The 141,140-nt window shown below is 47.5% G+C and overlaps 5 protein-coding genes across 9 annotated transcripts; 2 read left to right on the forward strand and 3 right to left on the reverse strand.

Annotated features, from left to right (window-relative positions):
- Positions 1–457: 457 nt before the first annotated feature.
- LOC104561688 (CD8 subunit beta) lies at positions 458–7,001 on the reverse strand. The gene is made up of 5 exons (XM_010207449.2): positions 6,941–7,001; positions 3,358–3,708; positions 1,237–1,332; positions 618–707; positions 458–498 (listed from the first exon to the last, which is right to left on the reverse strand). Exons 1-5 carry the CDS (start codon positions 6,984–6,986, stop codon positions 458–460), a joined length of 624 nt encoding a protein of 207 aa, XP_010205751.1. The 5' UTR covers positions 6,987–7,001.
- A 21,886-nt stretch (positions 7,002–28,887) lies between these two features.
- On the reverse strand, positions 28,888–34,140 carry LOC104561464 (zinc finger matrin-type protein 1-like). The gene is made up of 6 exons (XM_061993227.1): positions 33,952–34,140; positions 33,688–33,862; positions 32,636–32,884; positions 31,046–31,160; positions 29,625–29,710; positions 28,888–29,360 (listed from the first exon to the last, which is right to left on the reverse strand). Exons 1-6 carry the CDS (start codon positions 34,138–34,140, stop codon positions 28,888–28,890), a joined length of 1,287 nt encoding a protein of 428 aa, XP_061849211.1.
- A 17,969-nt stretch (positions 34,141–52,109) lies between these two features.
- Positions 52,110–80,502, forward strand: SMYD1 (SET and MYND domain containing 1). 2 transcript variants are annotated; one of them, XM_010199736.2, is made up of 10 exons: positions 52,110–52,246; positions 62,538–62,714; positions 63,821–64,034; positions 65,938–66,068; positions 67,696–67,734; positions 70,449–70,641; positions 75,460–75,552; positions 76,724–76,887; positions 78,307–78,475; positions 80,344–80,502. In XM_010199736.2, the coding sequence occupies exons 1-10, from the start codon at positions 52,110–52,112 to the stop codon at positions 80,500–80,502; spliced, it is 1,476 nt and encodes a 491-aa protein (XP_010198038.1). The 2 variants fall into 2 exon arrangements, with proteins under 2 accessions (XP_010198038.1, XP_010198039.1); XM_010199737.2 differs by lacking the exon at positions 67,696–67,734.
- Positions 80,503–83,499: 2,997 nt separating this feature from the next.
- Positions 83,500–87,027, reverse strand: FABP1 (fatty acid binding protein 1). Its single transcript, XM_061994094.1, has 4 exons — positions 86,961–87,027; positions 85,767–85,939; positions 84,069–84,158; positions 83,500–83,550 (listed from the first exon to the last, which is right to left on the reverse strand). Exons 1-4 carry the CDS (start codon positions 87,025–87,027, stop codon positions 83,500–83,502), a joined length of 381 nt encoding a protein of 126 aa, XP_061850078.1.
- An 11,981-nt stretch (positions 87,028–99,008) lies between these two features.
- Positions 99,009–108,314, forward strand: THNSL2 (threonine synthase like 2). 4 transcript variants are annotated; one of them, XM_061992712.1, is made up of 9 exons: positions 99,009–99,265; positions 99,822–100,049; positions 100,991–101,185; positions 101,408–101,560; positions 102,306–102,536; positions 103,598–103,746; positions 106,562–106,687; positions 107,626–107,765; positions 107,870–108,314. In XM_061992712.1, exons 2-9 carry the CDS (start codon positions 99,827–99,829, stop codon positions 108,096–108,098), a joined length of 1,446 nt encoding a protein of 481 aa, XP_061848696.1. In that variant the 5' UTR covers positions 99,009–99,265; positions 99,822–99,826; the 3' UTR covers positions 108,099–108,314. The 4 variants fall into 4 exon arrangements, with proteins under 4 accessions (XP_061848696.1, XP_061848697.1, XP_061848695.1 ...); XM_061992713.1 differs by having other exon boundaries at positions 99,009–99,123; XM_061992711.1 differs by having other exon boundaries at positions 99,010–99,227.
- Positions 108,315–141,140: the final 32,826 nt, after the last annotated feature.

Raw genomic sequence — 141,140 nt, forward strand, 5'->3', positions numbered from 1 at the left:
CCACTGCTGTCTGATGGTTGTTCCCAGCATGTTTATTAGCAAAGTCTTACCAACCACTCTTAGCAGGAGCAAACCAAGAGCACCTTTGTGCTATCCCACGGGGTAACAGAGAGGAGAGCCAAGCAGACCTCACAGCATCTTTCCAGCCCATCTGAATACCTTTAGTAGACCAGCCTTGGTGTTCCTGGAGCAAAGCCCACCACAGTTTTCACCTTACTCAGCACCCTTTGAGATGTGCTCAGCATGCTGCAGGATATGGCCTGGTCCTTTTGTCAGCTTCTGTATCAAGCTAAAATACTCAAGTAGCGGGTCACAGAAAAGTCTGTCTTGAAGTGAAAGGCCACATCTGCCCCATGTGAGCTTCTTCTCAGGTCATGGTCCAGGCAGGGCTCAGCACCATGCAGGGGAGGGTCTGTAGCTTCTTCCTGCCTGCCTGAGGTGAGAGGAGCCGGTGGATTCACTGCCTGTGGATGCGAAGCCACAGCCTCCGCCGCAGACCTGGGGAGAGACGGTGTCTGTCAGCCCCAGAACCTCCTCCCAGCTTCCCCATCCTGCCCCTGGGCTGTCCTGGGACCTGACAACCCTCATTGTTCCCCCAGGGCTGGCAGAATGCTTACGGTGGAGGCGGTACGCTGTAGGGACCAGGCTCAGCAGGAGCACCAGGATACCAAAGGCCAGGGGGACCCAGACCAGGGGGCTGCAGACACCTGGAGAGCAAGAGGGGACATGGCATGGAGCTGCCACCCTGGGCTCAGCACCCAGCATCATCCTGCCCTGGCAGCTTTAGGGGATGAAGACTAGGATGGGGAGTAAGTCCTCAGGAGGGGTGAAGGACATGACTATTGCCCTGGGATATCCCTCAGAGGATGCATTAAATCCAAAGACATTGCAGGGAACTTAACAATGAGCCACAGTGACCTTTTTTCATCCAACATGCCTGCAGGACTGATGCTGCACTCTCAGAATCTGCACACCCAGAGGACACCAGAGCTTAGGGACAGCTAAATGGTTGCACATCCTGGCCCCTAAACCCTTGTATGTCCCAGGGAACCCCTCCTAAAGGCAGATTTCAGCTCCACCCAGAGCTATGGGTCTAGGTAGACCTGGATGCACACTCCTGCAGGGTCATGTTATGGTTGTCCCCACCCCAGAACAAACTCCAGCTGAACCTTGGGGACCCCCAGGAACTCGGCAATCCCCTTTTGCAAATCAACCTGAGCCCCCCTAGTGCCATACCTTTCTTTTCAGCAGCTTTGCTCTTAGTTACACACTGTGTGGGCTTTCTGGAGAGTGGTGCCTGAGTGGTCTTCGGTGACAGAGGCAAAACATCAACTGGTGGATAAAGAGAAGAGGATGGTCAACATGGCACTGAGTGCAACAGAGATCTCAAACAGCAGACAAGAAGGGATGGACATTTTTGGCTTTTAAAACTAGCCCCATCCAGTAACCACTGCAAAGGGCTGGGTTACCCAGAGGGGCCAGGACCTTGACTTGAACCTCTCAGACCCCACAGAATTTACCAAGAGCTTGTAGAAATGTTAATAAAACAACACACCAAGCAACCAAGGGCAGAAAGCTAAGGCAGAGAAAAAGGAAAGTTCCTCCAGCTACATTTTCTGCCAAGCACTACCTCATGGGTGTTCCACAAACTGCAGGTAGCAGGAGATTTCAGTAGCACTGGGAGGTTTAAGGGATCCTCAGATCTTTTCTGTGTTCAGAAGACTCTCCTCTTTGCTTGGAATTGATTTTTTTGTTTTCCCTGACGAAATGAAGGCAGGATCTCCTATGCTATATCTGAACTACAATGGAGCATGTTCATCTCTATGTGAAGTTAGTCAGCTGTGTAATGTCACTAAAGAGCTGTACATCTGACTGCTCAAACTCCACTTGCTCAAACTTTGGGGTGATTCAAAACCTACTTTTTCTTTCTGCATCTATCCAGGACTGAATTTCCTATGGAAAGTCCCTTTCTTTCCCATGGAACACGAGGTGTCTGGGATTTATCTGGGCCATTTCTCTCTGATGTGATAAAAGACTTAAAGAAGAAGGAATTTAAAGACAATTTCTTTTATCATGTGTACTGAAGGAAAAAAAGAAACTACTCATCAAGGCCTGATTCCTCCCAGAGCACCTGCTGTTGTTTAATGTGGAGTGTCCTTGGTCATGTTGAATTTCAACCCTGTTTTTCATGCCTTTCTTTGCACATAGATATGTGTCCAGTTGATAAAAAAAAAACAGTTCTCCTTTATCTTAAACCAACTTTTCTTTGGGCCAGCAAGAATCCAAAAGGGATTTCTCAGCTCAAGGTGCAAGGCATATTTGCAAGAAAAGCCCAGAAAAGTTGGGACACTGGGGTTGCTTTAAAACCAGCAGTTAGAGCTTGGTTAGGTTACATAAGTTATTTGTTTCTCTGAAAGTCTGCAAAGAAAAGGATGGATTCCATTCCAAAAACATTAGTTTTTCTGTACCACCTCCTGCTTGGTGGTCAAGGGGGTGGAAAGAGACCCAAGGTCTGTAAAGCATCACCTCGCCCAGTGCCACCTGCAGACAGCTCTGATCTCTGCTTTGAGCTCCCTGGTGACGATGGGTTGGGAGCTTTGAGGAATAAATCCCAATTTAATCCTTTATGTGAAGGACAGGCTTGAAAACTGCAGTCAGATCCGGCCCAGCGATATGAGGGGTGATGTCTTCTGGCCTTGCTGCTGCTCTTGGCACTTGGAAGGACCAGGGCATGGTGGGACCCAGGCACTGAGCAGGGCACACATCCAGGCTCCCATCTGGAGTCCCACAGGGGATGAGGAAAGCACAGGGCATGGCAACATCAGAGGCTGAGGGTCTTCCCATGGAAATCTTAAAACATTAAGACCAATGCAGTTCTCAAAGCACAGCTAGAGCAGAGCAACTGCTGATGGCAAAAGGACAATCATATGCAGCTGTTTGCTGTATTTTCTGCCTTTTCTTGTCTCATAAGTCTTTTCAGGGGTAATGGACAAAGTTGGAACACAGAAATTTCCACTTAAACATAAGGAAAAACTACTTTACTGTAAGAATGAGGGAGCCCTGGCCCAGGCTGCCCAGGGAGGGTGTGGAGGCTCCTTCTTGGGAGGTTTCCAAACCCACCTGGACATGTTCCTGTGCCCCCTGATCAAGGGGAACCTGCTTTAGCAGAGGGTTGAGCTGGATGAGCTCTAGAGGTCCCTTCCAACCCCCACCATTCTGTGACCTGTGATTCAGAAAACCCCCCAGAGTTCCAACCTTACATCTCAAAATCAGGAAGGGTCTACCAACACCCATCACCCCTTACCCAGGGGACCTCATCACAGTGGCACATTGCAGAGTCCCAGGGGTGATGCTTACCCACATGGAGCTGTGTCCCAGTGCCCAGGAAGAGCTGGGATGACTGGGAGATGGAGCAGTAGTAGGTGCCGTTGTCTGAGGGGTGGAGGTGGTTGATGTGCAGGCTGTAGGAGGTGTGGGAATTCTCTCCATGGACACTAAATTTGCCCTGGCTGATGTTTGTGCTGTACGTGGCTTTGCCCATCGGGTTGGAAAACACCAAGAACTCGAAACGTTGCCTCTCCTGGCTCCAGCGGTACCAGTACACCCCAACATGCTCATTCTTCAGCTCACACAGGATTTTTGTTTTGCTGTTAGTTAGGGCTAAAATATGCTTTGGAGTCTGGGATAAGTGTAGATTTGTACAGAAACCTAAGACGAAAAGAGGCAGGAACACGGAGTTGTTATTTTCTGTCATTATTTTTAATCTCTGAGAAGTGCAGTTTTTCTTTGTGGGCTTAATAAGATCAACATTACAGACCAGGGGATCAACTTTATCAGGATGCTCCCATATTCCCTCAAAGGCCTTTTTGGGTTCCCCAGCTATCTTTTTGGTCAAGCATAGTTATACAGGTAGAGTTTGCCCTGTAAACACTCATCTAGGGAGAAGGCTCCGTGGCAGGGAGAGGGATGAAGGGGTGAGTTTGAGAGTGTTGTGTGTGCAGGGAAGGGCATCTCCATCTGCTCCTGAGCATGCCCTTCTCCTGCCCAACTTTTCTCTCTCATGTTTTTGAAGAGGCTTCACCTCTTTTTGAACAGATTTACATTTTTATTTTCTATTTGAGCCTCTTATTTGCCAGATTTTTGTTCCAGCAGAAGCAACACAAATAAACTTCAGGTGGCATCTCAGATGCAGAAAAAGACACCAAAAAACATGCAAAGCCATCTCAGAATGAGTCAATTTGGTATTACTTTTGTGACATTATTATTTCTGGTTGGATTTGGAGGCCAGGAGAAGGAGAGTGAGTGAGGGGCAGCGGTGGGGTTGGAAGCTTTGGCCTGGCATCGCATCGTTGTGTTTGGGCTTTGCAGCTTCTGTGGGGATGATCTGAGTTTTGTTTTGGCCCAGGCAGATGTGAGCGGTGTCTGTGTGCGAGCGACGATGTGCCCTTGGGAAAAGGAAAACAGAGAACCTGTGATTCTTTCTGTTCACCAAACAAAGCTTCAAATACTCTGAGACGGAGTGGAAAACAGCCCTCTGCAGATAAGGGTGCGCTCGCTTCCCCCGGCTGTTTCCCAGGCGCGTTTTAAAGCTGTGCAGAAAGCTCAACAAAACACATTTTTTGGCTTTTTTTACTTTAAAATGTCCCTGTTCCTTCAAAATCCCCAAGCTGCTCACAGTAGTTGTTGCAAAGAGCCCTTTTTTTTGTTGCAGAGTCCTTTGTTTTGCAGCCCTGCAAACTCAATGCTGTGGGAGTGGGTTTGCCTGACCACAAGAAGACCTAAAGCCCTGCCTGTGGTCCATGGCCCTGCTGTCCCCCATGTCCCCAAGGGGGACAGGCAGAGGAAACGGCTCTGGTGATTGGCAGTGGTCCAGTTCTTTCCTCCATGGGAAGACATTCCAGGTGGAGACATTCCAAACCCAGCTGGATGAGTTCCTGTGTGACCTACGCTAGGTGGTCCTGCTATGGCAGGTGGGTTGCACTGGATGAGCTTTCGAGGTTCCTTCCAACCCCTACTATTCTGTGATTCCTGGATGTAGAAGTGTCCTTGATCTTGGTTCTTGTGCCTCAGACTGAGCTGGTTTCCACACAAGACCACCATTTCCTTTGTCATGTTTAGACCCTGTTGTCACCATTCAGAGATATCCTTCTCTTCCCACTTGTACTACGCTAGGTGGTCCTGCTCTGGCAGGGGGGGTTACACTGGATGATCTTTCAAGGTCCCTTCCAATGCTTAAGATACAGTGATTCTGTGATTCCATCCCCACATCAATGACCTCATGGCTATGGTGTGCTGCAAAGAGCAGCCTTCAGCCCTGATATTGCAATGCCAAAATTCAGGCATTGCACAGAAGCTGCAGCATTTCACTCCATCCTCTGGCCCTGTGACAATAAAAATGTCTCATCATTAAAAAAGAGAATTTTCAGGTTTTGAGGTGCAATGCTCTCAAACTTTGCTCTGGCAAACACTTGTGTGGGATTTTTAGGGGATGAAATGTATGTTGCATGGTGGCTTCAAGGTCTCCCTGGCTGCTCTGAGGTCTGGCTCTGATGGGCATGGGAAACCTGACCCACCCCTTAAAACCTTTTCCTTGAGCTGTTGGAGAGATTACTAGATGAATCAAAGTGATGAGAAAGGATCCTGGAAAATGCTCTGCTTAGCTTTGAGCCAGTGGTCAAGCTCCAGTGCGGTGAGCTGGGATAGAGCCAGAGCAGAAAGCCTCATTCTCTGCTGCACTTTCATCTCCCAAACCTCCCTGTTCCCTTTCCCAGCATATATTCCTGCAGGAGAGCATGGGGATTTGAGATAGGACAGGTTTGTTTCCATGTGCTTGGCCAAACCATCCTGCAGCAGTTCAAATGTTGTCCCCTTCCCCTTTGCAAATGTGGAGCAAACTGGGATTTACTGTGGAGCAAACTGGGATTTACTGGGGTTTTCTCAGCAGGGAGCCCACTGTATAGATCTATAGGATATTACTGCCTGTACATGGGTGTAGATGCAGTGCCTCAGGCTGCTTGCTGCCAGACCAGCTGCATTATGCCAAGGGGCAACGACCATTATTTGGCATGAACAAAACGCTCTGCAGTCCTCACAGCCCCCAGCAAGGACCCTGGGCAGCTGTGGGCCCAGGCTGGGCAACATCTAGGGGCATCAGCTAGAGCCACCACCCTCACAGATACATTTAACACTTTCCACCTAAGAACTGACGGCACAATTTGTCCCGTAAAGTGTAATTGTGTCACTTTGCTGTGACAATTGCCTGAGTATATTCAGTCCAGACCTCCTGGCTCCTGCAACCTGTCTACACCAGGCAGAAGGCAGCATGGTTCTATAACACACTGATTCCAGCTGTGGCCCTTGAGAAACATCCAGTCCTTGGATAGCTTTAGAAGAAAATTTGATGGGATGTTTATCATCTTTGTGTTACACAGGCAGCATAGACAGGTGCTACTTCAACTTCTCCATCAGCAGCTTCCCACCAGCACTAAGAAGGTGCAGTAAAACCAAACTCTACTGTGTCTACACCATCATATATTGCACTATGAGTAGCGTAGAGTAGAGTAGAGTAGAGTAGAGTAGAGTAGAGTAGAGTAGAGTAGAGTAGAGTACGAGAGGAGAGGAGAGGAGAGGAGAGGAGAAGAGAAGAGAAGAGAAGAGAAGAGAAGAGAAGAGAAGAGAAGAGAAGAGAAGATTTCAGTTGGAAGGGACCTACAATGACCATGTACTCCAACTGCCTGGCCACTGCAGGACTGACCAATAACTAAAGCATGCTGTTAAAGGCATTGTCCAAAATTATGAGGTGATAGGTAGTAATGTCCTGTAGATCTATACTGTGCCTATATATTTAAATGTCCATTCTCCAGATGCTGGAGTGGGGTGGAGGAGAAGCTCTAGTACGATTTTAAGTGCCCTCAACCCTTTAGAGATGTATCCTTCTTACCTGGGATCTGGAGGCAGATGAAGAGATGGAGCCACGGCCGGGCCATGGCGGTGGGGTCAACGATGGAGGAGTTTTGTGCCAGCTCCCCTGTCCCCTCACAATCACCTCTTGGTGGTAGGACTGGCTTCACCCCAGGAGCTTCTTCCCCGTCCTTGGCACAGATGTTTCACTGACAGCTGCCAAACAGCATCTGCAGCGCCTGGAGCCTCAGCCCGGCAGCTTCTTCTGTGCTGAGCCCCCAAACCACGTGTGCAGCAGGGCAGCAGCCCCAAGCACTGCACAGGATCCCCCTCTAAATCCTCTATAGGAAGAAAAACTCCCAAACTCAATGATTTTTAATTATGATTTCTTCCTAGTTCATCACCCAGCTTTTGCTCTTTGTAATCTAGCTCTGTGCAATCAAAAATGACAAACGTAGGAGCTTGGTATTAAAAATGAAAGCAGGAAAGGATGAATTTTGGCAGGTTTCTCCTCTGTTGAAATCAAAAAGAGTTCAAAATAAGGAGAAGATGCAATTTGAACCGTGGGGTTGTTTTCTTCATTGGAATCTTTAGCAGGAGGTGTTTTTTCTCCGGGCCTGGAACATGCTGAACTCCAAACTATCTCACCATAAAGCAGAGGTGTGAGGCACCACACTAAACTTTGAAGCCAAGAGTAAGAAACCTCAAACAAATTTGGTGGCTGAAAACCAACAAAAATAAGGAAATTCTGCTGGGGCTCCTCACCTCACTGCTTTGGTAGCTGCAGCACTGCACAGCTCACATGCAGAGGCATTGAAATGATTGATAAAACACCTGAGTGGATTTGAAATGTCTTTGGGAGGGAGGGAGAGGTTTCATAGACTCGAGGTTTAGTATTCAGAGAGTGAAATCATAGAATGGTAGGGTTGGAAGGGACCTTTAGAGATCATCTAGTCCAACCCCCCTGCAGAAGCAGGGTCACCCTAGGTCAGGTTGCAAGTGATGTGAAATTACAGGGGTGAACTGATGTGACACATGAGGACACTGAGAAATGCCCCCCAGGGTTCAAGTTGGCAGATGAATAGGAAAAGCCAATTTTGCATCTCGTGCAGTGGAATCTGTTGGTCCATTTTGCACCAAATTTTTCCATGGTGCTGTAACACATCCTCTCCCCGTTTCTGTTTAATAGAATTTCCTGCTCAAGGCTGGTTGCTAACCACCAAAAGCTTTGCCAGGAAGGGCTCTGCTGCTAGAATTTAGGGTTGTCTGAGTTGCTCCTTAACTCTTTCCTGGTAGGAGGAAGTAATTTCAGTGCTTTCAAATGCATTGCAGTGCTTTTAAGGGGTCATTTTCAGAGCTGAGCCCCTGTCAAGGAGTGCAGCAACCCTTGCTTCTCCTCTCCTTACCTCCTGCTTGCCTTTCCCCTCAATCCCAGATGGAGATGCCTCCATGTAGACACCTCTTTTATGGAAGGAGAGTTGCTTAATATGGGAAATGCCACTGTAAGTGAGTTTTCCCTTTATCCCCATGGTAAGCTGATATCCCTGAGTGCTGCAATAGCTGCATTCCCCTTTTCTCACTGCTGCTGTCACTAGGAGCACCTTCTGGCCTCCTGGCCAGGACTAAAGTGATCCCAGAGGTGGCTTTTGCCACCATTACAACCTTGAACCTGGGGCATGTTACACTGGGCACCACATGCTGCTGTAAGGCTGGTGACACTGGGTTGTCTAGCAAATATTTTGGCTCAGGAGGATTCCCTGGGACATTATAGCAGCTTTAGAGTTCCTTCCCTGCAGTACTTTACCTGTAGGAAAGGAAAAGAAATATTTGCAATGTGAAAGCAGAAAATGTGTGCTGGAAAAGGGGTTAACTGTTACATTTTTTGGAAGCTGTGGTTTATACACAGTTGAGCTGTGGAGCACTCACAGTTGAGTTCTCAGGACTGGATAGTGCTCCCACAAGAAAACATTTTAGTTGATGGAATGTCTTTGTCTGGCAGCTCATCACCAACAATGATAAAAACATGGTGGGAAGGTACAGGAGAGCAGCTGCTGTTTATAACATCCTCACATTGTTTGGGGCTGCTGTCCTGGGAAGAACAGAGGGGAGGAAAAAAAGGTATGTGTTGAACTGATCTGTTAACACAAGCCAGATTTGTTGGTGACCTTGCTGGGGTACAGCAGCTCCTCATCACGAGTGTTTGGCTCATGCCTGGGCCAAGGTGGGCGAAATTGCTCAGTTTTGGTGTATTTGTGTTACAGATGCACAATTTCTAGGGTGAACTTATTCATTTTCCAGAATTAAAGACAACTATCCCAGACCCCAGCACAGCCACCTCTCTGCCCCAGCGCTGTGCTCGCCCAGTGAGTCTCCTGCTTGCCCATCCCAGGAGAAAAGAGCCCCACTTCTTTTTCTCAGCCTGCATCTTGCACAGCTCACCACACCAACAGTAATTCCCTGTGCTTTCACCAGCTTTGTTGCATTTTTGACTCTTTCTTTTCTCTCTATGATGGGTTTCCTACAGCAAAGTGTTTGCTTCTAGAGGTTAGAGCAAAGCATTGGATTAGAAGAAAGTTTACAGACAAGAAGCAGGAGCTGGCTGGGGTTTCACCTCTGTTAAACTCCTCTGAGTTGCAACAGAGGCATGTGCAGCTGGAATGCAAATGCCAGACTGGAGGAATAGTTGCTGTAAAAATAAGAAAAAGTCCCTTTCCTCTCTGCTTTTCAGGCTCCAAGGGCTGACTTTTGGGACTGAGGAAGGATTCACAGCCTCCAGCCTGGTTCAACATGAAACATGGAGCCTGGTTCAACATGAAGTCCTGTTGAGGATAAGATGCTGCTGGATGGAAACTCCCCAGGACTGAGGCAGCCATGGGGGAACATTCTTTTGCTTTTTAGCTTTTAATAGCTTATTTATTCCAGGGAAGGGTGTAACTTCTGGAGTATTTCATCAGGGGGAAGAGCAGGGATGAAAAGAACAGCTTTTTCACAGAGTTAAACAAGTATCATCTTTTTCTTACTCTAATAATGAAGAAAAAGATTAAGTGGGTCAAGATTTCTCTTCTAAATTGCTCTGAGCTAAGATGTGGTCTGCAGGGTGAGGTTGGGGGGGGAGTTCATCTGCCTTTGCAGGTGCAGGTTCACAGCTGTACCTCAGGTGGTGCACGATCACAGTCGAGGCTCCTGCTGTGTTGTGGGGTACCCCCAAGGTACAGGCTGGCGTGCATCAGGCTGGTTTGTGGCCTGGAAAAAATGCTGCTTTTGAAGTCCAGAAGCCAAAATGGATGTAAACTACAAATTGTATTAATTTTCTTGCCATCTCATCTCCCCCCAGCAAGCAATCTGTGCTCGGAGGAGGAATCTGGGGGGACAGGACTGTGTTACTGGTGTCAGGTGTGAGCCCCATGTGTGATATCCCCCCAAACCCTGGGTGCTGAAGGTGTGTGCAATGAATGAGGAGGCCATAGGGAGACTTTGGGAGGATGAATGCTGAGAGGACAAGCTCCAGCTCTCCCTCTTCAGGGCACTTGATGCAAGCAGAGGTTACCATAAGCTAGTGGTGATTAATGCTGACCCCCCCTGAAAATAGATAAGGGGCAGAATGGCTGCTCCCCATGTGCTTTCAACCTCCCTAATCAGTGCCAAGTGGATAAGGGAAGACAGAGCAAGTGTCCTTGGGAAGACAGGGGGAGGGATGCAGCACCTGCAGGAGGAGAAGCCTCCCAGGAGGTAAGCAGAGGCATTATCAGCCCAAACAATGACCTGCCACGGCTATAAAAGGCCACCGGGCCAAGAGCTCGCACACACCTTGAACAAAGGTGTCGGATCTGCCGGAGCTCTGCGGCGAACGTCTCCAGGTCTCCAGGACTGCCAGGACTTCCAGCCAAGGATTGGTGAGATCTTATTATCGGGGTCCTACTGCACCTCTGCTTGGCTTCACCCCTTCCCACGTCCCTTCCCTCTCCCCTCCCCGGGGGCCGGCAGGTTGCAGCGGCTGCCCTCTCGGCAGCAGCCACCCATCCCCAGCTTCCCCTTCCCTTGCTGCCAGGTTTGGCATATCTGGGGGGGGCTTTTTGGAGCGGTGGGTCACGGGGCTCGCAGCCTTCCTCTGCAGGTGGGTTGGTGCTGGTGTTATGGTATCTTTGCCCTGAGACGGAGCCATCTCAGATCATTTTCCTCTCATAATGATGACCGATTTTGTCAGCAACTGGAAGCTGGAGCAGTTTGTGCTTCAGAAATGTCTCCCCCCGATTTGGTCCCCAGGGTCCTTCCAGGGCCCGGAGGCGTATCAGCAGCTGTGTCAGCAGTGGGAGAGCTGGTCAGAGGAGAGCAAAAAACCCAAACCCACTAACAAGTGCAAAAAGAGAGCAGCTCTGCAGGGTTTGTTGATGGTGGGCAGGGAGTTGTCTAAATTGCTGAAGGAGGCTCTTGAGAGTGTGCAGAAGTTAGAGCAGGCCAAGGGGGAGCTCAAAATGCAGGTGGACAACCTGCAGGCAGAGGTGCAGGGTCTGTGCGGGGATTCTCTGCGGAGCGCGGTGGAGATCACCCGGCTGGAGAGCAAGCTGGGCTACGAGAAGCTGAAAACAGAGGAGCTGGAGAAGGAGGTTGGCAAGTGGATCGGGGAGACCCACGACGCTCAGAGCGCGGTGCGGGCGGTGCTGCAGGATGTCCAGCGGGACCGGGGCACCGGCCCGGATCACAAGGTATGCCACGCCAAGATCCAGGAGCTGCAGGCTGAGCTGGGGGTGTCGAGGGGCATTGTGGCTGCCATCCAAGGCAAGAGGAGCCGGTTCGGGAACAGTGAGGGGGAGGATTCCCTGGACCCGCACCCGCCCCACTATGATTATGAGGATGACGTGTGGGGTGCCAACGGCCCCACCAGGCCGTCCCCCTACGCTCCTCTGCGGGAGGAGGTGAGCCAGCTGCAAGGAGGGGAGGTAGAGGCTTACAAAGTTAAAAAGACCCCCCCCGATGAGCCAGTCAGCCACGGCCCACTCCAGGCCATAGACACCAACAGGGCTGTGCTCTGGTTTACCCCCGAGCAGCTCAAGACGGTGGGGAAAATGCTGGGGCAGTTGACAAAGGAGACAGCAGTCAACTGGCTGTCCAGGGCCCAGCGGCTGCCCAGGTGCCAAAGCGGCAGCATGGTGAGCGACCTGATAGACGTGGTGAGGAAGTGCATGAAGCCGGATGATTTCGCTGCGCTGCCGGGCGACGTGCAGATGGGCAACGTCCAGGACATCAGGGACGTGCAGTTAGCCATACTGAAGGTGTTCTTCCCGGAGGTCAACCCTTTAGTGCTCTTCCACCAGGAGAAGCAGAACCCCGAGGAGCGTCCGGACGCCTACATTAACCGCAAGAAGATGCTCTACCAGATAGCCGGGCTGCCCGGCTCAAAGGAGTCCCCCCTCAATTTCGATAGGCCCGAGTTCAAGGAGCCGCTGGTGGTGGGGCTGACCCCGCCGCTGCGGGTGATCGCTGGGGGGGACGCGGCCAAAAAGCCGCTGTCGGAGTTGGAGCAGATCCTGACCCAGAATTTTGAGCTGCAAAAGCAGGCGTTCCCGGGGTACGTGCTGGGGGGGAAGAAAGGGAAGAACTCGACCACGTTCTTCCAAAACGCCGGGATGAGAAAAATGCAAGGGGATAACCGGAAAGATCCCGACGGCAGGGGCGGTCCGGGCAAGGAGAACCAGCAAGGGATGAGGTTTCAGAAGTGCAACCCTTGGCGGGCCGAGCTGAGGAAGCGCTTGATAAAATACGAGAAGCAGGAGGATATCGACAGCTTGCCGGACGCGGAGCTCTTCCGGAAACTGGCCCTGCACGAGACCAAAAAGCACAACAGCTCCAACCCCATTGACCCGGGGTCTAAGGCTCAGCAATAGGGCTGCCAGGCACCCGCATCGCCCCTTTTTGTGGCACCGATTAAGACCGATTCATGGGGGCGTCTGATAGTTGACACAACTATTGGAGGAGGGGTGCTTGGACAAGTGATGTTAATTGATACTGGTGCCGCTTATTCCATTCTGAACATGGCCCCCGGCAATGCCGGGCTCTTCCAAACCTGTGAAATTATCGAATTGACGGGGCCCAACGGCCGCAAATCCTCAGTGCCCTTCACAGGGCCCCTGCCCTTTGAAATTGGGACCGCCAAAGGGTCTGAAAAATTTGGAAAAATGGAAATGAAGGGTAAGCTGGGAATTTTGGCCATCCCTGCACTGACAAAGATGGGGGTGGTGGTGGATTTGGCAAACCGAGCACTGTTACACTGCCCCCAAAGTAACGTGCCCGTCATCCCGGCGAGCCACAGGGTGATGTCAGTGAAAGCCCCTGAGCCCCTGGTCCACCCTGAGTGGGAGCCCCGAGTGAAACGGGTCACGGAGCAGTTCCCTCAGGTCTGGGCAAAGAGCAAGCTAGACTGTGGGCAGGTCAATGCCGCTGTGGCTGTTAAAGGGCCCGACCCCCCTTCTCTGCCTCAGCCCCGGTACCCAGCTGAGGCTGAGGATGGGTTGTGGGACACAGTCAAAATCCTGTTGGAGCAGGGAGTGCTGGTGGAGCAGCAGAGCACCAGCAATGCCCCAGTGTGGCCCCTGCGGAAAGCCGATGGGAAAACATGGAGGCTGACAGTCGACTTCAGCAGCCTGAACTGTGTCACCCTGCCGCGGACCTCTGCAGTGGTCAAGTACCCAGACATCATGGCCGCCATCTCCCGGGGTTCCCAGTGGTTCTCGGTGCTCAGCCTGACCAGCCCATCCTTTGCCATCCCCTTGCACCCCGAGTCCTGGCACAAGTTTGCCTTCACCCTTCGGGGACAGCAATTCGCCTTTGCCAGAGTCCCCCCAGGCTTCCACAACGCCCCTGCCATCTGCCACGGGCACGTGGTGAGGATGTGGGAGAAGCTCAGCCATCGGGAGAGTGTGCTGTCCTGCGCTGGGGACGTCCTCATCCACACCCGGACAAAGGAGGAGAACCTGGAGGTGCTGGCGGAGGTGCTGGAGGCTGTCCAGAAGACGGGCTTCAAGGTCAACCCCACTAAGGCCCAGCTGTGCTGGAAGGAGGTCTCCTACCTGGGGGTGACCCTGGGGGAGGAAGGACGCTCACTCCAGAAGCAGAGGGTTGAGCTAATACAGAAGGTGTCAGCTCCAGCCGATGCCACCACCCTGAGGTCCTTCCTGACTCTCCTGAGGTTCTCCCGGGAGTTCGTCGAGGGCTACGCAGAGAAAGCCGCCCCCCTCTGCCACCTCCTGAAGAAGGGCACCCTTTGGGAATGGGGGCCGGAGCAGGACGAGGCGGTGAAGATCTTAAAGGAGAGCATGGCAGGAGCTCCCATGTTGGTGCATCCCCAGGGGGACAGACCCTACATCCTGCAGCTGGCCAGCACAGGAAGGGGGCTGCAGGCCACCCTGAGCCAGCAGCACGGTGCCAACCTCCTCCCCGTTGCCCATGCTTCGCGTCTCCTGACGCCAAGTGAGCAGCAGTTCACCGACTACGAGAGGGAGGTTTTAGCCTTGATCTGGGCCTTGCAGCACTGGGAGTACCTGGTGGGGTCAGCCCCAGCGCTGCTGAGGACCTCCCACAACCCGGTGAGGTACCTCTTGTCAGGGAAAGGGGATGAGGGTCCCCTGCGCTGCCCCAGGATGGCCAACTGGGTGATGGCACTGACTGACAAGGAGGTCCCCAGGGAGGATGGGAAGCCCTTCCCTGGGGTCTATCGGGTGGTAATCGGCGCAGAGAGGGACGGGGAGGAGCCGAGTGGTCCCCTAGCTGAACCCAAGCCCCGACGGGTGCCCCTGTTTGAGAGCGGCCTCAGCCTGGAGGAGGCCAAGGAGAGAGGCTACGTTGTGTGGTTTGTAGATGGGTCCAACTACCACGAGGAAGGGGTGCCCTACACTGGCTATGCTGCCATCAACAGGGGCACTGGGGAGGTGGTGAAGGGGAAGTGCCTGCCGCACTCCATCCAGGCTGCCGAGCTGGTGGCCGTGACGGCCGCCCTGGAAAACACGCCGGCAGACCAGCCCCTGGCCATATTTTCGGACTCGGGCTGGGTGGTGCGGGTGGTGCTGCAGTGGCTGCCGCTCTGGAGGGACAGGGACATGCAGTCTGCTGACGGCAAACCCGTCACCTACGCCAAAAAGCTGCTGTACCTGGCCAGGCTGGCGGAGCAGAGGGTGCGCCCGGCCCAGATCGTTAAAGTGAAGGCCCACAAGAAGGGAACGGAGGAAGCCAAGTGGAACAAGGAGGCAGATACCAAAGCCAAGCAGGGTGCCAAGGAAGGGCTGATGTGGAAGGCCAGCAAGCCTTTGGAGAATGGCTCCCTGTTGGTGGCTCCCAGCAGACACTGGGAGAGTGTGGACTTGCTGGGCTTGCAGGAGCAGGACCCCAGCATGCAGGAGTTAGTGCAGGGCAGGGAGTATAAAGGCTGCAAGGTGTGGAAGGATGTGTCGGGGCTGGTCCTGGCACGCAGGGAGGGGACAGACTTCGCAGTCTGGGTGGTGCCTGAACTAGTCCGGATGGAGCTGGTGGCCCTGGCTCACGAGCAGGGGCATCTGGGGACAGACAAGACCATGGTGAGGCTGCAGGGTGCTGGGTGGTGGCCCGAAATGAGAGAGGATGTGGAAAGGTACGTCAGCAACTGCCTGACATGTGCAGCCAACAGTCCCGATGCCAAAATGACAAAAGCCTTCTTAGGCCAGCAGAGGATTTCTGGGCCGTGGAGCAAGTTGCAGATGGAGTTTATTGGCCCTTTGCCCCAAACAGCCCATGGGAACAGGTATTGCCTGGTGATCAGTGACAGCTTCACCAAGTGGGTGGAAGCGTTCCCGGCTCGAAACAACACGGCCAGTGCAACCGCCACGATCCTGGTTGAGCACGTCTTCTCCCGGTGGGGCACCCCAAAGGAGATCCACTCAGACCACGGCCAACGCTTCGTTGGAGAGGTCACAAAAGGGGTGTGCCAAGCACTGGGCATCAAGCAAAAGCTTCACATCACAGGGCATTTCCAGAAGCCTGGCTCGGCAGAGGGACCCAACCAACTGCTGAAGATGGCTCTGCGAAAGCTCGTGGGCCAGCAAGGGAAAGCCTGGGATCAGAAGCTCCCACTGGTCCTCCTGGCATTACGGGGAGCCATGGCATCTCATGTGCCTTCTCCCCAAAAGCTGCCTCCTGCCAGAGACCCGAAGCCGTTGGGACACTGGTGGAAAAGCGGGGAGCCACCGGATGAACTGCAGCCCCGCGTGCTGATGGACAGGTGGGTTCAGGACATGCTGAGGACAGTGTCAGCTACGTACCACCAGCTCACCTCAGTGCAGGACATCAACATCCCCAAGATGGATAAGCAGCTGGGAGTGCTGCTGCGCTCCATGGAGTGGAACACAGGGGAACTGGTGATGTATCGGGGGGTTAGAGAGAAGAACGAGGTGCTGGAACCCCAATGGATGGGGCCCGTTAGGGTTGTGAACAAGGCCAGCCCCTCCATATACCAGGTAGAAATCAGAAAGGGGGCAAAAAGGCAGGAAAAATGGCTCCATTCTTCACAGTTAAAAGCATGGAAGGGAAATTAACGGGGCTGGAGAGCCCGTCTTGCTTATGTTTTGCAGATAAAGGAGGATGGAAGGCGATTGTGACCGGCAGGAAGGGCGAACTTCGTGGCATCACCAGCCCCGTTTGCGCTGCGGGGAAAATGCTTTCAAATTTCTGGTTGCAGTATTTGCTTTGCTTTCTGGTATGTGCATAGTGCTGAGCACCCAACACACCCAAACAACCCATCAGCCTCTCAGACAAAGAGTCAGTCGTTCTCACTTAGAAAGGCACCCTGATTTGTGGGCTGCAGCCCAGCACAGGCTTAGGAGGTACACAAAAACTGGGACTGATTGGCCCTGGTCTCAAGCTCACGTAAAATACACGGGAAGCATGGGTTTAAACTCTAACAAAGACTTAAATTTGTCAACAGTGGTTATGCACGGGACGGAGGTGTACTTGGAAAACGAGTGGAGCTGGGATAGCACAGACAAACTCCCGCAGCTGCTAGGGAAGGTGGGACAAGAAATAAAGGTAGGGTGCAGGGTCATTAACGGATCCGCTCACCAGCGGGTAACTCAAATCTCCGTCACCGAAGTGAGAACCAAAAAGACTCAGAAAAAAACCTGTGCCGTGGAAACATTGGACTGTTGGTGCAATTTTACTTTGGTCCAGCCAGTGTTTGTGGTCTGCCTCTGGGCCCACAACAGCGTGGGGCTGTCCTTTAAATTCAAGATTAGCAACGCGCCTCCCTCCTTTGCTGCCGTTAAGATCTCGAGATGCCATTTTTTGGCCTGGCACGTAGCACGGTACGCTGAAGTTGGCAAGCAGGTAAAACTAGCAGTTGAATACTCCAAAGAAAATGTAACAGATCCGATGCAAATCGATGGCACCACCGTGACTATCGCCGCCGCTAACGGGCACAGGTGGCTCGTGCCAGTAAACTGCCTCCGTGAGGGCAAAACGCTCAATGTGTCTGAATTAGGAGAGGAGGCTTCCTGGTATAAACGGGATTATGGACGTTGTCTACACCTGGTCATAAACCTCCAGGTGTGGTGTCGAGGAAATCTGAGCGTAGAAATATCCCCTGAGCTTGGAGGAAAGTGGTGGATAGAAGGCCCTGAAGGATTTAGAAGAGAGTTTAACATCATTGCAGTCCTGCGTCCGCTCTTTTCCAAAATAGGCCCTTATGTAGTCAAGCAAAATCACATCCAAGAGCTGCTGACGGGGCCTGTGCGGTCGCTGAAGAAGGTGGTGTTGTCTCTGTCCACTGTTAATATTTCCTCCGTCAGGCCGCACTGTTCCCCCTTCCTATCCACCCTCCACACGGGCTGGCTGGCCTGGCTCCACAGCCGCTCTCTGCAGGGGGCCCGGGCCAGGAGAGACCTGCTGGCCACGGCACTGGGAGGAGGGAGTGCTGGCCTGGGAGTCCTCAACAGCATGAACGTTGAGGTTTTGGCCAACAAGTTGGAGGCTGTCACTTCAGGTGTGCAGGGCCTCCTCAACCCCCTGAATTCATCCCTGGCCAGCCTTGGGATGGGGCAGTGGCTCGTATCAGAGGTGTTGCCCACCTGGGAGCAAATAAATAAGAGAGACCACCAGATGCTATTGAGAGCACTGGGCATAGAGCAAAATAACGTCTCCCTTGCTCTTAGTTGCATCCAGGCCCAAATGTGGGTGCAGAGTGTTGTTGCAGGTATCCTGAGAGACGGAGACAACGGCGTCCTCCCCACCGAGATCCGGAAGATCGTGTGGGATGCAGCCACGGAGAAGGAGCGGCAGCTCCAAGCCTGGTGGAGACTCGTCAACTTCACCCACGACCAGGTGCTCAACGCAGTCATCGCCCACGTCCTGACCGTGGCGGAGGCTCGCATCGAAAAGGTCTACCCCATCGTGGCCCTGGGGGTTAACACAAACGGGTCCGTGGTCTATCCCCTGGACCATCGCATGTGGGCGAGGGTGTCCGGTGGGAAATGGCAATCGGTGGATTTGGAGGCCTGCATTTTGGAAAGGGGGCTGGGATTCATCTGCGAAGACGATGCCCTTAAGGCGAGCGATGTGTGCTTTGATACCAAAGAAGGCGTGTGTCACTTTGAGATCAATCCCCAGAGCAGCAACAGAACCGTGCTGGTGTACGTAGGGAAAGGCTGCGTGTGTTTCAGAACGAGGTGTAAATACGTGCAAGTTAACGAAGTTTATAATCACACCGTGTTTAACGACTCCAATATGTGTGCTTGCAACGTAGCTGTCATTAGAGGCTGTGATTTTGTGTATAAACCCCCTGTCTTTACTAGCCAGTTGCTAATTAGAAACTATACCTTGTACCGTAGTATAACCCCCACCCCCATCGGAATGGATTTATCCCTTGTAAAAGAGATGTTAGAGCATGCAAATTTACAGCAGCTGTTGGAAAATGCTAAGGCCGAAGCTAAAAAGATCCTAATAACTGTACATCATGATGGCAACGTTATAAAACAAGTAATAGAACGAATTAAGAGGGTGGGGGAACATCACTGGTGGGAAATTTTCTTCGGCTGGTCCCCCACGGCCACCAGCATCTTCAACACGCTGCTGCACCCTGTGGTAGTTATACTGCTAATGCAAATCTGCATGTGCTTTGCCATGGTAGTGACTTGTTACTGGATGAGACAGGTGAAGCTCTGCATTGACAATCAGATGAAAGGACTGGGGCTAGCCAAGCGCCTCCTACCATAGTCAAGGGCAAGACTGGGTTGGCCTCTGTGTTTGCCACCAAGAAGAACTTTTAGCTCCGCTGTTGGCTGCAACCCAGTAGGCGTTGAGCGGTGGAGACACATGCCATACCAGACCTTGATGTGAGGGATGGCCTGCTCTGTTAGAAGAGAGCCATCCAGGAGAGGAGGGCAGGCCAAGCAGCCTGCAGTTGGCATGAATCACTGAATGGTTGAGGTTGGAAGGGACCTCTAGAGAGGATCTAGTCCAAGCCCCCTCTGCTCAAGCAAGGTCACCTAGAGCAGATTGCCCAGGACTACGTCCAGCTGGGTTTTGACTATCTCCACAGATGGAGACTCCACAACATCTCTGGGCAAACCTGTTCCATTGTTTGATCACCCTCACAGTAAAAATGCAAGAGGTAGCATAAGTAACTTGTCTTTGAACCTCCCATCCCCAAATGCTAATGTGAAGAAGCTGCTCTTGTGTGATTTAAGACTCCTTAAGCAGAAGAGAAGGGGACAAGGAAAGCCAAAGACAGTGTCTCTGGAAGGAAAGAGAAAGGAAAGTAACTCTTGAGCGTGGAAAAGCACCCCCTGAAGATGGCAGAGGTGTCAGCAGCCTGAAAGACTTGGAAAGACAATAGATGAGCAGAAGAAAAGACCTTATAATCACCTTGGACTTAAAGGAGTTGAATCCATAGGGACCTTTGCAGCTACTGTCTCTAGGTTCCCGAGACTCCCGGGACGTCTGGCCAACGGATTGGTGAGATCTTGTTTTTGGAGCCTGGACATCACTGCTTTGCTTTGCCTTGCCTGCTTGTGCATGCACTCAATAAAATCTGTCTGTTAGAGAATGGACTGTCTGTTCAATTGCTGCCTGGCAAAGAGAAGTTCTGGTAAAAAGAAAATCCATGAGTTTATTTTTTCCCCTTTTATAGGCCCAAACCCCTCACTTGCTTTTTATCTGCAGAATATTCACCAAAACAGAAAGATTTCTGCCCTGGGCTGAGCAATGGGGCTCTGAGCTGGTGCACAAACCTGTATCCCTCTTTCATTCTGCCTCTCCTGACCTGCATCACCTCCCCTGCCTCTGAATTCAGAAAGAGCTTTAAAATGTACAGAGGAAGGATCTCAAACAAGTTTAAAACATTGTCCATTTCAAAAACTGGACTAATCACCTCATTTCCAGCCATGTGTCTGATTCATCTCAGAGGCATTGCTCTCTGAAAATGGGGATGGAGTTGGGGGTGACAGGGGGACTGGTCATGAAGACTAAAAGCCCTTTGCAATTCAGGCTGAAATAAAAAGAGTAAAGAATTGGCCTTTAACCTACCAGAAATTAGTTAAATCCCCTCACACTTTTCACAGTCACTGGGCTGGGAAGTGCAAAGAAACAGCCACACCAAACTATTTCAAAAGAAAAGTGAAACTTCCATTATGGGTTTGGTAAACACACTTCTCCTCAAGAAGCACGTTAAAAGTGAGCTCATGAACATGAATAACTAAATCTGTGCCTATAGCCACAGAAAACCTTTATCTTCCTCCAATCACCATGAAAACACTCCCTTCATCCTTGGCATGAGAGGTTGAACTCTTCCCCCAGCCTTCCCACCCACCTGGGAAAGGGCCAGTGCCCAGACTGCTCTGCTGCTCCCTTCATTTTACTCATAACGAAGCCTCACAGAAAACATACATTTATTTGGTTGAAAACACCTTTCTTACTTGCTAACACCTTACATATTTCATGAGACTTAATTTCCCTGGGAATAAATACCCTTTTATACAAAGCCATTACCCCTCTAACCTGTTTTAGCAGCCTGTGGGGGAAAAAGGAACCACAGAAAATCCCCATTATTCCCTTTAGTCCCAAACTTGCACCAGGACAGTGTGGCACAGCAGAGCTTAGCCCTGGGATGATGGTATAGCCATAAGGAAAGGGATTCCTCCATCTACAGACATGTTTTAGTTGAATGCAGAGCCCCTGCATGGTTGCTGGATGTTGCACATCATTTTTCATTGCAGCTGCAACGAGCTGGTGGTTTTGTCCCTGTTCTCTGTGCCCTGGAGCACAAGGGTGTCTGCCTGTGCAGACCACATGAACTATGGCGTGTGGAAACCCCCAACCCATCTACAACACACCAGCTTGCCTCCATTCCAGCTGGGCAGAGTGAAGAGGCAGTTTTCAGGCCTAGCCCAGCTTCAGGCTGCAAAGACCCATGCAGGCAGGTCACTGGCAGTCTACTCCTGTAGCACTAATTCAGGTTAACTTTTGAAAAACATGGGGTTAAGATGCTGCTCTGAAGTACTTTTGACTTAAGTGAAACAAGTAATGTAAAACTAAGCCTTGGTGGAACCTCAGACAGGCTTAAGGTCCTCTAGAAAGTCCACAGGGGACAGGAAAGTACCAAATACATAACCTGAGGAGTCTGTCCTCTATGCAGAGGACCTGCTTTCCTCTGATCACATCTCACAGGACCACAAGGATACTCTGTTGTTTCTCTTGGGTATCTGGTGTGATGGATCTTTCCTGCTGTTGCAGAGGATCCTGCCAGTTTTGGGACATGTCCTGCAGCTATGTGGATGCCACAGGAGATCCTCACTCCATGTGATCAGACACAGAGAGTCCTCATCTCCTCCAAAGCAAAGGTGAGGGGCTATGTGGAGATATGTGGATCATGGCCACATATCCAGAGCCAGTCCTGGCATAAAGACCTCAAGGCTACCCTGAATGTACCCATCCCATATTGGCTCAAATCAAATGCAGAAGGAATTTGAGCCTGGGTTTTCCCCTGGTTTGGCTTGTACTTGAGTGTGTTGCTCAGAAGCAGCTCAGACTTTGATTTCCCACCCCACACAGGTTAATATAATAGTATTTTCATGAAAACATTCACAAGAGTTTGGACTTTTTTTGGAGGAGTGCTCTGCCTCTGAAGACTGTCAAGGTTCATTTTGTGCCTCCTCAGGCAAGGTATAGTGGGTTTGTGTAGGCAGGTTTTGGTAGCAGGGGGCTACAGGAGTAGCTTCTTTCAAAATGAGCTGCCAGAAGCTTCCCTTGTGGCTGATAGGGCCAAGGGCAGTCTGCTCTGAGACGGACCCACCACTGGCCAAGGCTGAACCCATTAGTGATGGAGGGAATACCTCTGGGATTAATGTATTGGAGAAGGGTAAGAAGTTGCTGTGCAGAGGCAAAACTGCAGCAGCAGCAGAAAGGAGTGAGAATGTGAGAACAACATCTCTGCAGACACCAAGGTCAGTGGAGAAGGAGGAGAAGGAAGTGCCTGGGCACCAGAGGAGAGGTTCCCCTGTGGCGTTGCCCATGGTGAGGCCCTGCCCCTCCAGTCTATGGTAGGGCAGAGATCCACCTGATGCCTGAAGGAGGCTGTGACTCCATGGGAAGCCCACACTGGAGCAAGCTCCTGGCAGGATCTGAGAACCCATGGAGAGAGAAGCCTGTGGCAGACTTGCTGTCAGGACTTGTGATCCCGTGGGGAGTCCCACAGTGGAGCAGTTTGTTCCTGAAGGACCGTTTCCCCAGTGGATGAGACTCCTGTTGTGGCAGTTTGTGAAGAACTGAACCCTGTGGGATGGACCTAGGTTGAACAAATTCATAGAGGACTGTCTCCCATGGGAGGGACTGCACAGTGTGGCAGTGGGAAGTGTGATGTGAGCTGCTTGGCCCAAGAACCTGAGTGCACACACAGATGCTGCTGCTGAGGGCAAACTCAGGGGCTATGTGAGGGAAACCCAAGCAAGCTGAGCACATCCTCAGCAGTCCTGTGATCTGGATTTGAATGAGACTAGAGCACCAAAACTTCTATTGACCTCTAAGAAGTGAGCAGAAGAGGCAAACCTTGCAAGCTGCAGAGAAGTGCCACATTTCAGTGGTCACACAATACCCTTCCTGGGTGACTCATTTCACCAGAAACACAACTGGTTTCCTGGCATTGCAGCAACATGGGGAGTGCAAAGCAAAAGAAGGTCCATTGCTGAGGGGAAGCTGAGCAAGGCAGAGTGGGTTTTAAATCTTTTCAGAACAAGAGATGGATTTGAGAAAGGCTGAAGGCAGAGTGGGAAAGAGTGAAGCCAATACAGAAAGCCCACACAGCTTCTCCCACAGCAGAGGCACAGACCTCATTTACACATGAAGTCAAATGAAAGGACACAAGGCTTCAGAGTGTTAACATTCTGAGGAGAACTTGTGGCAGAGAGAGAGAACACTTTTGAGGAGAACTGTGGCACCTGAATGTGTTATTTACCATTGATGTATCACTGACACAGAGGAGTGAAGAAAAATAGAAATCAGCATTGTTGCTGACTACAAAAGGGAAGGTTTCAGCCCCGGGGCTCAGAAATAGCATCAATAGAGACTGATAGAATGCAGTTCCAAAAGAAATATCAAGAGCAAAGGCTTTGCTATGAGCATGAGGTATCATAGTCAATATATTTCTCGTGGAGAACAATCTTATCAACAACTCTGATTCCACCAGAGCTTGAATTTGTAATGCAGCTGGTTTGGAAAGCACTTAGCTTTAGGGAAAACAACTGTGTGTTAGGTTAGTGCTCAGAACATTGCTCTGAACAGTTTCATTGCTAATTCTAAGAAATCCCACTTCATTTTAAAGGTTTCTTTTAAATCTCCCCTTGCTCACACACACCAAGAGTTTCAGTTTTCCCCACAGCTTTCTGAGAAAAATACACTGTGTCACACTCCTTTCACATTCCCTCCATGGAGATTCTCAGTTCATTGCAAACTTGTTGTGTCTCAAGCAGAGAAATAGCAAGGACCTGAGCCTCTCAATGCAAGCAGAAAAGGTCTGTGACCTGGGAGCCTTTGTCTAGTGCTGTTGAGTATCAATCCTGCAACAAAGCCCAGCTGGGATACAAGTGGCACTCACCCCATTGTGCAGGGTGGGTTCCTGCAGGTGTCTGAGGCTTGAGGGAAGGTTGGTCACTTGTGGTACGTGAGATTTACACCTGCACCCAGCCTTCCATCCCAAAGCAGGAGCCAGTGCACATCTTGGAGCAAGGCTGGGCAGGGAGGTGGCTGGAGCTCCAAGAAAAATCAAGCTGGATTTCAGAAAGCTCAAATAAGTGCCTAAATCTGCCCCAAATAGCTGGTCAAAATAGCTCTTGGGGGCTTTTCACTATAAACAAGGCTCTTTAAAATAAAGGACAGCAGCTTATGGGGAGATGAGGAACACTACTGCTCTTTTCCCAAAGCTTTTCCACAGATACATTTGTGGCACTGTATTTATTACACTTTCCTATTTACTCATTTTTTTGTGACCTATTTTTGTGACAGCTGCAATCATCACCAGTTTAAAGAGAAGAACTGCTACAGCTGGTCAGGGTTAAAATGTTACTGTGGCTAGCTCCTCTTCACCTCACTGGAAGTACAAGCAGGGTAGGAAATAGGTACAGCTGGAAAGACACCAGCAGATGTGACAGGGCTGTAACCTCCTCCCTCAGCTCATTTCCACCAGTAGATGTGAAGAACCAGCAGCTGTAGCACATTAAGGCTAAAAAAGGTGCACCTGAAAGAGCTCATGTGGCACTATGTTCCTGGCAAAGTTGTAAGTCACAGGAGAAGCTTTGGGAAAGGCAGGAAAGAGAATCCAGGTCTCCCAGTCTTCACCCTGGTGCTTTCATCTTGGTGTTCTACCTGATAAATACTGTCAGCTTGTGTTGTTGGGTGGTAGTGCTGGCCAAGAGCCCTGTGCTGAGAAAAAGAATACTTGAATCAAGCTGAAAGAGTCCCCCACCTAGCTCAAACAACTATTTTCCACTATAATCTCATTCCACAGTCATGTGGTAACTTGGAGCTGCAGCTCAAGGTGCTGCATTCAGGTGATTTACACTCATTTCAGTTGAATGCCTCTCAATCTTTACAGAATTATGCTTGGTTACCAGGTTAGATTTGACAAGGGTATGTCCCACAGGAGGGTTAGCCTGCCTGTGTCAGCTTTCCCAGTGTGCCTCACTGAAACCACAGCTTGAAAGTGCAAGGTGACTTCAGTGGTTTCCTCCCTTTCAGTACAAGATTTCAAATGAGAAGTTTTCACCATGAAAAACAACTTGTTTACTTTGCAGCACACAGAAGGAGGTGTCCTGTTCCAGTTGTGGTCTTTTTCAGGACAGACCTGGCACTAAGAGCTCATGTACTGCAGCCAGTCATGAACCCCAAGTTTAAAAAGTCATTAAAGAGAAAACAAACTATGAAAAAGTGTCAGTATTTTGCAGAAGAGCACATTCGTGCCACTCTTCACAGGACAGTGAATGTGACAGCTGCTTCAAAGGTGAGCATCTAGATTCTATTACATGTTCATTGAACAAGGTGTTTCCACTCCAGCAGCAGGGTGGCCATGGCTCCCTCTGATGTCAGCTCAAGCTCATCTATTTGCCTGTGAATGAGAACAGTGGATGCAGAGACACAAGGATGCCCCAGGGGCTGGAAGTTTCAGGAGAAAGGAGGGGAAACCAGCAGCAGAAGTTTGCTTCAGGAACATATCATGGGCAGGATAAATCTGCCAGAGTCCCCTTCTGCACCATTTATAGAGGAAGAAAGTGGCCTTGGAAAAATTAAGTACTTGATCCAGGTGACCAGGGACAGAGCCAAAATTGAAATGCAGGAGTCTTCATTTCAGCTCAGTTTTAACCTTGTTTTGATGACCTGCTATATAGCCACAGCTTTAATTTGCCTTTTTCACATACAGCAGTTCTTTCATAAAGCCAAGCAGCACACAAGTTTACTGAAAGAGGAGAGAGATCCAATTTAGTGTTGTTTAGTCTTCACAGAGGAACTCTTGTACCTGGATAAGACAATCCTGGCTCCAAGGGATCTCCAGGCAGATCTGCAAGTCTTTCTGCTCAGATGTGACAGAAAGGTCTGTGATTTGCTTCTCAGATCACAATTGTAATGCTTCACTAGTTTTAATGGGAAGAACAGATGAGCAGAATTAGCTTTCATTACAGACAGTGTGGATTCCTTTGGTACCAAGAAATGAAGACAGACACATTTACAGTGTAAATAAAGACATCAATCCCTGTGCCTTGCATTTTGAAGTGTCTGGTGTGTAGATAACCATGGGCACAAATGAGAAAGGCTAAGAACAAGGCAATCAGGAAACACATGAATCATTATGACTAGAAAATTTAGTGTCATGTATATTAGGGCTCTAAGTTACTTCTGCTAGATGAGAATCTGCTGTGTCTCATTTATATCGCAGACAAATCATTTTTTAATCAAAAGGTGGCAAGAACATGTCTTTTGGGATCTTGGCTTTCATGTTTGATACTGAGAAACTTTGTTTAGAGTTATTCTATGTAGCTTGTGCAACCATTTTCCAGTGGGTAGACAAGGAAGATACAGAATTCAAGTCTAGATTTGGGAATGGTCACTGAAAAAGGTGAAGTCAGCTGCTTCTGCCAACTCATGCTTTTGCCATATTTTCAGAGCAGTTTATCTCCTTCTCCTGACTTCCAAAAACACAACTCTATTTCATAAACAAGTAAACTGGTGCTTATTTTCCTTCAATTCCCTGTGCACAAAGTCCTACACCATGGCCTTTCCATCTGCTGAAGGTCTAATTGTTTTCTTAGACTACCTTCCTAAGGAAAGGAGGCGTACATGACTGCATGGAGAAAGGATTCCTTACTAGTGCTTGTGAAAGACACTGGCTGTATTTCTACAGCCCTATTTGTCAGAGTAACAAAAATATCAAGGAGATCTTACTGTGCCCCAAGACTTGCTAAATTAGGTATCCTGGGAGAAGAGAAGGTTGTTATTTGTTTTACATGGGAGACAAGCTGCAGTGTTGCCCATGTTATTCTCACAGCAAAGAGTATATATAGGAGAGAGCACTTGAAAGCCTCCCTAATTACAGAGATAGAATACAAGTCCATAACTGTCAGCAACAGCTAGCATAAGTAAATTATGATTTAACCCAGTGCCTCTGCCCAAGTAAATAATGACAAAAGCAGTTATTAACGTGTGACTTGAGATTCTCTCCTCAGATGAGCAGAGGCTAAGGAAACACAGGGAAAGAATCCTTGGAAAGGTACAGATGGGAATGTAACTCCTGAGTGAGGAAAAAGAGCCACTGAAGAAACCAGAGGCATTATCAGCCTCAAAGACCAGGAAAGATCAGGACAGGGGATCAGAACAAGGACTCTGAATCTCCATGGACCTCAGAGTTCAGGTTTCCTGAGAGTCTTGACCCATGAATTGTTCTTGGCACCTACATGTCCCTGCTCAACTTTGCTCAGTTGTACAAGTATCTAGTTATGCTTCTCTGTTAGAAGAGGGACTAAGTTACTTGACAGCTCAGGTGCTAACTGCTCAGATTTATAACTTTGCCAGCAGCACAAAAGAAATACCTAAATCCAAGATTGCAATCAATCACAAAACACAAATCCTCAAAAAAAAAGAAGCAGATTGCATCATTTTCAGGGCTTTTCAACTACATGCAAAGCTAAAATGAAGACAAAATTAGAGACAACTCCAGGCTTGAGAGCCCTGGTCTCTGCTCCATCCCAGACCACAATTCCCCCACAACAGAAAGTTTCAGTTGGGCAGATTCACCAAGAGCAGCAGCTCAGCACAGGTGCCCGTACAAACAGACTAACCCAGTGAAAAGCACAGTCTGAGTGGTGCAAACCAGAGGTGTGATGGCTTTCAGATGCCACATCAAGGCTCAGAACAAGCTTCCTTGCAACCTACCAGCAAGAAGACAGTGCTAAATGGTGTCTTTATGAACTTGCTTTGAAACGATCACTTTTCAGAACAGAAGTGTGCTCAGTCCAGCATCTTCCCCTAAGATTCACATTCCCTTTGAATCTTCATCATAGCCCCAGCTCTGCAGAGTGCAGGCAGACAATGTGATTCCCTTCTTTCTCTGTCTGCTCCAGGCCCTGCAGACAGATGTGTTCCCAGTGTCTGTGGCTCACTGAAGGCCTCATCTGAGAGTCCTGGGAGCAACACAAAAGCCTGAACCCCATCATCTCAATTTCTCAGTTAATTACACACATGTAAGGCATCAGTGCTCGTGCCACAAGGATGTAAATCCACATTGTGAATGGAAGTCTGGTGATATGACATTCCAAAAGGAAATTCAAAGCTGTTGCTGATTTTTCAGGGTTTTGATTCACAGAAGCCACCCCTGTAGCCTCTCTGCTGTCAAAATCCTGCCACACAAACCCGCTACACTTCTGTATGTTACCTTGAGTGAATGAAGCAGAATGTAGCCTCCTGTTAGCAATTCCTTTTGCATATTGCACCTTGTCTGTGTTTCCTAAATTTAAACTAAAAATCATTACAATGAGAAAAAAAAATCTAATGAACATTGTGTATGTGACAACCATTTGCATCTTTAATAGACTCATTTTCCACCAAGAACTGGGTGACAAAATACACCAAACCAAAACATCCCAACAGCAAACAAGATCTGGAATCAAAAGCCTTTTACATTCTGCCTTTGAAATCTGTCAGAGAAATGGTTGCAGACATGACCAGGAGCACTGGAGGGTTTTTGTATGTTAACAACAGAAACATCAATAGGTTAGTTAATAACTAGAAAGAAGCTCTACATCTTGGTGAAATCCCATCAGTATTCCATAAGCTACTGACTCTTATTTGTAGGATATTCCACAAGAGATTACAGGCTTTCAAACTCTCATCACCACAATGGCTGCTGTATGTGTAAGATGACTTGGTATCAACCTACCGCCCACAGATTTCAGAAGATGGGCTTCCAGATTGGAACAAAAACTGTCTTAAGAGAATCTACAAACAGAGAAACTTCTTAAAACTAAGCAAAACCTTTATCAATATCCCAAGACAGATCCATCCCAAAGTGACTCCTCTTCTCTTTGACAATTGTCTGTGGCTTCTTTTCATCCTTTTCGCTCTCTTTAGCCTTTTGTTTTTACAAAGTCTTGATCTCTTCTCATTTACCAGGTCTATCTCAAATTTCATTATCTTCTGCTTCTCATCTTCTGTTCCAAAATATGCACCTTCACTATTTCTCTTTCTTTTCTGCTTTATGGCTTCTTTCTTATACTTCAGTTCTTGGCTGATGGATTTTTCCTCCTCAAAACATTTTATCTGCAATGTCTCTTCTTTTCTGCAGGAGCTGGTAGAAGTTTCAGCCAGCATAAGGTCGTAGGAGCATTTAGAGTCTGCAACTGATAGGCTGAAACTCTCGTCTCTGATGATGATCACTTCAGAGACCTGCCCTTCTTGCTCTTTACAGTATCCTTTTGTATAGTCACAAGTAGGTGTCTTTTCTCGTGCATGCTGGCAAGCTTGTGGCCAGCCTGACAACTTGTTTTCCCCAGTATTTGTAGGTGACTGGGTTTCTGAGAAAAGGCTGGAATGCTGGCCTTTTTCACACTTAAAGTCTAAAACTATAACCTCATCATCATCACTTTCTCCTTCAATGTTTTTATCTTGAAATTCTTCCTCTTATGGCTTTCCCAAATACCTTCTTGTTTGGGGAGCTTGAGGTTTCTGAACTTTACTGTAATCCACTGATTTACATTGAAAGGAGCCGTATGTTTTCTTTGATGTCTTTGTGAGATTTGCAAGCACTGCTTCCCTGCATAAATTGGAAAGTGTCAGTTATTACTGCTGACAAATTTGATCATCATCTGTGGAGTTAAAAAGAAAGTTGTATTTTCAGACTTACAAGACAACCACAATCTAAGTGTCTTAGTCTGTGTAACTACATGGACCTTGATACACTCAAATGTATCTGTAAGGCTGAAGAAGTTACAGGGAACAGATTCTTCCCTTTAAATGCATTCATTTTAAACACTACTTTTTAAAAGGGAAGTTTGAAATTCTCTTACTAATCTCCAATTAGCTACAAATAAGAAGCAATTAAATTATGTACCCACTGGCAAGTAAGAAGGTAGCTGATTTCCTTATGAGACTGATTCTCTTGAACAGTTGCAGCACAGTAATTTCAGGCACCGTGACTCCCCAGCAGAAACAAAACAGAACCAAATATATAACATGGATTGCCAAAAACCTCAAACAAGCTTAATGTGCTTCCCAGGCAAACCCACCTAGCAGTTTATATTCTACTCTCCCTTTCCTCAGCCTGGAAGATACAGTGGTTAGATGACAAAGATATCCCCTGTGGGAAGGGCAGCTTGAAAACCCATCCCTTAAATGCATCTTGTTCTGCTTTCATTCATCAGCTTTATACACTCATGTTGTTAAACTGTAGACAGGCCTGTAGCACTTTCATCTTGTTTTTGGGGACTAATTCTATTGACTACACGGCTTGAAATCATATCAGTTGTACATCAGTCTCTTGTGGTTTTGTCACTATTGTGCCTTCACTTAAACACGTAAGCTGTTTTGATATTTAGCCTAGTTGCACAGCAATTTCTAAACAACACATCTTAAACCACCACAATATCCTTTCTGCAATTAACACAGTTGACAAACCCTCTTCTGGGTAGAAGGGGAAGTAGGAGAGCTATCAGCTATCCCATAAATGACCTTATGCCAAATGTAAGATACATGTTGATGAATCCTGAAACCAACACAATTTTTGGGAGTAAGGTCTTCTTTGCCCTGGCAATAGGAATCTTTAAGTTCAGACCATTTATTTCTAGCCTGAGAATAGAAGGTGCTGAGCCAAAATAGGTGCTGCTATCCTCAGAGCAGAGTAAGTGGGAAAACTGTACAGGTTTGAGGACATGTCCTGTGGGTTGTCATTGAAGATGCAACTGTGGCAATACTAAGACTGAATTTCAGTCACAAGTGTCACATTTAAATGGAAAGTGTCCCTTAAAACCAAGCAGCAACAAAAGAACCCCAAACAAATCATGAACTAGTCAAAGTAACTTAACAGCAGACAATAGGGCTAAGGGAAATATTTCCAAGTACAATCTACAGAGGAATAGTAACAAAAGAGTCAGTGACTTACTTAATCCATTGTTTATTGCCTTGCACACGGGACTGGTATGTCTCTGTAGAAGTAACTATGACATTACATATGTGGCACATGTAATAACCAACTCCAACTGCTGTAAAGAAGGAATCTGTAGGTTAAAGAGACTGCAAATGAAAGTCACAAAGCAGACCATGATCTCGTTCCATGCAAGAGTCCTGACATAAACAGCATTTATAGACAGTTCTAAAGTCTCTGTTGCAATTCTACACTAAAACAGTATTTATGAAGGGAGCTGGTAAGGTGTACAGTTGCAATGTAACAATGATTTCAGCATTAGCAAAGAGTATTTCTGATGACTGAAGTGGTTCAGGGTGATTCTAGTAAACAGTTTTCAGCTGCTGGTAAGATTGAACTGTGCTGGAAATGAAATACTATTGTATTTAATACTCCAACACCTGAGCCAAAACAAGCCCCAACAGATGCCAATCCAGTCACTCCAGACAGTTTAAACATCACCTGCTCATCAGTGCACCTTGTGCAGTGTTGCTTCAACCCTGTGAAGCTCCTGAGAGAATTGTCTGTACAGTATATTATTCATATGGTGCACAGAGCCTCAGGCAAATAGAAGGTGAGGTCAGATGAGGAAAACCTTTGTGTTTTCCAGGTTGTCATTTTCTCCTCTCCACAGGCTATGTCATCCATAGACCAAAGTATTCCAAAGCTAGGGAGTAACCTTTTTCTCCCCCATTCAAACCCAACAGCTTCAGCCATCAGCAGAACGCAGCATCAATTCAAACAGGCTATTGCTTCACATCAAAACATATTATTTTGTTTAAATCACAGCATGACTTACTGAGAGCTGTATTATACTAACACTGGCTTTTGACTATCTACTAAAGAAAGGATTGACAATTCTATTGCACTGGACCAGATGGTGCCCCTTCAAAATTAATGGAAGCTGCACAGCTTTGGTCACAGTGCTTGAGCTGGAGACAGTCCTGATGGGAGGCTAGAGAACAATGACTAAAGAAACAAATCTTCTTATGTGGGAAGATTGAAATAGTTATGTCAACCAGTTGAATGCAGAAAAGATTAAAGGGAAGACACAACACCAGCTTTCAATTATTTAAAGAACGTGAGAAAAAGGAAACAAGTGATACAATTCTTGTATCTATTTCTTGTTCTGTGCACAGTGAAGAAATACAGAGTGGTCTGAGAGAGATGAGCTCAACATCAGAAGAAGGTTTTATGATTGAGAAGGTAAAGATCAAGAAGTCCTGGGACATGCTCCTTATGAGGTCTGTGGAGTTGCCAGCACAGATGGTTTTTAAGAATAAAGTGGATGAGCATCTAAAGAATGGCACAGGTACAACTGATCCTGGCTTTGCACCTTGGAGATTGGGCTATTTTCTATGATCCTTTGAACTGGACTTTGATAAGGACTGGATTTGGGTCTCCAACTTACAGTTGTCACAGATAGAACTTTAACAGTTCATAGACCAAAGAGAAAGGAAGGAAAGGACTTGTTCTACAACACAGGAGATTCCAACTTCTTTGCATGTATCAGAGCAGTTCCTTGAAATGCTACTCTGACACTGCAACACTTGCTCATGTTCTGCTTACCATTAGTGCTGGATCCTGCAGGGACAACTTTATCTCCTAACCTCTCTAGTATCTTTTTCCGTGCTTCAGTTCTTCTGTGTTTCTTCCCAACATAGTGCTCCTGGGCTGCAAGTGGACTATTGAAAGGAGCACAGCAGAGCTTGCAGTACTTGTCTGAATCATTTATCTTCAACCTTGTGTTGTAGGATGATGTGGACTCTTTGCCTTTTGAAAGCAGTAAAGGCTTCTCAGACAATGGCTTCTGTAAAGCTGGAGACAGGGAAGTAGAGGATGAATCTACTGACAGCACAGCAAAGGATAAAACAACTCCATGGAGCAAAACCAGGTGACTGCAGGACTAAAGAGCTGGAAAGAAGAACAGTCTGCTGTGTGCTGAACTACTTGCAGGAGACTAGAAAATATCTTAGAGCTTGCAAGCATATTAAAGTGTAGGCTGTTAAGGATCTCAACCCTGAAATATTCAGAAATCCCACTGTTAGATACCTAAAAATCAGCTGGTTTTGATGTCTGGTCAGTCTTAAGTTCCTTATGCAGTCCAAGAAGAGAGATGCACCCCACAGAGGGTGATTCAGAGCACATGCTCTAGGCTCCATCTTTAAATACAGTTCAGCAACATGTACAGGACTTACACCAGTTAACTGCTGCCTGTGGATTAACTGTGTTTAATTATCATATTCATTTATCAGAGGAACATCTTGTTGGGACTGCAGTGAGTTCTCAGAAACATAAAGTCACAAATATTTACCTTTAGTTTCAGCCAGTCAAAGGGAATTGGAAAGCAAGGTGCCATCCATGGCTTTAGAGCTGCACAGGGCAGTATCTTAGAATCATTGCAGCTGGAAGAGACCTTTAAGATCATTGAGTCCAGCCTTTGTCCCAGTACTATCAACCACTAGAACATCTTTGTTTGTTCACCTAAGGAGTTACCACAAAACAGCTCCATGACTTGTGAATAATATATAAGCACAGAGATATGGCAAGTGTAGGAAGATACTTGTCTATATTTGTTTCAGAGTGACAGGAAAACACATGCAAGGCAAACTATTTCTTACCAGGAATGGGCTGCATACTCTGTGCTGGCACATGGGCTTGGTCTTCTGATAACTCCTTCAGCTTTTTAGAGTGAATCTTTCCCAAGTAGTGAGATAAGGCAGCAACTGGGGATCTAAAACACATGTTGCAGAGATTACAGTATTTGTTTCTGTCCACTACTCCACTTTCATCCCTCTGAAACCTTGCAAAGGCAAGCTCAGTTACAAATGTTCACTGAAGTATGCATGGAAACGTTTTATTTAGCAACAGAGAGAAATAGTCACTTGAAAATCGATACAATCTGTTTTCACCTGTTTGCCATGCCCTTGCCACTCATCTTTCTCAGCATGCATTTGGATGTAAAGGTGAACTTTCTGAGCATGCTTTTTGCCCTGGGAAGAGACTAGAATTACTCCTATTTCAGCAACAAGGATCCAAGCAGTGATATATCCAGTGACTGGGACTTCATTCATCAAAAACTGCTTTCAACACTTGCCAAATTGTATTTGAACAAAGGAGAGGGACAAGCAGACAAATGCCAGCTCAAGTAACAACACTATACTTTAACCACTGTTATAGTACTTAGGATTACTCATAGCATTCTGCCTCAAGCAGCCCTCAGAGTCATAGAATCATTTCAGCTGGATGAGACCTTTGAGATTGAATCCAGCCTTTACCAGTCATCTGCTTTCAACTCTTGGGGGATTCAAAAATCCTGTCCTCTTACAAACAGGGATGCTAAAACAGGTAAGGAAAGGAATGCAACCATGAGCACAGAGCAAAGTCTGCTGAGCTCCTTTACCCCTAAGCCTGAGGGCTTGAGATCAAGGCTGTCCAATGTCCTGGCATGACTTAACTTCCTTTCCTAAACAAGAAGTCTAGTCTCCCCACATACGCAGCAGGGAGAAAACAGGTTTCCCTGGAAGTTGAGTTAAAGTATCTCCAGCTTGGAGTCAGGCTGTGGAGATTTCTACACCTTTCTCCTGAGGATACAATAATCCAGGGTAACTAAATTTGAGTGTTAACATATATTTTCCTTATTTTTTAATTCTTGGATGCTCTCTCAACCCATAACCTTCAAACTTTTTTACCCACATGCCACCCTATTGAATGGTAGCCTGCAGAGTAGAAACAACAACTTGCCTTGATCTGATGTCTTTTATGTGGCTTTTAAAGATTCTGAGGAGCAGTCTAGGTTATTAGAACTATGTTATCAAAGAGAAATAGGTCCTATCATACCTGGTTAGATAATACATCTGAGAGAAAAAAGCATCAGTTATTTCCATCAATGTGATTTGCAATGGTGAAGTCAGGTAGCTTTACAATTGCATCTATTACCCTCAGCTGGATTTTGATCTGAGAAACTGAAAATCAAATTGAGGGTCTGAACTCTGTGAAGTTCTGACAGTATCAGTGCTGCTTAAGTTAAATCAAAATAAGGAAATACAACGCTGTGCAAGGCCAGTCTTCATGTGAATAGCAGGTAAGACCTCTGACTACTGACATTTTACACTTTTGCAGGAAGAGACAGAAATATCTGTATCTGCAAACTTGCACATCCTCAAGATCAAGTTTCAAACTAAAACACACTTTCCAATGTCCATAGCAACATCCTAAGACACAAAGTTGTTCCATGAAACACTTCCAGCATGATTCATATAACCTGCCTCAAGTAATCACCAGTGCACACAGCAGCACGTGTATGAAGCAGCAAGAGGCATGGCCTCCATGCTCTGTAGCTAGTGCTGCCCAGTGCCATATGTATGTTCTGGCTCATGTAGTGCAGATCTGCTTCAATCCCCTACACAGCACAGCCTGGACCTGCACAGTTCCTCCTAAAATCATGCTGCAATGTGCAGGTGATTTCCCTTCACTATCACTCTGGAACACACAACTTTCACAATGTTCAAGTCTACTGTCTGAGCCCAGCATAAGTCTTGAGAAACACACTATAAAAAGTCTTTTCTAACACTGTGTGGAAGGTCCAAACAAATAAACCAAAGTCCCAGTGCTTGCTAGGAGAAATTTCCCCCTCTAGTCTACCTTATAGTGTGATGTTTGTGTCAACCACTTGATCATTCACACACATCACAAGATGAAGAAACCAGCACTGGCACACTGAATCACGTTATGCCTTGCTGTGGCTTTAGAGTAATGCTTTAAAGACACCTGAACATTCCTACTTGGGGAAGTGCTGCTCCATGGGCTTATGAAGTAGTACTAAAACAGCACCCGGACTTTAAAAAGATGGCAGAGCCTCTTCACTGGGTTTTCAGTCCATCTCAAGTAGGCCACAATGTCAGAAATACTTGAGTACTGGCCCAAGAAGAGTGATTTTATCTGGACTAGATCACAGTGTTAGTTAAATATGGGAAAAGAGAAGTTTAAAGAAAGTCTGGGAAGAGCTCAGTACAGGAGAAAACCTTCTGAGACTTCCTGGCCCAGGGATTATGTACCTGTGACCCATATACCAATGTAACCAATCTAGTGATATGGGCAAAAAACTGCTCAAATGACTTGCTTTGATTTTCTTTGCCCTTTTCACAGTTAACTCATGGCCTGTATACCCTTCACTCTAAAATTGGCTCAGACTTGAAGCTGTTCATGAATAGCTGGGGTGACACACTCTAATAAGCACTTAAAAGCAATACTAATATCACATCAATTAGAAGACTGAAAACACACCCTTCAGAAGAGTACAGCTGTGCTAGTAAACCTCAAAGAAAAAGCTACAGCACTACCCTGTTCATTCTCCTCTTAATACACTTTAATTCAGTAGGGAAACCAGTTTAGCTCATATTGCTTGAAATACTTCTCTAGTACAGGCTGTGCTTTCAGGGAACAAGATTACCCACACTGCTATACCACCAAATCTTCCTCTGTGCTAACAAACTCTAAAACCTGTTTCTTTTTCATCCCCAGGAGGTCACACTAATTCCAATTAAGCTAGAATTTCACTTTCTTTTGCCATGCCCTGGCTCTTAAAAATAAGCCAAAGCTAAACCAGTTTAAAGCAAAAATACAAGAAGCCACATAACCAGACAGTTGAACTAGACTATGCTCTTCAAATGATACTGATGTTAAAGGCAAAATGTTAGGGAAAGTATTGTGGTGTCTTAAGTGAGCCTACTCCCTCTAAGCCTACCCAACAATCCAACCTGGAAGTCACATATGGAGCAACTGGCTTTCTGTGCTTTGCACACAGCCTGGACAAAATACGAACAAGGAAAACATCATTCACAGTGGTCTCAAGGCTTGGTGCCAAAAGGCATCTAGAAACCCATAAAAGCAATCAACCTTTAGCATTATTTCTAGGGATGGCTCTCGTAGCCACGGGAAAGCAAAGTCCAAGGGAACATGAAAGAAGAGGGTGAAGTACTGTGTAGTGTGCCCTGTAACTCTAAATAACAGTGCCAAGATGTGGGATGATCAGTTCACAAATGATTAAGGAAGGACTAAAGTTGAGTTGACTGTGTCTGCCCTGGACAACACAACTGCCATCTTTGCACAAGTAAAAAGCTGCTTGCAAGCCAGAGCATGAATTTCAGTGCAAGTCTTATGACATATACTTTAACTGAGCCAGTATCACCCCAGGAGTGTAGCTCCAGTGGGAGCCCAGAACAAGGAATGACAAACTTCTTTGACAAGCCAAAGTTAACACATACAACCAGCTGAAAAACTATCACCAGCTGTGTGGGTACTGATGAAGCCTGAGGAATGGGAGATGCAGAGAGCTTTCTCACACTGTGTGCATGGCTAATCCCACCTTGCTTTCCAAAGCAGCACTTCTCAACTGTTTAACATACAGATCTTCATAAACCTGGCTCTGATGAGGCTTCTGGCTGAGTCTGCAATGACTAGGTATTGAAACACTGCTGCCTGACATGGTTTATCATCAGGGTCTAGTATAAGAATTCATTACCCAATAAAAACCTCATTTTCAGAGGGTACAGTGGCCAGGTGATTCCTTTAGAGCTTTTGAATCTTGTAGAATGAGTCATCCAGAAGTGTTCAATATTCTACAGCTCCAGATTCACATAATTTAACCACTCCAAGCAGAGAGGTAAAAGATGGACAATAACTTGAGCTGATACATAGAAGAAAATCCAGTGACTTAGTTCTGGACACTAGATGAAAGTCCATCTTGCACTTGCCAATTTTTTCTTATACAAAGACATTTAGTGAGGAAAATTACACCAGTTTGCTCAAGTGTACTGAATTGTAAAGACAGCTACCCACAGAAAGATCAATTGAACAATATTCTCTATTAAAAAACCCAACAAAAGGCAAAATGCAATGCAACCAGGCACAAGCCCATAAAAATGTGTCTATCACATGCAATATTCACTCTATTTCAATTTGCAGAACTTTTCACTGGAAGACATCTCTTTGTTTCAAAGACAAATGTCTTTTTCCCCAGACAATATTCTACATGTATTTCCCTTGACTTAGCAGTGAACTGCAGAACCTTCCTGGCAGGCAAAAACCAACCAAGTGCATGCTACAAAAAACACTGTAATGTGACAAGGTAAAAACATTACAATGGGATATTAAAATGGGGGTTTGTTCATCTTTTTCATGGCTGACCACTGCAATGAACAGACTGGATTACAGAGAGCAGAAGTCTGGTTGTCCCAGTAACTTCTGTTGTGCCTCTTGGAGCAGTCCTGAACCCTGTTGTGTCCTTGTCCTAGCATTTTGCAGTAACTGATGAATTGCACTGAAATGTATTCTCTGCAGAGCTTTAAGTATCACCCTTCATTATTAGAAGAGCCAGTTTCATTCTTCAATATCATAAAAAGGACTTAAGATTCATCCTTCTTTGTAACTTTATCACATCTTAGTCCTCTTTTCTTAGTGTTGTCATTTCTATTTCTCATTAAGTCTTTCCATTTTTCACCTCTTAACACTATTATCCCTCTGGTTTGGCTCAGTGTGTTGGCTGAAGATAAGGTTATGCTGCTGAGTGATGAATGCAGAGCTACAATAACCTCAGTGTAAGTCTCCTACTTCAGTCTAACACTTGGAGCCTTGTTAAGCCCAAGAATTGGTTTCTCCCAAGAGAGAAATAGCTCTAAAAATAAAGACACAAAGTTTATAACATTTGCCTTGGTTTTGGAACCTTAAGGAGTTGCTCTACTCATTTTTCTCTCCATGGTCACAAGATGACTCTTCCCATATATCACATGAAACAGGGGCAGGGTTCCCCAACAGTAACTTGGCTGGGGAACACAGAGCAACACCATGAGCACAATGGCATAACCTGCTTTAATGCAGCTCTTGGCACTCACCTGCTGCTACACACAGGTGTTGAGCTCCAGTTTTGTCAGTAGCATACAGCCAAGCACAGCATAACCTCACCTGTTTTCCTTAAGCCAAACAAAGCCAGAATATCCTGATTCACAAGAAGGATACAGCACCTTGTACTGGTCAGAAGCACAGGTACCCAGCACTTCTGAAAACACTTGGTAGCCACTTTTAAGAACCATGATCTGACAATTTTGGTCTCAAACCACATGAAAACCCATACACATAAATAAAGTCTGCTACTTTTTATTTTCTGGGTAGTTAGTGGATTTTTAGACAAATATATATGCCTTGGATAATGTATTTCAGAGAATCATAGAATCCTTTCTGTTGGAAAAGACATTTTTAAGATCACCGAGTCCAACCACTAGCCTCTCATTGCCAAGCCCACCACTAGTTCATGTCCTTCAGCTACAAGTCTTTGCAATATCTCCAGGGATGGGGACTTCCCCACCTCCCTGGGCAGCCTGGGGCAGGGGCTGACAACCCTCTCAGGGAAAAAGCTCTTCCTAATATCCACTCTACATGGTTTCCTGATGAACTACATGGAGATAAGTTCAGGAATAAACTGATATATGTCTCACTTAAATGCCAACCATGCAGTGAATTGTAAATGGTCTTCAGTTTGGGCAACTGCAGGCTCCTTCTCAATGGCAATCACACACATCAACAGCCCTCTCCTAAATGACACGTCTCTGCCCACTTCCCGAGTGGGGTCACAGACCTGCCCTTTTTCCTTTTAACTACACCTGTAAACCACTTGTGACACACAGAAATAGAAGAGCACATTGAGATCTTTGCTACTACTGCCTGTGGGCAACCAGTTCTATAAATATTAAGCTGAACTCAGGGTCTCCAGCTTTCAGACTCACAAGACATTTTTCCTGGCAACTGAGAAAAACACTTTTTTAAAGAACAGCTTAACTAACAGTTTGCAACCATGTCATTAGAGACTTTGCAGAGAATCAAAAGCAGCAGCCTTGCAGAACTGCCATACTGACCTTGCCATTTTTATGCCTCCACAAAGTTTACACAAAGCTATTTGCATCAGGAATTTGGGGCGACTGTTCAGATCAGCTTTTTATCATTAAGCAATGGTCCGTCACAGAATAGACCAGCTACTGATTGTCACAAAGGGACTGCTCCTTAATAAAAGGATAAGGACTAAGTGTTTTGGTAATACCAGATGTGACATTATTACTTTTAAATAAAAAGTAATGTTCATGCTGCATGATGAAATCAATGAATAAATTTCATTGTAGCTCTTCCTTTATTTTTAGGCTCGTCCCAAAACAGAATCACAGAATCTCAAGGGTTGGAAGGGACCTCAAGAGATCATCCAGTCCAACTCCCCTGTCAGAGCAGGACCTCCTAGAGTAGGTCACACAGGAACTCATCCAGGTAGGTTTGAATGTGTCCAGAGAAGGAGACTCCACAATCCATCTGGGCAGCCTGTACTCTGTCACTCTGACAGTGAATAAATTCTTTCTTGTGTTTCTTTAGAACCTCTTATGTTCCAGCTTGTACCCATTGCCCCTTGTCCTATCATTGGACATCATTGAGAATAGCTTTGCTCCATCCTCCTCACTCACTCTTTACATATTTGTAAACATTAATGAGGTCACCCCTCAGTCTCCTCCAAGTTATAGAGCCCCAGCTCCCTCAGCCTTTCATCATAAGGGAGATGCTCCAATGCCTTCATCATCTTTGTGGCCCTGCACTGAACTCTCCAGCTGCTCCCTGTCCCTCTTGAGCTGAGGGGCCCAGAACTGGACACAATATTCCAGATGTGGTCTCAGGAGGGCAGAGTAGAGGGAGAGGAGAACCTCTCTTGATCTACTGCCCACACACCTTCTAATACACCCCAGGCTGCCATTGGCCTTATTGGCCACGAGGGCACATTGCTGGCTCATGCTCACTCTGCTGCCCACCAGCAGCCCCAGGTCCCTTTCCCCTACACAACTCTCTAACAGTTCATTCCCCCTGTACACTCTACACTTGCCCTTGTTGAATTTCATTAGATTTCTCCCTGCCCAACCCTCCAGCCTGTCCAGGTCTCATTGAATGGCAGCACAGCCTTCTGGTGTGTCAGCCACTCCCCCCAGTTTAGTATCATCAGCAAACTTGCTGACAGTGCCCTCCATTCCCTCATCCAATCATTGGTGGTGCTTACAGATGTTAACACCAGGTGAAGCTGCCACTACAAGGCACAGGGTCTCATATGGTAGATTAAAACAACTAGCTTTGGGGGTTCAGTACCCTTCAGGGTTTACAAAAAGACAGGTGACCACACAAGGCTGAAAACAAGAGTGCAGTTCTTGATTTACAGATGTCTAGAAGCAGTGAGAAGGGTTTAAGCTCATTTCTAGTGGGTATGGTACAAGTGTATCAAAAGAAAGGAGCTCTGCTCCTATCTAAGGTGGCACTGACCACAGCTTTTACTGATCACAATGGACAGAAACAGAAAGCAGTATTAACTATGTGTATTTATACTTTCCTTATTTCAAGCAAACATAATTATCAGCTCACCAACATACCACCTGCCTCTCCTGTACCATTTGCTTTGCTCAGCTGTTCTTCCTAAGCTCTTAAGAAAGACTTCTTTTCAGAAGGAACTAGGCTGAGAAACGTACCTGTCAAAACTGATCAGACAGAATGAGCACTCAAGTACCACTGAGGCATAAAGGGAAAAATCCAGCCAATAAACCAGGTCAAGTCTTCCTGTTTCATCACAGTTCACTTGTATGCTCAGAGAGAAAACACCAAAGACAGCTTAGACTTCCATGAATGTACTACTTATAAGCTGTCCTTAAAAAACAAAAGGAGAGATATTCACACACAGAGAAAATATTGTTGTTGGACTGTCAAGTACAAAGAAAGCAGAGCTGGGAGACTGCTGCTACCTAGCGATGATTCATGTTACAATTAGCTTAGTCTTAAAGGGAAAACTAGAAAACCAGATGAACTTTCCCCATTTTCTTTTCAAAGAAGGGAATAAAATAAGTTTTTATTCTTTGGATTACTTATTCTCACCAGTCACTAGAATATTTGCTGTGGTTACTTCAGCTCTTATTGCAATTCAAGAGCTTCAAGTCTAAGACATAGAACAGGTACCCCAAAAGATGGTGTATTATCAATCAAAATGCCAAAAACCAAAATATACACACAGATGTTAATCCATGTTCCTTCTCAATTTTGCACCACTATTAATTTCCTGTAGTCATCCTTGAGCATTTTAACAAAGAGCTGCTTTACCATCAGACTCAATCTCCAAGTGCATTGCAAAGGCTATCGAGCCTCAGGGAGGGAAGAAGTGGGTAGGGTTTGGTGAAAATGAATGAGACCAGAAAGGTAGCTCATGCCTCTACATGGAGACATGAAACAAGGTGGGTTCACTTGAGATGCTAAAGACTGGTTTTATTTCCAAACTAGTTTGAGAAATCAACCTGAAAGGAGAGAGCAGCATTGCTGTCTGTCTTAACTTCCAGGGTGCATGACAAAGGTTCTAGTACTGAGTCAGACTGGGATTCCTGGTGAGCTTCAGTAATAAAAGGCACAAGAAGGCAGCTGGCACTTATGCTGAGAGGTTGGTACAGGTGTATGGGTGCACAGGCACACATTTTGTGAGTTGGGCTCATTCTCAAGTCTTCTGTTAAGACTTAAATGATTCATGGCTTAAGTGCCAAAATCCACTCAAACTTTACAAAGACTGGTGCAAGAAGAGTTTCCCAAACACATCCACTTTCACTCTCAAAAATGACTTCTCATTCTTGTCTCCAATGTGACTTATAAAAATACAAGTAAATAGAGAGAAGTCTGGTAAAGCAGAAACGGATCACAGAGTCACAGAATATTAAGGCTTGGAAGGGACCTTGAAAGATCATTATAGAATGGTAGGGGTTGCAAGGAACCTTTAGATATCATCTAGTCCAACCCCCATCCAGAAGCAGGTTCACCTAGATCAGGTCACATAGGAACATGTCCAGGTGGGTCTTGAAGATCTCCAAGGAAGGAGACTCCACACCCCCTCTGGGCAGCCTGTGCCAGGGCTCCCTCACCTCAACAGGGAAATAGTTTTTTCCTTATGTTTAAGTGGAACTTTTTGTGTTCCAGCTTCATCCCATCACCCCTTGTCCTGTTACTATCTACTATAGAAAAAAGGGATGTCCCAACCTCCTGACACCCACCCTTTAGGTATTTATAAATGTTAATAAGATCTCCCCTCAGTCTCCTCTTCTCCAGACTAAACAGCCCCAGTTCCCACAGCCTTTCCTTGTATGAAAGATGTTCCATTCCCCTGATCATCTTGATGGCCCTGTGCTGGACCCTCTCCAGCACTTCCCTGTCCTGGTTGCATCCAGTGCAACCCCCCTGCCAGAGCAGGGCCACTTGGAGTTGGTCACACAGGAACTCATCCAGATGGGGTTTGAATGTGTCCAGATAAGGAGACTCAACAACCCATCTGGGCAGCCCCTTCCAGTGCTCCCTCACTTGAACCGGGGAGAAATTCTTCCTTGTATTTCTTTGGAACCTTCTGTGTTGCAGCTTATTTCTATTTTATTGGTATAAATGATATCATAAAGTAATAAATAATATCAATAAAACATATCATAACAATAAAAGTATACTGAATAGCCAGCATACTTTACTGGTGTAATTTTCGTATTGGTATCTTCTGGGAGAGTTCAGAAGACACAGAAGCTAAATACTTCAGATGAAGTGAAATTGAAAGCAGTCTGACATCATAGTGAATAACACAGGTGAAGACAGAGAACATCAAGTATTACCTGAACATCCAAGTGATATCCAATACACTCTTGCTCATTCATTTAGCATCTCTAAACATACTTTTCCAGACATGTTTTACACATTTTTAAAAATGTGGAGAATAAACCCAGCCTAAACCAATATACTATAAGGAGCTATTGGTAGGCCATAGGAACACAGTCTTAAACCAAGATCTACTTGTTTATTTTCATGTTGAAATGCAGCCAGTGAGAAAGCAATGGGAACTGCAGGTGCTCAGTATCCCTCAGCAAAAAAAAAACCATAAGCAATTTAAATATTTTTTTTAAAAAGTCAAAGTAAGAGGTGGATTTTGCAAAACTGGAAACAAACATGTTGCCTAGTAATAAAATAGACTCTTAGACTCTGTATTGAAAGATAATGATTTGCCTCCGTTTCTCCATTTTCATTGACAGAAGCACACTCACAGAAGATCCTCAGTAGCATAGCAATTCAGTTCAGGCATTAAAACAATGATATGAGAAGGCTCAGGGACAGTTTAACATTATTGTACTTTTATATTTTACTACTTGAGAGAAGTTCAAGGATGTCTTTTCAACTTTAAACCTTTGCTATCTCTTTTTTTACTTGTACGAGTTTAATTGTGGAGGAAGTTTTGTGACATGCCACATAGGAAAGGCAGGGGAAAACAAAAGTCTTCCCTTGGGGCAGAATAACTGTGGTAGGAAAAATACTAACATTAATTAAAATATCAGAAAACAGGTAATTTATGAAAGCTTGTTCAGCCCAAGATTTTCTGCCACTTGATTAAAGAGGAAATGCTTCCAGCTTTAGTCTGTTATTAATTTTTCTTTCCCACTTCTTGAGGGGAGAGAAGACAGAATGCAGAATAATGTACAGAAGTCTAGGCTAGACAGATCCCTTAAGGCAAAGGTATAAAGTTTCAAGTTCAAGGTATTAAACCCACAAAATCACACAGCCAAATTCTGCCTGCAAACACCAACAGCCAACATATCATTTTAATGAGAAATAGAGGGATATACATGAATGAAGTTCAGGAACTGCAAATCCTCCAGAGCAAATACCAACCCACATATGCTCCCATTTTATGAGCCCTTTCCCATGGCTCTCTCCAAGGCACATCTGGACCAGCACAAGCAATGGACTTAATACATCTTACTTACCAGGCTACCACCCATCAGCCTCCCAGCAACTACATGTGCATGCTCAAGCCCGTCTTAGCTGCAAAGTAAAACAGGTTCATTTACACCATGTGCTTTAAATTAAGATGTTTTACGCTGCAAGTGAGAAAGGCAGGCACCTGCATGCTCATCTCAGCTGAGTGGCTTTAACTTCACATGATGTGCAAACTCTGTTGCTTGTAACCAGGCATATTCCTGCTCTGTAACAGGATGAATGATGAAGAAAAGCTTGAATGCTCAGAATATCAGCTGTCTGCAGCTGCTGGCAAACAGCATCACTGACATCCAGTCACAGTTTTGCTTGTGGTACAGCCCAGTGGCTACGCAGTGTGAGTCAGAAAGCAACCTTAGAAATAAACTCATATATCCACAGATATCTAACTTAGAAAAGGCAGGCAAAGATAAACTGTAAGCCCTTTATCCAGCACACTGCACTGTTACAGTACTGTACTGTGACACAAGGAAGGGAGGCAGAATCAGACATGTATTTCTGTAGTTAAGTGAAAGACATTTCTCCAAGGACACAATACTGTAGCAGCACTAAATTTTCATGTTCTCAGTAAGTTTAGTCCCTTAAAATTCTTTTGAATAATTTTTGTTCTGTTTGCAAACAGGGTTGTAAAGAAATGAAATGCCAAACTGGACTCTGTTGTTTGGAAGCAAATGCTGTTAAGTGCTGGCATTGCATGTTTCCATCAACTGCTTTCATCACTCAAACTCTAACACTTCCCTCCCACCCAGAATACTATAACAAGTTAATTTACAAGCATAAATACACATCTTTAAACACTATGTTATCAAAGATTTAACTAAGACACGTGGCTAAGCCTGTACACACACACAAGGCCCTGGAAGTGTGCAACTACATTCCCAAAACAAGAGCTAAATCGAGTATTTCTCAAACTCACAAAGTAAAGCAAAGCAGGGCTAAAAGCCTTGATGGCCAGCTGGATGTTATCTGCTCTGACACAAACCAGAAGCAGCTTGCAATTGATATGTGCTCCCCCTTTCACCCAGGGTGAGCAGATAACAAGACATTTTGCATGCTCTCAGTGCTCTGAACTCAGCCAGGACACAGACAATATTAATGCTTTAAAAAGACATCACTACTAGTAAAACTAAGGTATTTTCTTCCTGAGATACAGACTCTTGACTCTTTTAATTGTCCTTCTTGATCCCAACCCTCTTATTCCCACCTCTCTCTCTGTTGAAGATCACATTGACTTCTGCTCCCCATGTCCTACCACACCACAAGAGCTGGGCCAGCTTATCCCAGCTGAAGCAGACTACAACCAGCCATTTTGCTTTTATCAACGAAAAAAGTAGCTATTTTTTAAAGTGCCAAATAACTTTTACTGCAATAAATTGCTCAAGATTTCAGGAAACAAGCCCTTGATGTTTTTTTTTCTTTTAAATTTCTATGAACATAGGTGGTTTCAGCTGTACTTCTCAAAATACACCATCAGGGTGTGACTGAAGGCTCATTAAGTCTATGCTGGGTGGTTGGTTCCTTCTGAAGAAGAATGCTAATGCATTAGACTTCTTGAACAATGAAAGACAGCTGTTAGTTACCTTACCAGGCATTAAATTATTTCCTTAGGATAACAGATCCTTTTCCCTTTCCACTCTGTTGTGGTTTAACCCTCCTTAGGTCTTCATATGAAATACTTCTCCAGTTCCTGCTTTGTAAACTTTTTGAGGCAGGTGAAAACAAGTTGCTTACCCTTCTGCTCAGCTCTTTTCTGACATATAAATGTTCTTGTAAGATTATACAGCAGTAGTTCGTGCAGTGCCCTCAGTGTTATTTGAAACAGGCTTGGGGAACACTGGGTAAGAAACATGTTACCAGTGAGTTAGTATCTAATTCTTTTTCCAGTCTAGTAAGTAAAGATGTGTAGGATACAGAAGGAGGGAGAGAGGAATATTAGTCATTTATAAGATGTGAGAGCTACATGGAGTCTTAAAAAGAGATGCATGGTTCTAACTACAGATGAGCTCCACTCTTACAGGTACCAAGGGTTTTTATGTTCTTGCCTCTGAGGCAAAAGAAAACCTTTAGGCTAAACCAAACAAACAAAACCCCCAAAAGATGTGTGTATGCAAAGACATTTGTAAGATTTGGTGCCACAGAATGTTTCCACAGACAAAAGTTACTGCTAATTTTGTATTTAAGAAAAGGATATCCTCCCTCCCAAAAAGGCTATCAAACCAGAAATTACCCTTAATATCCAGTTCCACAGCTCTGTCACGGGTATGAAGTCACAAGCAGAACTAGAAATCCTTGCTGTATCTGGCTCATGATAAAACCCCTTCCAGCTGTATGCTAAAATAAGAGTGTTAGCTACCTCTAAACAGTGAGAATTTAAGAAATACACCCTTCAGACCCTTAGAATCCCTTGAAATTCCCTTCTAGAATGAACTGCTTTGCTGCTAACACACCAAAGCACATTTTGGGAGCTTAAAAAACATGCACAGTTCAGTTCATTAAACACATATGAAAAATGGAATTTAAACCTAAACATAGCAAGACCACACTCCTAACTTCCCCCAAGTACATTCCTTTGAAGAGAATACATATTTGTGTTGCTTTTTTCCTCCAGAAAACTGCCTGCTTAAAAAAGCTGTCAACTTTTTAAATAGACTAATTCCACCAGAGTTATTTCTGTTCAAGATTAGTACTAAATTTAACTGACAATGGGGAAATCTACTGTTAATGGATGTTCCATGTAGTTAACAAAAGCTCATGTTTATGCATTGCTGTGTGTGGCTTTTGTTTTTTTAAGCTTGATTTTCATGATACAACCAAACTGTGAATGCTTACAAACCACTAACCAATGCCTTTCTGTTTTATAGCCATTCTGAGTGCATTCATTATTCCTGGAAACTCACCACTTTTTTTTTGGGTGCTATTTGGAGCCCTGGCCCAGGCTGCCCAAGGAGAATGTGGAGGCATCTTCTCTGGAGGTTTCCAAGCCTGCCTCAACACATTCTTGTGCCCCCTGATTGAGTGGAACCTGCTTTAGCAGAGAGTTGGACTGGATGATCTCTGGAGGTCCCTTCCAGCCCTCAACATTCTGGGATTTACTAGATTTCAGGAGAGATTATCTGAACATACAAAGTGTCCATCACTTCTCAGCCACAACCTTAGGATTCAATTTCAGGGCTCTACATTACAGGCTTAGTGTAGAGAAGTCATCTATTCATCATTCCACTGTCCCAGAAGCATAAGATTAGCTCATGAAGGTAGGGCAAGACCTCTTTGTACTTAAGAATTAAATATAAAGAATATTCTTCACCAGCTGCATATCAAAGAGCTTGGAGCTCCTGCAGGTACTGCACCTACTCCTTTCACACACAGAGTAGAGACAAGATTGGTTGCATTTTTGCTTCTCATTCATTGCTGCCTTGGCACCAAACCTGTTACACGTCAATACTGGCATCACCAGAGCACACTTTATTGCAAAAAGGAATGTCTCTACCCTCCCTCTGCCACACTGTGAGAGGCACCCAGCACCACCTTCCCCTCAAAGCCTCCAGGGGCTATCTGGCTCTGCCAGAGCCTGGCTCCACTCACCTTGGCAGTGGGAAGCAGGGACCAGACACCATGGGGAAACCTCCTGAATCCACTCCACAGTTGCCATGTCCCTGATGCCACCGACCTTATGGGGCACCACGCTGCTGGCAGGGCTGGCCCAGGCCACCATGGAGGGCCCCTTAAGGCAACACATCTTTAACTGGCTGCAGCCCATTCGGGTTGGGCTAGATGATCTCTAAAGGTCCTTTCCAAACCCTACCATTCTATGATTCTATGGGGTATCAATCTCTGCTGACAGGCATTTCTTGAGGTCTGAGGTGGCAGAAATCCTTGTGATGCTGATCTTCCCTCAGCCTCAGACACCCATAGCACAAGTACACAAAGTCTTTCCTTCACTGGCTTTCAACAGCAGAAGTGCTGCACAACAAGCTCACCTAGCAGAGACCTATGTCCTCTCTTCCCTTGCATTTCACCAGGGATAACTCTTCTCATTTTATGACAATGTGCAAAACATTAATAAAATCAAGGCATGTTTGGACAGCTGCTGCTTTTCCTGCAACAAGCTCCTCCTGCATGGTTCACTCCTCCATTGCCCTCTCAGGCTTCCCTCAGCTCCCTTGGAGCTCCTCCATAACCTCTGCCCTGGCCACCCCTCTGGGGCCCATAGCCTTCCACACAACGATGGACTATGGTAACTGCCAACTAACTACTAGCAACTGCTTCATAACTGCCCAATGTGTCTAGTGACCACCATCAGCCTAGAATCTGCCTCACAGTTACTGTAACTCCTCAGAACTACTAGTACCTGCCTCAGAAATGCCGGTAACTGCCAGCTCTAATAACTGCCTAGTAATTGCCTGATAATGGCTTGATAACTATTAGTAAGAGTGTAGTGACGGTGTAATAACAGCCTGGTAACAGTAGTAGCAGTAATAACTGCCTACATAACATAGTGCCTGCCTAGCAACTACTAGTGACGGGCCAATATCTGCCAAGCAACTACGAGTAATTGCAGGCCTCTGCTCTCACCTTGGGTGGCTCCTCTCTGCCTCTAGCACCCCAAACACCCCCCAGATCTCCCAAATTGTCACTAATCCACTGGTTGGCTCTCCCCTCCATCACCTCATCAATGGTGAGGGACAAACTTTCCCCAGTCCCTGGTATGCCCACACCTAGGAGAACATGTAGTCTGTTTTCCCCCAAATTTTCCCTGCTGTCCCCTGAAAAAGGGGGTTCACGGGGATGCAGGGCCCACTTTTACCCTGCAGGTGATTACATTTAATGTTTAAAGCTGAATTATACTGATAAGTCTGAGGAGCAACCATCTAAGACTTACTAAATTTCCTTTTTCCTCTCTAAGTCATGGGAGGAAGCTTTCTGAGTACTGCTCACCAAAGCTATCGCCGTTAAATGTGATAACATTGTGCTTTGGATAATTTTTTGGAGGGCAGTAGAGGGTGCTGTCTGTTCTGTTAGAATAACTGAGGCATTTGTCCCTCAAACTCCAGATCCAAAGCACAGAATAACCTGCTGATGAAGAGCTGGCCTTGTTTGGTGCTCCAAAATCGTGCCTCTTCACATGGCTTTGAAATTCAGTGTGTTTCCAAGGGGTTGAAAGTAGGGTCACTACTCCAAATAGATATGTAAGCAGGAATCCCTATTATGCAGCCTCTCTTGTCCCCTTCCATTTTGCTGGTGTTTTCAGAATGACAGTCTTACCACTGTATTTTTGCACAAAGTCCTAGAAAGATTTTGATCCATTGATTTAGTTGACTACTTTGAAAAGATTTATTCTTTATTACAGCTTTCATTGTTCTGTTCTATTCTATTCTAGTCTAGTCTGCTCTCTAGTCTTTGTTACCTGGGAATCAGAAACAGTGTTTACTGTGATGAATTGGGTTCAATATTGCCACACTCCAAACTGTGGAGTTTTAGGGGAAAAAAAATCAGCACCTAATTTTGAGGTGCTAAATACATGTATCTAAAAAGTGCCTGCATGCAGGAGAATTAAACATGGATAACAGATGAGACCAGAGCATCCTGATGTCACATATCACACAAGTAGAGGATTGCAATTAAAAGTGTAATTGCTTGCAGGGGCCTAATTGCATATAGTGACGTTTCTACTCTGCACAGCATAAATGCTGAGAAGTTTGTGCTGATGGCTCTGCAATGGCTCTGGTCCTCCTCAAGACAAGTGGAAGAGGGATAATTACCCATAATCACATGAACACCTAGATCACCCTGAATTTATGGAGTCATAGATTAATATCGTTTATGCCTGGCACACTTGGGCAAACTATAACACAGGATATTTGTGCTGAAGTGTGATACCATACTTCATTTGCAGGCAAGGAAAATTGCCAGGAGCTTTCATCAGAAAATGCTGAGCAGCTCTGTGACTGTCTTGAAGAACACAGCGACAATTCCAGTTGCCTTGATATGGTAGAACATTTCTTTTACAGTCCAGAAATGCACAGGAATTACCCTCTTTACTTCTCTACTCCTCACTTTCCCAGTTAAATCACACAGGTTTTTCCATGCAGCATGGAGATGTGGGAAGACGTTTGCAAAGACTGGTATCTGTGCAATGCTTAGGGATTCAGGAGGAAATAGTGTTCGGTTTCCTAGGAGTGGAAGGGAAAGATTAGGAGGACCCAGCCCTGTGAAGTGCTGTTAAGTGATTAAAGCTGAATGATAACTTATGCTGGGTTCAACTTCTATAGCAAGGTTCACTCATACATGGAGGCCTTCCCTTGTATCTTCCCAGACTTGCACTGGAGCAAAGCAAGGGTCTGGCTTCCCATGGGTTTGGTCTGTCTGATCTACTCTCCTTTTCCACTCAGATTCCCCCGTCTCTTCCACAGCTGAGCACTGAGGGTGGGGATAGCTCTCAAATACAGTGCTGCTTCAAAGAGATTTTGGTGCATCCAAAACTGTGCAAATGTCTAAGATGTCCTCCTTTCTGCAGCCTTCACCGTGAGTGCTCTCCTTACAGCTCCTTCCACACTGCTCCGTGTGCCCACTGCCACTGGCATTTGGGAAGTGACTCCCCTTTTCCAGGCTCTGGTGGCACTGCAGGATGGCAAGAATTTCAGGGTGTGTGTTCCACTGCTATCCCTTCCTCTAAACATACTGTCCATCTCCTAGAGGGTAAAAATATAACAGCATTGTTTAATTTCTGGAAAAAGCCAGATGACAGTGGAAGGGGTCAGAAATATGCATACCAGCCTTCCCTGAACCACTGTCTCAGCTGTTGCTCCCTGAGAGACAGAAGCATGTGGTTGCTAAAAATACCCTGCCAAGAGAATAACGTTTTCTCTCCGAGGGGAGAGTATAAATTAATAGGAGTTGTAACATACACAACTGCTTCTGGCTGGGAGAAGCAATTCCATACGTAGCTTTTCAGAGAGGGGTTTCCTATTGAAGCAGCAGTCCCAGCCCTGTGCCTTCCCTGCGAAGGTCGGCGATCTTCACCTCCTGCCTCTCCTGCTCCCACCCCCTCGCCCTCCTATGGGAAACGGTGTGGCCAGGGGTGGGGGGAAGCCAGCCCTTTTATAAACGTGATCCTGCAGCAAGTCAAAGTTGACAAGAGTGACAGGAGAGGTGGCTCGCTCCGAGATAGCCACCTGCAAGCCTTGGGGTCCCTGGGATGACTAAAGGGGGAATGGAGTCAGTCGAAGTGTTCACATCTGAAGGCAAAGGCAGGGGTTTGAAAGCCCAGAAGGAATTCTTGCCTGGGGATGTCATCTTTGCAGAGACAGCCTATGCAGCCGTGGTTTTTGATAGGTAAGAGAAAAGCACTTTTAAAACACAGACCAAAATTAATCTCGATGCAAGATTGAATCTGTTCGGGTGGGTAAAAGCATCTGGACAAGCCCAGAGAAGCATGTCAGGGGAAGCCAGAAGCACTTCTGTAAAGACAAGTTCACATCTTCCAGTGACAGTGCTTCCCAGGGCTCTTTTTCACTTTTAACATGGCACAGTGTGTTTCCAGGCTGTGATCCTGCAAGGGATGTGCCATATGGGGTTGCGTGTGTCGGTGCCTCACAAAACCAGACCCGTGTTACGTTCTGGTGAGCTGCCAGGGCTCAGAGTAACTCAGGTGCAGCAATTGCAAACTGACTTTGCTGAAGACTTTGCTGATGTGTAAAGTGTGATAGAAGTGAGTTGTGCTGTGCTCTGCTCGTGTGTGCCACCCCTCATCTGTACAGGCGGCTTCACCACCCGCTGTCCTCTAACTAGAAGCTGGTGGAGCTCTGCGAGTGACATTGTTTCTGTTAAAGTGATTCTTGTATGTGTAGCTAGCTGAGTTTATCTGAGACAGGTTTCTGCTTCCACTCTTTCATGAGACTGGTTTTAAAGTTCTGTTCACATTGATGTAGCCAGAAGCTGAATTCTGGTGCAAACACACGTTTTTTTCCCTGCTGCTTGTTTCAAGGATGAACAACGTGAGATCAACCTGCACTGCTGCTGTGGCTCACAGGTGCCTGCTCCTGCCCTTCAAATCAGTGGAAGAGTCATTTAAATACCCTTAAAGCTAAAAGACACAAAGAACCAATTTCTGTGTTAATCTCCCATGGAATAAATCTAGAATAAAGCCTCAGACATGAATGGAATTTGTTCAGCTTTATAATGCATCAACTGAGAGACAGAATTTGGCCCAGACTTTAAAACTGAGGAGCTAGATGTCATCTGAAGTTTTTATTCTGGGCTTAGGAAACTTCTGAACATTTTTCAGGGCTGTGATGATGAGTCCTAAGAATGATTATTTTTTTTCCCCATAAACTGCCAGTTACTTTAGCCCACTAAAGAGAGTGGTGAGTGATTCTGCCTAACTGAGCTTTCCCAGATTGAATCATCTCTGCTAACCAAGCCTGGGGCACAAGCAAAGCTCATGCTGGGCTTTTAATCCCAGTCATCTTGTAAGTGAAGTTGATTTGTGCTGCTGTGTGATCTGTCAATAGCAAAGAACTGGGAATTACATGGACAGGGCAGGGAATAAGGTATTTTGTATCTTTCATTGACTTTCCTTGCTCTTATGCATGTGAGTGAACACGTGTATGAATCTTTACAACAGCAGCAGTGACACTTTGTAGTTTTTGTTTTTAATGTGTGATTGCAGGAGCTCACATTAAAAATGTCACTTTTTCATTTTAAAATGTTGAGTTCTTAATCTTGAGTCCAATCACAGTAGTTAGTGACAAAACCACCTCTCCTTGACATGTCCTTTTAGCTCTTGTACTTCAGTTTCACTTGTGTCACTAGCTGGAACCCTGCTGTGATACCTTTGCTTCAGAAGTACCTGTGAATAATCATTTCTCCCATATGCCTTATTAAAAACACAAGTTATCTTTTAGACCATTGAAAACATATTGCCTTTAGATTTCTAGTTGAGAGGGTTTTTTCTCCTGTGAAATGTTGCAAGCATCATGCATGAGTAGAGCTGCCCACGTTGAAGAGATACAACTTCACTGCATTTTCAAATGTCACTTGTGTAATGTGAGATGAGGGGAGAAACTATCACCATTTCATCTCTTAGACTGCAGAGTGTGTCTTAGGCTTAGGTTTCCAACAGAAAACCTCGGATGGGGAGAGATGTGCCTCCTTCCCTCCCCAGGCTGGGTTTGTTTAGGGCCCACAGAGCATTGAGCAGCAAGGAGGAGAGGCAAATCCATCCATTCCTTGCAACTGGGTAGGATGTGGATGGCTTTAGTCATTCTTATTTCCCTGATGCTTCTTTGTGCTGCTGTGCAGTAATAATGAACACTCACTCTTCCAAAGCACTTTGTTTAGTCCATGGTGAAATGCATTCCTAAAACCTCCAAAGCAGGCAATGACAACTAAATGCTTGTTGGTTAGTGCTTACTGGAAGATAACCTGGGTCTGAGGTGTAATGGAAACATGCATTTTTCTTGTGGCAATTGCTCTGATGCTTTTCCTACACCCACGGTGCCACTGTCCCAGGGTATGCAGTTGCATAAAACCCCATTGAATTGATCCTGGATCCTTGTAGGAACTGCAAGAATAAATCCACACTAGGGCATGGTGGCTGATTTTGCCCTGAAAAAACTGTTGCCCCTGCAGGGAAGAAGAATTCAATAAGGAGGCAAGTGTTTTCCTTGCCCACAAACACACATGTATAAGTGTGTACACTGTCAGAAAGGGTTTCACTCTGCATTGGGAGACCCAAAGTCCAGAATCCCCCACCCTAAATCTATTCAGCATCTTTGTCTCTTGCTGAATGGAGTGTGCCATGGATATGGGATTCAAATAGGAGTGATGTGTTTGATTTTTCAGCTCAGGTTCTACCAAATATGTGACCACATTTTCCAGAGAGCTCAGCTTTCTTTGTGCATAAAGGCCACCACAGCAGCACGAGAGTGCAGAACTGGTCTGTGTTTTGCAGCCCTTTCAAGAGCTCAGTCTTTTGAGACATCTGGTCCCAGTGTGGATGCAGAGCCAGTGAAATCCTGCTCCTGATTTTGCTGTTGAAATCAAGTTGTGTGTGTGATGTGTATGGATGACAATCATCACACAGAGTGGCCACTCTGTGATCTTCTGTGTAACTGCTTGGGACCTGGTGAAGAACATAACTGTGGAGTCAAAAACCTACATTGTCTGCTCTAGATGTTTAACTGCAGGTGTGTGAGAAACCCCTCCATGGGACTGCTGCATGGCAGAAACCTACCTTTCATCCTCTGAGAAACTATCAGAAGAACACACCTCTTTGTCCTGGCTGTGCAGGGATCTAAGGAGCCTGAACAACTAATCTTGGCATCTGATGTTAGGAGCTTACAGCAGAAAGTGTGGATGCACTGCACTTTTAAATGATGCAAGGGCCCTTCTCTATATATTGATGTGAGGAACTGACAAACTGATTTGGACCTGTCACCCAACTGCACTGTATGAATGTCTGTCTTTCAGTAGAAGGCTGAGTTTAAGGAGGTGTTGAGGATTCTGTTTTTCCAGGAAAAGGAGAAGTATTTTCTTTGACAAACCTCTGTTATCACCCATCAGACTCTGAGCAAGTAAAACCCATCAGTATAACTGGACCAGCCTACAAGGTTATGTGATGGCTTCTCCAGCAATATGCTTTGAGGCTCAGCTTGGAAATTAAGACATGCAAAACTAAGGTCTGTTATAAGTGGCTGCATAGAGCTAAGGGCAGGATTCAGTTGCCATAGGTGTTTAGTGTAATCTGATGCCCAAGAGTGTCTGAGACATCCTCTCAGGCTGACAGGTACAAAACAGGATTTATGAGAATCAGGCCTCCTCTCAGGCCAGATGGATGTCCCTGCAGAGCCTAAAATAACACTAGGCTCCTATGTCCAGGCAAGTGAATCCAGTCCTGTTATAATCATGGAGCACTATACACCAAACACAGCCACCTACCTTTGAGCTGAATGGCTTTACAGACCCCATTGAGTGTTTTGATGGGATCTGTACTTAGACACGGAGGGTACAGATGAGCACATCTCACTACCTAAATCTGCAGACAGCATCCTGCCCTGGAATGCCCTGAAGGTCACAGGAGACTCTGAAGGTCACTGAAAGTCCCTGAAGTCATTAAGGCTGGTGAGGGCTTGTACACTCCAACCAGTGACGGTCATCTGAACAGCAGTTTCTTACCCATATAGCCAGAGACTTGTAGTCCAGAAGTACACAAAACTCAAAGTGAAGCTAAAGAAGAGTCCTATGGACATCAGCTAGTTCACAGGTTCTTACATTTTAAGAGCAGGGTATGACTTACAAGGCTAACCCTGCTCATTGCAGCAGGGCTTGGACTAGATGACCTATAAAGGTCACTTCTAACCCAAACCATTCTATGATTCTACAACCTTTTACTTACCACAGTGGTTACCTGGTGTTGACTCCTGCATCAAGCCTGATACTTCTACCTGGACCTTTAGAGAGATGGTGAATACTGTTTGAGGAGGAGTGCAGAGCTCAGTATGATCTCCAGTATTTTGCTGTTTGAATAAAGTGCTGATCTGTCTTTGAATCAGCCTTACTGTTGACAGCTGAAAGAGCACTCAGAAAACACCAGTGTCTGGCCTGCTTTGCTCTCAAATAGATGGAGAAGTTTGGAAATAGATCTTCTTAAGGGATTCTTTACCTTTGTTGGGGTCATTTTCCAATTTGCAAAGCCCCTGTGCATTCCCCATTGACATTACCTCTCACTGAAGCTCTCTCTAGTGCTTTGCTTACATGTTTAATCCTTCCTTCTCTCTCCACTTTCTCTTTGAAGATCCCAGGTCTTCTTTCCTCACTGCCTCCTTCAGAATGAAGGCATTCCCATTGCCTGGGCTCAATGTACAGTATGTGACCTTCTCCTCTGGCACAACAGTTGGCTCTCAAGCCTGTAAGAGTTTACATTTCCTACAGGCATGGAAATGCCCAATATATCTCTGTCAACCTTCATCAAGAGAAGGTTTGCTCTTTAACTGGTGGGGTTTGAGAGACAGTAGTTAAGGTAAACAGTGTCATGTGGTAGAAAGCCAAGATCACCTGAAGATCTGCTTGATGAGTGATCTGCAAACTGCTGAAAGCCTGAGATCATGCATTTTTTATTTGCACTCCTTTTTGGTGTATGAAGCAGGCCCAAAACATTTTGCAAGGGAAACGTGGGGAGCTCGTTATTGTAGCTGGGATGACCTAGGGATATAAGAAACAAATTCTTCCATAATGATATCATAGAATCATAGAATGGCAGGGGTTGGAAGGGAACTTTAGAGATCATCTAGTTCAACCCCATTCCAGAAGCAGGTTCACCTAGATCAGGGTATGATTCTGAAAAGCTTATGGAAACAAATTCTCTGAGTTGATCCCAATAAAAGCAGAATAATGTGCTTATGTTCAGGTTCTTTACAACTTTCTGGGGTTTGATTTTTTCATTAACTCAAATATCTTATCACTTGTTCAAAAGCTTAAATAAAACCTGGGAGAAAAACCTAGCTTTTTAAAAGGAAACCACACCCTCACTTCTAAAAAGAGGCAGAGAAACCTGGAATGACTAAAAATAAGACAGTCTAAAATTAGCCTGAAAGAAATCCTCCACTCAAATCAGACAAACCAGGATGTGTCATTCCTGACATTTTCAAGATAAAAGTACTGAGCTCCTACTCCCTTTTAAAGGAGTAAAACTGTTCTTGTGCTAATAATTCACCAGTATAGGTGTCCTAGCTTTAAGCCAGATGTTAAATCCTTCCCTTTTTCTTTCACTGATGAAAGAGTAGGTGCATTTCCTTAGGCTGTTGTGTTTAAAGTGTTACAGCCTCTGCTTTGAAAGCCAAGTGGACTTTCCTACATCTTAGGCTATTGTTATGCTGTCCTTTGTAGGACCTTGAGGAGACACATGCCTAGGCAGCCAATAATAAATATGACTTTGGTATAAGTTAGGTCACCTGTGTGTGCCATCTGGCATGTACAGAATAGAATAAACTCATGTTAAGTAGTTTGTGAGCTTCTCATCATGCCCATTAGCTGTTTGATGAAATCCTTCTTTTATTCCTTTACACTACAGCCATCTCACTTTGCTTTTCCAGATCAGTGAATGAGATGCTGTGGGTACTGGATGGGAAATGGTTGGCAGATGTTTGGGTTATGCATGTCTCAGTGATGAGAATATATTTCCTGTGTCAGTGCTCAGCACCCTCTGTCCTGGCAGGTCCAACAGATCTTAATCTGTCTGAACCCAGTCCAAGCAGTCACAAGAGCTATTTCTTTCTTCTGCTCTCACTGAGAGCCATGCTTGCAAGAGCCATGGTTTAGTTGACAGTGCTCTGTCACCTCTTGCATTTGTTGGCTGGCACATTGAATCATTGCTTTTGTGACTGCAGCTATGTCCAGGATCAGTAGTAGTCATGCATCTCATCTATGTAACATCAGAGCTCATGAGCTCCTGAGAGTTCAGCTGGGTTGATGCTTGCATGAGAGGCCAAGGAAACCTGAGACTCCCCAGAAAGTCATTTAGTGAGTCAATCAGTGGCATCTGCCCTCCAAGTCACTCCTAAACCCCTGACCTGACAAGGCTTTGACAAGCTGGAGACATCACTGTGCTAATGGAGACCCTGCTTTCGGATGGGGTGAAAAAAAGTAGTCCTCACTAAATGGGGAAGATGGCAGTGGCTAGTAATCACCCCAAGGGAATGGTGTACATAGACACAGCAGAGAGCAGTTTTATCATCCCTGGGTTAAAGCAAGGGAAGCTGGACACTGAGCCTCTGAGGGTTCAGACCTCCAGGGCTCCTGGGTAGGTGTCACACCAGAGCTATCTACTTGTGTTCCTCTCCAGAAATTTTCAGTGCTGCCTGGCCAAGCAGCATCGTGACCACACAGGCATGGGCTGCCCTTTCTCCAGAGACAATTTTGGGCTACCTGGAGCCATTTTGGGTTGTGTTCTAGGCCAGACAGAAGGTTTTATAGACCCATGATTTCTACAGGCTGAGAGACTTGGGTTTACCCTCAGGCTACTCCCTCTGTCTTTAGGATCCTTAACCATTGCAGAGGGTGTGAGAGGGGAGACTGTGGGTTACTGAAAGCCTTTGGTGTCCTTGATGTTCTCTACCTCCAGGTCAGATGGTACCAGAGCCTGGCAGAAGGTCAAGCCCTGGGGCCTTTACTGTTGCCTTTTGGGGTGTCTGGCTCTGGAACAGCAGGAGTTTGCACAACTGCCTAAGAGTACAGAGAGTTTTAGTGCTTGCAGGGTCAGGCAGTGGTCAAACAATGTTAGTTGAAGATTTAGGCAATAGATCTCAGATACCCGTGTCTCCTGATTTTCTTCCTTCACCAAGAGTTGAGCCTGAGCACCTGGAGTCCTGCTAATGCCCATTACCAATAAATCCAGTCTTCTTTCAAACCTTTTCTGAGCAGGAAGGATCCTGTGAAGGTTTTGTAGGAGATGTGGTATTTCTCACACCTACCAGTCAGATCAGCTATGAGTAATTGTGTCTGCAGTTTCAATACCACAGGAACTGTTCCTTCACCTCCTTGGCAGGTCTTGTATAGTATTTTTTTGTGCATTTCTGCATCTCCTGAAGAATGAGGGCTTTCCAGGGCTGGCAGTGAGTCCCATCAGTGGGGTTTGCTTTGGACACTCTGGACACCTTATTCAATAAATGGCAAAATGCAAAGCCAGCATTTCAGTGTTTTCATGTTCTTAGAGAGCTGGGGATAGACAAGTCTTTTTTTGAAGACTTGAGTTTTGTTGCACCATACTCTTCTTCAACCTGTCGTTCCTCTTTACAGGGACACTTCTGTAACTGCCTTTTGCCTTTCTGACTGCCCTCAAAGCTTGCAGGCAGCAGGAGGGAGCTCTGTGTGAGATATCTCCCCGTGCTTCCCAACACAACCTAACCATGTGGGTTTTATCAGCACTCTGGCTCTGCTTTGCCTTACAAGGACAGTAATCTCTCTTGCACCTCTCTACCCCCCTGACTTGACAGCTGACAGAGCACAGTCTGGCATTTCTCACCAGCTCCCAGCTCTTTCATTTGGCTTTATGCAACTGGCTGCCTCCCCCTTCCTGGACACGTGCTCCTTTCTGGCTCATCCCGGGTGCCTACCTTGCATCAGTCTCTCTCCAGCACTGCTCACTGTCATCTTCCAAACCTCGTTTTCACACTCAGTTTTGTCTGCTGTGAGTGATCCTGCTTTAAATCAATGGCCCTCTGAATCCTGCAAGAGCCAAGGCACAGGGTGGACTGTGTCAGCAGCTCACATAGATTGCCAGAGGACTGAAAGTGTGTTTTAAATGTACTGTGATAGATATAAATACACAGAGGTATGTTTATATGTATGTACCTGTATAGTGGAGAGGCAGGACAGTCCTGGGGCCAGGGACTCTGGGGCTGTGGGACTGATTCCCACATCCCTCATGTGATCATCAGTGACTTTGACTTCCCCGTGCCTCAGTTTCCCCACTATGGGCTGGTGGCAATGCTGACTTTCCTCTGATAATGAAGCCTCTGTGCTCAGTGAGGTTTTTGCAATGAGAAGAACTTTTGTCCTGGGACCAGCAGTATCTAAGTGATGGGAATTTAAAATCTCCTGTGCTGTCAAGCCTGGCTGGAGGCCAAGTGGGCAGTTGCCTGGAGAAGCAGACAGCTGGGGACACCAAATCAGGAAGGAAAAAGCTTCTCTATCAGCAAGAGGAAAGTCCCAAAGTTGTTTGGGCAGGAGACCAAAGTGTCTCCCCCTCCTTCCCAATGAGAGAACAAGCAGCTGGACATGTGAAACAGGCACATGGGGGAGGTTTCCTCCTGGTCCTAGACCCTGGATGCTCCTGGAGGGAGGGATATCAGGTTAGACTGATATATTCTTCCCTCCAGCCCTTGGTTACAGTTACATACATACAATTGTAGGGTGCTTCTTGGAAATCCCGTTTTGAACTCCTGAAAGAAGAAACCTGCTCCTATTGAAAGGTGTTTCCCAGTTACCCCATGACTGTCTAACTCACAGTAAGCTCTCAGCTGGTTAAACTGCAGAGCCAGGAGCAGTCAGAAGCACTCACTGCTGCTGGCACCAGAGAAAGACACGTCAGGCTTTTAGATTTGGAGAAGAAATCAGTATTTCTAGCCCATCTGTAGAAAGGCTTTAAGTGGCCTAAAGAGCACAGTGCTAAAGCTCACACCAGACTAAACAGGGAGGACTTTGTGCCCTGAGAGCAGGGCACATCCTCACATCAGGCACCGTGCTCATCTCCTGTGATGTTTAACACCGCCTCCATGGGTGGCATATTCTGGGCTACTGACCAGCAGCAAGTCATTGATGCTCACAGCTCAGCAACATACCACCCTTGTGAAGATGAAAGATCTGGATTTATTAATAAAATCTTATGGAGATCATAAATGCAAGTACTGCTCCCACAGCTTGACATTGCAGCCAGCCCACCCCACGTCCTACCCCAGCCAATGCTCCTGTGAGCTCTTGAGAGTTCATCTATCCTGTCTTCAGCTGCTGGTGTTCCATCCCTGAACAGCTGAAAGAATCCATTCATGCTTCAGTATTTGTGCTTGAAGGATTTTTGGGAGCCTGCCTTGGTCCCTCAGACCTTCACTAATGTCTGGAATCACTGGGACCAAGACAGTCCCTGTGCTGCTGTCTCATGATGGTGGACAGCCAAGAGACATATATGGTGACCAAAGGAAGGAGGAGAAGACATAAATCCCTCTGTGATAAGAAAATCTACCTTGAAGGAGGCCATTGTCTTAGTTTCCTCATGTGATTTCCAACACAACATCACAGTTGCCAAGTGCAATGCATCTAGCACAGCTACATCCTTGGCACAGTGGCAAAAAAGAAGTGACAAACAAAACTGCATTTTAATCCATGCAAAGGTATCTTGGTTTCAAACAGCACAAATACAGGGTTTCCCTGTACAACCACTTTGATCTATCAGTCTTCTTCATTGTGCCACACTTCTGGCCTGCTCACTAGCAAAGCATTTCTGATGTATATTTTCATGCCCACAGCATGCCTGTGCCTAAGGAAAGCTTAGGAGGGCAGTTAGGACATCTCAGAGACATGCTTCCATTTGGTACCTCTCTCTGAAGGTTTTCCTAAGTCTCTTAGCCACAGTGGGGGCTGCTGCTTCATTTTATGGTCTGGTTCATGCAGGACCCAAGAATAGTGCTTGGGGGATGGGTCATTTCTGTGCAGGTAGGCAAAGCTCTTAGCCTGGCTCTTTGCCTTTGTGTAGTTCTTCTTGCTTGCGTGGACCAGTGATTCATTAGGCATCTGCCTTCTGCTCAGCAAATGGGTGGCTGGTGCTTCAGCATGGGCCAGACAGAGAATGAAAACAGCCTGAAATGGTATTGACAGCAGCAGCGCTGGGGAGGAGCAGATGAGCTGCAGACCAGAGGGCTGACAGCTGGGGAATGCTTTATTGCTGCTCTCCTTTAAACAAAAGATTTGTCTCTGTGGCATAGCCGAGCAAAAAAGCAACAGCACTGGGCAAGTGGGATGTGTCTCAGGGGGTCCATCCACAGTGGGTGTGGGGAGCAAAGCTGACAGAAGCCTTGCTGGGGCGAGCTGGCCCTTCACCAGTATGAGCCAACGGGTCTTTCTGTCCTTCCAGCCTGACACACCTCGTCTGTCACACCTGCTTCAAACGGCAGGAGAGGCTCCACCGCTGTGGCCAGTGCAAGTTTGCCTACTACTGTGACCGGACCTGCCAGAGAGCCGCCTGGCTGGACCACAAAAATGAGTGCTCTGCCATCAAGAAGCATGGCAAGGCACCCACCGAAAACATCAGGTGAGAGCTGGGCCCCAGGCCTGAGCCAGCAGCCTGGGGACAGTGGGAGAAGACAGGACATCCCTCTGGAGGGTGGAAAAGAAAAGCTGAGAGACCTAATTTGGACAGGGTGGAGCTGGGAGACAGTTTGGGGAAGGCCACGAATGTTCCTGTGTTGAGGAGATGGAGACCTGGAGGAGCATCTCTGTGCAAGGGGGTTGTGTTCCTGCTTTTTCTTTTTGGTGCTGGGCCCTAAAAACTCTATTGCAACTGAACATGGTCAGGCAAACCCACCCAGGGTGGTTTAGGAGGTGTGGGAAGCAGGAAACAGGTGAAAAGTGGAAGAGGGGGAGTGGAATTTCTCTACAGGAGCATAGAATTGTATGCTTGCAGAATGGTGGGGGTTGGAAGGGACCTCTAGAGCTCATCCAGCCCAACTCCCTGCTAAAGCAGGTTCCCTTCAATCAGGAGGCACAGGAATGTGTCCAATTGGGTTTGGAAACTCCAGAGAAGGAGCCTCCACACCCTCCCTGGGCAGCCTGGGACAGGGCTCCCTCACCTCAGCACCAAAGAAGTTTTTCCTTAATGTTCAAGTGTAATGTTTTGTGCTGCAGTTTATGTCCATTACCCCTAGTCCTGTCACTGGATACTACAGAAAAAGTGTCACCCTTTGCTTCTGACATCATTAGGTATTTATAAGCATTGATGAGGTCCTCCTTTAGTCTTCTCCAGGCTAAACAGCCCCAGGTCTCACAGCCTTTCCTTGTCAGAGAGATGTTCCAGTCCCTTCATCGTCTTGGTAGCCCTGTGTTGGATCAGTTTGTATCCACATCCTGGCTGTGTCATGAGAAAATGAAGGAATCCTTAAGGAAATGAGAGCTTTTGTGAAGGGCTGGGGATCTGGAGCTCTGTAGCACTTCTCCAGATGAAAACATAGATGACAGGGCAAAACTCTGCATCTCTTTTTCCTTCTAAAGCCCCTGGATAGTGACCAACCATCTGCCATCCAATGCTGAGCCCATCTTGGTCTGTCTGCATACAGTTTCCCAGCCATGAAATGAACCTGGATGGTCCTTGGGTCCCTGTCCTTGCAGTGATGCTAACACCTGGGTCTCTCTCCTGTCCAGGCTGGCTGCCCGCATCATGTGGAAGATAGTGAGGGAAGGCAGTGGGCTCTCAGAGGGCTGCCTGGTCTCCATCGATGACCTGCAGAACCACGTGGACAGCTTCAGCGAGGAGGAGAAGAAGGAGCTCCATGTTGATGTGGAGAACTTCCTGGAGTTCTGGCCACCCCAGAGCCAGCAGTTTGGCATGCAGTACATCTCCCACATATTCGGAGTGGTACGTGAGAGTGGTGGGACAGCAAACAGGGGCAGCTTCCCAGAGAAAGTCTTCAACCAGCCTGAGTTAAGGATGCCTGAGTTCATGCCTTGCTTGCTCTTAAGAGACCATAGCAGCTGGGGACATTTCACAGAACCACAGAATCACAGAATGGTAGGGTTGGAAAAGACCTTTAGAGATCATCCAGTCCAACCCCCCTGCAGAAGCAGATCCCACCTAGATCAGGTCACACAGGAACGTGTCCAGGATGATCTTGAAAACCTCCAAGGAAGGAGCCTCCACACCCTCCCTGGGCAGTCTGTGCCAGGGCTCCCTCACCCCAACATTTGCTACAGGCAGTTTGAATACTGCCCATTCCCCATTTGCAGCTCTTCTGCACTGACACTAGAAAACTGAGGTATGGCAAGGGCAAGGTCTGAAACCTTTTCAGTCCAAAAAGAAAGAAATCAGAGACACCTTTTCTCTGTGTAAACATACAGGCAGGTGGCTGACTGAACCATAGGTGCTGTATTGTCATCCCAAGTCCCACTGGGCATCTCTCTGCACCTGGGAGAGCTGAGCAAATGTAAATAGAGTTATCAAATCCAAATATTTAAGTATGCTTTTTAGTAAATACACATAGAATATGTATATTTATGAATGTAGCTATTATATCAAATGCATTAGTGTCATATTGTGTGCATTATTATTACATGTACATTATAAAAATGTAGTTTTTATATATATATGATAAAAATAGGTAAAAGATACTAAATATATTTAGTAATACCCATTCCTACCTTGTTAATTATACATTTTTATTCTCAATGTAGCAGAAAGGGAAATTCCCAGAAGCCTGTTAAGGCTCAGCTGCTCTGCCCCAAGCTCTGGTACAAGCCTGTGGATCCTGGCTACACTAAACCCTCATCTTAGCAATTCTGCCCAAGGGGTCAGGATGAGCTGAGACAAAATGCACCCTCTGCTCACTCCTCTGCCCATCTCTGATGTGGCAGAGAACTTGTCTTTGCCAGCCTCAACACAGGGAAGGAACATGACATCCTTTGGTACCCTTCCCTCAAAGAAAATCAAGTTCACAGTGTACAGGGAGATGGAGGTGTTAGTGACTGACAGAACTTGCCCATGTGGAGGGAAGGAAGTACAGACAAAGCACAGAATCAGTTAAGAAAGGAAATAAAACTATTAACAAAGCAAAACAATTAGCACCCGAGTTAATGATTCCCTTTGGTGTATCCTATTGCATTTCCTCGTTTGTAAGAGCTGTTTCAGCTCTTAAGAGGAAAACCGTTCTGTCCATGTGTGATAATAGCCTACCATATGGAAGAGGCTAAGAATTTGTTCTTGCTATATATGTCACCCAAACATAAGTCATTCTGAAACCTGTCTCTGACTCCCAACAAGCAGTAGTAACTGGGTTTTGCAGTCTCTGTGGGTTACCCAGTAAATGTGACTAGATTGAATGTAGCTCTCAAGGTTGATTTCTAACTGATATGTATTTTAATAAGCGTGAACTTTGCTTTCTGCCAATCCTCTGCCTCAAATTCACTTTCCTGTGACCTTTTTCTGAATTATTTGGAGGAAGCAAATAATTATTTGGAGGAGAGCAATGCATGGTCAAACCAAACTTATCTTTAACATCCCAAGAGAATATCACCAGCAAATATTCTGCAGAGCCCCTCTGCTTGAGTCTTTCACTGCCTCTCTGCTCATGTTTTATCCTAGCCAGGGGTGATGTTTCTACAATTACTTTCTGCAATAATCTCACAGACACTCTTCCTTTCTCCTTAAAAGTCTGGATATGTAGAGATACACCTCTTCTAAAGCACCAGAGGGGATTGAGAAATCCTGAATGTAGCTGAGTTCAGCTTTTCTTTCCTTAATGCTTCTTCCTATGTTTTGGGACTAGATCAACTGCAATGGCTTTACCCTCAGTGACCAAAGAGGACTGCAGGCTGTTGGTGTGGGAATCTTCCCCAACCTCTGCCAGGCCAACCATGACTGCTGGCCCAACTGTACTGTCATCTTCAACAATGGCAAGTGAGTGAATTTCTTTCCTTGGGTACAGTGGGGCTGCATCCTCATGTAGAATCTGCTCATCCCAGTGTCAGATCCCTGCCCCAGAAAATCTATTCATTCTTGTTTCCTTCTGTAGCTCAGAAAAAAAGAAACAATGATTTTCTTTCTGAAGAGGAACAGTTCATTCCCCCATTATTGTCATTTTTTAAAAACTAATCAAATGCACAAGATTTGACCTTCAATTAGCAAAGGATTTTCCCCTGGTTTCTGTGACTTTTGAAACCAGACTCAAAAGAGGCAGGCAGAGTCCTAAGTGGCTGCCTAGATCACCTCTTTTAATAAGGTTTTATTTATAAATAGTTAAGGAACAATTAAGATCAACAAATTGTCAAAGATACTGAGTCCAGAGTCCAATTTCTCAGAACTGAAGCTTGCAATCAGCTGATGTGGTTGTAACCATTTCTAACACAACCTTCATCTCTGTGACTGTTACCTGCAAAGTGAGTCACATGCAGGTGCAGGATGCCCTCAGCCTCTGGGCATTCCCCATTCCCACCCAAGTCCTGTAAGAAAACTCCCGTGGGATATGTAAGAAGGAAAGAGATTAAGTGGAAAATGCAGGGACATTTCATCAGACCTGGGAGTGGAGGCTCCTACTCTCCACGCTCAGGGAAGCCCTCAGGAGGAATTCTCAGCCCTTCCCAGCCTCCTGGCTGTAACAGGTATAAACTGCTGCTGATTCAGCAAGTTGTATCCCGTGCAAGACATTAAGTGTGGGAAACTGCTTGCCAGAAACTGCACAGCTATATATTTTGTCCCAATTTTCCACCAGGTCTTAAGGTTTTGCAAATTCCTGTATTCATCAAACTTTAACACTCTAAGTTAAGCCCCTCAGCTGCCCCTTTAACTAACACATTGCTTGTGCACTGATGGAGAGCCTCCTCAACCAGCCTGGGAACTGGAGAAGGTAACTAGTAGTGATAGCAACCTTGATGTCTGAGCTTCTGGGTGGTAAGTAGAGGAATGGCATTTTGTTTATCTGTTAGCTTGTTGAAGCTCCCACACGTATCCTGTTACTGACTTTAAGTTTTATCAACTGGTTCTTGGCCAGGTAAATGATGAAGGTTGTTCATCTTCCTGTGGAAACCTGATCACAAACCTGTTGTGGGGGACTGAGCTCTCTGTCAGGGCTCAAGGCACAATGCTGGACCTGAGGACCCACCCAACTCACCACACCAAACACAGTCACACAGTCCTTGTTGCTAATATCCCTGTCTTTTCCATTTCAAGCTGTGTTCTCAAGAACATGACTACTGATGCCAGTGGAGACATTTCTGTGCAGGAGAATTAACCCTTGTGCCTGACAAATGTCAGAAGCAGGTTTTGCACACCCTATGGTCAAGACCACTCCTGAAATCACAGTGCCAGGACACTTCTGCAACAAATCCTCCACGGCCCAGTGATGGACAATTTGGTTATGGCAGCTGCACGGCAAAAGTGAAGCTCTCATGCAGTGGAACATGAGCCAGGCACAGGGAACCCCCTTTGTCTCCCATCAGGACAATGTCCCAATGCCCTATACTGTGTACCCATATTTTTTGTTGTACTTACACCCGTGTAAACTGCAGATGTTTGTTTTGTCTTTCAGTCATGAGGCTGTAAGATCAATGTTCCACACACAGATGAGGTGGGTCGGTCTTGAAAGCATCATCCTCCCCCTTTGCCCTATACCTCTCATGCCTTGAAGCTGCAAACAGCCCAAGGGAATCCTGCTGTTTGCAGAAAATGTCACTTTCCCTGTTTTCTAAACTTCTACCCCTCCCCCTGTAAAGCCCCACTAATCCCAGACCTCACTTGAACTCTGCATTTTGTAGTAAATTAAAACAATAGTGGTAATCCTGTGACTGTCTCCCCCCACACCAAATTCCCTCTCTGCCTTTCCACTCTCTCCCTTGGCTTCCTCCCTGTCAGTTATTTCCTCTCTCCACTCCTCATTTCTCCTCCCCTGACTACGGTAAGAGCATGAAAGTCAGAACAAGGTCTCGCTAATCTTGTACAGCCCAAAATAAAACCTTGTGTCTCTGCAGATGAGAAATGATTGCATTACTGACATACTAAATGGCCACGTTTCCTCTGCAACAAATGGTGCCTGTTGAATGCATTGACTGCAGTAGTAGTACTGTGAGCTGTAGGTTTCATCCTGGTTTTAATCATAATACCTGATTAATGGTTTACCTTTTAATGATGCCACTGTTACCTGATCCAAATGAGAGAAATCATCAAAATATAGGCCAAAAAAATGACTTCTCTGCTGAACTCACTGCAGTTAGTAGATTATAGACAGTCCTGTTAAAGGGACACTGTTGTCTTCTAGTCATTTCAAGCAAACATGCAGTTTCCTCAAATAAGATGTGAAATACTTTTGAGGTGCTCTGCTTCACCATTGACACTCCATGCATTGGAGACAGGACCAGAAAAAGGGACAAAGGAGTTTCACTTCTGGTTACAGTCACTGTTTTGGGGCTATGTGAGTCTTGAGCCATCATACACTCACTGTGCCTCTGTCTTTCAAGGTCCTTGATGCTTGGGGCAGACATTGGGGAAGGAACATGGGACAAGCTCATTGGGGTACTTTTGGCTGACAGTGTCTCTTTAACTATAACATTTAAACTATGACATGTGGTTCCAGGCTTCTCCCAAATGCTATCAATCCCCTTTACACAAGGGATGGCTACTTAAAATACACCCACAGTGCTTATGCTATCAGGGGCATCATAAAAGTCAGAGGCTTGATTTTGCTCCTCTGGTTGCATGACTCACTTTAACGAAGATCCTGTTTAAATGTGAACAGGAATGTTTATCTGTGTAAACCTTTCTGATGGGAGTTGCTCTTTGTCATGTACTTGCTCCTGGAGCAGTGGGTTGCACCTTTCTCTGACTGCCATTTACTCCTGGTTGTGACATAGCAAATAGCTGCCCTTCTTGACAGTGGCATGTTTAGTGATAGATTTTGTATGAAATATGCTATTGATATGATCTAACACCCAGAGAAGTTCAAGACCAGCCTTAGAGATTAGTTTTCACAACAGCTTTAGCACAACTGGAAGACTCAGAGCTTTGGTGAGACCTTCACTGGGTCCCATCTAAAGCACCTCATGTTCAGGTGGAAGCCAGTAGGTCCCCTCAGATGCATCTCATAGCAGGTGTGTATGTTAAACATTGAGCTCAGCAGGATGATAGAGGCACTTTGCCCATGGTAAGGGAGTCCCAGGAGTGATGTACCCCACTTGCAGTGGGTACAAGGGTAGGAGCTCAGCCATGGGACTGGCTTCATTTTGATAAACAGTACGTATGCCTACTTGCAAAAAGGTATTTAACCAACTAACTGGTCTGAGCAGGCAGCCTCAGGTGCAATGAAGTGATTTCTAACCATAGGTGGTCACTAGCAGATGGGGGAGTGCATGGATACAAAAGCATCACCTCTCCATTGGTATTTAATGGAGCTTTTTCCTATTCTGACCAAAATCTTCAGCCAGTTGTGCCTGTTCAGCCCCTGCAACTGAGAAATGGCCCAGAGTAATTGGAAGATTAAGTGTGTAGAGCAAAACAGAAAGGGAATAGTTTTGTCTGTCCGTGTTATTTAAAGACCCTTTGCAGGGAAAGGCATGAGAGAAAGGCAGGTGCAAAGGTCTGGCTGTCCAAAAGCTTGACATTAAGGATTTGCTTAGTGATTTAGTAACAGAGACTGGCAATTTCCTTGTGTTCAGTATCAGCAAGATCAGATCAAATATACTGTATAAAAAATATTTCCAGAGAATTGTTCCTAAGCTTTTATGTAGAGATGCAAGAACAGGGCGAGGGGACACCTTACCCAGCACCCAAAGGGAATCTGACTGAACTTTTTGGAGTGAAAACGATACCGAAAGCAGCACAGCTCAGGATCTGGGAGTCTGGCCAGGGATGTATGGGGAGCATGCAAATCAGTGCTTAAAAAAAAGCCCCAAAGTCCAACCTCAGCATTTTGCAAGCCTTGCTGGGTATTTCTGATCTCACGGTTCTCTTCTGGCAAGACATCCTGCAACATCGTAAAAGTTTATGTCTCGGTTCAGAGCCCATCCAGATAAAGTAATGGAGCTGTAATCTGTTTATAGCTCAGACCCTTATGGATCCCTGACAGGGATTTGCAGAGGGACAGGACAAACTGATGTGGCTGTGGTTTTCCTCTGTATTCCATTAACCAGACTGCTGTCCATCCCTGCAGGAGCCATAGCAGCACTTTAGGCCAAGGGCTGACCTCTGCAAGGCAGGAACAAGCCACAGCATTTGTCCCTGGTGGCTCTATGGCTGTACCTTTGTTTCTGCTGCTTCTCCAAGTCCACTTCTCATCTCTTTTGCACCCAGGATCGAGCTGCGAGCTCTGAGCAAGATTTCTCCAGGGGATGAGCTGACTGTTTCCTACGTGGATTTCCTCAACGTGAGCGAGGAGCGGCGGAAGCAGCTGAAGAAACAGTATTACTTCGACTGCACCTGCGAGCACTGCAAGAAACAGATCAAGGATGATCTGATGCTGGCAGTGAAGGAAGGGGAGAGCAAGGTATGGGTTGTCCTGCTCTATCCAAACCCAAAGGCAGCTGCATCTCCTCCACCAAGGCGTCTGTGTGTCTCTGTGACCATGGTTCCTCAGCCTGGGGACACTCTCAATAGGAGCAGAGTCAGATTTTCGCAGCAGCCTGACTAGTGCCAGTGTAAAACATGAGAACAGTGAGCACAACACCAATTCAAGCCCACCATGCAAGGCCAGTTTATCCCTATTATGTATCATAGTGCAGTTTTTCATTTAAAAAAGCCCACAGAAGTTGCTTTCAACCTAAAAGTCCATCAACCATCAGAATGCTAAAATATTGGAAGATTAGGTGTAGAGCTGAGAAAAATGCTGGCATTTAAATTGTGGGGGTTTTGGAGGAACTGAAAGGGAATCTGAGTTTTGAACAGCAGAAAATGTGTTGCAGGTGATTCGTGGTGACAGGACTGAGCAGCGCTGCTGAAGCTGTATGGTTTATATAGCACCATCACCCTGTCTCCAGGGAACGTGGAAAGCCTCACCTTCCAGTCCTTCCTTGCAAAGGCCTGTCTGAGGAGTTGCTACCATCACTTGACATTTGTGCCTGGTTGCTGTGGGCAGACTGACTGCAAAGAATTAACAGTTTGTTTCTAAGTAATCTATGTTTTCCTTGGAGGTCTCAGGAGGATGTAAGGCTGTGTCTTGCTGTTGGCAGCAGGATCTGTTGCTTGGCCAGTAGCTCCAGTTTATGAGTATGCTGGTAGCTCTAAGAGTTTCTTTTTGATTTGTCTGCCCAGTAATATAATTGCTCATATTTTTTGGCCCCTATGGCAACGTTAGCTTAGGGGGTTTCTACTCCTGTAAGCTTTACAGTGTATAAAGGAAGGCAAAGCAAGCATTGTGGTTTAACCTGGCAGGCAGGTAAACAACAGACAGGTAGGGTGAGAGAATTGGGGAAAATCAAAGTAAGATTTGTGGATTGAGGTAAGGACAGAATAACACAACAGAAAATAAAAGGGGAAAAGAAATTAGAATACACAAAACAAGTGATGCATGACACCATTGCTCACCCCTCAGCGACCAATGCCCAGCCAGCTCCTGAGCAGCTGTCCCCAGCCACATTTCCCCCCAGTTTATATGCTGGGCATGATGTCCTGTGGTCTGGGATATCACTGAATAATTTCATTTGGAAAAGATCTTTAAGATCATCAAGTCCAACCACTCACTTCATACTGCCAAGTCAGACACTAACCCATGTCCCTCAGCACCTCAGCTACGCATCATTTAAATAGCTCCAGGGATGGGGACTCTGTCATGAAAAAGTTCTTCCTAATCTCCAATCTAAACTTTCCCTGGTGCAACTGGAGGCCATTTCTTCTTGTCCTATCACTCATTCCTTGGAAGAAGAGATCGACCTCCACCGCACCACAGCCTCCTTTCAGGGTGTTGTAGAGAGTGATCACGTCTCCCCTCAGCCTTCTCTTCTCCAGGCTAAACACCCCCAGTTCCCTCAGCTGATCTCCATCAGACTTGTGCTCCATACCCTTCCCCAGCTCCAGTGCCCATCTCTGGACACACTCCAGCACCTCAGTGTCTTTCTTGTAGTGAGGGGCGCAGAACTAAACACAGCACTAGAGGCGCAGCCTCACCAGTGCTGAGCACAGGGGGACAATCACTGCCCTGGTCCTGCTGACAGCACTGTTCCCAGGATGCCACTGGCCTTCTTGGCCACCTGGGCACACTGCTGGCTCATGTTCAGCTGCTGTCCTCCAACACCCATGGGTCCTTTTTTTGCCAGACAGCCTTCCAGCCCCTCTGCTCCAAGCCTGTAGCTTTGCATATCCCTTGGGTCAGTTGGAGTCAATTGTCCTGATATGTCCCCTCACAGCTTCTTGTGTACTCCCAGCCTTCTTGATGTTGTGGTGGGATGAGAAGCTGAAAAGACTTGGGGTAAACACTACTTAGCAACAATGAAATCAAGGTGTTGTCAACGTTATTTGAATCCTAAACCCAAACAACAGCACTGTACCAGCTTCTAAGAAGAAAATTAACTCTATCCCAGCTGAAACCAGGACAGCAAGACAGGACAGTTTAATGTATCATCAATTAATTGATCTACACTATTGAGCAGTCCCATAATAAATCAAACAGTACAGCCCAAGGGCTGATGTGGACCAAACAGCAAAGGTGGGATGAGTGATTGCGACTTCAGACCGGTACTGGCACCAGTGGAGTCCCAGTGAGCTGCAGGTTCCTGGGAAGGAGTAAGAAAGCCAAGCTCAGTCCTATGGCTTTTCTTTCATATAGGTGACAGTCAGGAAAGGTTGAGATAAGTCTCTCCTTGAGATATGTTTGGAGAAATGGGATTGAATTGATAGCAGGGAGCTCCCATAGAAGATAGGACATGGCACTAGAGGAGACTCTTTGCTTGCTGGTTCAAGTTCTCCTCTAGTGCAAAAGACCCTGCTATACAATCTTGTTACTAAATTCTCAAGGTTCATCTTAAAGCTTTTCCTGACTTCCAAAACAACTTGTTTCTAATGAAAAACTGTCCCACAGATCAGTCCTCTGATGCAGGAGCTTTTTTTCTCTGACTTTCTATGGCAGTATTCAAACATCCCCTCCAGTGCATGGCATAAAGAAATCCCATCTCTCATTCAGCACCTGCTATCAAGCCTTGCCCAGGCATTGAGACACAGCATCCCCTTTTCATGAGCAGTAAAGGTGCTCTGCAGCATGTGGCAGGAAGACACACACTTTTGGGTAAACATCCTCTACCACCTGAAGTGCTTGTATAGAAAAAGTCTGTAAATATGTAAGGTGCATGATTTCAGCTGTTAAAAATACACCCCATGCACAGACAATGAGCACCCAGGCTGAGCTCACCCACAGAGCACGCCTGCTCGCCTCTGGCTGCACCATGGTGTTGGAATTCAGGCTCAGGAGCAGCAGCACTCACAGCTGTGTGGAAAGAACTGCTATGAATACATGCAAGATTGACAGTTTACATCCCCAACAGCCGCTCTGACCTCCAGGCTTTCACCCCTTCCAAATAGTAGCAAAGTTCCCATTGTTTATAATGGCAACAGCCTTATGAGTCTAGTAAATGTGAGAGAGGGTTTTGATTAGACAAAACCTCTGTGGAAGTGCTGTTTGAAGTGCCTATTCTAGGAGTCTTTCCTCAGAGAGCATAGGGAGGTGATGTGCACTGACGTTAACATCACCTTTGAATGTGCTCTATGCACTAGGAACCCTGTGTGCTGCTCAAACAGCTGCCAAGGTCTGATTAGCTGTGATAGCTCCAGTCTAATAATATAAAACAATAGATCATAACACACATGCGTGTATCCATAAATAGATGGTGAGTGTAGGGCTCTGCAAAGCTACTGGTTTTCCTTCCAGAGTAAATTTTCAAGGGCTTTTCCCAACTAGTTCAATTTCAGAGATTCCTCAAAGAATCTGATTGAGCAGATATGGGGAAAAGACAAAGGGACACTTGTACAGTCTTGATTCAAAATCTTTGCAGCCTGAGTTGCAACGTTGGGTCTCTGGTTTTGATGCACACCCAGGGGTCCTTCCTGGCTGCTGGGCACATGACTGTGCTCTGTCTCTTGGGTGTCCTCAGACAAGACTTTTCCTGCAAGCTCCTGAGGTCACGCAAATATGGGCAGATTTCAGAGATCCCATTTATGAAAAGGAAGGTCATGGTAGCCAGAATAGTTTGAAAATGCAAATTTGGGAGTCTCAGAAAAGAAGAAGATTAATGGCAGTGCTGGATGTCATAATGTTATATTTCAGCATTAAATAAAGGAAGAAGAGACAGATAATGATGAGCTTGTTAGTGTTTTGCCAGGCATGCTTAAATGTGTGTCGTGTCTTCAAATACACAGTGAAATCCAAACGTCTTTGAGGTATGTGGGAAAACACATTTCACTCTCTGAATGCAGCTGAAATCTGAGATTAACCCCTTTATGGTCTTATGAGGAGCAGCTGAGGGAGCTAGAGGTGTGTAGTCAAGAGGAGGCTGAGGGGAAGTATGATCACTCTCTACAACTACGTGGCAGGAGGTTATAGTGAGGTGAGGGTCAGTCTCTTCTCCCAAATTATGAGTTACAGGACAAGAGGTAATGGTCTCAAGTTGCACCAGGGGACCAGGTGAGGTTTAGATTGGAGATTAGGAAGAGCTTTTTCCCTGAGAAGATTGTTAGACAGTGGCACAGGCTGCCCAGGGAGGTGGTGGAGTCCCCATCCCTGGAGATATTTCAAAGCCATGTAGCTGAGCTGCTGAGGGACATGGTTTAGTGATGGGCTTGGCAGTGTGAGGTGAGTGGTTGGACTTGGTGACCTTGAAAGTCTTTTCCAACCAAAGCAATTCTATGATTCTATGGTGTTTGAACCTGATGACAACGTTTCTCAGAATGGGTAATATTAAGTGATCTTTCCCATCATTATTTCGCCCAGCTCTTATTCAGGAGCCTCATTTCTCTCAAGCAGCTGCATGAGGAGCACCTGATACACACCAACTGGTGACCTTTACAGTCTCTTTGGTGTCTTGTGTGACCTCCCAGCTGCAGGGTAGATGGCCACTATCCTGATGAGCAACACTTGCTGAAGTCAGCAGGAGTTTCACCTCTCAGCTTGGTAGCAGGACCACATCACCCCAGTCTTGGGAAGGTCTGAGAGTCATGCTGGGGTACACAGCCCATGGTAGGAAGGTAGTGGGTGATGTGTGAAGCATCCTGCTGAGCTGATTAGGATTCCCAGACTGCAAAACAATCCCTTCACTTAGAGTATTTTGGCATGTGTCAGGCAGTGCATTTCCCTTACTGGTTTTCTTAATGTTGTCCCCAGCCCTCTGCAGAGACAGTGAAGGAGGTCATCCAGTTCTCCAAGGACACTCTGGACAAGATCAACAAGGCCCGCATGGAGGGACTTTACCATGAAGTGAGTCCTGGTACTTTTGATTTCTTGCTGCACATGCACTGCCAGGGAAAGCAGGTCTTGTTCAGCTTTAAGTCAAGGATTTAAGGATGAAAGAAACCCCTGTTGCTGGAACCTGATTATCTCCATGTGCTTTCTGCCCTCTTGGCAGCTCAAATTGCAAAAGCTGACACTGGTTTCTGCCCTCTGTAAAGCATAAATGTGTCTGAGACAACATCCCAAAATGATTTCTTTCATAGTGATGATACCAGGAGATTCAGGTGACTTTCAGCACCTCCAGTGGACACAAGTATTGAACCAAGGGCCTCTTGGGTGAAAAACAGGAGTCTCAAGGCAAGCACAATGAGCTAGCTTTGCCAGGTAGCCTCATAAAAAGGGTTTGGGAGAGCAGACTTGCACATCAAGCTGTGAGCTACGTTTGCCTGTCTTGATCTCTTCACCTCCTGGCTTCTGCATCTTGCTTATTTGTTGAGTAATGAGGATGTGTGTCTGATATGGGAGACTCACATCCCACCTGGAGCACAGGCTGCAAGGCTGAAGTGTGAGAGAGAGCAAGTCACTTCTTCCTTTCTCCCTCTTTTCCTGACCCGGGAAATATGTATTTGTTCTCTTCAAAGTTTAATAGCTTCAGGAAAACTCCGCAGGTTGAGCATGATCCTCTGGGTTTGAAATGACTTTGGGAAAAGGCTGAAGCTCCCCTCAAGAACAGATGTCTGGATGTTGGGTCACTGCTAGGTGCAGATGTGACACAGCTGACCAGACAGGCAGGGCACAGTGCACCTCCAGGTCCTTGACCTCAGGGTGTTGTTAAAAGCATTCATTGCCTTAAGTGCAGGTAGGAGGTTGGGTAGGTGATGTTGAGGTATTAGAGTCCTGTGGGCACTTGTTGTCTGACAAAACCCAATCTCCTGGGGTATTTTTCCTCCTGAACAGTAGACATCACTTTTTCCTCACTAGTTTTATGAATGGAACTCTGGGAGAGAGAGCTTTGAGTACCCATCATTTTGCCAGGCTGGTGTTTCTTGGCAAATCAAAGCATATCCTATCTTCCCCACAGGCTGACTTGGAGGATTAGTGGGAACCATGCAGCCCACAGGGCTCTGGTGTGGTCCTTCAGCTGCAGGTCCAAAAGTGCTCTGACTTGCCCTCCCTCTCCCCTCTTCCTCTTGTGCAGGTCGTGAAGCTGTGCCGTGAGTGCCTGAAGAAGCAGGAGCCTGTGCTGGGGGACACAAACATCTACCTCCTGAGGATCCTCAGCATTGCCTCCGAGGTGCTCTCCTACCTCCAGATGTTTGAGGAAGCAGCTGACTATGCCAAGAGGATGGTGGATGGCTACTTGTATGTCTCTGCCCTGTTTTTGGCAGCTCTCTGTGGTTAGGCAGTGTGTTATAGGAATAATTTAGCCTGCTCCCATCAAGGCAGTGGTGCTGGCATTCAGGTTTGGAACTCATTATATCACCAGACAGAGAAAGGCTCCTTCTTAAATGCACAACAGCTCTCAGACAGCTTGATTTACTAAGCTGTAAATGGCAAGTTGTTTGGGTACATCTTTCATTAGCCTTTTCATTTTGCCTCAGAAGCATCTCAGAGCCTGCAGGAAGAAGGTGCAGAGAAAAGAGAAACTCTCAAATGGCTGTCACTCAAGAGATCCCTTTTCTCTTGAATTATGCATGGATCTTTGCCTTGGCTAGTTAGTATACTCAAGTCCTGTGGTAAAAGCTTACTGAGAATAAAGAAATTCAGGCTTAGTTCACGTAGATCCAGGGCAAACCTCACAGTAAAAACGATGAACTTTAGTATTATTGAGGTTTTGTTACAAGAGTGATGAGTATTAAATAGATAAAAAAGCCCCAAAACCAAACCCCCCAAAAATAAAAAGTAATGAAAAACACCCACCCTCCTGCTGAGAGCATATCATGCCCATTACATGTCTTTTTGCTCAGTTCTACCCCAACATGCCTGTGATATTTTGTTCTTTTTCTGAGAGGTGACAGAGTCACCTCCCTGGCTTGCAGGCCTGGCAAGCCATTTCATGTCCCAGCCCTGGCACTGACCTAACTGAATGACACAGAGGAAATTGTCTCTCTTCCCTGTTCCTCAGTTTTTCAGTTCACAATGAGGCCTGAAGTAATGTCCTTCCTTGCTTTAAGATCTGCCAATTCAATATGTCAAATAAACCTTTGAAGGCAATTTTTAAGGTAAGTCCAAGCAGCTTCTAGTTCTGCCTCAGCTTCTCAAGTTGAATGTAGAAGCCAAGTTTCATTCTCCCACCTTGAGTACTGACTGTAGGGGAGCGATCTGACAGATCCCACAGGCAGGGATGCATCTCCAGGGGCTGAGAGGAACACTTCTGGAGTTTCTGGAAGCACCAGTTTCTCTCCTCACTTTGAATGAGGAGCTGGTTGTTGTCGCATTCTGAGTTTAGGCACTTCATTAAGCGTCTGAAGTTCAGTTGGTGCTTGGGCCAGATCTGGGTTTTGTTTGTGCCAAAATAATGTGGAATGACAGAGCCTGGCACTCTCCAACTCAGGTGTCCAACTTTCTCCTTTCACAGGTTGTTTATCCTCTTTCACAGCAACTCATGTCCTCCTGTAAGACGTGCCTGTCCCTTTCTAAGCAGAGCTGCACATTTCAGTGCAGCTGAACAGTTGAGCAAACAGTTTTCTCTTTGGCAAACCTATCACATCACTGACAAACATTTGGGAACCCAGATCTTTCCTGAACTAAAATTACTCAGTGCTTTGTTTTCTATTGCAGGAAAATATACCATCCCAACAATGCTCAGCTGGGGATGTCCGTGATGCGGGCGGGAGTGACTCACTGGCACGCAGGTCTCATTGAAGCTGGGCATGGCTTGATCTGTAAAGCTTATGCCATTCTCCTGATAACCCATGGACCTTCCCACCCAATTACCAAGGACCTGGAGGTAGGTGTCATCTGCTGTATTGTTTCTGCTCTCTGTCTGGGCAAAATGACATTCAAACTGTAGAAACAACCCATTGTAAGAGCTGAGAGGTGCATCAAGCACTGACTGCTTCTGACTAGACCTGTGGTTTTCTCTAGATTATGTTATAGTCTGATAGAAAATGAATGTCCCTTCCTATGGGAAATTTTTATCACTGAAAAATAGCTTTTACCTGCACCAGGACATACATTGAAAAAGGCCACAGAGACCTTGAATCTTCTTTGAAACTACTGAGACTCCCATTTTCCCACCAGCCTGATGTCACTGCTCTTGGATTAATGGCTTTACAGTTTGTCTGTATCAAATTATATATGGTGCATGTGCCCAGTTTACCAACTGATTTTATTTGTCAGTGTCCATTCTTCTCTATTTACCACTCCCCAGTCCTTCTAAGCTGCAATGTACTCATTCCTGAAATGGCTGTTAGGTGGATTTCCTAGCTTAGGGTCAAGAGCTGCAGATCCCAGGGAGCTACATCTGCTCAGACACTATGAACTATTTACAGTTGCAGCTGGGGATCTATCATTGCTTTAACCTTTAACCTTTAACTCATCTCATGTGACCTGTTTGCTTTACAGCATTCTCCTTTGTTAGCCAAAAAAGTTACACAATATCAAATCAAATCCTTTATTGATGCCTTTAGTTCCCATTGCAGTAGAGCTATAACCTTTACTAGTGCATTTTTATATCATCAGAGAAATGAATACCTAGCCCTTAAAACCAACTTGTCTATTGACTGTTTCCTTGTATATAGCAGAGGGTGAGACCCCAGCACCTCCATTTCTGTATTTCCCTTTCCCCTTACTTTGGGAGGAAAACAGCAGATATCTGGCACATGCTTATCTCTGTGCTCCTAAACCAAGGCTTGAATAAACTCACACATAGGTGTAAAAAGATGTCCTGAAAGGAAACAAAAGGAATCATAGAATCATAGAATGGTAGGGTTGGAAGGGACCTTTAGAGATCATCCAGTCCATCCCCCCTGCAGAAGCAGGTTCACCTAGATCAGGTCACATAGGAACATGTCCAGGTGGGTCTTGAAGACCTCCAAGAAAGGAGACTCCACAACCCCTCTGGGCAGCCTGTGCCAGGGCTCCCTCACCTCAACAGTGAAAGAGTTTTTTCTTATGTTTAAATGGAACTTTTTGTGTTCCAGCTTCATCCCATCACCCCTTGTCCTGTTGCTAGCTACTATAGAAAAAAGGGATGTCCCAACCTCCTGACACCCACCCTTTAGATATTTATAAATGTTAGTAAGATCCCCCCTTAGTCTCCTCTTTTCTAGACAAAACTGTCCCAGAATCTTCTGAGCCTTTGCTGTAATGCAGCACTAGGAATGACTCTGCTCATAATGAATCCTGGGATGCAGGGGGTGCAACTCTGAGGTGGTCCACGAGTGGATGAACATCCCTCTCCTCCTCTCCTGCCTCCTCCCTGAGAGGTGACCCTTACCCCCATGATGGATCCCACCAAGGGTCATGCCCTGGGTCAGGAAGAGAAGTGCAGTCTCTCCCTAGCTCTGCACAGCATCTCCTCTAGGTCCTGCACCAGGTTTGAGAGCAGGAGGCTTCCTAGTAGCCTGTGGGTGCAGGAAAGACTGATGCCTTCTTCACCTCCATAGTACACAGGCTACCAGGTTAGAGGAAGTAACTGGATATCTGTCTCCAGCTAGCTTTGGTCCTGCTGGTGGAACCCCTAGAGTACGGTGTCTTAGTCATTACGTGGCTCAGCACATCCCTGAAGGACAATCCCTATTTTTAGTCAGTGTTTTATTTACTTGCTTTGACATCCCCTGTGCCACAGGTTTAGTAAGCTGTTGTATCCCTCAGGTCATGCGTGTTCAGACAGAGATGGAGCTGCGCATGTTCCAGCAGAACGAGTTCATGTATTACAAGATGAGGGAAGCTGCTCTCAAAAACCAAAAGATTCAAGTCATGCCTGAACCCAGCAATGAGACCTCACCAAGTCTCTTCCACAAGAAGGAGTAAAACCTGAGCTTGGCATAAATTCATGCCTGCAGGATAACGTCACCTGTGGCACCTCCAAGCATTGGGAATGTGATATATCCAGAAGAATTGCTTCCAGTGGCATCAGTCTGACAGCATGGACCTGCTGGGGGATAGGCCTGGAAAATCTGAGTGCTCAAAGCAGAAGAGGTCTTGGCAAAACCAACATCCTTTTTCTACTACTAGCATTAAAAATTAAAGCAAAAGAACCGGTTATAAAAATATTTACACTCTTATTGGAAGCCTGTTTCTCTCTCTGCAAGTCCTGATCCTGAAGTCCTTGGCTGAATTTTAATAGATTCTTTTCCCAAGTGTTTTTTTTCCCCCATCACTTAGAGCCATAGAACCATAGACTGGTTTGGGTTGGAAAGGACCTTAAAGCTTATCTCATTCCAAAACAACTTCCACTAGACCAGGTTGCTCTAAGCCCCATCCAACCTGCTCTTGAACACCTCCAGAGATGGGGCAGCCACAGCCTCTGTGAGCAACTTGTTCCAGTGCCTCACCACACTCACAGGGAAGAATTTCTTCCTAATATATAATCTAAATCCACCCTCTTTTGGTTTCACTTCTTTGTGATGACATAATTTCTTTCCACGGATAGTCACCCAAGGGATGGTAGAAGTGGGAAGCCGGTCCCAAAGCATGTCTTGTGTTCCTGGGGGTATTGAGTGCAAAGTGAGCAAGATCCACAGATGATGTTTTGTGTAAAGGGCTGTTTTTCTGATGAAAAACTGCTGGAAAAAACAAAGGATTCTGCAGCTGATATGGGTGCAACATCAAGCCAGGAGCACTTTGCAAGTGAGACTACACGGAATTCCTACATCAAGCTAAATTAATTAGGATTTAGTCTCCTCAGATAACAACCAGAAAATGTCTGTGGTGATGCAGCTGATGAGTATGACATCAGTCTGTGCCAGAAGCCAGTTGTGCTGATGTGGTGCACTGGCTGTGTGAGTTGCCCTAACAGAACAAGGGGTTTCCAGGGAGGAGGATCCACTTTCGCTCCCCTTCAGAGTGAGTTGGAGGCTCTGATGCCTTTCAGCATCTGCCCTTCAGCTTAGGTAAGTGTTTAATCAATTTTGCACTGAGCAGCAAAGGGATCAGCTGCAGAGCTAAGGAAACATCTAAAAGCTGTGGCTGGATTCCTAGATTAAAAAATGTCTTAGATCTCTGCCCATCTATCTCAAAATCCATCTGGTTTGCTCCAGACCTTCAGTGACAGCCAAGGGATGAAAAGGGATAGTTCATTCAGTAATTCCCTACCTGCTCCTCAGCAGAACAGCAAGAAAACAAACCCAGGGCTTTTCTTCTTTGACATTTCTCAATGAATTTCCTGATGTTTCTCTAGGTCTAAGATGAGTCCATTGGAGACCAACATCTGCTTATTGGGCACTGTTGAGATGAGCCTTTCCATTTGTTTGTAAGGTGCCCCTCTGATGCTTAGTGTGACAATCCATACTGGTTCAGTCTCAGTCTGAGGATCAATGTCAAGCTCTAACATGAAAACCTTCCCTGAGGAGAGAGAACTCAAGGAGACAAGCACATGGGGGTGAATTGGTCCTTTAGTGGTACACATTGGGGTTGCAGGAGGAGGTGGGGAAGCACTTGTGGTGGTTTCCTAACATCCTAGTCAATTTTGAAGGGTTATAAGAACATCAGCTAGTCTAGGGATATCACACCAGCCATATATCCATTTCCCAGTGATGATTCCCAATCACCTTCCAAGCACAGGGCTTGGAAAAGGGAGCGAAAAAGGAAATGTTTCCTCTCCTGCATCAGAAAACCACATCTCCATGCAGTCTGCAGTGCCAAGCAAGAGCGTGGGAGATGACCACTCCAAACAACTCATGGCCATCTCCTGCCAGGACAAAACCCTTGTATTTCACCCTGGAATTATAGAATCAATCATAGAATAGTGGGGGTTGGAAGGGCCCTCCAGAGCTCATCCAGCCCAAGCCCCTGCTAAGGCAGGTTCCCCTCAATCAAGGGGCACAGGAACACGTCCAGGTGGTTTGGAAACCTCCAGAGAAGGAGCCTCCACACCCTCCCTGGGCAGCCTGGGCCAGGGCTCCCTCACCTCAACACCAGAGAAGTTTTCCCTCATGTGTAAGTGGAACTTTTTGTGTTTGAGCTTATGTCCCTCAGTCACATCTCTCTGATGTCCATTCTTCAGGTACTTACAAGTGTTTATGAGATCCCCCTCAGCCTCTTTTCTCCAGGCTGAACAGCCCTAGGTCTCATAGCTTTTCCTAATAAGAATGATCTTCCACTGGAAGAAGAGTTCAATTCCAGTCCCAGCCAATTTACCAGGTGTGATTTGGGATGAAATGTGGACTGACCACCTGAAAGCTGTCTCAGGCCCTCCTGCTGGTGGAAAAGGTGAGGAAGAAATGAGGTTGCCAGTCTGAAGGACTGGATCCTGTTGCAGAGGTTTGAGGATGAAGATGGATGAAACTGCCCCCATCCTAGTCACTTCCCCAAGGCAGCTTTCCCAGAAAGATCACTGACATTTCTTTGATCCCATCTAAACCCCCCCATCCTTTATCCCTGCCAGACACCCTCTGGTCACTTTGGCTGTGTTTATAAGGGAACAGAGCCCTTTCCCTGCCCAGTGCTCCTCTATCCTCCCAGCTGAGCCAGCCCTGGGTGCCTGACCCACTGGGACATCCCCAGCAGGATGCTGTCACTTGTCCCCAGGACAGGGCTGGAAGTGGGCTCATCAGCATGGAGCACATCTCCAAGGGTCACTCAGTGGCTCTGAGCTTGTGCTCTAGCCCAGGGCACCACCCACTGACATCAGCACAGCCTTAGATCAGCCTGTTGCCTAATTTCTAGCAGGGCTTGCCTGAGTTTTGGAGCCTTTCATCTCTTTATAGCAACTGTGAAGAGGTTGGTGACAATGAAGAGGCCTTTAATATAAATTTTACTTTAATGGACACATTTTACACAGTAAAATGATTGGTGTGTGCAGAGCTTCTAGATTCTCTTGCTGACTCTCTTGTAGGTGAGGTCTCCCATGGTCATGGTCTGGAAAACAAATGGAGAGTGTTAGCTTTTCATGCTACTTGGCTCCAGACTCTCCTTGGAAAGGATCTGGTCTTGCAAATCAAAACAGTCCCCAGTCTATCTTCTATAAACTGAATTATTAAAGCTTTGGATTTCTTCATGAATGCCCCAAAGCAGTTAGGGATAATCTGGCAGCCCTCCACTTGGATTAGTCTACTGTACTCTTCTTTGAAAGTGCCAGACACATACCTGTACTTCTGGGTGGGTGGGTGGGAACATACCCTCATTACATGGAACTTTAATCAGCAATGCCTATTGGGGTCTTAAAGAGTACTTTTTGGATGAGACTGTAATGGAAACTTGCCTTTGGTGCCTGGCCAACTGCCCAACTTTGGCTACAGGGCCTGAGTGCAAGCACGTGCTCATCTGCAGCACCTCCCTAATGCTCCCAGCTTCTTTGTAGACTTTCTGGGGCCAGGGCCCTGAAAGCAGCTGTATGTGCCATTACTCCAGCCATTGCCCTTCTCTCCTGCACTTACATGGGTGATGGTGTCTCCGTTGAGTTCGGTGACAGATTTCAGCCCTTTCAGGTTTGTGATCAGCTTGTTACCCTCCAACTGCACAACAGTCTGGTAGGAGGAGATAGAGGCATTCATGTTATTGCTGCAGATCATCTCACCCCCTGCATTTTGCCTTTCTTCTTCTGTACTGAGTTGCCACCATCCCCTCTGCAAGCTGTTTGGAATCAGCTGCTACCCCACTGATTTTGCCTTTCCTGGGAGAAGGAGGAGGAGGAGGAGGAGGAGGAGGAGGAGGAGAGAGGGTTGTGCAGGTGGTGACTACAACACAACCAGGGTCTGGATGTTTACTTTGGTCTCTACAGGGATGTGAATTTTGTGCTGTAACTACCTCTCTATCCTTCAAATTGAGACTTATTCACAGCTCCCATACTGTTAGATGCCAGAGCAGGGAACCTTAGAACCCCTCAGCATCTCACCAACTCATGAGTTTTGGGGGAGAAGAAGGAAAGCTCTTCATCCTGTCAATGCTGGTGCCTCTATGCAGCCCTGATGCTCCTTGGGGCAGCTCTCCTCATGCAGTACCCAGTCCAAGAGCAGCTGCATCCCTCCAAGAAGAGCCAACACTCCCAGGGCAGCCATCCCTAGTCATTGAAATCACCCAAATAAATAACCCAGCAAAACCCATTTCTGTTCATCTCTCTCTCCAGCTCTAAGACATGTTCATCTGCCCTTGAACTGCTGATTTACAGAGGATAAAATCTTCCAATAGCCTTTTCCCCTGTCTCATGCACAAGAGACATCAGAGATGCTGGAAATTGTGAGACAGTCAGTACTCAATTCACTGGGGCATTTCTTTGGTGATCATCCCTCCTGCTTGCAAAAGTCCCTGCAATATCATCTTCTCCCAAGGTAGAGGTGAGAGGCAACATTTACCGGTGGCATTGCATTGACATGGTGTGAACCACTGGAAACTAATGTCCAGGCTCAGCAGCTGACTCAATTTCAAGGGTGATAAATCCTCACCTTGCCAAATCACCTCACCCAGTGGAAACAGAAGCAGTGGGAAAGGCAAGCTGAGAGGCTAACAGCCCCTGGGACTTAAGAGGTTTATTAGTTTGTGATTCATTGGCTGACTTTCCTGCGCTACCCTTAGGTGAGGGTATGTTTTGTACTGCAACATGACACAGAGCCAAGCCTTTCCCATCTCAAATCTTTCAGACCTTTTGCTGTCAGAAAAATATTAGTAAAGCATCGCTATCTCCCTTTCCCAAATGGGCTATTTAAACACTGGCTTCCAGTGTTTTCAATTAAAAATATCTTTAGAAATGCCAGGTTTCATCTGTAGAAGTGCAGGTTGGGGAGCTTGTTTTGTAGAAGTGAAGAAGGGAGGTGAGAACTTCAGAGTCTAGGGAAAATAGCTCAGAAATAGACTGTGATTTTCAGAAATGTGTCCCTAAGAGACTTGCTGAGGACCTGCAGGGAGCAGGGCAGCGGGTGACTCATCTGCAGACTTGGTTTCAGCAATTAGCTCCTTTCCATTGCATGAAATCATGCATGCAAATTGGGAGAGACAGAAGCAGCCTGGGCAATTAACCAGGTCTTTTCTCTGTGTCAGCTTTAACACTTGTGGTCTGTGGTCAAGTGTAGAGGGAGTGTCTGGAAAGGAAATGTTATGGAGACCCAGCAGCCCTGACAGAGGAGGAACTGATCACTCACCTTGACTTTCTCTCCCGTCAGCATCTCTAGTTCAGACTCCTCCCCAATGGTGAACTCGCTGTGCACCACTTTGGAGCCAGTGGTCACTGTAATCTTGAACTTTTTCCCATCCTGCACGATTTCCGAGATGCTCTTGATGTCTTTGCCCTTCTGGATCTGGTCATCGGGGAGCCCTGCCCAGGAACAAGAGATGTTACGTGGACCTTGGGGTCCTTGGTGGGCAGATCACTGCTGCCAAAGGAATAGGGCAGGATTTGGGGACCCACAGCTGGGAGGATTGCTATTCCAGTGTGGAAAGACCATATAACAATCATGGTTTTCCAAGGACCACACAGTCCTGTGTCTGTTGGAGAGTAACAAATGCTGTCATCCTGGGTTTTGTGTGGCAACTAGACATCTCCCCTGTCTCATTGACCTGACTAGGAGCAGAGCAGCTACCTCCTGAGATAAGCATCAGACAGACAGAAAAAAATCCTGTTTTCCTTCTTTTATTGAGAGGCAAGCAGAGAAAGGGGAGTAAATTGAGGCAGAATGAGAGAACCAAGTGGAGGGGGGTTTTTTGTGAGATTCAGAGTCCTTCAGAACCAGCTCACTAAAGTCTTCTCCCAAAGCCTGAAGCTGACCTGACAGGTCGAGTAGAAGTAGTGTAAAGCCTCCTAAATCCCTGCAGGAGCACGTTCCCTGGCATAGACATTGGTGGAAATCTAGCTAGTCAAGTTCACCATTAAGCATTTAAACAACCTCAACTATTTTTCTGATGAATGGTGGAATCTGGGGCTTTGCAGCATCACAGGAGAGTGGGTGATGTCCTGCTTGCCCTCAAATTTCACAGCCTGATGGAGCAGATCAATGTCCCCAAGGTCTCATTGGCTTATTGTGTCTGTGCAGCTCTCTGCTGTGTCAGCCCATTGCTGCAGAGCCTGCTGGCACCTTTTTCCTGCAAGTCATAAAATATCATCCATCATCTCATACCCTCCAGCCACCAGCCAGAAGGATGTTTTCTCTTCTATGTTGAGACCACACCTCCATGCACATGCATTAAAAAATCCACAATAATTGCAAGATGACAGACAGAAATAGGAAATCTCAGAGATGTTTTCATTCTACATCATCAGCACATCAGCACAGGTAGATTCCCAAATATCAGTGGGCTCTGCAGGGCAAAGCAACACGTAGCACATGCAAGACACTTACCAATGGCTTTCATAAAGGGCTCAAAATTTTCCTGGGACTGGAGTTCATACTTTCCAGAGAAGTTCATGATGGAGAGGCTCTCTGTGCTCCCAACACAAGAGAAGGTGCCTTGCTGGTATGCAGAGCTTGGTTTTATATGGTCCTTTTGCCTTCAAAGTTGGTCAGAGGTAAGATGATGTAATTAGTTTATGGCCATGTTCAAACATTAACATAAAACTGGGCAATGGTCAGTGATAAATTGTTCTACATTATACAGACCTCGATTTACAACGTGGAGCCAGGGAAAACCTCATCAACTCATTTTTATGGAGGTAGCAACGTGGCATCCATAAACAAATGGTACACGAATTAATTGTTCAAAGAGATTAATTATCAGAGGAACGAGCCAAAATAATCAGCTTGCAGCCTGGAAGTGAACACCTGGCAGAGGAGAAAGTGGTGAGAGATAATGGTGTCCTCTGGAGCTGACACTGCTGGGGTTGCTACTCATTGATGGGTGCACATTGAGTCTTTAGCTCTGGCATGAAGGGTGGTGGCTGCACACTGACAGGGATCAACTTGCTCACTTGTGGTCCTCTGTAAGGGTGAGTTTTGGTGTAAGCCAGATGTGGCAGTAGTCACAAAGTCATCATTGTTCTCTAAGGAAAAATACATGACAAACCCTGGGCTTGAATTGGCCCATCCTGAAGGCTGCAGTTGAGTTCAGACTCCATCACCATGGCCTTGCCTCCAAGAAAGGGGTTTTGTGTGGGTAGATGCACCAGTGCCATTAGTGATCTACCAGGGTGATTGCCAGGAGCCACCCCTAAAAATCCCTTCCCTCTCCTCTCCTCTCCTCTCCTCTCCTCTCCTCTCCCCTCCCCTCAGAGCAACCACAGTCACTCATGTGCCAAGGGAGCACCTCAGCCCTTGGAGCTGCATTTCTCCCAAATGCCACATTAGAAACGAGGCAGCATCAACAGGCTGAGCCTAATTCCTCCTTCCAAAGCAAGACTCGGGGCTGGGCTCCTCTCCCAGTCTGATTCACTTGGCTGAGCATCTCAGGTTGCTGCACAGTGTCTCAGCATCCATCCTCTGGGTTTGGGCTCCCAGGCTCAGCTTGCTCCCATCTCATCCTCTGCCCCAATCAATTTCTCCTCCCTCCCGAAGTCACCAGCTCAGGTATTTTCCCCCTTTTCACTCACATGTCTTCTCCTCCTTGCAGTTCTTCCATTCTGCCTTCTCTTTGGCCCTTATTTTTTCTTCAGTGAAATCATGGATAAATGGGAGAAAACTCCCATCTCCTTCTGTTTTGGAGAGGCTGCCAGAGCCCCCTTCAGCCGTCCATCCTGCTCCCCCAGGCTCAGCCCAGGGCTGCCGCCTGCCTCCGCTCCCCACTCTGCTGCCGCTCTGCACAGTGACACTGCCTGGGATACTTTCAGCCTCACTTTCTGGTTAATTAGTACAGGCAGTGTCTGCCTGATGAGGCAAGAGAGGGAAAACCTCAGTGGGTGAACTTGGCTGGGGGGGAGGCACGTCTGTAGGGGACGTCACCCCTCTGCAGCACAGCAGGTTCAGAGAGCATGGTTAGGCAGGGGAGGGGGGAGTTGATTCAGCAATTTCTCCACACAGCTTGTCAGAGTTTTTGTTTTCCCTTTTATGCCCCACTTCCCAACAAGAATGATGTCACTTTAGGAATTGCATTTCATTTTTGCCCCCACTCTGGGTGGATACCTTGGGGTCACGCAGGGCTGCACATATCTCTTGTGGTATCTTCTTCCCGGGGACAGCAGTGACCGACCTCTCTGTCTGGCTCCTGGAAGCAGCTGGAGCTGGCAGCTCCCTGCCTCCTACCAGGCAATGTCCTTCAGCCATGAAGCCACCTGGAAGTACACATGTGCCTCCAACCATAGAGTCATAGAATCATTTTGGTTGCAAAAGACCTTTAAGATTGTTGAATCCAACCACTAACCTCACACTGTCAAGCCCATCACTAACCCTAAGTGCTATATCCACATCACTTTTGAATATCTCCAGGGATGGAGGCTCCACCACCTCCCTGGGAAGCCTGGGATAGTGTTGAACAACTCTTTCAGTGAATAAATTCTTCCTACTGTACAGTCTAAATCCCCTTGGCACAACTTGAGCCCATTTCCTCTTGTCCTATCACTTGGGAAAAGAGACAGACCCCCACCTCACTACAACCTCCTGTCAAGTAGTTGTATAGAGTGATCACGTCTCCCCTCAGCCAGATCCAAACACCCCCTGCTCCCTCAGATATTCATCATCAGACTTGCATTCATGCCCTGGACTTCTGTCTGCTCATCCAGGCAAATCAGTTATTTTGCATGATGGAGAGAGAGATTCAGACTTGAAAAAAACACCTGGATATTTTTCTATTTGACTCATTTTGTAGCTCAGTGCTCTTGATGCACCATGGCTCAATTACTATGGAAGAGCTCCAGCTCTGCTCAGCTCATTTTTCTCCCACTATCATCAACCAGAGCAGCCTGGAGTAATGATTTTCATTCATTTTTCAATGAGATGCACTCCCAGACTGCCCATGTGTGACCATATCCATTGTTGGGAGAGATGTCCAGTTGTCACCCATTTCCAGGTGCAAGCTAAGGAGAAGGGATGGCCACTAAGTCAGCAGGGAGAGACCTTTCTCAGGTAACCTCAGCCACATCCAGTGCAACAAGTACCTCTGAGATGACGTCTAGACAAGCTGAAGGAGAGAAATAGTAGAAATACATCATGAGTAGTGTCCCAGGGCTGCTTATTGCCCTCCAGTCTCTCCAAAAGAAACCTCCATGTCAAGGGCATTTGTAAAAGTTTCATATTACCCAAGATGAATCCACTCAATTTAGGTGCTTGAAGGAGCATCCTTGTTTTCCTTGGCCTCTGAGGAATGGGGACATCTCAGCAGACTTCCCAGGCCCACAGTATCCCTTGAAGACCCATGCCAGCTTGAAAAGAGATACAACCACCAAGCTAATGAGATATGAGCCTAAGATAGGCTTTGGAAAAGCACACCAGGTTTTGTCCCACACACTTTAAACAGTTATCATGCCTAATTGGGGCAGCTAAACCACTTAGACGACCATCAGATACTGAGTGAGAACTCCACTTGGGCAGGCCAGGCTCCTGAGGTTTGGATGTCTCCCATCAAATGTTCAAAGGGGAATACAGTTGTTCAGGACTCTCTTGGGAACTGGGCAGAAGTTGTTCAAGTATTTGGCAGAAGTAGGCAACTCATGACAGAATTCACCCCATTTGAGACCCAACATGTTTTCTGCAGGTGTCCTCTCCTCTTCTGCTTGTGGATAGACACATCTATGCTCCCAGCTTTGGTGTGTTGTACAAATGTGAACTACTGATTACTGCTGGAAAGTCTAGAAATGTCACCAAATGCTTTTTTGATCAGTGATCAAAAATAAAACCTCTTAATTTTGTCGGCAGGTGTTCTGTTGGACTTGTGTTATTTCCCCTAGTAAAGAAACACAGAAGTTCATATCACAAAAAAAAGAGGAAACCCTTATTGAAAGAAATTTGGCTAGGGTAATCATTATCTAGCCCAGCCTGCTGAGTAAACTATGGGAGAGATAAACTTAATCTCAATAGCAAAGTTCAGAATACTTGCACATCCCTTCAGCAGAATACAGGAGCTTTTGAAACATGACATCGGTTTAACTTTTCAGGGCCAAGAGAGTACACCTGATTTGCACTAACACAAAGCCAAGACAGCTGATCATTTGATTAAAACTAGATCCATAGTGTAAAGCCTGGCCTTGGTTTGTAGAGAGAAAAGGCATGAGCCATTTTCAGAAGTTATTGAGGAAACTACGTCTTGTGGGAAGCCAGGAGGTACTTTTGTGTTCAAGTTGCTCTGAAAATAAAGTCTAGGATCTTAGAAGCTTGTCAGAAAAAAGAACATGTGTCTCATTCCTGCTGTTTGCACCTGAATCTAAAGTATGGACATGCAAAACTTCTCAGCTCCCTCCCAGTCATGGAGGTATCCGAATGGTCTGTGTCCCAAGGTGATGAATTCGAGACAAGCTGCTTAGGAGGGACCTCTGAACATCCCCAGTTCAGCCTCCTGCTCAAAGCAAGAACATTCACACACACAAGATTAGCTCAGCCACGGCTTTGCCCAAATCTCAAAAACCACCTCCCCTGTCTCTCTGGGCACCCACCTTGGGACTGCACCACCCACCTCTTGAAGAAGAGATGCTCAACCCAAACCTCCCACAGTGCAATTTGTGGCTGGTGCCTCATGTAACATCTGCCATAAACAAGAACAGTTTGGCCCTATTATCTCTGCACCCTCCCTGGGATTTCAGTTCCCACTCTCACTCAGTGTCTGCCAGGGCACTGGGACACCCTCCTGCTTCTTGACAATTTGGATGTTATGGTGAGGAGCAGGATTTTGAGTCTCAGAGATCCTGCAGCAAAAATCCTTCTCTGCTTCCTCCAGTTTGAACTAAAACTCTTCTTTAAGTCCCGAGCTACAAAAGGACTTTACAGCTGAAGCACTACGTGGGGAGAGGCACTTTGCTGTAGCCCAGGATGAGGTACCTGGCAGCCTTGTGGAGCTCTGGGAATGTCTTCATGCACCTCACCTCCATCTCCTCTCTTGCTCTTCTTATCTATCCCACCACCAGTCGACTCCTCAGACCTTGTGAAGCCTTTGGTTCACCTCAGTGCTTTGAGAAGCTTGGGCTGGGTTCCATGCTGGATTTTCTCAGCTGAAATGTGAAAGGCTACAAGCTGAGGGCTTTTGCTAATTCAGTGATAGATTTCCTTAATGCAGGTCCAGTTGGACACCCCCCAAATCCCCAGCCATTTTCTGAAGAGCTTGGTCACAACCTTGCCAAGTACAGATCCCCAGGTGGGCTTCCCTCTGTCTCAACCCACGTTATCACTTGGGTTGTACCTACTTCTGCTGTGCTTGTACCTGGGAACTTGGTCTGCTGCCCAGTTGTCACATCTTTGGTCTGATTACTTTCAGCCTTGAGGAACAAAGGTTTCTTCAGCAGGCCACATGGCTGCATTGCTTCAAAAGGTTGGATGGGATGGGAAAAGATGCTCCTGCTGCCTGAAACTCTCCATCCCTCTTGGTTTCCACCAAGTTTTGATTGTGCTGCATTACCAAGACAATGCTGAGATGAAATACAGCATCTTTCTCAGATTTTTCTGTCTTTGAAACAGCTGTGGCAGTCTCCTGGGGGCTGGCAGCCTCCGAGCTGCAGCTTCCCAGCTGTAGACAGACAAGCGCCAGTCCATGTGGCTTTAGATTAGATAAGCCATTATCAGAGCCTTGATAATGGCTGACAGCAGCTTCTAATGAGCTCTGCCACTCGATAAAGCCTTCCATGAAAGCTGAAATTCAGCCCTTGCCATCTCATTACAAAGGTCCCAAAGGGATCAAAGGCTCTATACTGCTTCTCTAAGGCAGCGCTTTCACTGATAACGTGATACCTTTCACTTTTCTTGCCAACAATCACCTGAGGATCAGAGCTTACAGAGGAGGTGGCTTTTGCTATCAGGGTCTTGCCCTGTGGCTGCAGCAAAGCTTCTGGATCTGCCATTCACCCCCCACTCTCTTGCCTCTAAGATCTGTGGTGTAGTGCTCTCTCTAGGCATGTAAACCCATGCTCATACTCTCAGAGGGCACACATTGTCCTTGCAGCTTGGCCTTTGGTGGGGTGAGGCTGTCCTCCATCCCACCACCCAGCTTAAGGTGCCAAGGGACAAGGATTCAAATGATTCTTCTTGCTTATGGAGAGGTAGTTCATGCTAGGGCAGGGAAAGAAAAGTGTTGAGAAAGAAATGGAACTGTTAGCAATTAATGTTCTTGAATGAGGAATGCCTACAAGAGTCTCCCAAAGCAGAGCCAGTGAACATTTAACCAGTGCAAGTGTGTTTCATCTCTCCTCACTTCACATAGAATCATAGAATTGTTTTGTTTGGAAAAGACCTTTAAGATCATCAAGTGCAACTGCTCACCTCACATTGCTAAGCCCACCACTAAGCCATCTCCCTCAGCACCTCAGCTACATGGCTTTGCAATATCTCCAGGGCTGGGGGCTCCATCATCTCCCTGGGCAGCCTGGGACAGTGTCTGACAATGCTGGAGAGACACCTGGCTGTTGTTGTAGATCTGTGCTCACGTCTCCAGCTGGCCAGTGCTCTTCCTCCATCCTGATTTCTCAAGCACAGCAGCTTGGTTAATGACTGTTCACAGTGGGTTGCAACTAATTAGTCACAAAGAGCCTCTCAGGCCCATACAGTCATGAGGAGCCTGTGCCTCTGCATGCCCAACTGTTTGCACGTGAGTCCTGATGTGCAATCCATCTCACCACACACATGCACTATATGAATGTCCTGTTCCCTGAAACAGCTTTTCATAAATGTAGTATCACTATTGAAACAATTGACTTGCTGTCCCACACCCATGATATCTAGCAGAGCCTCACACTTTGGGGTGATCAACACCCTGGTATCTTTACTGCTCCAGAGTGAAAGTGCAGATGAGCTGTGGCAAAGACCATTGTTCCCATCTCTCTCTGAGACAAGTGTGTAGCCACAGTTTATATTTAAAATAAGGAAAGTCCAAACAAAAGACCTCAAGGCCTTCCGTAGATTGTAGTAGTCCTTAGCTGGGGAAAGCAATGTCACAGGATTGATGCACCAACACTAGCTTAGTGTTAAGGTGCTTAGACACTGCACCAGGAGGGCAGAGAGGTTGTGTGAGGTCTGACAGCACCTGAGTTTTCACCAGGTTCACAGCCAGGGAGATGCTCCATGGGAAAAGACCATGGTGCCAGCATAGCCAGAGCTGTGGATTGCCACAGTGCATGTCCTGCTTGGAGCTGTTGCTGTGTTAGCTATAGCCAAAAGACCTCTCTGAGCATAGGTATCCCTGTTTGGCAAATGAAGTGCACAGAGACCATCTGACTTTACCAAAGTCACCTTGAGAAGCCTGAGGGGAAAAATGTGCTGTAACCTCTCAGCCTCCACAACACTGTCCTTGTCGAGCCCTTAGTGTGTGGGCAGAGGCCATATCCTATGGGACTGCAGATTGTGAGATAAAGTTTGGCCATGGGGTTTAATGTAGACTTTGGTGTAGTAGGATCAGATTGCACAACCTTTTCCAGGTAATAAATTCTTCAACATCCTACTGCAGGAGTCAGGGCTGCCTGACCCCATCCTTTGTCCTCCCTTTCTGCACCACCTTTACAAGTGAGTCCTAGACTTTGGTCTACAGACCCAAACCATAACATGAACGTCCTTGAGCTTGTTGTGAAACACCTCGTGGTGAGGAGAGTCACACCCAGCCTTGGGGAAAGAGCCAACATACTGGCAGCTCCTTGCCCCGCCAAATCACCACAGGTGGAGGTGGGAAAGTGTGCCTGTGCACAGTTGTAGGTGATAAGAGGTGTTGTCCCACGTGGAAGTCCTTCTTCATGTCAGCTGAGTTACTGACAACTTAAATAAGATTTAGAAAGAAGGGAGAAGAGCCACATTTGCTGTAACAACGAGGCAGCTTTGGGCACTTTAATTCATTTACAGTTGTACATTTCTGTTTTAGAGCTCCTTGACAAGAAGCTCAAACAAATGATTCTTAGTGCATGTTAGCCTGTGCAGCTTCAGATACTCTCTGCCAACTTCCCTGGCCCTCTTCTTGCTATGGATCTCTGAACCTTACTAACATGTGGGCCTGCCTCTGAGAAAAGAGAACTGGAATCATTCAATTTCTGGTACAGTTTTTACCTGGAATCTCCCTGCTTTTACTGTGAAAGTTAATGCTTCTGTGCAGGAGATGGCAGGGGACACACAATTTCTTCAACATCCCCCAGCAACAAGCTTATGTATTTTTTCTCAGACAACACAGAATCTGAATGGTAAGTGTTGGAAGGGGCCTCTAAAGGTCATAACACGCTGGGGATGTGCTGTGAGTAGAATAGTAAATGGTACAGCAAAACCCCAAATATCTTCATCACTCACTTGCTGGACCTGCTTGACATTGCTTGGGTCACTTCCAGGTCTGAAAGCTTTTGTTTGTGTATGGTTTTTCAGACACCAGCTTGTGGGCAGAGACAGAACTGGGAGATTTGGGGAGAGTTTGTGCTGCTTGGGCTTGTGGGATGCTTTTTTATTAAATTTGGTGTGATCTAGTCCTAGGTGAGAATTGGGGTCTTTCCACGTGCTCCCTTCTGAGTCTCTCCCTGGGAGCAGGCTCCAGAGACTCCCAGGGGAGGAGAGACAGGGCTGGAAGAAGGGTGATAAAACCCCAGTACAGATCTCAGGGAGAAGGTAGGGTAAAAATGAAGAACCTCCTTCCTATTTTGTGTTGACTCAGGCCACCCAAGCTTTGTAGCCTTGCCTTCTACCACTGGCCACGGCCCATGCCTCTCCTTCCTTGGCTCCACAATGGGGCTCTTGGCAGTGACTTTTCTGGCTGTTTTCTGGCAGATGGCTGGATATCCATGGACTGACAGGTGGCAGGAGCTGTGAGAGGGAGGGAAAGAATCCCAGAATGGTGGGGGTTGGAAGGGATCTCCAGAGCTCATCCAGCCCAACCTCCTGCTAAAGCAGGTTCCCCTGGATCAGGAACGTGTCCAGGTGGGTTTGGAAACCTCCTGAGAAGGAGCCTCCACACCCTCCCTGGGCAGCCTGTGCCAGGGCTCCCTCACCTCAGCACCAAAGTTTTTCCTTAGGTGTAAGTGGAACTTCCTGTGTTTCAGTTTGTGCCCATTACCTCTTGTCCTGACACTGGCCACCACAGAAAATGGATTGGCCCCATGCTCCTGACACCCAACTTTTGGGTATTTATAAGCATTGATAAGTTCCCCTCTCAGCCTTCTCTTCTCCAGGCTAAACAGCCCCAGTTCCCACAGCCTTTCCTCATCAGAGAGATGCTCCAGTCCCCTCAGCATCTTGGTGGCCCTGTGCTGGACTCTCTCCAGCACTTCCCTGTCCCTCTTCAGCTGAGGAGCCCAGAACTGGACACAGGACTCCAGATGAGGCCTCACCAGGGCAGAGGGGGAGCAGAACCTCTCTCGACCTGCTGGCCACACTCTTCTTGATGCATCCCAGGATGCCATTGGCCTTCTTGGCCACGAGGGCACATTGCTGGCTCATATTTAGTTTATTATCAATCAGCACTCCCAGGTCTCTCTCTGCAGAGCTGCTCTCCAGCAGTTTGACCCCCAGTGCTGCTGCATGGGGTTGTTCCTTCCCAGATGCAGGACTCTGCACTCATCCTTGTTGAACCCCATGAGGTTCTTTGCCCCGTTGTGCAGTTGGTGGCGATGTTTCTGTGTGCGGGCGGGACGCGGCTCCGCAGCCGCTGCCGCCCGTCCCCTCCCCGGTCGTGAGGCGCTGCCGCCATCTACTGACACGGGATGCTCTGCTGCAAAGGGCACCCAAACCCCACTCCTTGCTTGTGCGCGGGACACATTGCTGGAGAGGACAGAAAGCTGCTCAGCAAACACGAAGCAGAGAGTATCGTAGTGCTTTCTTGCAGCGCTTCGGGGTGAGGCCATAATTTTGGGGCAGATTTGTGTGGGAAAAATACCAACTATCACTCCTGTGTGTGCCTTTCTGCTTCCTCACTGCACCTTGAAATGCCTTTGGAGGGTGAGGAGGCTGAGAAAATTCCACCTGGAGGGATAGAAACTGATGCAGTACAGAAAACCCCCCACCTGACAGCAGCCTAAACTTAGGTTTGAAAATACAGCTGATTTCTGGCATGTGAGTCCAAAGAGCATGAACTGCTCAGGAATAGGCAAGGTCCACAGTGGAAGTACAAATCCCAGCGTGGAATATGGAGGCAATGAATAAGACCAGGGAAATGAAAGGCTGTTGCCTTTCCCAGCAGTGCAGGAGCCCTGGCAGGCTGCTGTGCAGCAGCAGAGGCACTCTCTTCTTCTCCTTTCTTTTGAAATTCAAACTAGCATGAAAGAAATGGCACTCTAAACTTGAGTGCATGGAAACTTCAGGCTGAGTAGGGGAAAAGCCCTTCCAATAAACATCACCCACATTCCCCTACCTGCCCCAGGTCCTTCCCTTAGGTTCTGTGCTTACCTGTGGCTGCTATACAAGCAATCCCTGCCACCACAGCAGTAACTGATGACCTCATTAACAAGAGCTATCACTGCTAATAAGCCTAAGGCATAGATAAAGCTCTGGCAACACCCCTCTTGCTGTTTCCTTCTGTGAATGCTGCTCCGGGATTCCAGCATGCAACCTAAAGGGATAGAAGGCTAATGGAAACATCAATCTTATCATAAGCTCTTCACTTGGGGGAAAAAAGCCCCCAACAAAAAGTAACTTAGATGAATCAGGGGAGACCTTTCACTCAGCTAATGCACACACTAAAAGAATTAGGCACATACCAGGAAATGCCCTGAGGCATCAAGTCCCATGGTGGTGAGAGGTGGGGTCTATCTCTCTTGTGGAGATAATCAAATGCACATTGGTGATATTAAATTATTACACTGATAAAAAAAAAATCTATCAGCTTGGACAGCTTTTTCTAGGGGTTTGATCCTTTCCTTGTTCTAGCCTAAATCTAAGCTGGGCTCAAAGTGTTCTCTGCATGGGTAGAGACTGCTGCGAGGAAGGAAAATGATCTGTGGTGGCAGAGGTCAGAGTAGAGGGGGCAAATCAAGTATTCTGCAGCTTTTAGTGTTTTCTTGGGTTATTGCTCTTTCACTGTTTTGGCCACAGATGCTGCTTGATGGTCTTTGTGCCAGATACCACTGGAGCATGATGGGGAGCTAAGGCTCTGTTTTGGCGACATTGGCCACTCACCTCAGGTGACCCTGGAGTCTTTCAATGACTCTTGGGATGGCCCTGGGAAGGTCTCACCATTGAGAGCCATCCCTGAAGAACAAGATCCAGCCCCAAGCAATTAAAGGACTTGGATGCAGATATGGGATGGGGATGGACCCCCCCTTACAGGGCCAGCACCCCATTTACATGCCAATGTGCCAGGAGGACCCAGTGGCTATGGGTATGGGGAGGAACTTGGGGCTACAGCAGCTCTGGGGGACTCAGCCTTCATCTTTGCAATGTAGTGAGAAACATGGAGCACAAATATCTCCCATGCTGGGGGGATGCAGGCTTGGAAAAGCCCATTTCCACATCAGTTCTCAGGGCAGGGACTGGACTGCTCCCTACTGGAGACTTTCTTGTGGCCAGTCAGAAAGAGAACATGCGTTGGATCGGACTGGATGCTTTGGCAGGCAGTGTGTGCCTCACTGCAGATGGCTTCCTGACTCAGGGCTGGCTGTTATCAGCCATCCCTTGCACCTCTGTACCTTGCCTTCTTGGTCTGAAGTCCTCGCACGTGCTCCAGCAGCACATGCCGTGCTGCACTCCAGGTCTGTGCAGCCACCAGTCCCGTGCTGACCTTGCCCTTGAAGACCCACAGTATTTATTAAAGTGACAAGTAAGAAAAGGGATGCACATCCTTTCCCTGCAAAGGGCAACTGAAAGGGCTTTTTTGTACAGCGTTGTACATGTCCCTTCTCCCTCCCGTGCCTCAGTTTCCCCAGGGCTACAGGGCTGTCTGATGTCCCAGCCTCACAGGCTGAACACTTTGCACAGCTGAATCGCAGATCGATTTCTGTGGGAGGGGGCCCATGGAAGCTTCTGATCCACACCCTGCTTTAAGCAGGTTCACTCTCAAATTGAAACCCACCCTCACAGATAGATGGTTCAGTGCTCCCCCAGCTGAATTTCGAGTTTCTCTGGGGTTATATAGAGACAAAAAAGCTCCCCCATATCCCGTGCTGGATCACCCTCATGATTAAAAGCTACTTCCTAATATTTAACTAGATTTCTCCCTGGCTGCAGCTCATGCCTGCTGCCCTTTGGCCTGCTGCCTGCCACAGCCAGGGGCAGCTCGGCTCCATCTTTACCACCTATTCCCAATCCGGGTGCGTGCTGAGGGGAAGGTCGGCCGGCGGCCGTGGGGACAAGATTTCCGTGAGCACCAGCAGGAAGGGCGGCGGGGCTGGCAGCCGTGGCGGGGCTGGCAGCCGTGGCGGGGCTGGCAGCCGTGGCGGAGCTGGGAGCCGTGGCGGGGCTGGGAGCCGTGGCGGGGCTGGGAGCCGTGACGGGGCTGGGAGTTGTAGCCGTGGCAGAGCTGGGAGTTGTGGCCGTGGCAGCCGTGAGTTCCTTGGCCTCTCTCCTCCCTCTGTGTGGGGTCAGGTGGGCCGTGGCCCTCCCTCCCCGTGCTGAGCTGAGACAAGGGGCTGCACCGGAGTGCCCAAGGTGGGAATGGCGGTGGGGCTTCACGGGATCGGGGTGAGGTGAGAAGGGCCCTCTCCTGCCAGCGCTGGCTGTGGGGTTGGCGTGAATCGGCGTGTGGGGGGGGATTTAGCTCAGCCCTTCCTACACCTCCTTAAATCCTGTCCTTAGATTAACCCCTTTGAACAGCACCAACTCGCTCCGAAAAACACATCAGTTTCCTTTCTGCTCATTTACTTATTTATAAATGAGAGCGCTGCAGCTTTTGCGAGCAGCCTGCAGGGGACATGACGCGCTGCGCTGCGACTTGTGCGCCGCCAGGCCTGCTGGAAGTGTCTCCGGGGCAGGGAGGGGATGGCGCAGGCAGAACGGCATGAGAAGGGTCCGGTCACACGGGTTCAAATCCCGGGTGGCGTTTCCACTGCCTGCAAAGCGCTCTGTGTCCTCTGTCAGCCCCGGCTGCTCCAGCCCCCTGTGACTTTTCTAGGGAGGGAGGGGGTTTCTTCCCTGAGGAGCTCTGCCTGTCCCCATGGGAAGTTTTGAGGGGAGTCAGCCTGAGATGTGGGGCTGTTCTGAGGATGCTCCAGGGTCCTGGCAGTGACTGCTGTGCCTCCCCAGCACCCATGGAGTACGTCAGCACGCGGGGAGGCGTGGGGGCCGTTGATTTTGAGGGAGCGCTCTTCTCCGGCTACGCACCCGATGGAGGCCTCTTCATGCCCCAGCACATCCCCTCGCTGGACCGGGACACTCTGGGCAGGTGGAGCCGCCTCTCCTACCGGGAGCTGGTGAAGGAGCTGTGCTCCCTCTTCATCACAGCCGAGCTGGTTCCGAAGAGCACGCTCAATGGTGAGCCTCAGCTGCCACAGGGGCTGCTCGCAGGGAGGTGCATGAGCTCAGATGCATCTATTTGCCTTTGCCTCATCCTCTTTAGACAGTGGAACAGGCTTTTAGACACAGGCACAGAATGCCCAAGGAGATGGTGAAGTCCCCATCTCTGGAGATATTTAAAAGACACATAGCTGAGGTGCTGAGGGACATGGGTTAGTGCTGGGTTTGTCAATGTGAGGTGAGGGGTTGAATGATGATCTTAAAGATATTTTCCAGCCAAAGAATTCTATGATTCTCTTTGCAGCCCCCAGAGGATGGAGCCTGCTGCACCATTGCCTGCTCCGTCCTCAACCCGATTCTTCTCTGTCTTGTTACCTCTGTCTTGTAACTCTTCAGTCTCTGTGACTTGTTACTTTTGGGAAAAGGTGGCCCCTGTGTGCAAACAGAGATTCTGGTGACTTTGACAGTGATGGCTCATGATGGCACTGCTTGCTACTGGGGTACCCTGCTGCTCTGCTGGGATCCAGACCTGCCTTCCTACCAGGCCTGTCTACTGCTCTCCTCGAATCCAATTTGTAATGTTTTTAACATTTAGCAGCTATCATTTCCACAAGAGGGCAGCTACAGCCTCTGTCTCAGTAGTGTGTTATGATCAAATTCGGGTTTCCTGTATTTTGTTACACACTTTACTCTGATTGTGTCAAGTGTCCCCTGGGGCTGCTTGCCAAAGAACTATCAAACACCATGAAGTCGAGCTAATACTCCTGATTACTCCTAATATTACTCCTAATAACTAAAAATAACTTGTTGGATATCTGTCACCTCTCCAGCAACTGAGAGTCTTTAGTTGTGCAGAAAGCTTCCCAGGAGCACGAAGAGCAGAGATGCAGGAGGCCATAGGTCAGAAAAAAATACTCTTCTACTCAATCTAACAGCCCCTTTAACCATTTTCTACCTAGACCTTATTGACAGAGCCTTCAGCAGATTCAGACACAAGGAAGTTGTCCACCTATCCAGGCTGAAAGACGGGCTGAATGTTTTGGAGCTGTGGCACGGAGTTACTTATGCTTTTAAGGATCTGTCCTTGTCCTGCACGGGGCAGTTTTTACAGTACTTCTTGGAGAAAAAGCAGAAACATGTCTTTATTCTGGTGGGTGAGTATGCCTCCTTGTGGGGGGTAAAACTTTTGGACAGGTCTTTACACCCCAAAATCCCATGGCTCTCCCCATAGATGCCCTGGGGTAGTATTGCCTCATGGGTGGCTGGTGAGTGATCTCTGGGCAATGTCAGGGTGGCTGTTCTGGCCAAAACCAACATCTCATGGAGCATCTCTGCATCTCTTTTGCTTTTCTTGGTTCTCCTTCACTTTGAAACAGGGACTTCAGGGGACACAGGGAGCTCGGCCATTGAGAGTGTGAGAGGGCAGAAGAACATAGACATATTTGTCCTGCTGCCCAAGGGGCTGTGCACCCAGACACAGGAACTTCAGATGACCACTGTCATTGAAGACAACGTCCATGTCTTTGCTGGTAGGTGGTGTTGTTTGACTGTCCAGTTACGGCCTTGCTGTGTCAAAACCATGACCCTAAAGTTCTCAGGGGGATGCTGCCTCAGCAGCTGCAGCCAGACAGGTCACTGCCATCATGGTTACCCTGCCAAGACATCTGGCTAACAGTGGTTCAAGGCTTCCTTTTCTCCTGACCACAGATCAGAGGCTGCCTCTGTGCAGCTGCACTGAATTCAGCACCATTTCTTGGCACTAAAAGGATTGAGAGTCACCCCTTCCCTCTGTCCCCTCACCTTCATGGAAGGTCAATCCCTGACAGCTGTTTTATCCCTCTGTCCCTGTTTGTGACCTACTCTGGGTGGTCCTGCTCTGACAGAAGGGTTGGACTAGATGATCTTTTGAGGTTCCTTCCAGCTCTTGAGATTCTGTGATCCCCATGGTTAGACATCACTGCTGGGTGCTTGAGCTGTCCTGTGGACTCCTCTCCTCAGTCTCACCTTGACGTCTCACAGGGGATGCAGGCGTTTGCCTTTCTGACCAATGTGCATTTGGTACGAGCAAGACCCCAGAGTTTAATGTCTGCAGCAACCACCTGATAACCACATGGTGCTACTCACCCCCAGCTCATACAGCCCCGAGGCAGAGGGGCAGCTCAGGACACCCTATGCCCCAGCAAACCCCAGGGCTTCAGACCAGCCCTATTCCTGAGCAGAAATACCTTGGGCTTGGTGTTGGCAGATCTAATCTTCCCTTTCTCCTTTTGGCAGCTTGTGGGAACAGCGATGAAATCGATGAGCCAATCAAGGAGCTGTTTGCTGACGTCGATTTTGCCAGAAAATACAATCTGATGAGCCTGAATTCAGTCAATTGGTCCAGGATTATGGTGCAGATTGCTCATCACTTCTATGCTTACTTCCAGTGTGCCCCATCCTTGGATACCACCCCGCTGCCAGTGGTGGAAATTGTTGTGCCAACAGGAGGAGGAGGAAATATCACAGGTGAAGGGAAAAGAAAAAGAAGATAGGTTAGATAGGGAAGAGAGAGAGAGTGACCTATGGACTAAAAGCACTTTGCAAGTGCTGGGTATTGCTATTTATTAAAACACCCACTCCCTGGTAGGATTTCTTCAGAACCAGTTATATTTCATTACTCATGGATGGTTATTACTCATTTAGGTGTTCACTGATGCAAGGTGTAGAAAATCCCAAACCACTCTTTGATGATGACTGTATGGGCACATTAGAACAGGACAGAATGTGTTTGATCCAGAAAACAGGGGAAAATACTGTGGCTCTGATTTCCTAAGGGAGACAGTAGTAGAGATGTAGAGTTCTGCCTGGTCCTGGGCTGCTTTGCATGGTAGCATGCAGTCAAGAGAAACACTCCTAATTGCACAATCTGGCCTTCTACATACAAGTCCTTGATTGCCTCCATCCCAAAATAGGCATACAACTGACTTATGAAAGTGGTAAAGGTTTCAGTGCATCCAGCTGCATTCAATGTATTGCCAGGCTGCCCATCTCGGGCAGCACTGATAAGCTGCAAGAGCCCAAAAGCTTCATCTGTCTTGCTTGAATGACAGCTGCCTGACCTCTCCCCATCGATTTTCAAATGTGGAGATGCACAAAGGTCAGCATTTGATGGCAGGTGGTGCACTGCAGCCCTGGATTTTATGATCTGATGCTCTACTGAAACATTGAAGACATTTATCTAAGAGTCCACTAGGGAATGCCATTTGTGTCTGCTTCTGAACTATGTGCTCAATCAATTTCCTCAGTGATTTCTTTGCTAAATCTCCTTTGAATGTTTCTTCACCTTTCTTTAGGAAGAATTTGTTCCCTGAGAGGGTTGTCAGACACTGTCCCAGGCTGCCCAGGGAGGTGATTGAATCCCTATCCCTGGTGATATTTAAAAGACACATAGATGAGGTGGTGAGGGCCATGGGTTAGTGATGGGCTTGGCAGTGCGAGGTGAGTGGTTGGACTTGATGATCTGAGAGGTCTTTTCCAACTGAAATGATTCTATATTCGCATTCTTTTCACTTCTTTTTTCTTTCCAGCTGGCTGCATTGCCCAGAAAATGGGTCTCCCAATTCGACTTGTTTCTGTGGTCAACAGCAATGACATCATTCATAGGACTGTCCAACATGGAGATTTCTCACTGTCAGGGAGCGTGAAGGCTACATTAGCATCAGCCATGGATATTCAGGTATGTAATGAATCAGCCCAAATGGGGAAACATATCAAATGTTATATATTTTAGCATTTCTTCTCCTTGTACTTTGTTCTGCCTGGTTTATGAGGGCATAATTCTGCCAGTGGCAATGCCTCTCAGCGATGCCTTAAGAGATGTGACTCATATTGAGCATTTATGCTGCAGACTGCTGAGCTGAGATAGATCAAAGACCTCCTTCCTCACTTCTCAGGCCTTGACCTCGTAATCTTCCTTGTTAAATGCTGGTTTCTGGGGTTTCATTATGTGTGAGGTTAGGAACATTATCTCAAAATATGGCACTCAGAAAATGATAAATCCCATTATGTCTCAAGAGCTTTGTTGTTGCTTCTGAAAGGCTCCATCAGGGGCATGAGAAGAGACCAGGAAGAAGGCAGGGAAGCCCAGAAGAAGTGCCTCATCTATGGTCATCTGCAGCTTGCTCAGAGCTAAACAAGTCTCAGCAGGCAGGCAAAGTCCTCAGAAATGAAAAGTCATAGAGGTACAGAAACCAAACACCTGGAAGCAAATACCTCCTGTTTCATACCTACCCTGTGATCCACAAGGACTGGATCTGCTTCCAAACAAGTGACCAAAGTGTGAAACACTTGGTGGTGTATCTCTGTGGCCTTAAGCTACCTGGATTTTCAAAAAGCTTTTTAAGCACATTGGGAGAACCTGTGAGTCTGGAGGAACTGTGGTGCTTTGCACTCAGTCAGTCATTATGCTCCTATCACCTGGCTGATGTGCTCTGTAGCTTGACTTTCCTCTCGAGGCATGAATTTCTGGAGTGCCTCAGAGCTCCAGGGGTAGCTGGGCCTCCTCTCTTTGCCTGTGTCCCTTCAGTAGCACTGGTCTGCTGAGGCACCTGAGCATGTGACAGACTTTGGGGAAGGCAACCAGATGAGGTAATGTCCATAGATCTCCAAGGAGCTGGATGGGTGTATCTCTCTTCACATCTCTCCTCATGGCTGCATGAGAGATCATTGTTCAGCTCACCTCTGAAGCATTCATGCATATATTTCCACAGCTCAACAGATTACTTGTGCTGGAGGAGAATTTAGGAGATCTCTAGTTGAGACCTGCTCAAAACAAAGTCAACCCTGAGGTCAGACTGGGCTGTTCAGGGCTTTGCCCAGTTGGGTGTTAGAAACCTTCAAGGACAGAGAGTGCAGAATCTCTTTAGGCTGCCTCTTCTTCAGACTAAGCTAAAGCAGAACAAACTTTCCATACAGACACTGACCAAAGCTGAAGATGAAACAAAAAGTCTAGTGCAGATGAGCCTTGTAAGGAGCAATCCTAAGAGAATCAGAGCAGACAATGTGATTTTGTAGTACTTAAAGCCAATCAGAGGCTGTTTTCTGGCCTCTGGAAGCATCACACAGCTCATGTCCACATGCCAAAATGTTCCTTAGGAATGGTCCCCAGTATGACCTGTCCTGCAAACTGGGCCCCATTCTCCTGGACATCTATAGTGGCATGGGACAAATCTAGACCAGGGACAGCTAATAACTTAAATTGCAAGGCCAGTAGTGACTTGCAGGAGGCAGGAGAAGGGGTGTCAGGAGGACAGAGCTGGAGGCACCTCCAAGTAGCAGGTCGTTGAAGTCCAGGCATGCTGACACGGCTTCTCAGGACAGCCAGGTTGAGAAGCAGAGGACAATCTGAAACAGGGGACAGCCTAAAGCAAAGGGCAGGCTACACCCAGACTAGACTGAAGATTACAGACTGGAGGCTCTGTGAGATGAGGGTGGGAAGATGAACACCAGGACTGGGGCTGTAAGCCACCCAGATAAGGACATGAAAGGCTGAGTAAGTCCTGATGACTTGGCAAGGTAGGACGGGATAAGAGAGAGAAAAGCTTGCAGGCACTGTCAGCTGCTAAAAGGTGTAAGCTGCTCATCCAAAACCAGCGCTTGAACCCCAGGAGATGTGATGAGGACTCAGTAGTTGATCACAGAATCACAGAATCTCAAGGGCTGGAAGGGAACTTCAGAGATCATCTAGTCCAACCACCCTGCCAGAGCAGGACCACCTAGAGTAGGTCACACACGAACTTGTCCAGGCAGGTTTTGAATGTCTCCAGAGAAGGAGACTCCACAGCCCATCTGGGCAGCCCCTTCCATTGCTCCCTCACCCTCACAGTCCTGTCTGTCCCTACAAGGTATCTTGGCCAAACCACATGGATGAATGTTTTTTGGTGCTTATGAGTGTGCAGGAATGAGACAGTGAGCAGTGAAATTGGTTTGGGACCCTCCTGCACAGTCTTGCACTGGTTTGCTGCAGTATTTCAACATCGATTGCTCCATAACCATACAGGCCAGTCAGGCCCTATATGTGCTTTATATGTTCATAAAGATTATCAGTCAGCTCTGCAGGGAACTGAATGTCTCATTAAGTCATGCAGGAGCTGGGTGACTCACAGCAGCATCTGCAACCCTGATTAAACAGCTGGATATTTCTGGTGCTCAAATACATGGGTGTTATTAACCTGGGTTCCTCAAGGTGGTTGCACAGATGTGGTCACGCCATTGGGTTATCAGTCGTCTCTTCATTAGGTTTCTTTTTTAATCTGATGGTCACTACCAGCCTACTCTGGTAGGTCAAAAGTCTGAAAGACATTGTGTTCCCAAACACTTGTCTTGGGATGTAGGTGTGCAGGGGAAGACACAAGCCCTCCCCAGCTTCCACCGAGAAAAACGTGACAGTAGGACTTCAACTCTAATTAGACATCAGAGAATCCATGCAGGTGCTCTCCCACCAAGACAAGCACTGGAATTTCCACTGCTCACCTAGTGCCTTGTTATCCCAGGAGCCTTACAATGTGGAGAGGATCCTCTGGCTGCTCTCAGGCTCTGACAGCCACCTGACAAAAGAGCTGATGGAGAGGTTCAGCGTATCGAAAAGCCTTAAGCTGCCGGGAGATTTGCACAGAAAGGTCAGTTCCTCATGCACGAGGCACCACGTGTGTGCCTGTGGAAGACTTACCACTACCAGTGGTTTTCAACTCATTTCCTGGAAAAAAAAACAACGTATTTCATCGAGGAGAATTTCCAACCCAGAAGTGCAGCGTGAGGCCAGAGCAGATTTTTCACATCAATGTGTGTGCACAGAGGTGCTAAATCCCTGTTTTTAATTGTTCTGTACAAGAAACCCCTTTTTTCTTCGCAAACTTAATTTACCAAATGCCTACAATTATCTGAGTGGGATATGAACCCACTCTGTCCTTGGCCAGCCCAGCCTTGGCATTGACTGTGCACCAGGGCATCGTGCACTGGGCTCAGACGGAACACGGTGTTCAGGAGGAGATCTGCTGGGTATGGTGCTGCCATTCAGCCTCAGTAGAGCAGCAAACAGGAGCCCAAACACAAAGCAGAGAGAAATACAAGAGAAAAACAAACATTTGAATTGCCAGGCTCTTTGGGTCAGATGCATAGTCCTGCCTCTTCCTATCCAACACACCCCGTTCCCTGCTGAGCATCCTTTGCCCTGCTTGTGCAGCAGCAAAAGACATACAGAAAAATTGTGTTGCTGAAAGAAGAGCTGTTACACTGAGGGTGGTTTTAGGAGCCCTCAGAAACTCCCTCAGAGCATGCAAATAGCAGCATAGTGCTGAGGACCTGAGTCTCGGCTCCTCTCCACCCACATTCCCAACACCTGGGGATGGAAACTCCTCCCTTGCATGCTGTTTCCAGCGGTGCCTCATCCCCCAGCTGTAGCAGCAACCCCTTTAGTCCCTGGGGAACTCCATCCTCCAGTCTCCCAATTTCAACCTGGCTTGCTCAGTGCTCATGGCATAAGCCCAGCTGTGAAGGTGTGGGGTGGTGATGATGGGGTTGCCCTGTGCCAACCTCCCCCTTTCCCCCTGGACCACAGCTTTCCGAGACCCTGCGCTCGTGCTCGGCCTCCGACGAGGACATCGTGCGAGCCATGCGGCACTGCTGGGAGGAGAACGGCTACCTGCTGTGCCCCCACTCTGCTGTGGCTGCTCACTACCACTACTCACAGCCAGACAGGTAAGGACAGGGGTCAGGAGTGCTGGGAAGCAGAGCATCCTGCAGCATCTCCAGCTCAGGCCTCGCTGACATCAAAAGTTTTCTGGCTTTGCTTTCCTTTCCAGCACGCCCCGCTGTTGCTTAGCTCCAGCCTCCGCAGCCAAATTTCAGGAAGCTGTGCTCCGGGCTGGCCTAGTGCCCCAGGTTCCTTCTGAAATCACTGCCTTAACAGCCATGGAGACCAGGTGCATCCCCCTGGAGCGAGGGCAGGACTGGGCACAGGCGCTGCGGGAGCGGGTCGAAGCAGCAGCACGGCGGAAGGGGGTGGCTGGGCAGGGTGGCAAACAGCCCTGAGCTGCTGTGGCACGGAGGGCCAGTGCCTCCCAGGGCTCAGCATCCACTCCCAGGAGAGACCTGTGTTATACTGGGAGAGGGTCCTGCACTCTTCATGCAGTGAATTAATAGCAAGAACACGCTTTGTGGTAATAGAGACTGTTTCCTAACGTTTCCAGTCAAGGGCTTTGCAATTGTATCTGCTTTTCCCTAGAAACTCATTAAAACTGATTGAAACTCTGAGTAAACCTGCCTGCTCTATCGTTACTAGCCCTTCCCTCAGCATTACACACAGTCACCATCTTGGGAGCATTACCCAGCAATTCTGTCCCAGTGATCCCAGTAGCACCTGAGGTGCTCAACGGGAAACACGGGCAGGGTTGGAGTGGATCTGCCTTAGAATCATAGAATGGTAGGGGTTGGAAGGGACCTTTAGTCCAACCCCCCTGCAGAAGCAGGTTCACCTAGATCAGGTCACATAGGAACATGTCCAGGTGGGTCTTGAAGATCTCCAAGGAAGGAGCCTCCACAACCCCTCTGGGCAGCCTGTGCCAGGGCTCCCTCACCTGAACAGTGAAATAGGTTTTTCTTATGTTTAAGTGGAATTTTTTGTGTTCCAGCTTCACCCCATTCCCCCTTGTCCTGTTGCTAGCTACTATAGAAGAAAGGGATGTCCCAACCTCCTGACACCCACCCTTTAGATATTTATAAATGTTAATAAGATCTCCCCTCAATCTCCTCTTCTCCAGAATAAACAGCCCCAGTTCCCACAGCCTTTCCTCGTATGAAAGATGTTCCAAGATGCCTTACCCACCCCTGTAATTTAAGCAGGGCCAGGAAACATTCCCAGGCATTGAAACTTGCTCAGTGATGGTGTTAAATAGCAGATGTTCTCCCTGGACATGTTCATATCAAGGAGCTGCTTTGCAGCGCTGTATCTTGCAGCTTTTTGTCCCAGTCCTGCTGCAGCCTCTTCCTGGGCAACTTCCACTGAAACAAATAGGAAATGGGAAATTCCCCTTATCTTCTGCCTGAAACTTCAGGTCTCTCAATACCACATTCCCATCACATATATATAAATATATAAATACCTCATGTGGGAGCTGCCTCCACAAGCCATGCATCTGGCAGGAACCTCTTGTGCCTAAAAAGGGAAAAGGGGAAAAAAAAAAGAGAAGGGAATAATTAGACCAGGGGGGAAAAATCCCCCTTTGCCATCAAAAAAATTCCTCCTTTGACATCAAAGGAAGTCCCGTAATGGGAGGATTAATTGGAAGGTTTAGTGGCATTTAGCAGGGTAAAAGCAAAGGCTGTGAAGTGAATCAGCATGGGATGTTGCAGAATGTGTGGGATGAGTGGGAAGCTCTGCCTTGGCTGCAAACAGCTTTTCTGGCACATGGGCAGACTTCTCAGCTATCCCCAGCATGGGCAGCCCTGTGCCACCTCCTTCCACCCCACCAAAACCCCTCAGGAGAACAGAGACCTGTGTCTCCTCCAAGGTGGGAGCTGAGGCTGCCCTGTTTCAATCAGTGGGGATGAGGGGGACAATTGAAAACTGCAAAACCCCACAGCACTGGGATGCTGGATGGTTTTAATTCTGGCAGCTCCATGTATACAGCTGTTGGGAGGAAAATGGTGGTGGGGTCCAGGAAAGGTCTGCATCATGAAGCCATCATTCACACCTCTTTAAGAGCCAAGCTGGCCAGCAAACTACATTTTATTTAAGCAGCAAAACAGCCCCGTCCTCAGGAACAGCCTCAGGATGGCTTTGCACAGGAGTGAGGCGCAGCAAGTCACTGGTGGTGCTGATGAGAAACCCTCCTGATCCCATTTGACCCCTGGGATAGGCTGACCCTTTCCTTGATGCACATTATACTCATTGGACTCCACTGCTCTGAATAGCTGCCTCCCCATACCTTGTGGTTCTTGGCCAGGGATGGCTGCCCAGTTGTAATTTAGCCCTTAATCATAGCTTAAGACACTTTGTGAAGGGGGAGAGGCTTAAAATTGCACTCAGCTCTGCATCCAAGTGAGAGGTTGCAAATCCAGCTTGCTGGCTGGATGGGAGGAGGAGGAGCAGGGTAGGGGGAGGATGAGAGAGTGGACCTTGGAAGGATGGGCCAAGGAGTGCTGGAAATACAGCTTGCCACAGCTTTGGTGTGTTTTGCAAACAGAAAGCATAGTGGACACATTCCACAATCCCATCTCAGTGCCCTAAAGCAGCTGGATTTGTCTTTACTGTCCATCCTCACTGCAGATGATGCCCATATGGGATGAAGACTAGGGGTTGACCTACTGGAGAGCAGCTCTGCAGAGAGAGATCTGGGAGTCCTGATTGACAATAAGCTAACCATGAGCCAGCAATGTGCCCTCGTGGCCAAGAAGATCGATGGCAGCCTGGGATGCATCAAGAGTGCGGGCAGTAGGTCAAGTGAGGTTCTGCTCCCCCTCTATTCTGCCCTGATGAGGCCTCATCTGGAGTCCTGTGTCCAGTTCTGGGCTCCTCAGCTCAAGAGGGACAGGGAAGAGCTGGAGAGAGTCCAGCACAGGGCCACCAAGATGATCAGGGGATTGGAGCATCTTCCTTATGAGGAAAGGCTGCGGGAACTGGGGCTGTTTTGTCTGAAGAGAATGCTGAGAGGGGACACTTTTTTCTGTTGTTTCAATTGACAGGACATGGAGTAATGGACAAAAGCTAGAACAAAAAAAAGTTTCACTGGAACATAAGAAAAACCTGTTGAGGTGAGGGAGCCCTGGCCCAGGCTGCCCACGGAGGGTGTGGAGGCTCCTTCTCTGGAGGTTTTCAAACCCACCTGGACAAGTTCATGTGCTCCCTGATGGAGGGGAATCTGATTTAGCAGGGTGCTGGGCTGGGTGAGCTTTAGAGTTCCTTTCCAGCCCCCACCATTCTGAGAGTCTGTGAGGAGGGGTTTAATACTCAGCCATCCCTGAAGGTACCCCTATGGGGTGCTGCTTATTCCTCCCATCCAAACCAGATGTCTTTTGTTCAGGGTGCTGTGAAAACCCTCCCTGTGATTTTTGGGGCAGAAGTGCAGCAGGAAAAGCCTGTTTCACACCTGGAGAGAAGGCAGAGGGAGCAGAGACAGGCTTGTTTGGCAGAGGACAATGTGTGGCCATGTGTGGCAGCGCAGGTGCCCAGGATGTGGGGGTGAACTTGGCCTCGTGGGCATGCTGTATCCTACCATGGCATCCCTGGCTGCTCCCACACAGAGAGTTACCACTTCAGCTGCAAAACGAGTGTTTGAGGCTCTGCTTTCGATGGACAGATGGAAAATGGAGGGAGGAAAGTGGTGCAGAAAGGTGATACTTCCTCACCCAGCACTTTGACAGGTGGCTGCGGGCTCAGGCAGCTTCACATGCTCCTGGCGTTAACGATATGTTAGTTCTGCACCTTCCAGAGCTGATCACAAATCCAGGCCAGACTTGGGAATAATTCATCTCATACATCAACTGCTTACACTTTTCTTCAGGAAAAATTCCAATTTCAGGTCCCTCAGCCCGAGCAGATCTGACCCATGTGATCCAGGAGACAGTAACACTCATTCTCTGCAGAGACCCATGTTCCCACAGACATGAGGACACCCTTCATTCACACTGAGGGACATGGCTTGGGTGTGTTCCTGACACTGACCTCAAAGAGGAAGCAATGTGTCAGAGTGGAGATGCAACGTGTTGGGTTGGAAATACAATTGGGATAGAGGAATAAGATCCCCCATGGCTCAGCTGGAGGTTTTTGGCCAATAGCATTCATGTACCACAGCATCTTGCTGTCCTGTAGCTGTCTGCTGGTGTGTCCAACAAGATGTTGGGGTATCTGTCCCAGGGTGAGTTGGGATCTATCTGGTTACACATGGGGTCTGCCTTTTAAGCCATCTACCTCTAAGCTAGCAGCCATTGTCCCATGGAGACAGCAGCAGCAGAGCCATGCTGTGGTTCTTCAACCATTAACAGTGCCATTAAGAGTGCTATTAATTAAAGGAGGGCATAGCATGGCTGTCTGCAGCACTGGCTGAGCTAAGATTCAAGGAGGTATAAAAATCCTCGATGGGCAGTGGGTGAGGGTGTTATTTCCCACAAGCAGAGCAGTTCAGCCTTCCCCCATTCTTTGCCACCACGTCCATCCCCATCTTCCAACTCATGGCTGCACACCCCATCCCTGCCACCCAAGGAACTGATTTTGGGGCATTTCCTCCACTGATCAGTGTGTCGTGTCCTGCTCCAGCAGTACCTTTATGGGCTGGGAAGGAGGAGTCCACAACATGGTGAATGCTTTAAAACAGTTCTGAAGCAGCTTTGAGAGCTGAATTATTATTTATAACACCCTGGGGGCACTGTGTAATTTATGGACAGGTATGAAGACAAGTAGGCGCTCAGACATGGGGATGAGCCCAGCGTAAATGCCAAGATAGAAAGATAGATAGATGGATAGATGAAGATAAGCTCCTTGGCCAGGAGAGCTGGAGATTGAAAAGCCTGTTCTTATAGATCCCTGCTGTCCTAGGGTAATACCTGCTATCCCAGTACTCTCACTCCATAAAAAGTCAACTCAAATCTAGTGCAAAGAATTTGTTTACTCCTTTTTTAAATTAATGTATCCCAAGTGCAAGGAAGGGGGGGAAAAAAAAAGAAAGAAAAGAGTTGCTTTGTTGTTGCAATTTGCTGCTAGGCATTCCTATGTGTGCTAATGATAAGTATTAATTAAATAGCTTGCTGTTGTCTTTTAAATGCAGTTCTTTCAGGCTGTAATTAAACACAGACACCCAGCCCTTTCTGTCTGCATAGAAAGAGGCAGGCAGGCCTCCCCAGCTCTGCACTTCTTTCCTTGTAGCAGGAGGGAAGTGGAAAATGAGGCAAAACCAGTTTCCATTGAAAACTCACCACCCTGTACATGTCCTTCACTGGGGGAAAGCAACCAGCTCAAGGAAATTAAAGGAATGCGACTTCCAAGATCCCAGCCCTGCAATCAAAGTAAGTTTATATGCCCTTAAGATCTTGCAGCTTCATACATTTTAAAGGCAGAGGAGATCAGTTTGTTTGATCTCCAGCTCAATACAGGCTGTTGAACATCACTCTGCCCGTGTTCATCGAGCTCAGCAACTTGTTGGCTTATGAACAGCTTGATCTGGAGATAGGAGTTCATCCTTCTCAACTTGCTTCTTGGCTTCCCCGTTTAGGTTTTTTTCACCCTTGCTGTGAAAAACCAGGCACTGCTGTAAATACCCATCCCCCTGCTGCTCCCGTGGTGGATCTGAACCTCCAAGGGCAGGGTATGCTTCCTGGGGAGTCCTGAGCTCCTACCAGCCCTGCTCCCCAGCTTCAGACAGAAACTCAGTACTAAAGCCCTCTAGAAATGCAAATAAAAAAAGTCATGTGCTCACATGATGGAGAGCAACCCCCAGATCAATTTTGCCCTGTGCCCACAACGCTGAAAGGCAGCTACACCTGTCCCTGCCCTCAAAGGCAATTGGGCTTTGCTTATCTAAATTGCTGCTGCTAATCAATAAATACATGAAGAGGTGCTGGCCCTCTGCTGCATCACTTATCAGAGTGATGCTCCTCTGCCTTGATGGCTCCACATACTTCTTAGGATAAAACAGCCAAGGCCTGTCTGGGGTCCTATCACCTCAAGGTTGGGTTTGCTGGCGGCTTTTCCATCCCCACCAGCCCCTTGGCTGTGGTTTTCATAGAGCCAGAGAGGTGCTCATGAGGAGTGGGGAACACAGAAGGGGGCCCAGGACCTTTTGCAGGCTCCTTCCCTGATTAGGGGAGCACAGGTGGGAACATCCCTGGGGCTGTCAATGGTAAACAGCAGCAGAAGTGGCTCAGAAGAGGATGTTTTTTCTCATCATTTGTATTTTAGAAATGAAAAAGGGAGAGAAATGAGAAGGGAAAAAGTGGGAGGGGGAAAAAAAAGAAAAAGTGAAGCTAGTTTGCATTCAGAAATTAAGTATTTAATTGAACAGGAATTTGAATTGGTTTGGATTGTAATGAAAGTCTTTGTTCCACCAAAAACGAGCTGGTTTTGAGCAGAAACTTGTAAAAAAGATTTGAAACTCAAAAATAAAAGGTATTTTGAAACCCAAATGACTGACTTTTAGCCCAAATGGTTAAAGTTGTGGTTGAGTTTTGGGTCAGGGGGCAAATTTATAAAACCTGGAAAATTTCAAAACCTTTTAAACACCAAATCACATAAAAAAAAGATGATACACAGGAGAGAGGAAAAGAGCCAGAGGGATGGAAAGGAGAGGAGGCAGCAACTGCCCTGTGTGACTCTGTCCTTGCCCTGACACCCCTGAGATCACCCCAAGCGCTTTAAGATCACGAGATACTGAGAACAAAGGGTTTGTGTTCTCTTTTTTACTCTCTAGTTCCCTGCCTTTTGAGACTCACAGTGCTGCTCAGCATTTGAGCACGAGGTAGAAACTGCTTAAAAGAAGGCAGGGTGGAAAAATCACATATAACTAAACTCCAGGTGGGTGATGCTTTCAGAAAAATACCAAAAATAATGATTCCTGGGGAGAGAAGACCATAAAATAAGAAGTGATGAGCACAGGAGGGCAGTGCTATTACATTTAACTCTTTGCTATCCATTCCTTGGCACTTGGTCTGGGACTCCTTGAGGAGAGAGCATCGTGGATGTTGGCACAGCCTTTTGCACGTGAATGTGGAACAGCGGTGGGCTGCTGCAGTGAAGGATGGGGAGGCCTGAAGGGGCTGTGTGTGAACTGTGAACATAACCTGATTTTGGTACCTGACGTGTGGAACAGAGCAGGACTCGCTGTGCTACATCCTGGAGGGACAAGGAAGGAGGGAGGTGTCATTTCTGCTGTTGAATTTTATAGTTAGTGCTTTAAGCAAAAGAGTAGCTTCTGAGGATGGGATCTTTTCCATCATTGACTTTCTGTGTGTCCCTGAGGAGCACCAAGATGGGGTGAGGCCTGAGGAGACCCTCCCACAGCCTACCCAGCCCTTGGCCTGGGTGCTGCCGTGGGGATGAGTCCTGGGGTCCCACACTGGCTGGGGACTGGGTTGCTGCCACCTCCTCACCCTGAGCATGGTCCTGGGCAGCTCTGCTCGGTCCCTACCTGCAGCAGCATCCAGCCCCTGGGAGCTCCTCGCTTCCGCTCCGCCGGGATGCTTGTGGGGATTAGCCAAGCTATGCTCCCTAAAACCATCACATGCGTTTCAATAGTGTTAATTGTTGCCTTTCAGATAATTACAGGCTGGAGGGAGCGGACAGGAAGAGCCCTGTGGATTTGCACCGGGGCTCGGGCACAGCGTTGTGTACGCTACAGGAGATTTGCCACTTTAAGCAGTGTTTTTCCTGCCTGGGAGAGCTGTTTGCATACCTCAAGCAGGGCAGGACCCCAGGTCCCCACTCCCTATGGCTGAAAAAACTGGAGCAAGGGGTCCTCTTGCCTCAGGGGAGAGTGTTTCCCAGCACCAGGCTTGGCAGATAATGACTCTTGCTCATTTAAGGCACGGTTTTTTTCCCTCCTTCTCAAGCCATTTCAGAAGGGAACACACACATGAAGTGAACAGGATGCCAAGAATCAGACCCACGGTGGGGCAGGGAGCACCCAGGGCCCCCTTGGCCAGAGATGAGGCATTGTCATTACCCAGCACTCTCCTTGGCTCTTAGTGATGTGAACCATACTTGTCTTTTTCAAGGATGTTCTGGTTTGTCCTTTTCCCTTGCTGCCTGTCCATCCTCCATCTCCAGAGAACACGTATTCCTGATTTTAAAGGGAGATATCTCAGTCCCTCCTGTAGCCTGGACTAATTCAATATTGAGTGAGGAGCACAGCAACTGCTTTTCCCTTGTTTGCACCTTTCTTGCAATTATTTTGTTGGAGCTCCCTGCTGGGGAGCAGGACAGGGACAACGTGACTTCCCAGGAGATGCCTGGCCATAGAGGAGCCAGGTCAGCACTGAGGACCCCTCTCAGGGCATAGATCTTCCCCAGGGCTAGCCATATCCACAGGGTTTCCCTTCTAAAAATGCTGCAGCCTCTTTCAGTCCCCTAATAAACTGCCTCTTTTTCAGTCCCCTAATGAACTGCCTCTTAAGCACCCAACATTAGAGCATCCAAGCTAATCCATATGGACTGGCATGCCCAAGGGCACCAGTGTGTTTTTCTCACCAGGCTGTTGCTTTGCTGTTGTTTAAGGTGTTGCTGCTCACAAGTGGTTTGTTCACATCCCTCTGATGGAGAGGACCAGCCTAGCCACGCAGCAGCAGCTGTAGTGCATGATGCTGAACCTGGAGGGCTTTGCTCTCACCCATCTGACTTTGAACTGAAGAGGGTGAGGAGTGCTCCCTGCCTTGTCCTGGTGCCTTCCCCATCAGGAGATGGGAAACCCCCTACCTTTCAAATATTTCCTTCCCAAATGAGGAAAAACAGCTCAAACCTCATTTCTTTCTTGAGATCATCTCCAGCTGGATGTGTCAGCATGAAGCCCAGCAAGGGGTTCTTGCCCTTGCACTTGTAGTAGCCTCTTTATCATGGGTGCATTTAAAAATGAAGACAAGATTTTACCTGATGTAAGAAATTGCTCTAGTTCAAGGTGCTGACTTGCAGGACGTCTCATGGCTGGTGTGGTTTAGAGAATCAGGCTGGTTACTCACAGACATCGAATCCAGCAGGTAATGAAGGGGGGATGTGGGGCCTGACACACCGAGGATGGGATTTGTTTTAGTGTTTAATCCACAGAAATCCATTGAGTAGCACTTCCTCTAAATTGCTGCTTTCTCTCCACCCTGACTCTAACTTGGAAATAATTCCAGCAGGAAAAAAAAAGGTGAAAACAGCTCAAATTCTAAAATGCAGTGAAGGACAGGTGGCTCCTGGGTGCAGGTGGAAGGGACTGGGGATGGGTCCCATTACTGCTGCCAAGGTGAGTTTTGGAGATCTTCTCTGCCCTCCTTGTGGGGCTCAGACCTACATCTGCAGGCAGTGGGTTTAGATGTCAAACCCACCCCAAAGCCAGAGCTCCTGGAGGATGGGATGGGATGGGATGGGATGGGATGGGATGGGATGGGATGGGATGGGATATTCTCCTCCCTCAGCTGCTGGCTTTGCACCAGCAGCCTCTTCACATCCCAGCCCTCTCCCTCCTCTCCCCTTGCACCTTCCCTCTCCCTGTGCTATGACGCATTGGCAGGCAAATAAAATAATCAGCTATTGCTTTATTACTTTCCACCAGCACTTCCCTCACGGGCATTTGTATTTCTGCAAATGTTTTTAATATTTGCTAATAAAAGCAGCTCCAGTAATGACATGCTCTCTCCCCAAGACAAAATTGCCAGGACTGGTGTTATCTAGCAAACTCTATTTGGCATAAGTGCATTTGCTTACAAGCCATTTCTGCCCATTCACGAGATTATCAGCCATCTCTGCAGCCAGCCCCAGCCCTCCTCTCTCATTCCTAGTTAATTGGTGTGAAATTGGAGCAAGTTCTCAGGTGATAATGTGTTTGCATTTACTGCTTCACTGAACCACCCTAGCCACTCAATCCCAGCTTCATTAAAGCCTCAATCTCAGCTTTTGCTCCTGGCTGTGAGCTTCAAACCCTATTTCCTTCGTGGCAGACATACAGCCTAACACATGTCAGGAAGACAGCTTGAGCAGAGCTGCTGGGAACAAGTAAGGCTGCTGCCCAGGCACCGCTGCGGGAAAAGCACGTTCCCGGTGGGAGGGATGCTCAAGAGTCCCCACGATGGCTTCACGCTGTGTTGGTTGGCTCCCCGTGCTTAGAAAAGGCATATTTTGTGCCCTTTAATTATCTTTGATTAATGAATTAATTATTTATCTTTCCCACCCCCCTCCCCCAACCCCGCAGCACTTTGAAGATAAAAAGCCTCCTTCTGAATTGTGTGATTAGTATTTAAGGACTCAAGAGAAGTATTTGTAGGCAGAAAAACCTAACCAAGGAATGCCTGTGTTCAAACGTTCAGTAAGGTCTATTCACAGGGTCGGATTCCAGGGTTATTATTAGCAATAAGGTTATCTTTGGCATAATCTTTTTATGCACAACACGCTATTGGATTCCACCCTCCAGTTTTGCTCAGGCCCTCGGGGCAAAAGGTATACAAATTAGAGCTGGTTCCAGCCTTGCAAGTGTTTTTCATGCAAGTGAGGATGAAGTCTGCTGAAGTCTGACATGGTTATATTATTACATGTTACATATCCATGGAGGTTTTTCAATGCAAGATGCACACCCTGGCACGCTCCCACACGGGGAGAGAACAGTGTTGCCCCTAGAGTAACTCCAGCCCTGCCAGCACATGCTGCCACAGACCTGAGGACATCTGTGACACCCTCTGGGGTGACCCTTCAAGCTGTGGATGGGAAGGGATGGGTCAGGCTGGTCCAACGCTGCAGGTCACGGAGGCAGCTCTGAGCATCTCCCTGGCGAGTGAGATTTCACGGGTGCAGACACAGGTCTGGGCTCAAACAGGTCTGGACACAGCCGGGGAGAGCGAAGCCCTGGCAGCCTCACGGCTGGGCAGAGTTCTCTACTGGAGAGCTGAAAGCACCTCTGTGCCAGGGTGGGTGTGCTCAGGGGGTCCTGCCTGCCCCCGGCCCCATCCTTGAAGCCTGAGATACAAACGGGGCTGTGGCCTTGTGGGAGTGAGTTGATCCGGCACCAAGGCAGAGAGCAGCTGCCTCCTGCCTCTACATTTGGTATTTGATATTTCTAGTTCTTGCAAAGCCAAAGACAGGAGTTGGGGTTTTGTTGTTTGTTATTGGGGGGTTTTTGGTGGTGGTTTGGGTTTTTTTTAAACGACAGTGGGTGTGATTTTTCAAACGCTCTCCTTTGTCACGTCTCTGCCGGTGAGATCAGTGAGAGCCTCGGGATGTCTCCACCAGAGCCCAACACCACCTTCCTTTGAAACCCACCCCATCTACCTCCCTAAATCCAACCGCTGAGCATCGCAGGTGGGAGGAGGCGAGGCCACACTTAGCGACCTCCTTCACCCTGAACGACTCAGCTCCTGTGTAGGGTCCTTGGGTCACCCCGAAACGGGCTCCAAAGATCCACTTGGGCTGCTCATCTGTGGCCACAGTCCCCAGCCCAGATGCAGGCAGAGCTGAAATACAGAGAGGTACATTAATTGATGGCTACTGTGGCTTTGAAATGGTGCAGCAATCCCCTGTAGCCTAGTTTTTAGAGAAAGTATTTTGTAGCTGGTTTTTCTTTGTGACTAAACACGGCTATTAGGCCCCGAGTGCATCATTAAACCTGTTATTAAAAGTAAACATGTTAGGGAGAATATACTGGTGTGCAACAAGCTCATCCAGGGTGCTGGACCCTCTGGAAAAGTCATTAGCATTTGTATTTAAAGTGAGCATAGTTAAGAACACATTGGACTAATTCAGGGCCTTAGAGCTATTAAAATGACTACCATTAAAAAGAAATATGTTAGGCAGGATATGCTGCATAATTAGAATTATTACAGTGTTTACTCTGACTGGTTTTGTGCTAGCCTCTCATTTAAGAAGTTGTGTGTATATACAATATACATGTGTTTTATATGTATAGATATATGCATACACGGTAATGTTTCTAACTCTATATATTTGGTTATCTATTGTGTTAAAATGTCTCTGTAGGATAAATTTGACTTCCTTGTTGCAGGATGAGACAGAGCCCTGGCTGGATGAAGTCTTGGATAAGACCATGGGGAAAAACAATAAGTACATCTTGGCTATATGTAAGCGTTGTGGCTCCAGTCCAGTGTCCGTTGAGTTCAGTGGGAATCTTTCTTTGACTTTGCTGCGCTGGGTCAGACCTCAGGAATGTGCCTCCTGCTTTGATGGTTTTGCTATTGGTAGGTCAGCTCAGAAAATCAGCAGCTTTGCTTTCCACAGGCCGTTCCCAGGCCAAGCTCATGCTGTCTGCTTTTGACCTGGTCTCCTGCAACTTGCATGTCACTGGGGAAGAGATGGGGTGGGATCATCTCCCTGTCACAAGGCTTTTCCCATCTGGGAATTCCCAATTTGGGTTGGAAGGGACTTCTAAAGGTCATCTAGTCCAGCCTCTCTGCGTCTTCAACCAGATCAGGTTGCTCAGAGTTTTATCCAACCTGACTTTGAATATTTCCAGGGATAGGACATCTACCATCTCTCTGGGAAACTCGGTCTGTTTCACCACCCTTGTCATAAAACTCTCACATCTACTCTGAAACTCATGTGGGGACCATTGTGCAAAATACAGTTACTTCCCAGGGACTTGGGACATAAAGAAAAACTTCTTCCCTGTTGAGGTGGGGGAGCACTGACAGGGGCTGCCCAGATGGGCTGTGGAGTCTCCTTCTCTGGAGACATTCAAACCCAGCTGGACGAGTTCCTGTGTGACCTACTCTAGGTAATCCTGCTCTGGCAAGGGGGTTGCACTGGAGCTTTCGAGGTCCCTTCCAACTCTTAAGATTCTGTGACTTGTATGGGAGCTGAGATATATATGAGGCTGGGAAGGGCTGGTAATATAAATCTCAGCCCTGACCATACCAGCTCAGGGTCTGCACCCTCGGTACCGAACTGTCCCAACCATGGGGCCACACTGGATGTCTGTGAGGTTCTTAGACTGCCTGCTTGCCACAGCCATGTCTGTGGGTCACTGTTGTGAATGCTCCATCAGCATGGCTCTGTGTGGATGTTTCTGGGGCTGGCGTAACCCTGAGCAGCTGTCAGCATACAAGAAATACGCACCTGGCCCTGGCTTTCTAGGAAAGGTTTTTAATGTCAGCAGATGGCACCATTTCTTAGGAGATAAATGCAGGTGAGTCCCACTTCTACTACGAGGCCTGAGCTGGACCTGGCAGGAGAAGCACCAGGCTGAGGGCAAGCTGCTTCCAAGGAGCTCCACCAGCCGCTGGAGACAGTGGTGAGCTTGTCCTCTTTAGGACAAGATGAAAAGACCTCAGGTTGCACGAGAGGGGAGATTTAGATTGGATATAAGGAATAATCTTTTTACCCAGAGGGTTGCTAAGCACTGTCCCAGGCTGCCCAGGGAGGTGGTGGAGTCCCCATCCCTAGAGCTATTGCTGAGCCATGTAGCTGAGGAGCTGAGGGACATGGGTTAGTTGTAGGCTTAGCAGTGTGAGGTGAGGGGTTGGACTTGATGATCTTAAAGGTCCTCCAACCAAGATAGTTCTATGGGGGGCTGCAGCTGGCCGATCCCAGGAGCTGGGCAGAGAGTCTCCAAGGTCCCTCTGGAGATCTGTCCTCTTGGATATTGCCTTCCCTTTGGGTTCAGTGCCCTCAGCAGGTTGATGATCATCAGCCCAAACCTCAGGCACTGCTGCCAAACCATGACACTGCCTGTTTTGTATCAGCTCTTTTTTTTGGGGGGGGCTTGAAATTTGGTGCTTGTTGCTGATTCTCCAGGTGGAACGGAGGGAGAAGGCAGCTTCTACATCACCCCCTGCTCCCTTTCACCTGTACCCATCTCCAGGTGACACCACTGTGACTGCTGTCCCCAGATACTCTCATCTGGAGAGAAGCCTGCAGCTGCCAGCCTCATTTGGAGTAGTCCCAGGGCAGGGCTCACCACTTTTACAGGCCTTATAAGCTTCTAATATCAGCTGAAATCCCCCTTGCTGAGCCCCGCTGCAGCTCTCAGGGAACTGCAGGACCCTAGGGCCACTGCCTCCTGCCTCATCCTTGCTTTCACCAACCCCAGGGCTGCTCCCACAGTGCCAGCACGCAGTGATGAGCTTCCAGCTGTACCCATGCTGCTGTGGTGGCTATCAGCGGCCAGCTGGAAGGTCACCCTCCACCTCACAGAAGGAAACTGCACCTCTGAGAGGTGCTACCGAGCCCTAACTGAGTATTTAAATAACGAAACGAAACCCTGCTGGTGGGAGTACAGCTGCTATTACACTTATTATTTAATTGTGGCGGTGTTTCAGAGCCCTAGGCATGCACCTGGACCCCTCGTGCTAGGTGCTGTACAAACAGGACGGAGGAGAAGACTTTGGCGTTTAAAGGCACTGAGTCATTCCTTCGCCCTCTCATCTGAAACCTCAGCTTTGTCTAAAACCTTTAGGATTTTGTTTAATGGGTGCAGCTAATGGTGAGGTAATCAAGGAGCCTTTCGACACGAAACCGAGCGATCAGTGGGTTGGATGCCTTTTGATCTCGCTGCGGCGCAAAGGCACCGTGAGGAGAGGCCGTGAGCTGGGGTACCGGCAGATGCTGTGCGAGTGGGTGGCAGAGATGGGCCCAGAGCCGTGGCTCCCACATCCAGCCCTTCGTGTCAGGATGTGGCTGAGGACCATCGCCCTTGTGCCACATCTTGGTGCACACTGGGGCCTCGTGGGCACATCCCTGATGCTGCTTAGATGCTTCACGAGAGATGGAGACTGCCCGGGATGACCATGCCTCTCTGGCCAGCAGAAAGGTGGGCATCTCTGCAAGACTTGCTGCTGCCCAGACACTGGTTTCAACCTGTCTTCCCTGAAGGCACTCGAACTGAGCAGTGGGTGCAAGCTGAGCCCTTCCCAAGCTCCTGGATGTCCTACTTCTGTCTGGCCAACTCTGTAGCTTTGCTTCCCAGAGAAAGCCCATGGAAAGAGGAGAAGGTCCATGACAGGTTCCCGTAACAGGATAATGATTGCTGGATGTTCTGAGTAGGGGTGGATGGTCTCTGCCGGGTCGTCAGCTGGGGAGCCTGGGCTGTCCCTCTTGTGTCCATGTACATGGTGCACAACCAGGCCTCTCCTCTCCTCTCCTCTCCTCTCCTCTCCTCTCCTCTCCTCTCCTCTCCTCTCCTCTCCTCTCCTCTCCTCTCCTCTCCTCTCCTCTCCTCTCCTCTCCTCTCCTCTCCTCTCCTCTCCTCTCCTCTCCTCTCCTCTCCTCTCCTCTCCTCTCCTCTTCTCTTCTCTTCTCTTCTCTTTTCTTCTCTTCTCACAGTGACTTCACCCAAACCCTTTGCTGTGTGGCAACATTTGGCTGGGGTGTGATACAAGGCAATAGTTCTGCAATGACAGAGGCTCCCAAGGTAAATCTGTGAAGTTATACCTGTATAGTGCATTCTTTCACACTGATCTTTCACCTGGCAAGCTGGTACAAGCTACATCGGCAGGACTCCATTCCCTTCCCACTGGTGTGAGCAAGGTCTACCTCAAGATATCAGTGCTGGCATGAGGGTGATGGGGAAGTGCTGCTCCTCCTCCATCATCTGACACAGGTGATATATTGTGGTCACATTTGTAGCCCCCCAAGATTTCAACCTTGTAGAAACAGCCTTTTTCAGCTGGGACCAAGGCCTGTCAGGTTAGTGTTCAGTTGGATGAACTACTGCATGATCATAAGGATGGAGACAAGGGATATATGGATAGGGCAGGGGACAGATGTACTTGGGTTGAGCACACAACTTCCTCCCCAAGGCTCACGTTAAGGCTGTACCATAGAATCACAGAATTGCAGAATGGTGGGGGTTTGAAGGGACCTCTAGAGCTCATCCAGCCCAACCCTCTGCTAAAGCAGATTCCCCATGATCGGGGGACATAGGAACATGTCCAGGCGGGTTTGGAAACCTCCCTGGGCAGCCTGGGCCAGGGCTCCCTCAGCTCAACACTAAAGCAGTTTTCCCTCCTGTTTAAGTGGAATTTTGTGTGTTCCAACTTACATCCATTACTTCATCCTCCTGACATCCACTCTTTAGGTACTTCAAAGTGCTGTTTAGGTTCCCCCTGTCTTCTTTTAGATCCTTGAAAGGACCTTAAAGGACTGTGTTTAGAAGTGCTACAGTAGAAACAGTGGCACCAAAGGGCTCCTTTTCACTGTCAGACAGCTCATGGGATGGGGAAAAGGGGACTGATGGAGTAGATCTTATCCTGCTGGTGTTAGATTAGGAGGTCTTAGTCTGTTTAGGAGGTGTTATATAAAGAATAACCTCTACACTTATCATACTTGACTGACAACCAAGGGTAAATAATTAAATAGATAAATGAAAATGTTATCATAAGGGACTTGAATGAAGAGGGTAATGGAGGGGGTAGTACAACTGACAATTGTAGATAAAGCTATAGCTGAGCACAAGAGCATCTGAAGAGAAGGTTTGCTGCTCTGCATTAAACATCAAGTAGGTGCAACACAGAGGTCTCAGATTGGAAGAGCAAACCACTCACAAAGATGCTTCTCCACCAAATGTCATGGCAGTCCCAAAAGATGACATCTCCCTTGGGCTGGCACCAGTGTGGTGGGTTGGGTTGGTGCAATGGTGGCTTAGCTAGGTCAAGCTACAGCCATGAGCTGGTCTGTCTGACTGTCACTGCATGGCAGTGCTGAGAGCTCAGGGACATATCACTCACCATGCAGGTTGGCTTCAGGTGGAGTGAAGAGCCAGGGCTAAATACCCACTCTGTTCTGGGAGCTGAAATCAACTGCTGAGGTCCTCTCTGTCCTGATCAGTCACCAGCACAGATATCACCCAAGCAGGGACGTCCCTGGAGGCAGATCAATTTTTTCACCCCCAAGCTCATTTTGCTGATCTTTCTCCTTGTTCCAGGAGTGAGAGCCTCACCTACTCTGGTTTCTCCTTCATTAATGCAAATCCTTATCTTACCCAACTTCAGTCACCTAGGGTGGGTATTATATGACTGAAAGCAGACGGGTAAAAGGCCTAGAGGTCTCTCTATGCTCCCTTTATAGTTGATGGAGATCTAATCTGTACAGCCAGGGGAAATTAGGGTGCAGTTCATCGTGTCTTAAAGCAGTTGCAAGTAGGCTGGGTGAATTGCACCTCAAGGGGGCCTTTGGTGACTACGAAGGGAGCTGAGGAACCTGCTCAGCTCCAGAGGTCATTGCTGCAGAGATTCAGTGGTGAGTGATGTGAATGCTACCCCAGTCCCACTTGGCTGTCTGGGCTTCATCACAGAATCACAGAAGTGTTTAGGTTGGAAATGACCTTAAAGATCATCAATTGAGTCCAACTGTTCCCCTTCTCCTGCCATTAAACCATGTCTTTCAGCACCACTACTACATATCTTTTGAATACCCAAGTCTGTAGGACAATTCAGCTGCCCTGCCCTAGACACGTCTCAGAAGATGTAGCAGGACGGTCCTCTGGGGCATCCTGTCTCTAATTGTGGACTATAGATGTACCACAAGTAACTTCTAGGGGCTAATTTAGAAGATGAGCATCCTCCTTTCTTTTAGTCTGATCTCCATGCCTCCCACCATGCTACTGGATAGCTTGTGAGTATAGCCCACCACTATGGCTGCAAGAGGATAACTGCAGTGCAGAGCAGCCCACAGCTGTGTGCTGGCTTCCCCATTGCAGGGCACTCCTGTTCCCCACCAGCATGCCCACTGTGTCCCAAATGGGACTACATCTCTTGCCTGAAAGTCTTTGGGCTGGCTATAGGAGAGTGCACTCACAGATGAAGCTTGTGGCTTGGAGAAAAGCATGAATGAGGATGGAAACCCTAATTTTTTGGGAGGGGAACTTATCAGGGTCCAATATCTCCAATAAAGAAACCTGGTGTGTTCCAAATGAGACTGCAGTTTCTGGCTTGAAAGTCTGTGGGCCATGGGAGAACTTACCCTCAGAGACAAAGCTCGTGGCTTGGAGAAAAGCATGAATGAGGATAGAAGCCCTAATTTTTTGGGAGGGGACTTTATCAGGCTCCAATATCTCCAACAAAGAAAACGTGGGGACCAGGGGACCAGAATTCTACATGCTTGTAGAATTATATAGAGTCAAGGAATCATAGAATGGTAGGGGTTGGAAGGGACCTTTAGAGATCATCTAGTCCACCCCTCCTGCAGAAGCAGGTCCCACCTAGATCAGGTTGCACAGGAACATGTCCAGGTGGGTCTTCAAGACCTTCAAGGAAGGAAACTCCACAATCCTTCTGGGCAGCCTGTTCCACAGCTCCGTCACTCTCACAACGAAACAGTTTTTTCTTATGTTTAAGTGGAACTTTTTGTGTTCCAGCTTCATCCCATCACCCCTTGTCCTGTTGCTAAATACAATAGAAAAAAGGGATGTCCCAACCTCCCAACACCCACCCTTTAGATATTTGTAAATGTTAATAAGATCCCCTCTCAATCTGTTCTTGTACCTAGTTCTCTTTCATGTTTCTTTTCCTTGGATCCAACCACGTGACACTTGGGGAGTTTCTGGGAGGTGTCATCACCCTCTGCTTCCGTGCCTGTGTAGCATCCAGGCCTGGGACCTGTCACACCGCTGAACTCGTCCTTGGCTTTCGTTGACATCTGCAGCCTTTGTTTCAGCCCTCAGTAACGGGAGGAAAGAGAGACCTGTGGAACATCCCAACACGGGAGAAGGACAAGTGGCAGGACAGAACTGGAACCGACTGGTGGGATGCTTCTCCCAACATCTATGGATGTGTCGGGATGTCCCGCTGCGTGCTGGGGCTGAGGTGTGCCGCGAGCGTTGCGGGGCCGATGTGCGGCTCTCCCTCCCTTTATCAGCAGATCACGCTATGCTAACGAGGCACACGTACAATGTTTGTGTGTGCATGTGAGAGACAGAGCGCTGACTCCCGGCCAAGGGAGAAAAATCATTAGTTACAGGCTCTGCAGGACTGAACTTGACGAGGAACTTGGGGCTTTGCCCTGACAGCGCTAGGCGCTGGTGCATTATTCAGTTTGTGGCTATGTTGATTTGCAGATCTAATCACTCCAACAACACATACAGAAAATTAATTTGGACGCGGGCCTGGTTTCTAGAGAAAGTTGGACCTAAAGGCGGGAGGTTGGTCGTGTGGCTGAGGCAAAGGCCCAGCCTGGGGAATATCTCGTTCCCAACTCTTGAGCCTCACAGAGGAGATGGGATGGGGACGGAGTGGCCAAGAGCCATGGAGGTTAGTGACGATGAAGTATGTGATAAACAGGACTTCATCCCCGTTGTGTCCTCCTAAACTGAAGCTCTAATCACTGTGTCCATAGCTCTTGCACTGGAGTGGGATGAATTAGGTGAAGGGGGCGATACTCTCCTCTCCCCAACCAAGGATGGCCCCCAAGGAGTATTGATTCAACAAATGTCTAAAAATATATCTCATGAGAAAAACATTGCTATTGAGAGTCAAACCGCATGCTCTAGCCTTCATCCCCTTTTCCCTTCCCCACCTTGCTGATGGCTCCTGCCACCATCAGAAATCAGCACCTCCTCTTGGTGGAAAAACAAGCGGTTCCCAGAACCAGAGATTTCTCCATGGAGAAGCAGCTATGGTTTTGGGGAGCCCCCAGCTGTGGGAGATGCTGCCTGCTCTCCTCCCCAGCCTTTGTGAGCTGATGCCATGAGACCTGATTCCTGCCCGACACTCTAGATGTCTTGAGTTACCTATTGAGCACTCTCTCTCCTTTTGATCAGCACCCCCCAACTTTACCTTCAGCCAGCTCTGGATGTGCTGAATGGCTCCTCTTTAAAACAGGAATTAAGAAGGCATTAGAGACTAATTAGGTCTAATCAACAGCAGTGGCTATTTTAGACCTGGTGTTTCCAGTTGACATCAAAGGGTGGAGGGAGAAGGGAGAAGCCAGAGGAAGTGCTATCAGCAGCAGGAAAGATTTAGGCCCTGAACAATTCCCCCATGGCATGGGGTTTTATGTCCCTAATCCCTCTGCACTGACAGGCAGGGAGGCAGAATGGTTTTCTCCCACTGGAGACAGGCAGGCTGGAGAAGTCCTGAAGGGAGCCCAGCATCACCATCACTGTTTCCTGGAGACCACCTCCTCTGCCATCCCCCAGAGGATGGCATTTGGGATGGTTTTAGGAGATCTGGGGCTACTCCAAGAGGTGGGACACTAGGATGGATGTTCAAGGGAGGAGGCGAGGAACAGGGGAGAACAGAACAGTATCTGAGGGAGGAGCTGGAAGGGGACATGAGGACACATTTAGAGCTGAGGAGAGAAGGGAGGAAGCTATTTGCCTCCCCTGGAGGCTTCCTCAATGCAGACAGGGCTGACTCAGGGCCACTCACGCACAAAGCTGCTCATTAGCAACGTGCAGTGTGTCAGATGCAGGACCCCAAAGCGGGGTTTGTTTGCCCAGGGTGCAGCAATAGCAGCTGATTTCACACACAGCTTAGCCAAAATGTGCAAGTTTCTCCCTGTTTTCTGCATGTCAGAGGGACCTTTATCCAAAGTGACAGAGCACGGTCTGAGGGCAGAGTCACCGTGCAAACCCGGCGGTACCTGCCTGCCCTTCAGAGCACCACCAGCTATCTCTCTAACAAGCTCTGCTATGACTCGGGCGGTTTTGCCGCTGCTGGGAAGTCAGGGGTCAGGCTCAGCAGCACGGGAGCCGTTCTCTGCCCTCTGCCAAAGCCTCCGATCCGGGATCAGAAAGACAGAGCTTGCTGACGGCGATTCTCCCCGCGATCTGGTTTACACAGCAGAGTATCGAACGGCGGTTTAGTCTGGGGGGATGTTACGGATATCAGATCCTCTTAATGGAAAGCCAGATCTCGGCAGACAGCGTTTTGGAGGGTGCGTGGAAAACAACAACAACTATTTACAGGGTTATGGACGCAAATGCCCTTGAATGATACAAACCGTCTTAAGGGGAATTTTTGCGGCTGATTAAGCGTAACCACAAAGCTTCAAGAAAACATGTGTTTATTTTAAGTAAGTAATGTTGATTACTAATGAGAATACTTAGTAGATAGGATCAAAGGTAGCTGAAGTGCCGTCATGATATCAAAGACTGGGATGGTACGCTTAATTTAGACGTTGAAAAGCCAATCTAAGGTGAGTGTCTTGAAAGTAAATATCATTAACAGTATCTAGATTAGACCAAGGTATAAAAAGAGTTGGAGGTAACAGCTTTCAAATCTCCCGTATAAACAGGCAGGTGATGCTGTGGCTGGGGGAGGCGAGTCGGACACGGAGCCTGGGGTAGGGGATGTACATCTGGCACACGCGGCTCCTGGCCGGGCTCCTGGCTCTGCCTGTCGGCTTCTTGGGGCAATTGGCTCTTGGGAGACAGGGTGATTCCTTTCTGCACCAGCTTACCCAGGAGGAAGGGGTGGAAATGTGTCCCCCTTCCTCAGGCATCTCCAGCTTGAGCTCTGGTGCAGGGCTCTGACTGAAGAGGGAATGCTTGTGCTGGGACTCTGGGCTGGGTAAGGGGATATCCTCCCACCAGCTCACACCAGGACAGTAACCACTGTCAAGAGGTCAGGCAGGCAGATGGATGGATGGGGCCCAAAGCGTGACTCAGTGTCCGGGTATCTTTGCCTCCTGCTTCTGAAGCCTATTTTCCTCTCCCATCCCTATATTGTCCTATTAGCTTGAAAGTGCTCAAGTGGAAAGGCTCTACACATCCCCACTGTCATCAGCCCTGCTCCTGGCCGTAACATCCCTGCAGCAATGCACTGATGAGATTTGGGACAGGCTCAGGAGCTTATATCCCCTGGATATAAGCTGTATCTCAGGAGCTTATTCTTCCAGTATGGGTATATCTCAGGAGCTTATTCTCCCACCAGCGGTGCAATGCAAGAGGGGATATGATATTCATTTACCCCATGTTCATCCTGAGCACCCGGGAAAAACAGTCAATGTTAATTGGAGAAAAACTGGGACATGGCTGAGCCATGGTCCAAGCTGTCTTCTGTCAAAACCCTGTGCCAGGTCCCTGGTCTGACCACCTCTCTGGTGGCTTCAGGAGATCCCCACTGCTCTCTCCCCAGTGCATCCTTCTCCATCCCCCCTCCTGCTGCCAAGGAAGACAGAGCTCCTCCATGCCCAACGCTGGCAGGCACCCTCTCAGCCCAAATGCCCTGCTGATGGCCAGCACCCCCTGTTTCACTCCCACGCTCCCCAAGAACTGTCTCAGGACTACGCTCCGCTCCGCACGTTTCCCTGGACCGAGCCCCTTTGATCGAGCGCTGCGGGGCAGTAAGCGGGTGCCAGATTTTTGCCCTGCCTTGCGTAGGCTGGGAGAGCTTTGCCTTCCCATCTGAGGCCCAGGAAGGGCAGAGGGAGCCTGAGGACACTGCCTGCAGCCTTGGGTCTGCTCAGCACCTTGTCCTGCTGGCCACAGGTCCAGGAGGCTCACAGTGAGTGAATCATCACCCCTTCTCTGGCCCAAATGGTGGTCCTGTGGGATGCCAGGAATGGCAAAGCCAGGGAGAGGTGTTTCCCAGGAAAGTGTCTCAGAAGGGTTAAAGGATAGTGGCTTTGGAGGCAGGAGTGCCTGCTGATGAGGGCAGATACTGTTTGAGGAGCTGGGGGGGCTGGGTACTGGTCCTGCATGGGCTGATGTTTTGCTGCATCACTAAAAAATAGTTTCAATGGTACTTTCCAGAACAATAAACTTGAAGCCTTTGTGTGCTGCTTTCAAACACAGACTCGAACTTTATCCTTGCAGATGTTCCAAAGGTAAAGGGCACTGAAAGCTTTTGAAAGCCCTGGTGTCCCCGTGCCCTGTCTGGGTACCCTGCACAGCCTGCACACAAGCTCAGCCACTGCTGGGCTCGAGCATCTCAGCTCCTCTGAGTGCTGAAGGTGCCCTGCAGAGGTCTTACCAGAAGCCTCTTTACTCTCAAGTGTTTTGCAGGCTCTTGAGTTGTAACAACAATAACAGAAAGGTACAAAAGGCAGCTATTTAAATAGCTGGAGAACAAATCACTTCCCTGTTTGCTCGAGTGTCACCCGCTCAGCATCTGCTCCATAATATGGATGTACTGTTTTCTCTGGGGCAATGAAGATCTGCATTTCTAATACCTGAGAAAAAAAATAAATAATCAAACATGAACAAAGTGATTTCTGGCCCTCTTTGCATATTACAAAGGAGCAAGATGGGCACAGACCCAATTCCTTTGTTCTTTTCAGATCTCTGCTACTGCGAGCAATATTTGTCAAGAAATTTGAGGCTGCAGATGAAAAGTGCTACCTACGGACTGAGTATTATTACTGCTTTAAACTCACACCCTTCAAGCCAGCCTGCTGTCCCTGTTTAAAAGGAGGCTTGTGGCCAAACAGGTATGACAGACACCAGCTGCCAGGATGCCTTGGGTCCTTGGCCACTGACTGCTCAATGGCCACAGGCACATCCTACGTGCCTTCTGGTGTGGACCCTCGCCATTTTTCTTCACTGAAAGGGTTGTTAATCATTGAATCCACCAGGATGGTGTTGCAGTTCCCATCCCTGAAGATATTTAAAAACCCAGCTGAGGTGCTGAGGGACATGGGCCAATGGTGGGCTTGGCAGTGTGAGGTGAGTGGCTGGACTTGATGAGCTTAAAGGTCTTTTCCTACCAAAAGGCTTCTATGGTTCTATGACTTCATGATTGCCAGCACTGGGGCAGCAGCAAGGATTGCAGACCTGGGGTGGGGAGCTGCTGAAAAGCATCTTTTTAAGAGCTAGATCATGAGCTGGAGCTGAATAAGCTACTGCAACACTGGCTCTGGTGGGTTTAACTGTGGAAGGTAACTGCAAGGAGTGCAAGTGGGGTTTGGTGGCATGGTGAGTGGTGTGGAGGAGCCTCAGGTGGACACGCAGGCAGGCAGAATCTCTGCTGTCACACATCGTCATTTCTAGGAGAAAGCTGTGTCCAGCTTACCACAACTCTCCTTGAGCAAAGTCCAAGTGTGTGGGGAGGAGGGATTTTGTTTTTTAGATGATACATTTACACAACAAAACTTTGCTGCACAAAAGCAACTGGGAGGTGCCCTGCCATGTCCTGCCATCACACTGGGCTGCAGCCCCTGAGCCCAGAGCCCTGGCGTCCCCAGCACCAACAAAGAGAATCCTATCCATGACATTGTGTTCTGCACAACAGCAGCTCAGATTAAGAAGGGTTTTCTTGTTCTGGAAACTCCACGAATAAGAATGTTAGGAATTGGCTCAAGCCACCAGTGACATAATTAGAAGGCTTTTGATATGCCAATTTGGCTGATCTCAGTTACTTCCCCCTGGTGCTGGGGAGTGTCAGCAGAGGGATTAGCCTCCAGTCACTTCCTGACACTCTGCTAAATCTTCTCCCTCTTTGTTCTTCATCCAAGACAGGGGAAAAAAGGAAAAACAGGGAAGCAGCTCAGGAGATACTGAGGCGAAGCAGTGTGCGCCGAATCTCTGACCTGCCTTCGATTTACACTACAGGCTCTCCTTAGGGGTGTAATGCAATTACAGCTATACCTAGGTGCTATACATTTTAATCCCATTAGAAACAGCCCTTTAACAGCTCCTGACTGACTATAATATGTAATCTCATTAGAGACACTACCTTTATACCTTGTACAAGCATATCCAAGCAGAAATCAAAGGCTGGGAGAAGGCTAACATGGTTTTCTTCCTTTAAAACACCATCTGCTTTCTTGCTTTTGTTTGTGGTGTTGGTGCACAAGGGAGACTTGAAGGGTTTGGTGAGGCCAGGTTGGATGGGGCTCTGGGGTCACTCCTGGTTTCTCTCTCATGACTCCTCCAGCACCCATCCTACCCTGATGCATTTGAAGGAGATGCACAGCCCTTGTTCCTGCCTGGACCTCCTAGCCTGGCACACATGGGGACATGAAGTTGTCCTCACCATCCTCAGAGCTGTCTCTGTGCAAATTTGGGACAAATATGGTCCGAGGCTGGGCCAACACTGCAAGGATTTCTCCTGTCAGAGCGTGCTTCGCTGCATCGCCTCCCACGATAACACACACTGCGCTGACCAAAGGCCTTGAGTGCGGGTACAGCTGTGTCTACACCATGTCTGCTTCTGTTGCTCTGCCAAAAGGGAGAAGGAGAAAGGGAGGGGTGATGCCTTTTTTTCCCTCTAAGCTGTTTTCCTCAAGGATCTATCATCTCTCAACCCGCTCCTTCCACAGCAATCTTTGAAGGTTTGAGTCAACTTCAGAGCCAAATTGTCAGGGGGAAAGACAGGCCTGAGGACATTCAGTTCCAACATCTTATATGGAAACAGGCTTCTGGGTAGTTTCCAGGTAGATTTGACCTTGGTAGAGATAGGCATTCACATGGCAGAGAGACAGTGTGAATGTCCCAACCGTGGGCCAAGCTCAGTAGGGCTGTGCTGCATATCTGAGAATCCAAACTCTCAGCCAAGCATCTGACCACAGCTGGATGTGGTCACATGTCACTCCAGTCCTGATTCAGCTCAGATGACGTTAAAATAGCAGCTCAGCCTAAAAAGCCCAAAGGGAGAGCGCAAGACTTGGACAGAGCAGCAAAGCTCAGGGAGGAAGGACAGGAGGATGGGACAGACATGTTGCGTGGGGATTGAGGGGCAATCTCCCCCTCCACTGCCAAAACCCCAAGATACTGCAGCAAGGACAGCTCTGGTCTCTTGTGAAGGGAAAACAGCTGTCACTGCTTGGTCTGAACTGTGGTATGTGCTGACACGGCCCACGTTGGCAACCTGGGCCACAAATCTACTGAAAAGAGAGTAAAAGAGTGCTGGTGAGCTGAGCCACACATCAATCCAGTGTTTGGGGGTCACTGTGCTTGTCTTTCTGACAGGGCTTAAGAGATCTTGATCTTTGGAGTCTTTAAAGACTGCAAAGACATTTATTTTTGCGAGGGGGGATGTTAATCCCAGCAGATTCAGAGAGGTGATAAAGCACTTTGTTTCTTGCTCTACAGTAATTGCAACTTCTGACAACTCTGATAAACTAAAATGAGGTTCCCAAAAGCATCCACCCAAGGCTTTGTGGGGCTGCAGTCAGGGTTGTATTTAAATGCCCCTAATGAGTACCTACAGCAAATGGGAAAGACATGCAAATCAGGTATCTAATTGAATGGGCCTTTGAAGGAATATCCCAAGGCCTGGGTAATTGATGGGTTATCTTTCCACCAGCTTGCCTTGATGGCATCGCCTTCCGCCTCAGTCTTCCCTAGGAGTCTGGTTTAACAGGAAAACTGGTGCACCAGGCTGAAATGCAGATTCTCCTTCACAGACCAAACGAGGACATTTGCTGCCCAGCTGTACGGCACTTTTGCAAGGCAGTCATTATTAAAATCTCTCTAAGACAGGTGTTTCTTCCAGGCATGGAAGTGCCTTATCATATTGCATCTGAACATTGCACTCAGCCAACTGCCTTGCGACCTGCTTTGCAAAGTGAAGTCATGACAGGGGAAATAGCTTTCCCATTAAGTTTCCTGGGCCCACTTCTCCAGAGGGTGTAAATTGATGTGACTGCCTTCATTTGAACGCAGCGCAGCTGATTTACGCCCTGTGGAAACGTGACCCTCCTGACCCACCGACTCGGTTGTTGTGCTGTGAGGATTTATCAGTGTTGCATATATGAATTTTTCTTTGCTGAAGACCCTTGTGCTTTGCTTGTGCAAGAGCCAGTTGCTAGCAGCCACCGTTATGGCTGAGAAAGCTTGTGACTCAGTAATGAGCAGGAAAAAAAATCATCCCAGGTTGGAGGGTGGAGTTACACTGAACCTGTTGGGCTCAGAATTAAGTCATAAAGCCCTAAATTTGTGTCTGTTTCTCTAACAATCTGTGACAGGCAAGCTCTCTCCAGCACCTCTACTGACTCTGAGGGTCAAATTTTGTCAACCACACATAGCACCTGAGGCTGTTTGAGAGGTGCTGAGTGTCTGAGACATCCTCAGGGGTTTATGTATCCAGACTGGTGTTCTTCTGGAGCAATGGTGGGGGGGTGGAGGGGAAATGTTGATGCATCTCAATATCTCTCTTGAGGGAAAAGAATTTTAACCAAAGAATCTGCTTCTCAATTGAGGTCGAAATTACTTTCCTGTACTCCCTGACAGTGACAGGAGGAGCAGATTTCAGCCATAGCTTCAACTTTCCCTGTGTGTGTTTTGATTGCTCTAGGAGCAGGGTCTTGGGGATGCTGACCCAGAACTGTTTCCAACTCTGAGCCCATCTCCCAGTTTATCTCCAAACTTTACAGGTACAGAAACCCCCAGTTCAAGTCCCCACATCCTAACACCACCCTCAAACTCTTCATAGAAAGGCAGCACCAGGATCCTGGCTGCAGTTTGTCGAATTTGAGGGGTATAAACACATTTGTCAGTGTGCCAGCTCAGCTCTGGCTTTACTTCACCTCTCCCCTTCTGGTGCTCAGACCCACAGCGCTCTCCTGCTTTCAGCTCCCTTTGCCATTTGTCATAGTGAATCACCCAGTTGCTGGCTACATTCTTACCCATTATTTGCTGTTCCTTTCTAATCCGTGCCTAAATGCTACGCTTTGCTCTTCATCTTGAATTTTCCAGCCCAAACTGAAATATTAACACCAACAACCTTGCAGGTTTCCCAGATCCAGGCTGTGCATCGGCACTTTTGCCTTTCTGCCTTTCCCCCTCGCCACACTTTGCTGCTGGGCAGTCCTGGGATGGAGCAGTGTGTGCACGGTCTCACTCGCTTGCAAAACCCCCACAGAGGAGACTGGCAGAGCACAGCCCAGCTCTTGCTGGCATCTGGATGCTGCAACTCTCATGCCCGCTGTTGGGTTTGTCCCAGTGACAGCATGGGTTGATGTTGCCAAAAGCATCCCGTCTGGAGGGGCGTGCAAGGTCAGGGCTTAGCGGGAGCGAGTCTCTGACAGCCATCCCTGTGCAGGATCCTGGCCCAGCCGGCCCTGCTCGATGGTGCTGGAGCTTTTTCTCTCGTCAGTTCGCTTGCCAGCCTTTGCCATCTGGCTACACCACAGTCTTTGCAACGCTGGCCCCTTTCCTGAGGACTACGCTTCCCACGCAGCTTTGACTCTTCCACCAAAGCCTTCACCCAGACCGTCCACACACAAGCCCTGAGAGCCAGGCTCAGTGCACGATGTGAACCTGGCCATGTGCCTGCCTGGGCATATAGGTTACAGCTTGGGTTTCGCTTTAAAGCAGGCTTTGACCTGTCTGCTGTGCTGCAAGGATGGAGTTAAAACCTGGAGAAACTCTGATTTGGATAACTCTCCAATGGTGGCCACAGTTCACTGGGACTGTATTTCTGACCTCTGCATCTGTTCCTTTGCTTCCCAGACATGAGCAATTGCTCCCTGTTTTCTGCAATTAGTCCAAGACTCATTGCAGATAGGTCTAAGGAGGACAGACACATGTGGTGGACACCAAACTGCAGGGGCCCCTCCCAAAATCTCTGCTCTCACACCAGTAACGGCAGGTCTCCTGGGTCAGAACCAAGATGACTCTGTTACAGATGCCTTGAGAGGGCCATCATTCCACTTTCTTTTGATTTCTTTGCAACTCACAGGATAAACATGGGAACCCAGGGAGAAGTAAGGTAAATGTCTTTATTCAGTCATTGATGGAATTGAAATCCTTCTGGGCTGGGACAAGTAAAGTAGGGGCTACAGTATTACGTGAAGTGAGGAGGCCTTGGAAGAGTCATTCTCTCTTCCAGATTTGCCAGGGAAGAAAAGGTCCTCAGACATTACAGCAGCACAAGGTAAGAGGCACAAGCATGGACTATCACCACTGTGTCCCAACTAGACTTGATGATGAAACTCAAAACCCCTAACTGCTGTGAGCTGGGGACATGCCAGCAGCCAGCCCCAGGCTGGTTAGCCATCTCCTCTCACTACCTGGAGCAGCCAACTCCTCTCCATGTTGCTGTGGTCTCCCACACAGCCATGTCCCAGTGCTGGCAAGCACCATCTCCTCCTAAAGCGGATGCAGCAGAGATGCCCTCAGGCCTCCATGTCTTTGTGATTGTACCCTGCCATGTGCCCTGTCCTGCACTGCCCGTGCCTCTCCATAGGGAAAATCAGGCATTAGAGCAAGCACAAGTCTTTTACTTCTACACTGGCTTGCCTGATGCTCTAATACATAGTGCATGTACTGCAACAGCTATTGCTGCTGCTTCCTACTGGAGAGCTGCATTTCTGCCATGAATTTCAGTCATAGAAAAGTCAGACACACATCTCTGGTGCAGAAAACTCCCCTCTGGACCTGCCTTTCTCTCTGCATTGTCTGTAGAATGGAAAGGTTAATGCAAGGTTAGAGGAATGTCACCCTAAAGGTGTCTGTCTGCCTTCTGTGCTCTTCAGTGCCATCCCACTTCTGGTGTCTGGTGTCCCTGTCAATAGACTTTGGACAGTTTTTCTGAACTGCTCTGCATGTCTTTTTCCAGACTGGTTATGCCTTTCCCTCTTACCCTCATTTTTTGAGATCAGCTGATTTATCAACACGCTGTTGCTTTTTGTGCTGAAGTCACCAGGGAGAGTGTGAGATGATTTCCAACGCTGATCCTTAGGCAGTCCCATTAACGATCCCCCTTCCCTGCAGCCGATGTATTCCTGCACAGGCCACTGCTTGCTTGCTCTCTGCTGGGACCCAGCTCGTGGCAGCACCATGAACTGACCATGTCCTTTGTGTCACTCCAGAGCCTTAAAGAACTTTTCAAGTCCCCAAAATATTGACATTGTAAAAGCGTACGCTCCCTCCTGGTGTCTGGGAGATGTTCTGGCACTTGCTTGCTGTTGATCCCAGGCTTAGCTGGACACAACACTTTCCACCCTTCTCAGATACAGGGAACCCGGGCTGTTCTTCAGTTGGAGGTGATCTTCACTTGTGTCTTTGGACAGCTTTTACAGGATGAGATGATCTGGATGATCTGGACTTGACCACCTCAACCTGCTCTCTTAGCAGTAGGCACTTTCTCCTCTGAACTCTCTTTTTTCCATTATCTACTGCTGTAGGGACTTGGAGCAGAGAGTCACTGAATGCCCTGGGGTGACTTGAACTACTCCTCTCTATGTATCTCTCACTTCAGTCCCTCTTTCACCTTTTATTTTTATTTAAATGGGAAAAAAAACCCCAACCCATTACTAGTTGTTACCTTTCCAGCACCTCTTTTTTTTGTGTGTCTTTTTGTTCCTTTAAGTTGTACCTTTCTTTGTTGGCTTCTTTTTCCTCCTCTCTTTCCTTCCTGTCTCCACTTAGTATCCCATTTCTCCTGACACCTGCAGTGACTGGGGAAGCACAGCATCGAGCTGGCTTTTGTTTGAAGGCGAAACGAAGCACCATTTCACCAATAAAAAGTTCTGACTGTCAAGTAGTGTGTTATTCAGGGCTGATGAATAACTTAGAGGAGATCAAAAGATATTAAGCTAGAAGAATTATTATACAGGAGCCTACGGGACCACACAGATCTCCCGTTCCAGCTAAAAAAGTCCCAAATTAACCCCCCACACCTCTCCCCCTGAAAAAAAAAAAGCGTGTGTGGTCTTGAACAGCCGAAGAAGCAAGCCATTATTTGTAAGTCTGCTATATAAAGCATAATTATTATCTTTTTTATCATCCAAGTTATGGGGCAGGCTTTTCCATCTTTACTCCCGCCAAGTAGCTCCTCGTGTCAGAAATAGCCTCGCTGGTTTGAATGGGATGAGTCATCCCGCAATCAGGTGGGAGGAGAACAAAGATAGACACGACTTCCCGGACTGGATCACCCCACCGCTGTCTCTCTGATGCACGACGATCTCGCTCCACGGCACCTATCAAAGGGTAAGCGAGCGCCGGGAGCGGTGGTGCAGGCGCGCCTTCCTCGCGGCCTGCAGGCTGGAGACGGCCCACCGGAGCAACACATCTGCTCCTCAGCTCCCTCCCGCTTCGCCCGCCTCCCCGACAGCTCCTCAGATGTGGGCAGGAGCACGCTGTGGGCTCTAAGGAACTGTTCTGGCAGCCAGCAGTCCCACTCCCACTCGCCTCCTTTGCCATAGTCCCACAACCACCATTTGACTGTCGCGTACTGGGAGGATGCCGGTTGGGTTACTTGACAAAGAGGCTCCTCTCCAAGCACTGAAGGGCCCAGATGCCATCCTGCCATGGCTGAGAGGCCAGGCACTGCCTGTGTGGAGGGAGGTGAAAATAAACAGCGATGCCATGGCTCTAAAAATGTATATAATGAAAACAAATCATTCCTGGCCACCAGCTGGGCCAGGGAGCATCCAGGACCAAGAGCATGCTTTTGTCAAGAGCCAAATTTTGCCCCAGCTGAGAGCTGTAACACACACACACACACACACATACACACACATATGCACAGAGAGGAACCAAAAATGTAGTTCTTCACCACTGTTTTTTTCCCCTCCCCTCATTTTTTGTAACCAACAAAGAACTTCTGAGGCGGAAAAGGGGTGGTTACTTCCTCTCACTTGCCCTCGCTGTTCCAATTTGAAACCCACAGCTGGCATTCAAACTGTTGAGAACAACTCAGAGAAATGGATTGGTCGATGAGCTGGGTTTTTAGCTGCTTTGTCCAGATGCTCTGGGGTAGCTCTTTAATATCTCTGTCAGAATAACAGTACTAAAAAAGGAAAACCCATTAGTACACGTCTGCTCTTGCAGAAGCTCCTCTGCTCTTATGAGACCGTACAGAAGGCTCCTGAGTTGTTCCAAGTATCGCCTTGGATGGCTCTGACAATGAGCAATTTTAGGGCAATTTTATTCACAGATAACCCAAAACATCTCCCCAGCCCTCGCAGTCCATGCTATTGACAATTAGAAGTTGCTCTAATTTAATCAACCGGTCTGTTCACTGTGGTGAGTGCTGTGCTTTGAAGAGCACACTTAGGGAAACACTGAGTAATTCAGGAAGATAAGCAGCTGTGTTTGAAAAGAAGGATCCAAGGAGCCATGGAGGAGCACAGAAGGCACATGGAAAAGGTGGCTAAATCCTAGCTCCTCTCAGGAGTCTCAAGGGCGTGTTTCTTTGCCCTTGGGTAAGCTGGCTGCTCCATGCTCAGCATCCAGCCCTGCCTCCCAATGTTATATGCAGTGGCTTTCGTCCCTCTCTACAGTCCTTCTCTGTCTTGATGCTCCTCTGCTCCATGGTGGAGACCAAAGGCAATGGCCACCATCTTGTCCCTCAGACAGTTTGGGTGGAGGAATGGGTGAGGGCAGAGAGATCTGGTTGCCCCTCTCACGTAGTCCCTGCCTTTCCTTGCTTACTTCTCTGGGTTCATTTCGTAGCAGTTATAACTTTCCCAATGCAAAGCAAACAGCAGAATGAAGCTGTCCTGGGCTGGCTCCAAGTGCAGGAGAAGAGCTGAACACCAAACCCCCGGATCCTGCAGGTGGAAGCTCAGACACTCACCAGAGACACTCAGACCCTCTAGGGATGTACACCACTGCAGGAGGCTGGACAGACTATTCAAAAGTCACACCTTAACCCAATGACTAGAGCATGGGACAGCAGATCTATAGATCTCCCTACAAGAGGGATCACCAGCTCGTGGTCTTTGAAAATGATGTGAACTTTGAACTCCCTCCATGGTCTCTGGTGGCCATGGGTAGCTGCTGTTACTGGGAAGTAGATTGGAAAGGAAGGCAGAGCTTAATTTTGAGCAAATCTTGTTGAACAGTCCCTTTTTTAGAGAAAGATGAATGGAAGAGCTTGTGAATCCTGTATCTAAAGAGGGCCAGGGCTCTCAGCTTCATTCCACAAGCCCATTTTACCCTCTGGGAATCACTCCAAAAAAACAAATTCCGAAGATCATCTTCGTCTGGAGCCATTCAGGTAGGGGTTTGTCTTGCAGCATGTCCCAGAGCTCACCTAGAACCAACAGGCAGTTGTCCCAAAGTGGGCAGCCAGGACATCCCCGAGAAGCTCCCAGATGGAATAAACATCACAAAACTCATGAAAGGCAAATCACCTCCTCTAATACTTGGGTGCTTTTTCCATGTGAGCAGGTGCAGATGTTTTCTGGCTTGTGTCTGCCACCGGGCGTAGGTTCTGCAGAGCTGTTATCTCTCTCATCAGATGATACAAGTTCGCAGGCTCATCTCCTTCCAAGAATGCAACTGACTTAAAAAGAGTTCAAAAGAAGATTAGGTTTCAAGGTAACTGGAAGCTATTCAGTCAAAGCCAAGCTGCACAAAGCGAGGGGAATCCTCCTTCTACCTCCATGGCTGTGCAAGGCAAGTAGGAACATGAGAATTGAGCTGAGAAAGTGTGTGTCTTCTTCACAGACACAAACAGCACTGCAAATTGGAGACAACCGCTACAAATTTAGCTAAAGATGCTTTAGAAATTGCAGCCTGCCAATGTTTTGCTTATCAAGCTGCAGTGTTTGCTGGCAATTACCTGGGCAAAGCCAGCACAAATAAAAACACGTGACATCTCATCAAGGCTGCTCGC

The sequence above is a fragment of the Colius striatus genome, chromosome 3 (assembly GCF_028858725.1).
Source record: "Colius striatus isolate bColStr4 chromosome 3, bColStr4.1.hap1, whole genome shotgun sequence".
In the NCBI taxonomy this organism is placed as follows: domain Eukaryota; kingdom Metazoa; phylum Chordata; class Aves; order Coliiformes; family Coliidae; genus Colius; species Colius striatus.

What these genes read in the sequence shown, in the direction of transcription:
- FABP1 (XM_061994094.1), bottom strand. Translation starts at nt 87,027, where the DNA reads ATGAACTTCTCTGGAAAGTATGAACTCCAGTCCCAGGAAAATTTTGAG. An exon ending in GCCCTTTATGAAAGCCATTG is followed by an intron (nt 85,940 to 86,960) that starts GTAAGTGTCTTG and finishes GTTCCTGGGCAG; the next exon opens with GGCTCCCCGATGACCAGATC. An exon ending in ACGGAGACACCATCACCCAT is followed by an intron (nt 83,551 to 84,068) that starts GTAAGTGCAGGA and finishes TTTGTTTTCCAG; the next exon opens with ACCATGACCATGGGAGACCT.
- LOC104561464 (XM_061993227.1), bottom strand. Translation starts at nt 34,140, where the DNA reads ATGAATGAAGTCCCAGTCACTGGATATATCACTGCTTGGATCCTTGTT. An exon ending in CAGATTGTATCGATTTTCAA is followed by an intron (nt 33,863 to 33,951) that starts GTGACTATTTCT and finishes GCAAGGTTTCAG; the next exon opens with AGGGATGAAAGTGGAGTAGT. An exon ending in ATGTAAATCAGTGGATTACA is followed by an intron (nt 29,361 to 29,624) that starts GTAAAGTTCAGA and finishes ACTATACAAAAG; the next exon opens with GATACTGTAAAGAGCAAGAA.
- SMYD1 (XM_010199736.2), top strand. Translation starts at nt 52,110, where the DNA reads ATGACTAAAGGGGGAATGGAGTCAGTCGAAGTGTTCACATCTGAAGGC. An exon ending in GCAGCCGTGGTTTTTGATAG is followed by an intron (nt 52,247 to 62,537) that starts GTAAGAGAAAAG and finishes CTGTCCTTCCAG; the next exon opens with CCTGACACACCTCGTCTGTC. An exon ending in CAATTACCAAGGACCTGGAG is followed by an intron (nt 78,476 to 80,343) that starts GTAGGTGTCATC and finishes TGTATCCCTCAG; the next exon opens with GTCATGCGTGTTCAGACAGA.
- LOC104561688 (XM_010207449.2), bottom strand. Translation starts at nt 6,986, where the DNA reads ATGGCCCGGCCGTGGCTCCATCTCTTCATCTGCCTCCAGATCCCAG. An exon ending in CAAAGCTGCTGAAAAGAAAG is followed by an intron (nt 708 to 1,236) that starts GTATGGCACTAG and finishes CTTGCTCTCCAG; the next exon opens with GTGTCTGCAGCCCCCTGGTC. An exon ending in TACAGCGTACCGCCTCCACC is followed by an intron (nt 499 to 617) that starts GTAAGCATTCTG and finishes GTCTCTCCCCAG; the next exon opens with GTCTGCGGCGGAGGCTGTGG.
- THNSL2 (XM_010202450.2), top strand. Translation starts at nt 99,782, where the DNA reads ATGCTCCAGGGTCCTGGCAGTGACTGCTGTGCCTCCCCAGCACCCATG. An exon ending in CGGGAGATTTGCACAGAAAG is followed by an intron (nt 106,688 to 107,625) that starts GTCAGTTCCTCA and finishes CCTGGACCACAG; the next exon opens with CTTTCCGAGACCCTGCGCTC. An exon ending in CACTACTCACAGCCAGACAG is followed by an intron (nt 107,766 to 107,869) that starts GTAAGGACAGGG and finishes TTTCCTTTCCAG; the next exon opens with CACGCCCCGCTGTTGCTTAG.